At 41.0% G+C, this 110,598-nt stretch overlaps 4 protein-coding genes across 13 annotated transcripts; 2 read left to right on the forward strand and 2 right to left on the reverse strand.

Annotated features, from left to right (window-relative positions):
- Positions 1-587: 587 nt before the first annotated feature.
- On the forward strand, positions 588-35,149 carry LOC137299508 (DNA ligase 1-like). 6 transcript variants are annotated; one of them, XM_067968295.1, is made up of 8 exons: positions 588-1,841; positions 8,163-8,280; positions 19,177-19,274; positions 21,685-21,731; positions 23,421-23,568; positions 24,788-24,931; positions 25,514-25,590; positions 33,723-35,149. In XM_067968295.1, the coding sequence occupies exons 2-8, from the start codon at positions 8,261-8,263 to the stop codon at positions 34,431-34,433; spliced, it is 1,245 nt and encodes a 414-aa protein (XP_067824396.1). In that variant the 5' UTR covers positions 588-1,841; positions 8,163-8,260; the 3' UTR covers positions 34,434-35,149. The 6 variants fall into 6 exon arrangements, with proteins under 6 accessions (XP_067824396.1, XP_067824397.1, XP_067824399.1 ...); XM_067968296.1 differs by having other exon boundaries at positions 588-1,837; XM_067968298.1 differs by lacking the exon at positions 8,163-8,280 and having other exon boundaries at positions 589-1,837.
- A 1,419-nt stretch (positions 35,150-36,568) lies between these two features.
- Positions 36,569-57,973, reverse strand: amh (anti-Mullerian hormone). Of its 3 annotated transcripts, XM_067968293.1 has the most exons (6): positions 57,327-57,973; positions 49,792-49,973; positions 44,033-44,153; positions 40,302-40,476; positions 38,068-39,005; positions 36,569-37,725 (listed from the first exon to the last, which is right to left on the reverse strand). In XM_067968293.1, coding segments are annotated over exons 1-6 (2,040 nt in total). In that variant the 5' UTR covers positions 57,949-57,973; the 3' UTR covers positions 36,569-37,723. The 3 variants fall into 3 exon arrangements, with proteins under 3 accessions (XP_067824394.1, XP_067824393.1, XP_067824392.1); XM_067968292.1 differs by having other exon boundaries at positions 36,569-39,005; positions 40,302-40,473; XM_067968291.1 differs by having other exon boundaries at positions 36,569-39,005.
- Positions 56,311-104,795, forward strand: plekhj1 (pleckstrin homology domain containing, family J member 1). 3 transcript variants are annotated; one of them, XM_067968304.1, is made up of 8 exons: positions 56,311-56,389; positions 64,440-64,597; positions 89,953-90,020; positions 93,219-93,285; positions 97,284-97,374; positions 97,990-98,053; positions 99,601-99,693; positions 104,234-104,795. In XM_067968304.1, exons 2-7 carry the CDS (start codon positions 64,579-64,581, stop codon positions 99,664-99,666), a joined length of 375 nt encoding a protein of 124 aa, XP_067824405.1. In that variant the 5' UTR covers positions 56,311-56,389; positions 64,440-64,578; the 3' UTR covers positions 99,667-99,693; positions 104,234-104,795. The 3 variants fall into 3 exon arrangements, with proteins under 3 accessions (XP_067824405.1, XP_067824404.1, XP_067824403.1); XM_067968303.1 differs by lacking the exons at positions 56,311-56,389; positions 64,440-64,597 and adding an exon at positions 82,990-83,500 and having other exon boundaries at positions 99,601-99,674; XM_067968302.1 differs by lacking the exons at positions 56,311-56,389; positions 64,440-64,597 and adding an exon at positions 82,992-83,500.
- On the reverse strand, positions 62,688-83,000 carry sf3a2 (splicing factor 3a, subunit 2). Its single transcript, XM_067968301.1, has 9 exons — positions 82,898-83,000; positions 75,623-75,781; positions 75,457-75,528; positions 73,808-73,854; positions 71,751-71,860; positions 71,064-71,113; positions 68,568-68,708; positions 66,309-66,377; positions 62,688-63,204 (listed from the first exon to the last, which is right to left on the reverse strand). Exons 2-9 carry the CDS (start codon positions 75,746-75,748, stop codon positions 62,839-62,841), a joined length of 981 nt encoding a protein of 326 aa, XP_067824402.1. The 5' UTR covers positions 75,749-75,781; positions 82,898-83,000; the 3' UTR covers positions 62,688-62,838.
- Positions 104,796-110,598: the final 5,803 nt, after the last annotated feature.

Consider the following 110,598-nt stretch of genomic DNA (forward strand, 5'->3'; position numbering starts at 1 on the left):
ACAACATGAAAACATGCAAGGACATTGTAGCAGCATTCCAGAGATAGTTTGTCATTTGTCTTACTCCATAAGCATTAGTCACATTACTTTTATAGGTCCTGCTGACATTTGCATTGTGTAAGGAAGCAATCTTTAATGTTGTTCTCACCTTGCTGCTCCTCAACTACCACACTATAGCAGGGGCTTATATTTAAAGGGATAATTTACATGGAAATGAACCTGGAAGGGCTTTTTTTGTTATTGAAAATATGTGCAGATATCAGGATAATAGTTATGAAATAAATTACTTAATCCAAAACTAGCAAATCTCAAATGGCGTTGCTCAGAGTTAGTCCAGGTCCTGGAACGTGGTTGTAAAATTTAGCTGATATCCTGACCTGTCCTTATATGGTCACTGTTCAGGTACTTCCTGTGGGGAAATGGTCTAAATAAGTCTGGAGTTCAGTTAAGGACTAATTATTGTTATTGGAAATTTCCTTACATTGGCAGCTGCTTGGCTTGTTACTTTGTTATCTTAACCTCTCCAGGTTATTCTAAGGTTAGAAAATCAGCAGGAAATAACTGTTTCTTTCTCTTTTAGTATACCTTTTTAAAGATTGTTCAGTTCTCGCTTGTTGATGTGTTATATGGAGTGCAAAGTCTGAAGAGAGACATCTGGAGTATGATGGACGCTTTCAAGACCTTTATATAAATAGATCATGTGTCAAAAATCTGAGTGGGATCACACTATGAAAACAATTTCAGAAGCGTAAAAAATATTCAGGAGAAAATAATCTCCACTCAATTGATAAACCAGTACTCCCCCATCTTGAACATCACTTGGAGGAAACACCAAGGGAAGCAAAGGCACAGAATGTATTCTGGATGAAGGACTTCAATGAACTGTGTATTACAATGGGGCTAAAACTCCCATCTTTGCTAATTTTAGCGGAAAGGCCGAGATGAGTAAAAAGTGGTATTTCACTCCTGTTTCTTTTTTCACTATAATTAGCAAAGTCAGGAATGTTGATCTCAATGGAACTCATTCACAATAAGTTCTAAGCAGTTTGTTGTTTTAAAAATGTACCATGAAGGCATTTTCCAATCTGGCTTCCATTTCAAGAGAATTGCAAACCGAAACTGTAAATAGATTCAAAAATCTCATTTTATAGCACTATTAAAGAAGACCTATCTCTTACAATTCATCGCTGGGTCAAGATCCTGGAACTTCTTACCTAACAGCACTGTGGGAGTACCTTCACCACACGGACTGCAGCGGTTCAAGAAGGCGGCTCACCACCACCTTCTCAAGGACAATTAGGGATGGGCAATAAATGCCGGCCTTGCGAACGACGCCCATATCCCATGAATGAATTTTTTAAAAGTACTCCCATATAATGATGGCTAACAACAGTTCAATTACACAACTTTGAGCTGCTGAAATTCCTGGAACCATTTTGTGACATTTTGCTTTTACTTGAGGAAAAACTCATGAGGTTAGGCCTAGAAGAGGAAAAAGAGAACTAAAATGAGAAACATCTATATATAAGTACAGTAACAGCCAGTAGTTTTAATTGTGACCTGTTTCAAGAGATGATGGAATTGGAGAACTTACTGCCAGTAATACATACTTCAATCCCAGGCCATTCCAAGTCCCACCAGTCAATTCTAAAGTTGCTTTCATTAGTTACTGCGCCGTGGATCATTAGCTCATGTGATTGGCTGATATTTTGATTCTACTGGCACCTGTTGCTTCTCATCAAGCCCGGACTGAGACAGAGAAGACGAGAGGGGCAGCCAGAGACCTCAGTACTGGACAAAATCAGGAGTTTTACACACAACAGCCTTACTTCAGACAGTATGTGAGTTTCTTTCGATGATGTATTTATTTGCTTTTGGTGTGTTAATTTAATAGTTAATAGGGTTATTACTCTTTATCATTTTTATTGCCCCTGGAGTGTGTTACTATTTCTGGAAGTGTTGCGATGTGAAACTGGAGTCTTCAAGTCCAACAAATTAATGCTGACTTAAAACAATTTTGTCAAAAGGAACAAGGCAATTGGAGTAAAAGAAATTACTCATTTTTTTGTGTTTTTGTATCATTTTGTGCTATTTCACATAAAGAATAACATTTCCTGTATGTGTGTGCATGTGTCTGTGTGTGTATGTCTGTATGTGTGTCTCTCTGTGCATGTGTGTGTGTGTGTCCCTCTGCATGTGTGTGTGTGTGTCTCTGTGCATGTGTCTGGTGTCTGTGTGTCTCTCTGCATGTGTCTGTGTGTGTCTGTGTGTGTATGTCTGTGTGTGTGTGTGTCTCTCTGTGCATGTGTGTGTGTCTCTCTGTGCATGTGTGTGTGTGTCTCTCTCTGTGTATGTGTATGTGTGTGTGTGTCTCTCTCTGCATGTGTCTGTGTGTGCGTCTCTCTCTGCATGTGTCTGTGTGTGTCTCTCTCTGTGCATGTGTGTGTGTGTGTGTGTCTCTCCCTGTGCATTTGTGTGTGTGTCTCTCTCTGTGCATGTGTGTGTGTGTGTGTCTCTCCCTGTGCATTTGTGTGTGTGTGTCTCTCTGTGCATGTGTCTGTGTGTGTGTCTCTCTCTGCATGTGTCTGTGTGTGCGTCTCTCTCTGCACGTGTCTGTGTGTGCGTCTCTCTCTGCACGTGTCTGTGTGTGCGTCTCTCTCTGCATGTGTCTGTGTGTGCGTCTCTCTCTGCATGTGTCTGTGTGTGTGTCTGTGTGTCTCTCTCTGTGCATGTCTGTGTATGTGTCTCTCTGTGCATGTGTCTGTGTGTGTGTGTGGAGAAGGCGGGGACTATAACTCACAGAAACTTTTTGTCAAGGCGGTATGATTTTCTTACCAAATTTAAACTTACAATGACTGTTTAAAAGAAACCTCTATAACTAGAAGACATATTTGTTTTAAATGTTTTTCCTTGAGTGCTTGAATGTCGTCGTCAATTGTATAATCAAACTAGATACCCAATCTGGTCCATTTTGTAGGTAATTGACCTCTCCAAGGTCCAAAGTCCATTCGCTGGAAGTCTCAAATCAGCAAAAGGTGTGGTAGTGAGTTGAAGTCTCAACATAGAGAACATCTAGATTATGTAGGTCAACATCATCATATAGGTCTGCTGTTGGCCTTGTTAAAGCTAACTGATTATGTTAGTGATTTTGTGGGCCCTTACTTTTCTCTTCCCTATTCTCCGTTTACAACCAGGACATATCTATCCTAATCTTTGCCATGCCTGTGTAACTGAATTTCCCCTGTGTCCATTCACTTGCGCATTTTGGCTGCCGCTCCAGTCCCGAGCCCATTACTTCTATCTCCCTTCGTCTTTCCCTTCTCTTCACCCCTCTTGGGCCCTGTTCTTCTGTCTCCTCTCCTTCCTGTTAGCCAGTCACTTCTCCTTTCATTTCTCCCCTCTTGGGTACTTCGTTCCCCCCAAGTCCCCACCCCAACCCATCACTATTCCTCTACCTTCCTACTCTTGTGCTGCTATCCCAGGCTTAACGCTCTCCTGGATATGCCCATTTCCATCTGCGCCTCTCTCAGCATTCTCCAAAGGGCCCTTCAAGGCACTCATTGCAGCTTCCTTACAAGCAGCAACCCAACTGCCACATCTTCCTCCCTCGCCAACCTACCCACTCAGCACACCTGCTAGGGGCTAATCTTGCCAACCTCCTTTCTGTCTTGCTCACCCCTCCCACCGCTGACCCCAAGAATTCTGCCAGCTGATCAATAATCACCGATCCTCTCCACAGCTCATTCCAGAAAGTCCATTCACTTGCGAACAAGGCCACCCACGATCTTATTGTGTATGATCGCATTGACATCATGGCCTTGATGGAAACCTGGCTCACAAGTGATGACGTCTAGTCCATTACTGAAGCCTCCCCAGCTGACTATACCTTTCACCATCTGCTCCACCCAAACCGCCGTGGTGACAGTGTGATCCTTATCACCAAATCTCACCTTCACCTGTCCTTCTACTCCTCTCGCATCTTCTCCTCCTTTGAGTACTTTACCTTCTTCCTCCCCTCTCACCTCTCCTTTAAAATACTCATTCTCTATCACTGACCCAAGCCCCACACCAGTTTTCTCACTGAGATATCCTCACTCACTTCCTCCCTCAGCTTCTGCACTGAGCGCCTTCTCATCCTCGGTGATTTCAACCTCCATCTCAACTCATCTTGCCCTCTCTCCTCTGCGTTCTCTGCCCTCCTGTCCTCCCTTAACCTCTCCCTCCATATAAACGTTCCTACCCATAATCACAGCCACCCCCTCGACCTTGCCATTTCATGTGGCCTCTCTATTCCCATCATCTCATTCACAGACAAGGCCACTTCCTTGTATCCCTCACCACTCACGTCCCCCTTCTCCTTTCCAACACCACTTCCTTTTCCATCCAGCCCTGGAAAAAACTCTCCCCCAATTATTTACAATGACACTTTCAGACTCCCAACCAACTCCCTTTGGCTCTCCGTTCGCCACAGTATTTTTGGAGCTATCGATCTCCTCAATCACAACCTCTCCACCTTTGATGCCCTTGACCTCAGTAAAACCCTTACTTTCTCCCACTCTGGTCGTTTCTTCGCACGAACGGTAGTAGAAATCTGGAGCTCTATCCCCCAAAAGGCAGTGAATGCTGGGACAATTGGGGCTTTCAAGATTGAGGTCGATAGATTTTTGTTAGGTAAGGGTATCAAGGGATGTGGAACAAAGGCGGGCAAATCCCTCTCCCCTACCCCCTCCACACACTTCCATCAACAAGTGCAAGGAGCTCATGGCTTCATTGTTACTAAGATTGAGACCATCCGTTCAGCTGCCTCTGCTGGATCCCTCTCTTCTCCTTGCCCACCATGCCAAGGTTCCCCCAAGGTTCCCCCTGAACTTGCATCTTTCTCCAATTTCTCTCCTATCTTTCCTCATTCTCTCTCCAAGCTCATCTTCTCCATGAGACCCACCTCCTACTCTCTCAACTCTATTCCCATATAAGTGCTGACTACACAACTTCCCTTCCTGAACCACATGCTAGCTGATAGTGTAAACGGTTCCCTCTCCTCAGTTACTCCCTTTCAAATCTGCTGTCATCAGCCTCCTCCTCCTCAAAAAACCCCCCTTGACCCTTCTGTCCTTGCATACTACTGCCCCATCTCCAAACTCCCTTTCCTCTCTAAAGTCCTTGAACATGTTGTCACCTCCCAAATCCGTGCCCATCTTTCCTGCAACTCCATGTTTCAACCTCTTATATCAGGTTTCCCTCCACCTGCCACAGCACTGTAAAAATGTTCAAATCCCTCCATGGCCTCGTCCCTCCCTATCTCTGTAACCTCCTCCAGCCCTACAGCCCTCCAAGAACTGTGCGATCCTCCAACTCTGGCTTCTTGTGCATCCCCCACTCTCTTCGCCCCACCATTGGCAGCCGTGCCATCAGCCATATAGGCCCTAAATCTCTCCACTTCTCTCTTCCCGTAAAGACCCTCCTTAAAACCTACCTCTTTGACCAAGCTTAATATCTCCTTCTTTGGCTTGGTGTCAATTCTTGTTTGATTACTCTCCTGTGAAGCGCCTTGGGACCTTTTCCAACATTAAAGGTGCTTTATAAACAAGTCACTGTTGTTAAATGTTAACTGCTAATTTTATGTTTGGTTCAAAGTTTCCAAAATGTATTCTTATAAATAGTCCTCCAATGAACAACATTCCAAAACGTATAGCGACATGTTCCAGTAGTCTGTCAGGTTGGTGTGCCAGCATATTTTACCAGAAAGAGGTTAGATGTGAGTGTGTTTTCCAAAGTTCCACCTACAGTGGAGAAAAGCTGAGATCAGACTCCAACTACCACAGAGAAAAAGAGTGAAAATCAGAGTTCAGAAGCACAATTAAGTACATAAAAATATTTATTTATTGTTAATTTTTCCATGTTCTTCTGTTGTATTTGCTGTCCCATTGGTAACCATTAAGCTGTATGCTGCAAATCCTCATTTGTAATGTCTGTTGTGTAGTGACAACAGTGTAATACTGTAAAACTCTGACTCACAAGTCAGTAAAAAACAATAAATGGCAAATTCAGATAACAGCATGCATGTGGGGAAAGAATGTGGAACAATTCAAAGCAAGAGAGGAAAGAGAAAGGAAAGAAAGGTCAAGTAGACAGAAGCTCTGATGTCCTACATTACAACAGTGACTACGCTTCAAAAGTACTTAATTGGCTGTGAAGCGCTTTGGGGCGTCCTGAGGCTGAGAAAGGTATTATAAATGCAAGTTCTTTCTTTGTTTCTTTTTGTGCTAATCTTGTTGACAGATACCTGTGTTGGAAAGTGACAATGGGTTAATAAATACTGATAGAAATGAAAAACGAATAGCACTTGATGGTGTCCAAAACACGCGATTAGTGGGAAGTATAAAATAGTATTACATTAAAATAATTGTTTTTTCTGTAATCTTCTGATGAACATGTTGATACTGCAGGTATGTAAGTTTTCCCAAAGATGTGATCTTATAAGTGTTGGCACAATCTAAGACGAGGAGGCTCTTAGTTACAGACTGTCTGTGAGTGTACTAGATCAAAGTAAGTAGAGAATTTATTCTGCAATAACAAACAGATGTGACCTCAAAACCTCACGAGTGGTTCTTCTGGGATTAATAGTGATTTATGAGTTGCTAGAATTTTAAAGTAACTGCAGTTTATTGTGTGACTGTTGTCTGATAGTTTAATTCAGTAACAAGTGGTACACTATACTGGTACTCCAGAGCACCATGCCACACAATGATGGTCATTTGGTGGTATCCACAATTCATGAGGTTTGTCATGGGTTGCACAGAATGGAATATAAGAGCTTCTCCACTGGAAGGGAAGGAAATATTGGACGGTGAGTTCTTCCAGGATGCTCTACACCACATCCCCATAACCAGATTGTTATCTGAGTGCCATCATGCACAGGCAATAGTATAGTGTGTACAGAGTGCAAGACATATAGGAGACTAAAATGGTAAGGAGCATATTTTAAATGGGAAAGAGAAGAATGGCACAGCATCAAAGCACGTTGGAACTCTGTGCCACAGAATGATAAGATAAGGGTTTGCACCAGCAATTCCCTAAATGGTGAGAACTATAAATTAATATTGTTGATATGGGAGAAGTTGAACTGAGCACAGGCATTTTGACACTGGAATGAATAGAAAATCGGACAAGGGGCAAGTCATCCTGGATGCTGTTGTAAGGATTGGAGAATAGCATTAATGAAGGATTGGGGGCAGGGAGAGAAAGCCCAACATCCTGTGTCACTGTGCCATCCACCATTTTTGCTAGTTTGTAAATGTTTACAATTGTAATTGATCACAATTCCTACAAGTCTTCTATGATCACATTGTACATGAATTGCAGTAGCTCTACAAATCACATCACTTTTACAAGTAGCAGAATATATATGGCAACTTTGTGATTCAATATTTCCCTTAAAAAGATAAGTTATTAAATCCTAATTGAAATGTTCCTTAATTGCACATTTGAATAGTAGATGAAAAAATACTGCAAAGTCATTAACAGGATTACTTTAGAGAGTCCTGCCCTTTAATAGTTCAATTGATGATTTATTGTTTGAATGTTTATGCTTAAAGCATGGGATCGGTTAACAGTGGTAAATGTCACTTCATGATAATAACAACAAAAGTAGTTTTAATACCTAAATAAGAGTCTCTCGATAAACATAAGGTGAGTCATTTGTCACAGGAAATTTTGGCCAAAGTCACTGGGCAATTGTACGTAAAATGGGGAAGTTTATGTTTCCAAGTCCTCACTTACAAAACTCCAGGACTTGAGTACATAATCTAAACTGACACGTCAGTGCAGTATTGAGTGATGATAGCATTGTTGTTATTTGGACAAGATGTTAATCCAAAGCCCTATCTGTCTGTCCAGATGGACATTAATGATGGTATGACATTTTTCGAAACGTTTCACCCAATATTTCTCCCTTAGCTAATGTCACCGATATAGATTAGCTGGTAATTCATCTCATTGCTGTCTGTGAGATCTTGCTGTGCATAAATTGGCCTACCACATTTCCCCCCATAAGAACAGTGACTGCATTTCAGCAAAGTAATTTGTGTGTAGTGCTTTAAACCGTTTCTCAGAGGCGTGATGAGGTACAACATAAATGAAAGTTACTTTCTTTAACCTGACAGGCGTGACTGACAGTTGTTTTCTCTGAGTCCAAGAATTGGAGCAACTGAAGTGCCTGCAGTGACATTGACATTTCCTTAACAAAGTTGAAGGCTGAAAAATGGAGCAGAGAAACAGCAGGTCTGCAAAAAAGAACCCGTCCAACAGATCAGTGCCAATATATCAACTGATTTGCTAATCCGCTTAAAATTCCAGCAGCTCAGCAACTCAATGTTCTTACCCTCCAGATTTTGCGCAGAAGTAGCATGATTCTTTTTAAATCCCACTATCGCTGATCAAAGTCATGATCATCACAGTAGATTGTAAAAATAGCAGGATCTGTCATGAGATCTGATATGATAGAACACCAATCTCAATTATACATAATAAGCTCTTAAGTTACTGCCTGCTATATAACTACATTGTTTCTAAGCTTGGAATCGCTTATCTGTCTGTTCCGAGTGCTGCATTCTCAAATTAATTGAAACTGGAACATAATGCTCATAAAATAGAATTAGCAAAGGAATATTCCTAGTGTTCTGTCATCCCCACAGATAACCTTCATAATTCACTCACACCTCTGTCACTGTGAGTTGCAATTTTACACTTGTGAAAGCACAGCAGTAATGCCCCAGTAATAACACCTTCTGTCTTTTGCTTTGTAATAGTTCAGTCAGTTGGATTGTTTAATTTTGTTTTCAACTTCAGGAATTGGGCCAGATTCTGATTTTTAAAGTTTCTGATTATTTTTGCAATTTGTCAGGTACGATAGTCACATATCTGGTATTTTTAAATATATATAAAAAGGGGTATTCAGACCTGCACCAAATCCATCAGAAAAGGCATGAAAACGAGCCACTGTAAGAGATTGCAATAAATTGGGAAGAAAGCAAATGTCTGAAGGATATTTTCTGTGGCAGTAGTAGGTCAGCTTCTCTGAGGAAGAAACAGCATTCGATGGAAATGGCCCCCAGACACGTAGCACAATTAAATTCATTCCACACATGTATCAAAATCAATGGGTCTGTTTCAACAAACTCTTTTTAAGCTAGAAATAAGGGTAATGATGTCATACAACCTCAGGTGATGTCCTTCCTCAGCATTAGTTAGTGGAAATTAATTAGTTTATTTTGTTATTGCCCGCACAAAAATTTGGTATAAATGTAGTCACCAACTTTTAAAGAATCTCACTCATGACATCAGGAATACCGTTTGAGATTGTTGATGTGTCTTTCATTGGCACTCACTGTAGTGGGGAGGGGGGAGGAATCCCTGTAGTTAATTATATAGCATGCATCATACACTGAAATGCATGTGCTATGTGAGAAAATGTCCTCAGTATGCTATTTCAACTAAAATCTTAAATGCATGTAAAAAGAACATGTTTATAATTTTGCTATGAGTAATGCCAAAGGAACACAGTGACATGTATGTATTTAACAATGAGTCATGTCTATAATATAAAATATTAAGTCCTGTCTACAAAGTCTTACTTATGTTTTTGTCACACTTTTGTGTCAACTTTCCCCATTATAACTGGCTATGTCCATATTTAGAATGGAAACTGCCTATGTAAACTTGTTGCACTAAGAGTACATCCTTCCACCAGTGGTGGCACTGTAGTGCCTTAGTTTTATGTCCCCCAATTTTTCAGCTTGTACTGCAGAGAAACTCTATGTTCTAACCAACTCTACTTTTCTGCTTCCCAATTGCCATAGATTTTTCTATTTAACTGTGAATAATAGTATCAAATTAAAATATTCTATAAAAATAAGTACACAATGTTTGTCTTTGAAATGGGGACTGAATTATGTTTGAGTGCTCTGATCCAATTATCCCTCGCCCTCTAACTCTACTTCACCTGACTACTACACTTGGTCTTGACTTTCCTGTGCAAGAGGGAAGGTCGAGCAGTATATTGAAAATGTGCATACACTAATTGGCGAGATTGCATTTGCACTGCATAATGAAATTTATTATCATGCTGCCCTAACATACAAACATAATGAAAAATTCACCATATTCTGCATTTTTCTGAGAAGGATGAAATTTTAATTACTGATTGAGATTTTATTTACTTTGGCAATAATTCCACCTCAACCCCCCCCCCCCAAATGTATCTTATGAAAAGCATTTTTCCTCTCATTACAAAAAAAGATGTGCAGAATGAATCATCTGTGCCCACATTTATTTATTTAGTAACAATTTGCAAGGATTGACTGTACAAGGCAGTAAGTGTCCAGTGTTGTGGAGGTACTTTTCACCTATGACTCAGTATTGTGCACCACACAGTCAACCAGTGATTATTCAGATATTATTTTTAGCACAGAAAAGATGGTTGTAGAAGGGACAGCTGTCATTTGAATTAATGTTTTATGTCGTATAGCACAGGATACAGTAACATACATACCTTTCTATAATTTACTTTTGATTATACATAAAAGACTTGCAAAACAAAATTCAATTCTGTGAATGGAAATCAAATCTTAATTCTTGCAAAACTGCTTTTGATAAAATAAGCAACCTATCTGGCAGGAGTTGAACTTTCAGTCCTGTGCTCAGTACACTTATAATATTCATTTAGCTTACTGAATCACCTTGGCAACAATGATATAGGCCTCTTCCTTAGTGGTTTTATCCCAAATTCTCTGTGATTCCCAATCAGGAGAACCCATTATTTGAAATTTAGAGCATAAATGCTTTGGGATGTTGAGATTTAAAGATCTTATTTTTTCCTTACTTCCAGTACTGGTTTCATGATAATATTTCTCATTACATTTTGAACATGTACTTATTACATTGCTGTAATAAGTACACACTTTCAGTACGTGATGTCTGTGTTTCACTATATAATGTGTATATGTCACCCTATAGCGAATGTATTTCAGTGACATAGACACTTAAACAGTCTATGTGGTTTCACTTTATGATGCATGTGTCCTCAGACTTTGAATTATAAAAGCCCCTAATGAATCTTCATAATATTCTCTAAATTGGCAGCTGATATACATCATTTATAGGTGATTTAGAAGTGAAACAATTACAAGCCATTTTAGCTGAATCTGAAAAGAGCACATGGGAGGATAGATATGAATAATTAACGACTAAACACTCCAGGTTTGGGGCGGGAGTGAAGAATTTTTCTTTCTGAAATTATGACTGAAAGCACCGAATGATCATATTGTAATGCAAATGGCATTTGTGGAACTTATAGAAATTGCAAATGTCCATGTAGAATCACAACCCTTTAGAAATATGGCCACAGGATTCTTAGTGATATGTGAGGTAATCTTAGTTTAATGTCACAGGGTTTAATAGAAACATATGCAGCAAATATTTTTATTTGTACATGTCATGTTGCTGGATTTTTTGACCATTTTTCCATCGAAAGGAGTTGGGCAAAAATAGTAAAGGGGTGAATTTCCACAGGGGTTCTCCCTATCATCTACTGTAACCTCACTGGTAGAGCCGTGGAAATCCTGGAAAAACAGCGGATAAGCAGGAAAATCCCAGCAGAAATTCAGCCCCATACTTTTAATACTAGGTTTTTAAAAGCAATATGTGGTCTCAAGAGTTTTTTTAAAAAGAGGCACCTAGACAAAAGGTAATTAATATGCTAATGGACGTTGCTTCTCCCAAAGAATAAACAATAAGTAATTTGTTAGTTTGCCTAGTTATTTGGAAAGACATCTCTCACTATTGTGCTGAAAAACATTTCGATCTCTGTCAATCTGTGAGTGACAGGATTTTTGACACAAAGTGAGAGATTTTTAAGAACAGAACAGGGACAACGAAGAAGGCAGTCAGGCTTTGCAAACAGGATGCTGCACTGGCAGGCAGCAACAAGTTGCAAAAGAAAAGAGACTGGAGGGACAGTGGCTATGCCTTGGGCTGTAGAAGAAGATGTAGTGAGATTATTCTATTTAAGTTAAGTAAGACGACCCACTGAAGTGGGGATATTGTTGCGTGTTCTCTATTTTGTATCATGATGCAAATATAAGTTGCACTGATTGACCTAAGCAATTCTGGTCATACCTGTTTCTCTGTATACTTCACCATATTACAGAAGAAGCCATTTCTATTGCAAAGCACTTTCTACACCAGTAAGTTCTAGCTGCTTTGAGGCAGCTAGAAATTGAAGTGTGCTATTTTTCATTAGTATTTGAGGTCTTCATCAGGGTGACCCTCCAAGCCAGAATGGTCTGTCTTTGAAACAGATGACGATGGTTACCAGTTCCAAGTTGTCATTTGAAGGGGCTGAGAGAGCAGAGGGGATATCTAATCACGGACAAAGTAACATTAATAGTGTCTTTGACCCAAATTGTCCCTAAATGCAGCTGCACAAGGTGTATGGTGACAAGTGAACTGTAGGAGGAAGGAGAGTGATAAGAATTTAGCCTTTTGAGGACAAAATATTTCTACAGCGAAAGTGATGCAGGATTAGAATGGACAAATTAAATATGAAAATAAATGGATACAAATGGGACTCTTCAAATTAAGTTAGACCCCATCTCTTTAAATAAAATGTCTGCAGGTGTAGTTTACAGTCCTCTTAAAAGAAGCCCACTATCCAAACTTGCAAGAGAAAAGATCCATCTGTATATCCATGGTTAACAGCTTACCTTCTTGAATAGCAACTTTGGCTGAAGCCAATGAAAAATAAATAGATACAATTTAAAATAAAATATTCACAATTTTTTCTGATTCCTGTTGTGAAGAGGAAGGTATGAATGCGAATTTCTTATAATCTAATGCATTTGGGGACTCCAAATTTCACATCATTCAAATCCAAAGGCTGAATTTATTTGAAGATTGAAGTTGCTTAATTTATTTCAAGTACTATGAAATTAAGAAAATTCCTTTACCTCTGTGTGTTACCTTAGTTCTACATTATGGTACTCATCATTAGAAATAATCAGAAAAGCACCCCTCAATGGATCAGTTTTTATTATTCATTCTCGGGATATGGGTGGCACTGGCAAGACCATCATTGATTGCCTATCCCTAGTTGCCCTTGAGAAGGTGGTGGTTGGCCACCTTCTTGAACCACTGCAGACCATGTGGTGAAGGTATTCCCACAATGCTGTTAGATAGGGCGTTCCATGATTTTGACCCAGCGATAATGAAAGAACGGTGATATATGTCCAAGTCAGAATGGTGTGGGACTTGGAGGTGATGGTGTTCCCATGAACCCGCTGCCCTTGTCTTTCTAGATGGTGGAGGTCTCAGGTTTGGGAGGTGTTTTTGGTTGGTGTCATACTGACCAGGAAGGTACCAGCTTTGACCCCTAGTCTGTGCTGCAGTATTCATCTGGGTGGTGGTGGGATCACTGCAATGGGCATTAGAATTCTTGCGCTACGGAGGACAAATTCAGCCAGGGCTCCTACTCCTGATCAGTTTCCAGTGAGTAAGGACAGGATTGGACTCTGTTGTGATGTTGACAGTAGTAGAATGTCCTATTAATGCTCACTGTCTAGACTTGCGCACGAGGAATGGCCACTTAAGTGAGGAATGTGGTGTCTGCTGCCACTCAGAGGATCATGTTTGGAGGACAAGTTCATGGAATACATCCAAGACAGTTTGCTAGAAAAAATATATCAAAGAACCAACCAGGGAACAAACTATTTTAGATCTAGTATTGTGTAATGAGACAGGATTAATTAATAATCTTATAATAAAGGATCCTCTAGGGAAGAGTGATCATAATATGATAGAATTGCATATTGAGTTTGAGAGTGATGTAGTTAAGTCCAAAACTAGGGTCTTAAATTTAAACAAGGCCAATTATGTAGGTACGAGGGGCGAGTTGGCTAAGGTAGATTGGCAAAATAGATTAGACCATATGACGGTAGATAAGCAATAGCGAACAATTAAAGAAATAATTCATAATTCCCAGCAAATATACATACCCTTGAGCAATAAAAACTCCACAGGAAAAGTGAACCAACCGTGGCTAACTAGAGAAGTTAAGGATAGTAATAGATTAAAAGAAGAGGCTTAAATGTTGCCAAAAAGAGTAGTAAGCCTGAGAATCGGGGGGTGGGGAGGGGTTTATAAATCAGCAAAGGATAACCAAGAAATAGATAAAGAGGGAGAAAATTGAACATGAGAGTAAACTAGCAAGAAATATAAAATCAGATTGTAAGAGCTTCTACAAGTATATAAAAAGGAAAGGAATAGCAAAAGTAAATGTGGGTCCCTTAGAGGCAGAGACAGGAGAAATTATAATGGGGAATAAGGAAATTGCAGAGACATTAAACAAATATTTTATACCTGTCTACACAGTAGAAGACACAAAAAACATACCAGAGATAGTGGGGAACCAAGGGTCTAATGAGAGGGAGGAACTTAAAGTAATTAAGATTAGTAAAGAAAAAGTTTTAGAAAAATTAATGGGATTAAAAGCCGACAAATCCCCTGGACCTGATGGCCTGCATCCTAGGGTTTTAAAAGAAATGACTGCAGATATAGTGGATACATTGGTTTTGATCTTCCAGGATTCCCTAGATTCTAGAACGGTCCCCGTGGATTGGAAGGTAGCAAATGTAACCCTGCTATTCAACAAAGGAGGGCGAGATAAAGCAGGGAGCTACAGGCCAGCTAGCCTGACATCAGTAGTAGGGAAAATGCTAGAATCTATTATTAAGGGCGTAGTAACAGGGCACTTAGAAAATCATAATATGATTAGGCAGAGTCAACATGGTGTTATGAAAGGGAAATCGTGTTTGACAAATCTATTAGAGTTTTTTGAGGGTGTAACTAGCAGGGTAGATAAAGGAGAACCAGTGGATGTAGTATGTTTGGATTTTCAAAAGGCATTCGGTATAGTGCCAAACAAGAGGTTGTTACACAAGATTAGGACTTATGGGATTGGGGGTAATGTATTAGCATGAATTGAGGATTGGTTAACGAACAGAAAACAGAGAGTAGGAATAAACAGGTCATTTTCAGGTTGGCAGGTTGTAACTAGTGGGTGCTGCAGGGATTGGTGCTTGGGCCTCAGCTATTTACAATCTATATCAATGACTTAGATGAAGGGACCGAGTGTATTGTATCCAAGTTTGCTGATGATACAAAGCTAGGTGGGAAAGTAAGCTGTGAGGAGGATGCAAAGAGTCTGCAAAGGGATATCGACAGGTTAAGTGAGTGGGCAAGAAGGTGGCAGATGGAGTATAATGTGGGGAAATGTGAGGTTATTCGCTTTGGTAGGAAAAATAGAAAAATTGAATATTTTTTAAATGGTGATATACTATTAAATGTTGGTGTTCAGAGGAATTTGGGTGTCCTTGTACACGCAACACAAAAAAGTTAACATGCAGATACAGCAAGCAATTAGGAAGGCAAATGATATGTTGGCTGGTATGTTAACCTTTATTGCAAGCGGGTTAGAGTACAAGAGTAAGGAAGTCTTGCTGCAATTGTACAGAGCTTTGGTGAGACCTCACCTGGAATACTGTGTGCAGTTTTGGTCTCCTTACCTAAGGAAGGATATACTTGCCTTAGAGGAGGTGCAACGAAGGTTCACTAGATTGAATCCTGGGATGAGAGGGTTGTCCTATGAGGAAAGATTGAGTGAAATGGCCTATACTCTCTGGAGTTTAGAAGAATGAGAGGTGATCTCATTGAAACAAATAAGATTCTAAGAGGGCTTGACAGGGTAGATGCTGAGAGGATGTTTCCCCTGGCTGGTGAGTCTAGAAGTAGGGGGCATAGTCTCAGAATAAGGGGTTGGACATTGAGAACTGAGATGAGGAGGAATTTCTTCACTCAGAGGGTCCTGAATATTTGCAATTCTCTACCCCAGAGGGCTGTGGATGCTCAGTCATTGAGTACATTAAAGACTGAGATCGATAGATTTTTGGACTCTAAGGGAATCAAGGAATATGGGGATCGGGCTGGAAAGTGGAGTTGAGGTTGAAGATCAGCCATGATCTTATTAAATGTCAGAGCAGGCTTACTCCTGCTCCTACTTCTTATGTTCTTATGTGTGTCACTACCTTTGGTAAACATGGGAGTAAAAATAATGAACATTTCTTTTCCAGATGTTGTGAAACAAGATAGTTGGATACTAACAATAACAATTTAGATTTATATAGCGCCTGTAACATATAAGGGGCCCCATGTACTTTACAAAAAATAATTAGGGGAACAGATGCTGAGCCAAAGGAGAGAGGGTAGAGGCGCTGATTAAACACTGGGCCAAAAGGATGGAATTAGTAGTAAGATGGTGGAGTTTACAGCAGGAACTGTAAAAAGAGTGGCTTCAGTATTCCTGATGTTCAGCTGAAGGAAGTTATGGACTTATCAAAGACTTGGGGCATAATTTTAGCCCAGGGGCCGGGGGGATTGGAATTCCTGTTGGGAAACCCGGAAGTCCAATTTTGACATAAGGATGATTTTTTTTTCTGGTTTCCTGTCCGACAGGCCGGCCTGATTGACAGGCTGGCTCTCAGTTGAATGGGAGAAGAGCCAGGAAGAGGATGGGTTCAATTAAGTGTTAGATTGGGGGGGGGGGGTCGATGGTCATCAGGTGGGGGGGGGTTGGTTATCAGGAAGGTCAGTCATCGGGGGGCTGTCAGTCACCGGGGGGGGTATCGGGGGTCAATCATTGGGGGAGGGTCGGCAATTATTGGGGGGTCGCGATTGTTGGAGGGTGTCGGTGACCATTGAGGGGAGTGGTGGTTGCTGCAGGTCGGTTTGTTGGGCCTGGGGGAAGCATCCTGCTCCTCTGGGCTCACAAGCTGTTCCATAAAGGCACTTACCTGCAGTTTTGGGCCTTCTCGCCTCCTCTCACACGGTGTGAAGGAGACGGCCTGGGAATCCTGGCCCTCAGAGGCTAAAATCAAAAAAGCTTTGAAAATGGGGGCCCACAGACTCCTCAACAGCTTATAATGCCCGCACCGCCTCCTGAGAGCGGGTTGGTTGCCCGGTCCTCGTCCTGCCCCCATGAAAACCGGAAATGGGCGGATTGGAGGCAGGTTGGGGGCGGGTTTTAGATTTTTGCAGTTTTTACTGCCCCTCTCCACCCCCCCACCCACCCGTTTTCCCAGGCTAAAATCATGCCCTTGATGTTTGACAAGCAGCCCAACAGCATGAAAGTGGTCATGGGGGTCGAGAAGTCCTGGAGTGATGGAGGCACATGTCCTCAGCATACATGTTTAAGTTGACCACATGCTGGCGGATGATGCTGCCAAGGGGCAGCATATAGATAAGGAAGAGGAGGCAGCCAAGGACAGTTCCTTGAGGTGACTGTGTCAGGGAAAGATGAGAAGCCGTTGCTGGAGATGCACTGGCTTTGTCCAGACAGGTAGAATGGAACCACGCAAGGGCAGTTCTGCAGACCTGGGCAACGAAGGATAGCTGATGGAGAAGGATGGCATGATCAATTGTGTCAAACACTACAGAGAAGCCAAGGAGGGATAATGCACCATCATCACTATCACAGAGGCTTGAATTAATTTGGTAATGTAAGATAGATGGAAACTAGGCTAGAGGGATTTGAATACTGGGTTGCAAGAGAGATTAGCACCAGTATATATGAGGTTTGACTCTGAAGGTTCTGTATTTCTGTCCCTTCTTGTAATTCCATATGACTGCAGTTTCTACATTTTAAAGTTGAGTCATAAAGAAAAAAAATCCTCTCTCAAACACAATCAAATTATCAACATCAACAGATGCTGCTATTATCACACCACTACGATAATATTTTACATGGAATTTTAACTAGTTTTAAATATGTCAGAGTAACCTTTGCAGGGCACTTCAGCTTTAATCTGCCTTGAGAAATAGATTGTATTTATTCTGCAAATGTTGATTTACATTTCCCCTCTCTTTCTGTTTCTAGTTAAGGACTGATTCGTACTCCATAGACAGCACATAAAGAAATGTCATAATAAGAGTTCCAAATGTATTACAGTATCCATGCCAAAATTCTATTAAAACTATTCTGACTTTTGAAAGACATCAAAACTCTTGCTAAATATAAACATCACTGTTACAATACATGCTTTCCCCCAACACTTGTTCGTGTTCACAGTTAGATGGCAGTTTCCATAAGCAAATCAAATACCTTTTCAACCAAAACCTGGGTCTTTCCCACTGAGTGCAGGTTAGCTTGCCCATGTTTAACAATTAACTCCTAATATTTGTATATCACTCATTGGAGAATACGTGGAATGCCTATCACAGTCTCCTATCACTATCAAAGGTGATACAGGCTAAAACAATGTGGTCAAATTTATTTACAGGTGAAATAATATACAAAAAGAAAAAGACACAGCAAGCTACTAAAACAGCCCAGCATTTAGAATCAGTCTACTGATGTTAATTTATCCTTTTCAGCAAGGTTTTTTTTTACAATCTCTTTTGGATGAAATAGTTGAGTTAGTCTCTTTCATAGACATTGAAGAGGAGATCTTGTACATGGATGATATGAATTCCAGTTCACCCAGCAGGAACATTTAAAATTGACCGCTTAGAGTTTGTGGTTTTATGCCATCGAGCTTCTTTCATTTTACAACCACTTTGCTTGAAATAAACACAGAGATGTTAACAGTCTTTACCAGTTTGGAGGTATGGTGTTAATGCCTAAAAATTATATTTTCCTTCATATATTTCCCTCCAAACTGTGTTTCAACCTTGTAATCGATTTTTCTAATGGCTCAGAAATCAGAGTTGTCTCTGTCAATTCATGTTAAGGTGTAAGCCAGCAGACTTGTTCCCCAGCCATCTATCAAAATCTGTTTTCCTGCTGACTGCCATTTTAGAATTTAGTGATAATCAGCCGTTTAGACTTAGCTATTTAAAAAACGTATGAAATAAAGACATAACTTCACGTTTCTGAGGCAATCACATTCTCTCTTGACTTATGCTTTTTCAGAAAACTCTTAAGAAATGATCCTCACTACATTAAACAGTAAATGGGTGCTATACTATATATCAAAAGTTGTGAAGTGGGCATGATAACATTTTACAGCAAATTTGTTTGAATTAGAGATTACAAACAAGTTAAGCAATCTTTTTTTAATCTTTTCAAAGATCTGATATGGAAGAAGACATCTTTAATTCAGTCGAGGAAGATCTCGCAGAAGCAATACAAGAATTAACACCACAAGGAGAGCCCCTGCTAAATCAAGGTGTATTAAAGTCAAAATACTGTATAACCACACTTTGCAGCAACAGCTTAAAGGGGTTTTGTTTCTCTGACTGGAATGTCATTTAGAATCATGGCCAGGTATCCGGTTGATAGCAATGGTGATTGGAAGACACTTTATCGATTTAGTTGCATCTGTTTTGGAGATTTTCTATCTCAGAGCGTAGACCTGCATTTGTATCAGTGCCACTCTTGATTCAGGCAGATTTGAGGGTGAACATAGGAACAGAAGTAGGCCATTCAATTCCTCGAGCTTGTTCCACCTTTCAATGAGATCATAGCTAATCTGTATCCTAACTCCATCCACCCACCTTGGCTCTATATCCCTTAATACCCTTGGCTAGCAAAAATCTATCGATCTCAGATTTAAAATTATTAATTGAGCTAGCATCTACTGCTTTTTTGTGGGAGAGAATTCCACACTTCTACCACCCTTTGCATGAAGAAGTGTTTCCTAACTTCTCTCCTGAATGTCTTGGCTCTGATTTTAAGGTTATGTCCCCTTGTCCTAGACTCCCCCACCAACGGAAAAAGTTTCTCTCTATCTACCCTATTCTTTCAAAATCCTAAAAACCTCAATCAAATTACCCCTTCACCTTCCATATTCAAGGGAATACAAGCCTAGTTTATGTAATCTCTCCTCATGATCTAACCTTTAGAGCCCTGGTAACATTCTGGTGAATCTGCGCTGCACTCATTCCTAGGCAAATCTATCATTCCTAAGGTGCAGTGCCCAGAACTGTACAGAGTCCTCCCGATGTGGTCTAACCAGGGTTTTGTATAGCTGTAGCAAAACTTCCTCCCCTTTATATTCTAGCCTTCTAGATATAAAGGCCAACATTCCATTAGCCTTTTTGATTATTTTTTGTACCTGACTATTTTAGTGATCTGTGAACGTGGACCCCTAAATCTCTTTGGACCTCTGCTTTCCTAGCTTTTCACCATTTAAAAAAATACTCTGATCTGTCCTTTTTTGGTCCAAATGGATGACCCCACACTTACCTGCGTTGAAACCTATCTGCCACAGTTTTGCCCACTCACTTAATCTATCAATGTCTATCAAAGTCTCTTTGTAATTTTATGCTCCCATCTACACTACTTACTATGCCACCAATCTTTGTGTCATCAACAAACTTGGATAAATGGTTCTTTATTGTGTGGTGGCTGGGAGTAACATTCCCACCAATGATTCCCTCCCTTTCTGTGGAGAAGCACCTGCCTTCACTCCGCATCTCCCACTGTTGACATGGTTGAGATTGAGAGCTTGCTGTGTGAGTAATTGTATATGCGAAGCTGTGCTCTTCATAGAAAATTTCATCATAGAAAATTTACGACACAGAAGGAGGCCATTCAGCCCATTGTGTCCGCACCGTCTGAGAAACGAGCCATCCAGCCTAATCCCACATTCCCGCATTTTATCCGTAGCCCTGCAGGTCACGGCTCTTCAGGTGCACATCCAGGGATTTTTTTAATGAGTTGAGGGTTTCTGCCTCTACCACCCTCTCAGGCAGTGACTTCCAGACCCCCATCACCCTCTGGGTGAAAACATTTTTCCTCATTTCCACTCTAATCCTTCTACCAATCACTTTAAATCTATGCCCTCTGGTTATTGACCCCTCCGCTAAGGGAAATAGGTCCTTCCTATCCACTCTATCTGGGCCCCTCATAATTTTGTACACTTCTTCCACTTGTTGGTGCATTGGTGTGCTTCACCGTAGCATTTTTCTTATCCATTCTTGTTCTTTCATGTTCTCCTTCAACATTCTTCTTTATTTACTAGTCATTTATAGTTACTAGTCAAAGTCCCACGGCATTGCACACTGAGAGTCAAGACCAAGCCTAGTCTTCAGATGGAGCAGGGTTAGATGGCAGGGGAACAATTGGATCGGTGGGGGGGGGGCACATTCATAACTCAATGAAATTATTTTTATATAATGTTTGATTTTATATTATTATTTAGAGTTAAGTACCAAAATAAGGCTATTTGGGAGACTGGGAAATGGAGTTGGTTGGAACATAGGTGTTTTACTGCAGTACAGGCTGAGAAAGTGGAAGATACAAAACTGAAGCACTATAGCACCACCACTGGCAAACGGGTGTAATTACAGCATGACAAGTTTGCCCCGGTAGTTTTGATTATAAATATGGGCATAGGAATTTATAATTTATATACATTTTTACTACATTGCCACTCATTTTCTAGTTGTTTATCTTCCTTTTCTCACATTAATTTCTTCTTATATTCTTCCATTTTCCTTTTCCACAAATACTCAGAACTTTACCATGGTCCAAGTGAATAACAGTTACAATTACAATGCTGTAGATTCTCACAAAGGAAAGGCTCAGCACTGAGCTACCTTGGAATTATGTAACAGTTCATTCTTTCACTACAGATGTTCCTATTTTGAAGAAAAGTAAAAAGATCAGTGAAAAATCAGATGTAAGTGACCATCTTTTTATTTGGTACACTGAATTATACCAATGGACACATGATCAAAATGGATATAAGGATGTGTATTAGATTTCTGTTGAAAATGGAACTTAATCCAAAAGTCTGTTGTAATGGTCTTCCTCATGAATGTAACAAACACATTCAACAGAAAATATTTTGGGGTAAGGTCAGATGCCCTTTTGTACCTTGTCCAAATGATCATTACTAACATGTGGGCCTTGAGAATGAGTGTCAGAAGGTTAATCAACCGAAGGGCATAACAGCTGAACCTAATCCTGGCATCACCGAATGTCCACACACATTCAATTCCGGCAGGAATCACTACATAGTGATCATGAGCAGGAATTCAGGCTGATTCTCTCTTCCCTACTCCAGGGACGCACCTACTGTCAGCTAACTCAGCACAGACTGGGGATTGACTCTGGGGCCTTCCTGTTCTGCATGGCTCAACTACTCAGTGGAGGAACTGGCTAATATTTCTAAATATAGAAATAATGTCACAGTAAGAATTCTCAACCTACAGTCATTCCTCATATTAATTATTTAAGTATCGGTCTGTCTGTAAACATAAAATAAAAATGCAACTTTATTTCTGATTTGATAAAACAAATTAATTGCTTTATAAAGGATACACTGAAGACTAGCTCAGGTGTTTCTAGGGCTTAGATCCAAATGCTATCAGGACTTTAGATTTAGTGAGGTACTTGTATTTCAAATAGAAAGCGTATTTATTAAACTTATATAGATAAGTTATTTTTATTGAATTAGAACTATAGAGAGATTGCTAGCAAGATAGGGATGAAAAGAGCTATTAAGGAATTTTGAATGAAATACTCCTCTCAAAGAACTAAGTGATACCTATTGTTAATATAATAACAGCAAACTGATTTAAAAAGGGTATGAGGGTAATTTTAACTTAACTTGCAGGGTGGGTTTAGGACCGGCAATTGTTTTACATCTCACCCAATTTTACTCCATTGAAGTCAACGGAGAGTAAAATCAGGCGGGGTGCAATGTGGGTGTCCAGCCTGATCCCATCAGTTTCCCGCCAGCAGATTAGGTTAAAATTACCTCCAACGTTTATTGGAAGAGGGACCTAACACCAATAATAAAAATTAAATCAGATAAATGTTAAATTGGAATTGATTCAAGGGATATAATAGAAATGTATACATTAATTACGTTGATGTAGTGGTAGTAAAGAAATGAACTTGTTGGGTCAAAAGCCATTTCTGCTTTATTATGTCACTAACACTACTCCCTCACATTTTCCACTTTTTTTTGGATAGAATGGTTTAATATCCCATACCTCCCAGGTTAGCAGGGGAGAAATGAGCAAGTATAGTGAATGCAGCATTGTTCTCTGATATGCAGCACATTTTTTGAATCTGTTAGCATTAAAGTGTCAGCCCAGACTACATGTTCAAGTCTCTGGAGTGGGGTTTGAACCCACAACTTTCTACCTCTGAGATGAAAGTGCTACTACTGAGCCAAGACTGATACCTGCAGCTCAAGTCAGACTGACATCGCTCATCCCCTCTCCCTCAATGTCATGGTGGTGGTAAACCTCTCCCACAGGAGAACTTTTACATGTAATAAAATGTCTGTACTCATAATAAATTCTTCTATGGGTCTTGCCCATTGATGTTTTATGATACATTTCTGTACTTTGTACAGGACACAGAGAAGGAGAAAGATGAGTTACAAGTTGATGAAGTTAAGGCAGAAAAATCCAAAGATGCAAGTGATAGAGAAAAGGCTCAGAAGAAATTAAGTACTGAAGCACCAAAGGATAAAAAACAGAGCAGTAAGAAGACTGAGGAAGGTACTGCAAAGAAGGGCTATCATATGATTCACAGTTAAAGTCAAAAGTGAAAAATTATTGCAGAAAAAACTGATATATGCAGAAATTAAGCACAAATTGAACTCCAAGTTTGAAATGACTTGAATTGTGCCAGTTCAGATTAAGATCCAGTTGGAATCTGATTTGGATCATTTTGGTCCCTTCCAAAACAATGGCAGCCTGTCAGTGCATAGGGATAGAATTGACTGGCAGTCTGGGAAAGCTCATAAATGAGTCTTTGGTAATTAGAGTGGGCCCTGAACCTTGATTAAAATTTGAATGCTTATTCCTACTACATGATGATCTTGCTAACTGAGTAGCCAGATTTATATCAAAGATGACAACAAACAGATTAAGATCATCACAATTATTATATCATGTATAATTTGAATCAGCTGGAGAGGATACATCTTCTAAATCAAAATATTAACATAATTATCTTGCCTTTGACATTTGAAATTAAGTTTAATAGTGCAACAGTACCTGCTGACATCTATGATTTTGTAAATATACATTTCTGGTTTGCAAGCCTGAAATTTCTGATACCATTATGCCTTTATCTAGCGAATATATTGCACAAATGTAAAGACTTTTAATTAAGTACTTGTTATGGAATTCTCAAGCAATCAGTAGCAAATTATTTCCATGTAGCTTGGTGATAATGATGTCTTAATCCTTCAGTGTGAAAGCCCTCTGGGCTTAATAACTTGAAGCACACTGATAATTGAGCAGCTGCACTTAGTGGTTTTGGCTCAAAAACAAATCCAAAATAACAAAGTGAACTGTACATTCTAAAATTATAACATAACCTGGAGTATGTTCAGGCCAGTCATCTCATCCCAGAGTTCAGCTGACAGTAACAAATGGCTGCAACGTCCCTTTTGTGAATTATTACACTATTTGAACTTCTCAATTAGACTCAATCTTGTAATCACTACCTGAACGGGGACAAAGGAAGTGAAAAAGAAAAGAAAGACTTGCATTCATATAGTGCTTTTCATGACCTCAGGATGTTCCAAAGTGCTTTACAGCCAACAGTGGACTTAAGAGTACAATTAACCATTGTTCCTCTGGCAATGCTAGCCCAATGGTGCATGTTTTTATTTCTGCTGCCACTAATACTGTGAAAGAAAGTAATAAGAAAAGGCAGTGAACAAAAGCAATGGAGAAAAAGCTACTTTTTCTGTCTTTCCTTTGTCAGTGAAGTTGCAAAAAGTGGCTGTTGAAAAAATTCAAGCAAAGCATGTTGCTGAAGAGGACCCCTGGGCATGTATCACCTTGAATAGATGCATTATAGTTGCTGCAGTGATCGTGGTTTTCAGCATGGGTGTCCAGCTGATTGTAGGTAAGCACTACTACTGGATGAAGCCTTTAGAATTTTGAAGCCTCCAGGTAGATGTAGCAAGTTCAACCACTTTCCGTTAAACACGGGGTTACATTGACATGGATGCAATGACATAAAAGGGATAGCAAAAGTAACATTGGGAAAATAATTTCTGATATGCTAGTGCAGCAGGGCATGAAGGCACAGGTCCAGGGTTATAAAAGGCAAATTTGGGATAGATGTCACAAAGTATTTCTTTACACAGAGGGTGATCAATAGATGGAACAGGTTGTAAGATTGGTGGTTTAGGCCAGGTCACTGATTAGTTTAAGAAACAGTGGGATTCTGTAATGGGAGCCAGTAGGGTTGCTATTCTGGAAGGACCTAACCAAAAAGCCTCCTTTATCAAAACTTATCTTATGATGTAACAATGTCATGATAAAAGACATGAAAGTAGAATCTTTAAAGAGAAAATAAAGGTTAAAGTGGTGGAAATGACCATCCTGTGGGCTGAGTGTTGAATGTAGACCTCAGTATATAGTTTATATTATATTTATATAGTTTGCATATAGCACGGTTGTCTCATACTGACTATTTTTACAGGTATTTTTGAAGTAGATGATGAACCTGTGTTGGTGTATTCTGACAGCGGACTTCTTGATGATGAAGATTTGAAATTGGTAAGAAGGTTCCTTTAAATTGTTATTATACTCTTTTTAGAAGAATCTTCTAAGATTCTATAACATTCTACAGTTTTCCTAAAAAGATGGAAGCTTATGTTTTAATTGTTTTAAGCTCGTTAACAAATATGCCAACCAGACAGTCCAATATTTTTATTGATTGATATATTGTATTTGATTGTATTTTTAATAGAAAATCCTGACTGTATGAAAAGCATAGTGACTCTTTTTGTATGAAGTTGATATTAATTTCTCTGTCAACAACTCTGGATCTGGTCATTAAATTGTAACCATCAATAGTCTCAGCCCATTTATATGTGATTATAAGATTTGCCAGCATCTGTTAGTAACTTTCAGAATATTGATTAATTCTGGAATTTTTTGATATCTGTTAATTAAACCAGAAAACATAATCATTGACCCCTGTTATGAACAGAAACAAATTTTGTTGATTAATTTATTGATTAGTTTTCTGAATTTACTGACAAATTCCCTAATCTTGGTAATAAAGTAGTTATTAAAACCTTCCTCTGCCATCACATAATCCAGTGAACTAATCTTTAATGTATCAAATTTGTCACTATCAATGATTTCTTGCATTAGGGTCTGGTCTGTATGTTGTGATTTATGAACATTGGGCTTCAAAGTTTTAATGTTCTTTACAATAAATTGACATAGCATTAAAGATGTTATTACATTTCTTAATAAGTTGAATTGGGGTCTGGAAGTGAAAACTATGCTATGATCTATTCAGCAGCTAGCAAAGGTATAAAATTAGGATGGATAGGGAACAAGATGAGCTGAGTAAGAAGAAAAGACTTTAGGCTAAGGGGAAAAAACAAATACTGGTAAGGACAAAGACAGAGGCTGATAGAGAGAAAGGTAAGGATTGTAGGTGGGAAACCCAGGCAGAAAAATATTAAACAAGAGTGGAATTGGTAGAGGATCATTTATAGTTGGCCAAAGAGCAAATCCAGAACTATTTCACTCAGTAACACTCGAGGTTATAGGAAATGAGATTGATGCTGGTGGGGAGAAAAGATTGAACAGGTAAAGGAATAAGTCTGCAAGGACCAATAAAAGGGCCAATTTTAACCTCATCACGCCTGGTGGGAACTGTGCAGTTGGGAGGGTTAAGATGGCCTTTCATATGTCGAAGCTGTGCAGGGCACAGCAGGCTACATACAACTATTCATGATGCAAAAATGAAGCATACTGCAAAGCTCCTCCCTCCTACCTCAGCAGCAAAATCGGCCTTTTAAGTCCCTGATGGTCCTCTCAATGACCACTTCTGTAGAGGCATGTGCCTCTTGGCTGTCCTCTGCTGCTATTTGGGCCAGTCTTGATGAGATCATTATCCATGGGAGCAGGAGGTAGGCTTTGTCATCTACATGCCATCCATTGACATGATTTTCTTCACTAAAGTGGTCAGTGAGTATAAATGCATCATGACAACTTCCAGTATATTTGGTGTTGAAGTAGGATCCTTTACACATTGTCACACACAATCTGTACATTCAGGGAGTGGAATACCTCCCTGTTGAGGAAGCTGAGGGGGAGTCAAGACCAAGAATAATCTTCAGGTGAAATGGGGTTAGAGGGTGGGAGATAATTAGAACATAGCACACAGACAGAATTTAGTCTCCATTTCAATGTCCTTATTTTTATGTAAAACTTTGATTTTACATTACTATTTGTGGTTAAGTAGCAAAACTTACCACAATTTGGGAAACAGAGAAGTATAGTTGGCTGGTGCAAAGGAGTTTCTCTACATTACAAGCTGGAAAACACAAACAGAAGCACCAGAGTATAAACACTGGCGAGGTTGCAATTATAGTGTAACAGATTTACATAGATAGTTTCCATTAAAAATATGGACATAGCAATTAATAATGGCACAAAGTTGACACAAGAATGTGACAACAGGAAGTAAGGTTTTGTAGAGGAAGTGTGTGCACACATAAGGGCCTAAATTTTTACTCAGAGCCAGGAAAATGGCAGTGGGAGGGACTTCCTGACGGGAAACCCATACTTCTGGGTTTCCCGGACGTCCTTACGATTTTGACGTAAGGGCGTCTTTTTTTTTGTCAGTTTCCCGCCCGACAGGCCAGCCTGATTGACAGGTGGACGGGAGAAAAGGAAGCGAATGAGAGAAGGTAAGTCTTAGATTGGGGGGTAGGGGCCGGTCATTGGGGTGGGGTCGGGAGTCATCAGGGGGGTCAGGGCCGGGGGCCATCAAAGGGTTGGGGTTGGGGGTCATCGGATGGTTAGGAGTCATCAGGATCGGGGTCGGGAGTCATCGGGGTAGGGAGTCATCGGGAGTCGTTGGGGGTTATCGGGCGGTCGGGAGTCATTGGGAGTCACGGGGGGGTCATAGATCGTGGGGAGAGTCAGAGATCGTGGGGGGTTCGGAGATCATGGAGGGGTCAGAAATCATCAGGTGGGGGGGTTGGAGATCATGGGGTTGGGTTCGTGGATCGTTGGGGGGGGTTCACTGCAGGTAGGCTTGTTGGGCCTGGAGGAAACACTCCTGCTCCTCCGGGCCCACAAGCAGTGCAATTAAGGCACTCACCTTCTGATTCAGGCCTTCTCCCCTCCTCTCACGTGGCGTGAAGTAGAAGGCCTGGGAATCCCGGCCCCCAGGAGTTAAAAATAAAAAAGCTGTAAAAATGGAAGCCCGCAGCCTCCTTGAAAGCTTTTAGTGACCGACCCTCCTCCTGAGAGCAGTTTGGTCGCTCACCTCTCGTCCCGCCTCCGTTAAAACCGGAAATTGGTGGGTTGGGGGTGGGTTTTAGACTTCTAACATTTTTACTGCCCCTGCCCCCAACCCACCCATTTTTCCGAGGTAAAATTTTGGCCAAGATTTCTAATGTAAGGTAACAGATTTTTTGACTTCAGTTATTTTTAAACTCTGGAAGTGTTGGTCTCTAGCTGCTGCAGTATCCATGAGTTACTATAAAATGATAATTACCAAGTGACTGTTACTCAAGGCAAATATTCTAAATGATTGTTTTCAATATAAAATGTAGTAATATAGTGTCTGCAAGTGCTTGTATATTGTACTTTTCTCAAATGTAGATGTCACACCCAAGTGAAGTAGATAATTTTTACTAATATATAAGTATACTGAACTTCCATGGTCACAAGTGTTATTTTGTAAAAGAAAAATACAGTCATAGATAGACAGATACACCATATATTATTTTGAGATCAGGCTGTTATTAACATGAAAACCATCCAAAGATTTACTCTAACCCTTTTTTCTTTCAGTGTATTTACAACTGTACACTTATCTGTATTAAATTTTACCTTTCATAGTTCTGCCTACTTGCAAATATTACCTAGGAGTTTCTGTAATTCCTTAACTACTTTATTAGTTTCTACTAACCCTCCACCGCCCCCCACCCCCTCCCCCAGTTTAGTATCAATTGCGAAGTTGACCAACTTACATTATGTTTTTGACTCCAGAGCATTTATTTAGATCAGAAATGTCACGGGCTCCAGTACTAATCCCTGGGACACTCCATTCAGTATATCTCCACAACCCAGTATCACTCCCTTAAATAGAACCTGCCGCTTCGTCTCGTAGAGCCGATTCCCTATCCATCTCCAAGTTTTACCTAGGATTCCCACTGCCTTGTGGAGCAGCCTTTCATGTGAATCTTTATCAAACACTTTCTAGAAGTTTAGGTATATTATATCATAGGGCTTCCAATATACACGTGGAACGTTAGTTCTTCAAAAAAAATCAAGGAAGTTAGTCAGGAGGATCTGCCCTTTTTCAGTCCCATTCAGTGTACAATGTAGAATTTGATACATGATATAAACTGTTACATTTTCTCTTAGTAAAACATGCCGTTCTGGAAATGAATAATATGACCCTACAGGAATAGATGCATAGTAGTAACAATTTTGCTTCTATATTCTGTGACATGTCTATGGATGGTAGTCCGTGTACCCAAAGCAATTAAATATCTTCGAAGACAACTTTTGGAAAATTGTAATGATACACAACCTTAATTATTTAATCTTTATGACTGTAGTCTCTGAAAGCTACACATATTGCAATAAGTATTGCTGATGTATTCACCATGACAAGATCCATGATTAATGAAAAGTTTATTTGCCATTTAAAAAATAGAAAAGAAAATTCCATTACGTGTTCCCTTTCTTGACAATCTATTTAATTTCAAATCGAGTTTACTTAAACAGAGGTTAGTCACTCAGTTATCTTCTTTGTGTTTCTACTGTAACCAGTGCAAGAAAGGACTCATGTCATGGAGTTCTACATTAACTGAATTTTGTGAAGGGGTGTTCTCAAGGAGGTTAGTAAGGCGAGTACTTAGGAATAGATTTATAGAGCTGATTCTTTGAAATCGCACTCCCAGCAGGAAGTCTTCCCTGGAAGAAATGCATTTCGGGAACTCGCAGGTGCACTCCCATTTTAAGATACAGAGCAGCCATGGTCTAATTGAATGGCAGAACAGGCTCATGGGGGTGAATGGTCTACTCCTGTTCCCATGTTCCTTTCTTCCTAATGAATGGATGGAGAATTGTGCAGAAGATACCTGCAATTTCCTGATATGCACTCCCAGCAGGTGAGGCTACCCACTAAGGAGGGGGTTGGGAACCTGAGCAGGGAGAGAGAGGAAAGCGTAACAGGAAGGGACAGAAGGTATGGAGTAATAGGTAAAGTGTTAAAAAAGGAAAAAGCAGGAACTAAGCATCACAAAACAGATTTGAAAGTTCTTTATCTGAATGCATGTAGCATTCGTAATAAAATGGACAAGTTAACGGCACAAATAACTACGTATGGGTATGATCTTGTGGCCATTACAGAAACATGGCTGCAGGGTGACAACGACTGGGAATTAAATATGCCAGGGTATTTAACAATCAGGAAGGACAGGCAGGAAGGAAGGGGAGGTGGGGTGGCTATGTTAATAAAGGAAGGAATCACTGTAATACAGAGAAATGATATTGGGACAAAGCATCAAGATAATGAAACAGTTTGGGTGGAGATAAGGAATAATAAGGGAAAAAAAACATTAGTGGGCGTAGTATATAGGCCTCCTAATAGTTGCAACACTGCTGGAAGAAGTATTAATCAGGAGATAGTCGGGGCATGTAATAAGGGAACAGCCATAATTATGGGGGATTTTAATTATCATATTAACTGGACAAATCAAATTGGGCAGAGCAGCCTTGAGGACGAGTTCATTGAGTGCATCAGGGATGGATTTCTTGAGCAGTATGTAACTGATCCTACAAGGGGGCAGGCAACCTTGGACCTGGTCCTGTGTAATGAGTCAGGATTAATTAATAATGTCCTAGTTAAGGATCCCCTTGGAACGAGCGACCACAACATGGTTGAATTCCATATCCAATTAGAGGGTGAGAAGGTTGATTCTCAAACAAGCGTACTGAGCTTGAATAAAGGAGACTATGATGGTATGAGAGCGGAATTGATTAAAGTGGACTGGGAAAATAGATTAAAGGGTAAGACGGTACATGAGCAGTGGTGTTCATTTAGGGAGTTATTTTACAACTTTCAAAATAAATATATTCCACTGAGGAAAAAAGGGTGTAAAAGAAATGACAGCCATCTGTGGCTAAGTAAAGAAATCAAGGATAGTATCCGACTAAAAACAAGGACATATAAGGTAGCCAAACTTAGTGGGAGGATAGAAGATTGGGAATTCTTCAAAAGACAGCAAAAAGTAACTAAAGGATTGATTAAGAAAGGGAAGTTAGATTATGAAAAGAAATTAGCAAAAAATATAAAAACAGATAGCAAGAGTTTCTACAGTTATATAAAAAGAAAAAGGGTGGCTAAGGCAAACATAGGTCCCTTAGAGGATGAGACCGGGAAATTAATGGTGGGAAACATGGAGATGGCAAAAATGCTGAACAAATATTTTGTTTCAGTCTTTACAGTAGAGGACACTAAGAATATCCCAACACTGGACAAACAGGGGACTCTCGGGGGGGAGGAGCTAAATACGATTAAAATCACTCAGGAGATGGTACTCAGTAAAATAATGGGACTCAAGGCGGATAAATCCCCTGGACCTGATGGCTTCCATCCTAGGGTCTTGAGGGAAGTGGCAGTAGGGATTGTGGATGCTTTGGTGATAGTTTTCCAAAATTCCCTGGACTCAGGAGAGGTCCCGGCAGATTGGAAAACTGCTAATGTAACACCGTTATTTAAAAAGGGTAGTAGGCAGAAGGCTGGAAATTATAGGCCAGTTAGCTTAACATCTGTGGTGGGTAAAATTTTGGAGTCTATTATTAAGGAGACAGTAACGGAACATTTAGATAAGCATAATTTAATAGGACAAAGTCAGCATGGCTTTATGAAGGGGAAGTCATGTCTGACAAATTTGCTTGAGTTCTTCGAGGATATAACGTATAGGGTGGATAAAGGGGAACCAGTGGACGTAGTGTATTTAGACTTCCAGAAGGCATTCGACAAGGTGCCACATAAAAGATTATTACTTAAGATAAAAAATCACGGGATTGGGGGTAATATTCTGGCATGGGTGGAGGATTGGTTATCGAACAGGAAGCAGAGAGTTGGGATAAATGGTTCATTTTCGGACTGGCAACCAGTAACCAGTGGTGTTCCACAGAGGTCGGTGCTGGGTCCCCAACTCTTTACAATCTATATTAACAATTTGGAGGAGGGGACCGAGTGCAACATATCAAAATTTGCAGATGATACAAAGATGGGAGGGAAAGTAGAGAGTGAGGAGGACATAAAAAACCTGCAAGGGGATATAGACAGGCTGGGTGAGTGGGCGGAGATTTGGCAGATGCAATATAATATTGGAAAATGTGAGGTTATGCACTTTGGCAGGAAAAATCAGAGAGCAAGTTATTTTCTTAATGGCGAGAGACTGGAAAGTACTGCAGTACAAAGGGATCTGGGGGTCCTAGTGCAAGAAAATCAAAAAGTTGGTATGCAGGTGCAGCAGGTGATCAAGAAAGCCAACGGAATGTTGGCTTTTATTGCTAGGGGGATAGAATATAAAAACAAGGAGGTATTGCTGCAGTTATATAAGGTATTGGTGAGACCGCACCTGGAATACTGCATACAGTTTTGGTCTCCATACTTAAGAAAAGACATACTTGCTCTCGAGGCAGTACAAAGAAGATTCACTCGGTTAATCCCGGGGATGAGGGGGCGGACATATGAGGAGAGGTTGAGTAGATTGGGACTCTACTCATTGGAGTTCAGAAGAATGAGAGGCGATCTTATTGAAACATATAAGATTGTGAAGGGTCTTGATCGGGTGGATGCAGTAAGGATGTTCCCAAAGATGGGTGAAACTAGAACTAGGGGGCATAATCTTAGAATAAGGGGCTGCTCTTTCAAAACTGAGATGAGGAGAAACTTCTTCACTCAGAGGGTGGTAGGTCTGTGGAATTTGCTGCCCCAGGAAGCTGTGGAAGCTACATCATTAGATAAATTTAAAACAGAAATAGACAGTTTCCTAGAAGTAAAGGGAATTAGGGGTTATGGGGAGCGGGCAGGAAATTGGACGTGAAGCTGAGTTCGGATCGGTCAATGCCCTGTGGGTGGCGGAGAGGGCCCAGGGGCTGTGTGGCCGGGTCCTGCTCCTACTTCTTGTGTTCTTTAGATTTGTGGTTGGGATCAGATCAGCCATGATCTTATTGAATGGCGGAGCAGGCTCGAGGGGCCGATTGGCCTACTCCTGCTCCAATTTCTTATGTTCTTATGTTCTAACATTGATATTCAGGCCCACCTATCCCACTTTCCCAACTGACAATACTTCGCTCCAAACCAAGACAGGTTCGTGGATGCACAGTTTACGAAATATAGAACTAGTATTGTGGATAATGCCCTGCCATATAAACAAGGCAGGAGTTGGCATTGCAGGACCATTTTCTGAAGTCTTTTTACAAAATAACTGCAGTATTTAGACTAAACTGAGTGAAAGAAGTATGGAAGAAGTTCAGAGCCAAAGTGAAACTGTGGCTGTGTTACTGGTTTTACAATAATTCTCCTCCAATTAGTACTTTTTCCCTTCAGCCTACCTGTAATCTAATGCTGAATGGTAAACACAATTTCTTTCAGAACATATAATATTTTGGTTTTCTTTTACCAGGCAGAAAGGACAATGCTAAAGGATCAGGTACTGATTTCAGAAACTGAGAAAGCCATCACTGAACTTGAGAAAAAGCTTCCTCCTCAAACTCCTGTCAGTGCAGATTTGAAAAAGCCGTGTATCATGGTCAAGGGAAAGCCAGGAGGCTGCAAGGTTGAGACAGCTGATAAAAAGCAGATCCCTGCACATATTAAAGAGATCAAAAGCATTAAAAGTGGTCATAAGCCAAGAGATAAAGACTCAGAACCCAGGTTCAGTAAGGATAAGAAAGATCACAAGACTGAATTTGAAAAGAAAGTTGATAAGTACTTCAAAAAAGAGCACAAGGAGGAAAAACACAGAGGCCACCAAGGCTACCAAGAGCAGCATTTCAAAGAAGGAGATGGCAAGAAGCTTTCCAAGGGCAAAGAAGAGGGATGTGATAAGGAGAGTAAATTTAATCAGCACAGTTTTCCAAGAAGACATGAGAAAAATGCTAAACAAGAAACATACAGAAAACACCAAGGCCATCATAAAGACTTTGAGAAGCATAAGTATTTCGTTAAGCAAGATGACAACAAAAAACATGATTACAAAGTGCATAAAGAATATAATAAATATAGAGTGATCAAACGGAGTAAACATTATGGAGGTGAAAAAATTTATAAGAAGGGTGGCATGGGAAAGCATTTTGCCAAAAATAAATTCAAAGAAAGTAAAAAACACGACTAATTAGGTTCAAGTTCCAAGTTACATGCATTCACTACTAGCTGCAGTGACTAGAAAATATTTCCACCATACATGAAAAATCTAAACAGAAATGTTAGTTTATATCCGTGAAGCGTGATGTTTCTAAATAAAAGTACAGTTATTGTTGCACCAAATAAAAATCTCCTCATGGCAAATAAGGTTATTTACTGGTATGTGAAGTAAACACTTTTTAATACAACTGCTGCCTCTGAGGTGTTTTAATTATTTGAAGCAAATACAATTGAATAATGAGGCAACAATGTGTGGTTCTGTAATATCCACACTGGAGTAAGGAATGAGTAAAAGGGGAAGTGGAATGCTTTATTCTATTTGAGATCCCTGTTTGCTGAATCACATACTATATAGTATAGTATACTATATGTATTTGTGCTCTGATATTCTGTCAGTGGATCATACTATAGTAAATATTCTGGGTAAAACTATCTTTATTCCTTTTCCTCTATGAGTAGATCTCTCTGTCTGTACCAGTGTAAAGGAAGCAAAACAAGAATAACCTGGTAGCTCTAGCATTATAGCACTGTACATCCAACCAGAGGCTCAAAGTCAGAATCCCAGCCCCAACCTTCAATTTTTTTTTTGGCAGCAGTAAATATATATTGTATGTTTCTACTTACTGCATGTTTCACATCACAGGGAGGAGCAGGATAATAAATGCAAGAGTTTGTTTACTATTATTATATTAGAGTCTGCTGCAGCTGTTTTTGTGCTCTGATATTCTCTCTCGATGGATTATATAGTTTCACCTCTCTGTGTTCTCTTTGTCTTTTTTGGTGTAGACTTTTCTGCAAATGTGTTGCATGAGACATCATTGCATTCAGGGCGATAACTGAGTCATCGGACTGTTACCAGTAGGGAAAATGAGAAATCAATTGCTACTGCATGTTACAAAGCTTTCAAAAAAGATTAATGTATTGTATATAAAAATGATTTACAAGCACCTTTTAATCTTTATAATCTAGATATCAGGGCTCAGCGATCTGACACCTGGCTGGGATTGCTGATGGATACTCCAAGTGTTGTCAGCCCTAACTCATCTCATTGTTTCTGTCCCTCCTACCCTCCCCTTTCTGGCCTGTCCACAGTTAACTCCATGTTTTCACACTTACCCTCCCTTACTGCCTCAGTCCTTCTCTTTCCCTGTTGTCTCCATGTTTTTTCTTTATTATAATAATAATTAATATTCATGTTTGTAACCTGTTACAGGGCTAGCTTCTTATTCTATATGTAGCCTGTTATATGATCCTGTAATGAATAGTAATTACTGTCTGCAATGGTAACATATGAACACATAAAGATGCTAATACTTCTGTTAAAATAGACAAATTGGATAAGAGCACACTAAGTGTTTGTATAATAACATTTGCCTACAATAATGTCCACTTTGTTATATGTGGTCCTATGTCACTGCCACCTCACTATCACCTGAATCCAAATTGCTTTGAATGGTGTGAATTCTAAAGTATCCAAATCCAAGCAAGTGAGAATTAACTCCATTTGGATCAATTCCAAAATGGACCAACAATCCTAACCACTGAAACTGATGAGTCAGTTACTGATGTGAAAATGTTCTAATGCTTTTGTCAGGCTTATTGTTAGGTTTCCTGTCCATGTATTCATGTGAAATATCCCCTCATGCTCCAACTTACTGTTAAGACTGTCACAAACATACATTTTTGCACAGCATAAAGCCAAGGCACCAGGAGCATCACGCCATGGCAACCTGAGTCATGCTCTAGATTCCTATTATAAATTTCTATTATTACCTGACTTGAGGCCACTGTCTCAACTTTAAATTGCTGTATTTTATTGAAAAGTTGCAAGATATTTTCCATGGTAATGCTGCACAGTATCAAGGACTATGCAATGTGCTGAAAACATGGTGAGATGTGTATTAGTTAAGGATAAAGCAATGATTTAATCATATTAAAAGTTGAAGATATTAAAGTAACAATTTAATAGTTTAAAATGTGTTACTGTGCCAAGTTTATGTTAATTTTAACAGAAATATTTGCTTATCAATCATTCATTACAGTCAATAGGATTGACTATATTCACCTGACATCCATATTCCAAATGACTCCAAAGACCATTGTCATATATATATATATATATATATATAAGCAAAATTTTATTGTTAAATGTTAGGATAATAATGTAAAATACAAAACAGAGATCTAATAACAAAGAATTGGTGACTTTCCAGTCTAATTAGAAAAAATAGCAATAATTGTATTTTTCCATGAAATTCAAAAAAAACCTTTCTCCACTTTAAAGTATTATTGTCTTCCTCCCTTGAGTGATCCCATGACCTGCTCCCATTACTGGTCCTGAGATAATTACGAGAAGGTTTGAAAGAGCAACATGAACTCACCCACTTTCCCTCTTGATGGGAAGTGCCCAGATTCTGCTTGCCATCTTCCTTTAAAGGCACAGACAATATTAGAAATTTCCTTTATAATTTTCCACCTTATTTCCATTTCATGCACACCATCACCACGTTCAACAGCAAAGCATAGAATTGAAAGCATATTCATGCAGGAGTTTGTTAAAATAGGATACACAGGTGATTATTGGAAAATAAAGTCAATTAAGATGAATGCTTAATTTAAAGGAAAACCTTTAAGGATACCACAGAACTTCCATATCAGCCACGTGCATACACCAGAAATTTCACAGAGGTTACACAATATACAAGTAAATAAAATGGGGTAGCCCACTGCTTAATGTTAATCTTTGTGCTCAGTTCTGGAATCATCATTATTTTGATTAGATGCCAGTATCTTTTGTTACTTCTACATGGAATGCACCCAGGACTGCGTCCACTGCAGCTTCATATGCACGAAAGCAAACAAGTGAGTTCAGTTCAACTGTATGGCAATTTCCTTCACTTTGATTTACAATCCATCACAGACACAAGCAAAGTTCTCCTTACACTTGTAAGGGTCTCCAACATAGCAGTCGTCATATTATGCAGAGATGGGTATTCTATTAAGAACTATTGTGTGTAATTTAAGTACACCTATATATGTATACACACAGATCTCCAGCAAACTTTCCATGGAATTGAGATTTTTAAACTGCTACTGGTAATTTATTTTTCTGTCTTTCAGCAAACAGGAATGGATAGATTGATTCTCATTGGTTTTGAGGAACTGTTGTGAGATTCAGATTAGCATTCAGTTAGCTTGATTGTGAATATCTGACTTCATTTCCACTGGTTAGTTGCATAAAGTAAGTTGTTGTGGCCCATTTTCTAAGGAGAATACAGGTATAAATAGAAAAAGTCAAATGAGATGCAGCTATTCTCATTTCAAAATCAGTGTGAACAATTTGCATCAATGGGGATGTGTGAAATATTTAGATTTTCCATTTCTGACTGATGAGCAATTCATGATCCAAACTGGATTAATATAAAACATGATCTGGGTTCCAGAATTAATATAAACTGTAAGAAAATACACAACTTGGTTGAGACCCATGTGCTGAGGATGGCATATGAAAGGGAGGGTCCAATGTTACCAAATTATACGTTGGTCTGTTTAGTCAATATTTGACTCATGAAATGTGCCAAAATGCCTGGGTCATCTACACTTACATTCCTCTGCCACCATATTCTTGTACACAGTAATCATGCTGCTATCACCATTCACAACAGCCAGGAGCAGTTCGGAATACTCTACTGGGACGCAGCATGGCTCTCGTTTTGTGGGAAGCCCTTGCTCCTGCATTTTAATAAGTAAGAAAACATGATTAGTTATATTTCCTGTTAAAGGAATCCTGCAGGATCCAACGCAATTATGAATATTGTACAATTTTGGAAGCAAAATCCATTTATATGACAAACGCTCAAAGTCAATACTGAGCTCCTCCAGTTTGCAGATTGACCGGTTGGTTGCACTCCTGTTTTGCCTAAAAAGTTTTTGCCTCTTATCCCAAAATGTCTTCACTGTTTGTAATGTCTTCAGTAACAAAAATGTATAATATGTCTTTTGTCTGCGGTTTCGTTTCTTTTGGCTGTCCTGTGGTGAGACACTGACCGGAGGGAACTCGGAGAGTGGAAAGGGATAGTCACACTCATTCAGTAGATGCATCAGCTTTTTTAAAACCTTCTCATTCTGAAAAATGGGAATTTCCAATACTCTGCTGATTGTGTTCTGCAGCTTAGTGAGGAAAAGTTGCTGCATCTTTTCCTCAGTTTCCCCAATATTTTCGTCTTCTGTTATTCGCTCCAAAAAGTTCTCAGCGTTCTCTGGCAATAAAAATACCAAGGGCTCTTCTGACTGCGCCAACAACTCTAAGACGTAGGCATTTGAAATATTCAGTGACTGGTGGGGAAGACTCTCAATGGTTTCCTTGTCGAGACGAAGCACAGATCTGGAATCAGTGGAGTAATCTAACACCATGTTCAAAAATCTACTGAGATGTCGTAGGAACTCACGTGGAGACCCATGTGCTGAGGACGGCGTATGAAAGGGAGGGTCCAATGTTTCCAAATAATCACTCTCTGCTCTTTTAACTGCTTTGGAAGCTTCTCTAAAAGTAGAATTGACCGGATTAGGCTTTATGTATTCAAAATCACATTTATATACATTCTAGTTAATCCCCTTTGCATTGCTCATAAACAAAGGTAAGAAAAATGTATCTTCGTACAACTGTCTCTGATTGTCACCCACTCTCACATTCTTTCTGCCTCCCTCTATCCTTCTGTTCGTCTACCTCCTTTTTTCTCCGGGCGGCTCTCACACTTTCCAATTTTAGTTTATCTCTGACTCTTTCTCATTCTTTCTCACGGTTTAAAAAAATCCTTTAATGCTAAATCTTCACAACCTTGCTGCGATCCCATTAGGGTTCTGACTTTGTTACAAATGTTTTTTTTCACCAAATAGGTACACATATCCACAAATGTTACTTTATCTGATCTAATTGCTGGATATTTACTTTATAATCATGGGGTGTTTATTTTGCTATCTGATAAACAGTAGTAACAGGTATTTACTGCAAGTAAGTCTCAGCTCACATGCATTCTACAAAATTATAATCTATGCTTATTGGTGGGATTGGGCTCAGTCCTGGAGCAGGGGTCACTAATCACAACTTCACACTTCCTCTCACTACACTCCCTCTCACAGAATCATAGAATTGTAGAATGCTTACAGCACGGAAGCAGGCCATTCGGCCCACCGAGTCTGTGCCGCCTCTCTGCAAGAGTAATCCAGCTAGTCCCACTCCCCCGCCCTATCCCTGCAGCCTTGCAAATTTGTTCCCTTCAAGCACTTATCCAATTCCCTTTTGAAAGCTACGGTTGACTCTGCCTCCACCGCCCCCTCAGGAAGTGCATTCCAGATCGTGACCACTCGCTGTGTAAAAAAGTTTTTTCTCATGTCGCCTTTTTGCCAATCATCTTATATCTATGTCCTCTGGTTCTTGACCCCTCCGCCAATGGGAACAGTTTCTCTCGATCTACTCTGTCCAGATCCCCCATGATTTTGAATACCTCTATCAAATCTCCTCTCAACTTTCTCTGCTTTAAGGAGAACAACCCCCTCAGCAACTATCAGCAGTTAACTGCACTGCTGCTACAAATAACGTTAATGTTGTACCCATTTTAGAGATACAGTGGCCTGAGACTAGAACTTTATAACCCAGCTGCTTTCCTTTTCTGCTATATTTTGTATTTGAAAAAAAGACTATCATTTAGAAAAGTATAGTTGTCTCAAAGTTTTTACTTGCCATTCAATATGTCAAACATATCTAGCAATTCAGCCTAATTAGGTTACACCTTCAGCCCTCTAACTGCCTCACTGTCCAGAGCTCTCTGGCGATGCTTACTCATACATGGGTTGCTGAGGCTGTGAGTCCTGTCCAGTGCTGCAGGATGGCTGCATCAGTTTGTTCTTCAACTTTGTGATGAGAAAGAATAAGACTGGGGTCATCCTTGTGAAGCGTTTTTCATCAAAGCCAAACAGCAACTGTTGGAGCTTTTCTTTCTCCATTGGAGCACCTGCTTAACTCATTAAATGAGAGCAAATAGATTTGAATATCAGTATGGATAATTATTATTATTGAACATAATTCTGAATGAGCAAGCCGGTGTGTAAAATATTCTAAACCAAACCATTGGTTACCTACAGGGGAAATATACAGAGCTAAAAGCAGTTGTCTGACTTGTATAAATGCTGGAGGACTGGAGGATTGCTAATGTTATACCGTTGTTTAAAAAGGGAGAAAGGAATAGACGAAATAATTACAGGCCAGTCGGCCTAACCTCAGTGGTGGGCAAATTATTGGAAAAAATTTTGAGGGACTGTATTAATTGTCATTTAGAAAGGCACGGATTAATCAAGGACAGTTAACTTGATTGAGTTTTTTGAGGCGGTAACAAGGAGGATCGATGAGGGTAGCGCGTTTGATGTAGTCTACATGGATTTTAGCAAGGCTTTTGACAAGTTCCCACATAGCAGATTAGTTAGAAAAGTAAAAGCCCATGGGATCCAAGGGAAAGTGGCTAGTTGGATCCAAAATTAGCTCTTTGGCAGGAAGCAAAGGGTAATGGTCAATGGGTGTTTTTGTGACTGGAAGGCTGCTTCCGTAGTGCTCAGTACTAGGTCCCTTCTTTTTTGTGGTATATATCAATGATTTAGACTTAAATGTAGGGGACATGATTAAGGAGTTTGCAGATGGTACAAAAATTGGCTGTGTGGTTGATAGTGAGGAAGAAAGATGTAGACTGCAGGAAGATATCAATGGACTGGTCAGGTGGGCAGAAAAGTGGCAAATGGAATTCAATCCGGAGAAGTGTGAGGTAATGCATTTGGAGGGGGCAAACATGGGAATACACAATAAATGGTAGGATACTGAGAAGTGTAGAGGAACAGAGGGACCATGGAGTGCATGTCCACAGACCCCTGAAGGTAGCAGGACAGGTAGATAAGGTGGTTAAGAAGGCACACGGGATACTTTCCTTTATTAGACGAGGCATAGAATATAAGAGCAGGGAACTTATGCTAGAACTTTATAAAACACTAGTTTGGCCACAGCTAGAGGACTGCATAGTTCTGGTCACCACATTACAGGAAGGATGTGATTGTACTAGAGAGGGTACAGAGGAGATTTACAAGGATATTGCCAGGACTGGAGAATTTTAGCTATGAGGAAAGATTGGATAGGCTGGGGTTGTTTTCTTTGGAACAGAGGAGGCTGAGGGGAGATTTAATTAAGGTGTATAAAATTATGAGGGGCCTAGATAGAGTGGATAGGAAGGACCTATTTCCCTTAGCAGAGAGGTCAATAACCAGGGGGCATAGATTTAAAGTAATTGGTAGAATGTTTAGAGGGGAGTTGAGGAGAAATTTTTTCACGCAGAGGGTGGTGGGGGTCTGGAACTCACTGCCTGAAAGGGTGGTAGAGGCAGAAACCCTCATCGCATTTAAAAAGCACTTGGATATGCACTTGAAGTGCCGTAACCTACAAGGCTACAGACCAAGAGCTGGAAAATGGGATTACGCTGGATGGCTCTTCTTCGGCCGGCACAGACATGTTGGGCCGAATGGCCTCCTTCAGTGCTATAAATTTCTATGATTCTATAAACTGTATGATGTATGTTGCCCAAATGTGATTTTATATTTTGCAAAGCTTCTTCTGTCTGTGTGTGTAGTTGAGAATGAGAACAGCCATATTGCCTACATGGAGAGAACTTGATGAGCTGGTATGCAAATGCAAACAAAAACTACACTTCAAACTTCGCAGAACTGTGATACTCCTCCCATGGCTTAGTGCGCTGCCCATACAGACCAGCAAGGTTCTAGGTTTGATCCCAAGTCTGTATTGCATTTATGGGCTCAGCCATTGTAGTGGTTGGGGTTCTATAATTGGTCTCAGCATCCCTAAGCTAAGAAGAGGAACAAGTCAGCCAATTTTCCAATTCCAATTTCCATCACCCTGCTGGATGAATGAAGAACTTATGGACATCAGGTGAGAACAGGATCAGGCTCAGCTGTGATGCTTTCCACTGCTGAATGCCCTAGTGATGTTTACCATCTAGGCTCACATGAGGATTGCCCACTAGGATGAGGTACCAGATGGCTGATAATATCTGTGGTATTCAGTACCTTCAACACAGGTAGGAAGAAAACTGGAGAAACAAAGATGCCAAAGAATTTTAATCTTTGGAGCAATAAAAAAATATCATTTTCAGGCATTAGTCAGTACCTTGCCTGCTCATCATAGATATAACATTGTCATAGCAATTGGAGTGGCCAATTATTACATTAAGAGCTTAACAACATGCCTCACTAGTAATATCTATTAATTGCTTACAAAAGTAGATGCTATCCAATTTGCACAAATTATACAAATTCTAGAACTTAGATGGTTATTATCTCCCAATATCTTGTTTGTATCGGGCCGGAAAGTGCGCTGAGTGACGAACACACGTCGCCCACCGCTGGTAAGTAACTAACTCACCCACAAACATTTTGTGGGTTTCTGGGCACCAACGTGCTTTAATTGAGACCTGCAAGAAGGGCAGCAGTCGTTCCCGGGCTCTGAGCTGTGAGAGGAGGAAAGGATCGCTCTGTCCCCTCCACCAATCTGCTTGAAGCAAGCCACGCTGAGAACCAGGAAGTGAATCTCAGTAAGAACCAGGAAGCGTCAGATAAGATTAATAAATGCACTATAAAATCAAATAGAGAAAATGAAATAAAGAGAGGGTAAGAGTAAAAGACTGAGATAAAAGAGACAGAAAGAAAAAGTAAAAAAAAATCAACAATTTTAATTTTTAATTTAAAGCATTTTTTTTAAACATCCAAAAACTATGAGATTTCACATTTTAAAAAGTTAATTTTCAGTGCTATAGAGGTTGCTTGGCAGTCATTAATACTTACCACACAGTTAAAAAGAACATAAGAATAGGAGCAGGAGCAGGCCATACCGCCCCTCGAGCCAGCTCCGCCATTCAATAAGATCATACATACATACATACAAAATAGGAGCAAGAATAGGCCATTCGGCCCTTCGGGCCTGCTCCGCCATTCAAAATGATCATGGCTGATCGTCTAACTCAGTACCCTGTTCCCGCTTTTCCCCCAATCCCCCCCCCCCCCATCATGACTGACTCCCCCAGTGACTGACCTCCGCTGATGGACCTCCCCCTCCGCCCCCTGATGACTGACTCCCCCCCATGATCCCCATCCCCCCCCGGTGCCCCCATGCCCCTGTGCCCACCCATGCCCCAGTGCCTACCTGTGACCCCATGCCCACATGCCCACCCATGACCCCCCCACCATGGCCCCCCAACCATACAATCTAAGACTTACCTTTTCACATCCTCTTCCTTGCTCTGCTCCCGTCCGACTGAGACCAGCCTGTCAATCAGGCCGACCCATCGGACGGCAAACCGACAGAAAAAATAAAAGACGTCCTTACGTCAAAATCATACTTCCGGGTTTCCCACACACGATTCAACCCCCCTGCCCCTTCCCGGCTCTGAGTCAAAATCCTGGCCTTTATGTTAATGGCAGCATAAAAGATTTAAAATGAGTAAGTAGTAGCAAATGACTCACCGTTGGAAAGGCGTCTGATTTTTAAAGATACCTCAATACACAGTTCCCCATCTGCACATTTTCCAGGGATTCCTTGAATACTCAGAATGACATACTTTGTCTCTTCATTAAAGCAAACAGTCTGAACAGAAGAATTCAATGTTATGACTTAACAGAAAACATTGGCAAATTCCACCAAATATCCTCCCCGACTGTCATTACTTCAAATAGTTCTATTTACTCCGTACCAGTTTTGGACAGCCATTGGAAACAATGAAGGAATAGAACAAAGCTGAAGGAAACCTTCAGAAAGAACACAAAATAAACAAGTAAAAATATCCTGTAAGTGTTCATCCTTGCTCTGTGGTTTGTCCAGCGTTAACGGAGATTATGCTGAAATCTTTATTATGAGCTATCACAGCTGGGTTAAGAATTAAATATATTTAATATTGAAAATCAGTGGGGTTGGAGTGTGTGACAAAGCTGCCAGTCAAGAGGTGCAGGCCACAACCACAGGGAGAGCAAAGCTTGAGAAGTTTCCAAACTCCATCTGAAATCAAAAATTGTCATAACTGTTAACTCATTCTAACACAACTGGTGTACTTACACAACTTACACATATGATGTGTAAGGCTGTTACTTTTACAAACTAAAGTGGATGATTCAGGGTTGAACTCTGCTATTGTCTGCCATTACAATCTTCTAAGATGGGAACAGAAGATGCCAAGTAAAAGGATAAGAGATACAATGGTAGCTAATCTCAAGTTCTATCACATAACGTGGCAGAAAAGATTGGTGATACAGGAAAATTTTTGCTGCTGTTATACTGGAAAATAGAGCGAAACAGATAGCTAGGAGTGCATTGCTAGGTTTTAATGCACGTGTGGGATTAGGATGGCGTTATAATTTATTTTGGTATTTCTTTTTTTAAATCCATATTTTCTATTTTTAATCACTTCTGAAGTTTTCTGTTCAAATTGTGTCGTTCAAATTAATAATTTCCTTTATCAGGTACATCATCAAACATACAGCATCAAATTTTGCCATGTGCCTTTGTATCATGCAACAGAGAGAGGAAGGTTACAAGATTTAAATTTTTAACAGGTTGTGTTCTCCTGGTAGGAAGAGATGATTTTACTAAATAATTATCTATTTTGTCTATGAATATACTTAAGTCTTCCCAAAGATATAGGCTCTGAAATTCCAAAGTTTTTTCGATGCAAAAATGGTGTAGAGTACGAGAGTTTGGGGCATAAATTAACAACACCAAAGTACACCCATTCTAAAATATACCCTAAATTCCTGTAGAATTTACATCTGGCCCCCAAAGTGAGGCATGTATATAAATGATAGGATAATGAGAGCAAAATCCAATATCCCAGAAATTCCACAATTTACACCCCAATTACACTTGGCTTCAGTTAAGCCTGTAGAAAAAGAGAGGTTAGTTGCCTACTTGTCAAACCAGTAAGTGGTTGAGTCCACCAACTTTATCTCAGTCAGATTTGACTGAATTGATTAGAAAAATATTTTCTTAGCTGATTAATGAAGAAAGGATTCTGCAATTTGCCTTTCAGCAATTTCAGGCAGGGAAATCTATTGCATTCCACCCTTCTGCCATGGGGCCCTTACAATTAGGCCCACTAAGGGCATTTCATATATGTCCTTATAATGTGGGGAAAGCATTAACAGAAAGAAGAGGAAATGACAAAAGCATGCAGGATAAGGCTACACCATTAAATTATTGTAAATACTGCTTTAGCAATCAAACAGATACTTTTCCATCACATAATGCTTGTCTAAATGTTTTGCTGTAAATGTCTAGTGCTACCAAATAAAGCAAGAATTAACTATTACACATTTTGTTTCCCTGTTTCTCCCGTCAGGATGGCAAGAGCCTGAATGACACTTATCAAAGCCAGTCCATAATCTGTCAGCTGGAGGTGTGACTCAAACTGGGATATTCAGTCAGGTTGTTCACAGAGGTGAGCTACCCAATGAAACATACAGCTGAGAATTGAAACAAGGAAGGTAAAGCTTGAGTTCAAAATCATTTTTCAATTAGGAACTGTGGGCGCTAAATTGGGCTGTGTAGCGCCCACTGTTTTGGCGCTACGCAGCCTCTCTGACAGCCAAGATGGCGTCTTGGATGCGCACGCACGTTTCCAGCGTGACGTGCGCCGGATGCCATTTTGGTGTAGGAGATAGCACAGGTGCAGATAACAAACGCTGGAATCATGTAAAGTAGAGAGAAAATGGCTTCAATCAGTGTGCAACGCTGATTTAAAGTGATAGCCACCATTTTGGGACTTAACGCTCAGTTCACGCACAATCTTAATCCCAACCATCTGAATGTGTCTTAGAGTGCCTGGGGGACCCCCTCCGGGGCTATTTAAAGGGACCATGCAGGATTTATAGGTTGGTGGCTGGATTATTGCTTCTGGCTGCCGAGACATTTGTAACTGTTTTTGGAGGTCTCCTACACTTGAATACTGGGACACGGGGACATAGCCTAACATTTAGAGCCAGGACGTGCAGGAGTGAAGTTAGGAAATGCTTCTACACGCAAAGGGTGGGAGAAGTTTGGAACACTCTTCTGCAGATGGCAGTTGATGCTAGCTCACTTGTGAAAGTTAAACCTGAGATTGATAGATTTCTGTGAACCAAGGGTATTAAGGGATATGGGGCTAAGGCGGGTATATGGAGTTAGGTCACAGGTCCAGCATGATCTCATTGAATGGCAGAATAAGCTCGAGGGGCTAAAGGTCACTGCCACTTGCTGCCTCCTGATATGCGCCACCTTCTCCTGCAAGAAAGCGGGACGTGTGTCTGGGTGATGTGCCTGTCATGGTTGAATAGCTGCCAGTGTGTGTGGCCTGTGAGTTGTGATTCAGCAGCTTGCAACAGTGGTAATGTGTAAGGGTGAGAAGAAGCATCTGGTTGGAAGAGTTGAGTACTGATGGAAAGAGTTTGTTGCTATGTGGGTGATGGGGGTTGTGGTGCATGGTGCAGTTGGTAGGAGACTAGGAGACGCCGCTTGACAGTTGACCTCACTCACCTTGACCACTCAAGTCAAAGCATTGAACTTCTTCCTGCACTGCATCCATGTTCATGATGCTGTGCGCCTGGCATTGACTTCGTCCCCGCTGCCTCCCACTGCCTTTTGGATATATGTCTGGAGGGCCTCTTGTTCCCCCCCACCCGAACCCCGCCGCCACCTCCACCCCCCCGCGGATATAGGATGTCCTTCTTTCTGTCCACCTCTTGCACCAAGGTCTCTAGTGCATCAGCAGAGAACCTTGGTGCATGCAGTCTCGCAGGCCTGGTACCAACTCAGATCGGTAGATTGGTGAGGTTTGGCATGCAGATTGAAGGATGTGGGATTTAGTAGTCTACAACCTTTATTCAATGTTTTAACATAACTCATCAGTGTTTAAACATAGGGATGGGACCTGCATCTGTGTTTTAGGTGTGCAATGTCTGATCTCCGTTCAGACTCCGTGCAGACAGTAGACAATTATTTTCAGCAAATAACAGGTACCAGCTACCTTTAAGAGATTTCTAAGAAACAGCTTCCCTTTAAGAGATTGAGCACCCCCTGGTGGTGGAAAGTGCGAATTGCATTGATTCCACGTGCAAGGCCTGGACTGGAATGTTGATTGCAGATGAGTCCTTGGGCGGGCCGAAACTTGCATCCTGGCTGCGCAGGGGTCATTGGACACGGGGTAATAGCGCATCATGCTACCGACAGCCAAAAACGGCCCTTATCTAATTTTTCCGCTCAAGTATCCATTCAATTAGTGGGCTGCTTTATACCATACACCATTCATAGTGTTCTCTGTATTGAACTGTAATCCCGTTCTTATATTTATGTAGTGGAGAGGAATGGCATTGTAGTCCTCAAAGGGTGAACTTGAAAGAAAAGCGGGAACATGAACCTGGAGTATGTGAGCAGTTCTGGGCACCGCACCTTTGGAAGGACATATTGGCCTTGGAGGGAGTTCAGCGTAGGTTTACTAGAATGATACCTGGACTTCAAGGGTTAAGTTACGAGGAGAGATTACACAAATTGGGGTTGTATTCTCTAGAGTTTCGAAGGTTAAGGGGTGATCTGATCGAAGTTTATAAGATATTAAGGGGAACAGATAGGGTGGATAGAGAGAAACTATTTCCGCTGGTTGGGGATTCTAGGAGTAGGGGGCACAGTCTAAAAGTTAGAGCCAGACCTTTCAGGAGTGAGATTAGAAAACATTTCTACACACAAAGGGTAGTAGAAGTTTGGAACTCTCTTCCGCAAACGGCAATTGATACTAGCTCAATTGCTAAATTTAAATGTGAGATAGATAGCTTTTTGGCAACCAAAGGTATTAAGTGATATGAGCCAAAGGCAGGTATATGGAGTTAGATCACAGATCAGCCATGATCTTGTCAAATGGCGGAGCAGGCACGAGGGGCTGAATGGCCTACTCCTGTTCCTATGTTCCTATGATGTGGGATGACAGTGATGCAAAATGTGGGTCTCTCTCTCCCTCGCCCTCTCAGTCTGTTGAAAACTAACAGAGATTTGAGACACATGGTTTATTTCTGATCAAAGTTTCAGCTTCACAGCTTAGTATAATAAAGCCCATAGGATTTGAGACTTCATTACCCCTGCAACAAAAGGGTATTCAAATTTGGATCAAGTGCAAATGAACTAAATGAGATTTTAAAATAAAATCATGAGGGAGAACTACACTCTAAATGCAGGCTGCCTACTAGCCTAGATATGAGCTAAAAATAACTCCAAGCCAGCTGCTTCATAAGAACATAAGAACATAAGAAATAGGAGCAGGAGTAGGCCATCCAGCCCCTCGAGCCTGCTCCGCCATTCAATCAGATCATGGCTGATCTTCGACCTCAACTCCACTTTCCCACCCAATCTACATATCCCTTGTTTTCCCTAGAGTCCAAAAATCTATTCATCTCAGCCTTGAATATATTCAATGACTCAGCATCCACAGCCCCTGGGGTGGAGAATTCCAAAGATTCACAACCCTCTGCGTGAAGAAGTTCCTCCTCGTCTCAGTCTTGAATGGCCGACCCCATATCCTGCGATTATGCCCCCCTAGTTCTAGACCCTCTAGCCAGGGGAAACAACCTCTCAGCATCTACCCTGTCAAGCCCCCTCATAATCTTATATGTTTCAATGAGATCACCTCTCATTCTTCTGAACTCCAGGGAGTATAGGCCCTTCCTAATGTTACAGTAGATGGGAAGAAAGTAGCAAGAGCAATTGATATAAATGTCTCAAAGAACAGCAAGAGGCTAAAAAGATTCAGGCTTAAAGGGGGTCAGTAACGGTTGGCTGAATGTGACTATTTGCACTTGTGCCTGTGGAAGGCCCATAACAGGCTCCATTAATTTTATTTTAAATTCACAAGCTTTCGGAGGCTTCCTCCTTCGTCAGGTGAACGATGTGAAAATGAAATCCTCGAAAATTTTTCAAGGATTTCATTTTCACATCGTTCACCTGACGAAGGAGGAAGCCTCCGAAAGCTTGTGAATTTAAAATAAAATTGCTGGACTATAACTTGGTGTTGTAAAATTGTTTACAATTGTCAACCCCAGTCCATCACCGGCATCTCCACATCAAGGCTTCATTAAGGATTTGATTGGTGTCACTTCTTCTCACAAATAATGTAATCAGGTCAATATGAACATACAATAAATCACATTGTACAGAAATAAAGAAATTACACCATAAAATTAATATTCATCATTTGTGGGTTAAGTAAGCTCACCTGATGTTCCTCCAAATGAAGTTCATTGAATTTTAATCCTCCTTCATTTTCAAAGAAGTGGCCTTGGCTTTGTCCAAGATAAAACACCAGCAAAGACATTTCTGAGTCCTCCATCAGCTGATGCAAATCCCTTTCATATGCCATCTTAAATTGAAGTTGTAGGTTGTACTCTTTCCAGTTCACTGTTTAGAAAAGGAAACAGGGGATTATGAGACTATGAACATCTTTCAAGTTTTGTGTGTTTATGAAAGAAACATATAACATAGATGTGACAAAAGCTCAGAGAACACCATTGATATATTATGTGATTCAAAACCATGAAAATTATACCATGTCTTTTTCTGTGTTGTCATTGAAAAACTCAATAATCATGATGGAGTCACAAAAAAAAATTGTACAAGAAATAAGCCTTACAGCTCGGACAAAATGAGTTAATTTTCAAAAACAAAAGACAACATTTATTGGATTTTATGGTATTGTGATAACTGATGCCCTGTGGGAACAGAGGTGAGATAGAGGAAGCGGTCCCACAGACCACTAGTCCTGTCCAAAAGGTACAATGCACTTGATACCTATGAGAATAAGGACAAAGACTGTGGGAAGAACAGCCAGAATGCTGATCAAGGCACCCTGGAGCAGGAGGATGTCCAAGGGGAGGAAATGCCCTTCGATAATTAGAGGGTTAAGTAGGATTCTTTGCAGTCAGGATCAAGAGTCCCGAAGGGTGTGTTGCCTAACTGGTACCAGGATAATGGACATCTCAAAACAGCTGGAAAAGAATCTGGAAAGGAAGGGGGGAGAGTCCAGTTGTTGTGATCCACGTTGGAACCAACCACATAGGAAAGAATTGGGAGGAGGTTCTGCTAAGGGAGTATTGGGAATTAGGAACTAAATTGAAAAGTAGGACCTTCAGGGTAGTAATCTCAGGATTATTACCTGAGCCACATGCAGATTGGTATAGGGACAAACAGATCAGGGGAGTAAACATGTGGCTGAAGGATTGGTGTGGGAAAGAGGGGTTCTTTTTCATTGGACACTGGCACCAGTATTGGGATAGGAAGGAGCTGTACTGTTGGGAGAGGATGCACCTGAACCAAGCTGGGGCCAATGTCCTAGCGGGAAGAATAAATAGAGTGGATAATAAGACTTTAAGCTGATAAGGGGGGGGGGGGTGTTCAGGCAAAAATATTAGTAAAAAAGATAAAACAAGAGTAAGAAAAAGAGACCACAGTACAGTCCAGGCCAATGTTGTAGAAACCATAAATACTCCAGGTCTGGGAAACAATAAAATAACTGAAATAAACACAATGGGAGTGATAAATAAGAAAAATGATAAGGTAAAAAGTGTAAAAATAAAAGAAACAACTATTAAAGACAATTTAAACTGCCTGTACAGCAATGTACACAGTATCCAAAATAAAACGGGGGAACTGGAGGCAATAACCCGAAGCGTGGAACCAGATGTAGTAGGAATAACTGAAACATCGTTACATAAAGAACAGGACTGGCAACTAAATATTGCAGGTTATAACTTAATCAGAAAGGATAGGGAAGGAAGAAGTGTGTGTGGTGGGGGGGGGGAGGGCGGGGGGGTGGTGGAGTAGCTGTACTAATTAGAGATAAAATAGTGGCAGTAGAAAAAAGGGACTTAACTAACAGAAGGATAGAAACAGAATCCTTATGGATTGAAATAAAAGATAAGAAGGAATCGATCACATTAATAGGGGTATACTACAAATCACCTAATAGTGGAAAGGAGATAGAGGAAGAAATATGTAAGCAAATATGTGAAATGAGTAAAAGGTCAGAATAATAATCATGCGAGATTTTAACTACCTCCAAATAAACTGGCAAGAAAAGGTAGATAAAGGGGTACAGGAAATGGAGTTTTTACAATGTGTGCCGAGGACTCATTTCTCACTCAGTATGTAAAAAGCCCAACAAGAGAGGAAGCACTGCTGGATCTAGTAATGGGAAATGAACCAGAACAGATAAGAGAAGTAAGTATAGGGCAACATCTAGGCAATAGCGATCACAACTTTATAAGGTTTAATATAAAGATTGAGACGGACATAAGTCAGACAAAGATCAAAGTCATAAATTGCAAAAACGCTGATTTTGTGGGGATGAGAAAGGAACTAGGAAAAATAAACTGGAAAAATTTACTGACAAACAAAGAAATAGCAGTGGGACACATTTAAAATGGTGATCAATAGGATCTTGGTGAAATATATCCCACTAAAAATCAAGAACAAACTCGCTAGTAATGACACACCATGGATGAATAAAGAAATAAGGGTAAAATTGAAACTGAAGAAAAAGGCATACACTAAATACGTAGACAGTGAGGAGAGGGTGACAAAAGGGAATATGAAAAGATTAGGAAGAAAGTCAAAAAAACAATTAGGAAGACAAAAAGAAATCACAAAATTAAATTATCAAGGAATATTAAAAAAAAGTAAAATATTCTACAGACACATAAATAACAAAAGAAAAATCAGGATAGAGATAGGGCAACAAAGGGATACACATGATAAACTCACAAGCAATTACAGCGAAATGGCAGAAATATTAAATAATCACTTTGCTTCAGTATTTACCAGGGAGACTAATGTGATGGGCATGACATTAGAAGAAGAGATCAAAAAAGATGTAAAGACATTTAAGATAGAAAGGGGGGAGATAATTATTAAACTAAGAGAGGATTGCATGGATTGCAATCCCCATGGATTGCATCCGCATATACTGAAAGAAGTTAGGGAGGAGATAGCTGAGGCACTATTACATATATATAAAAATTCATTAGAAAAGGGAATAGTGCCAGCGGACTGGCGGACAGCTAATGTGATTCCTATATTTAAAAAGGTAGATAGAACAAATCCAGGGAACTATAAACCAATTAGCTTAATGTCGGTGGTAGGAAAGATAATGGAATTCATACTCAGAGATGTAATAGAGAAACATCTGGAAACCAAAAATATAATAAAGAATAGTCAACATGGATTTCAAAAGAGAAGGTCATGCTTGACCGACCTTATTGAATTCTTTGAAGACGTAACAGAAAGTGTAAACAAGGGCAATGGAGTAGATGTAATATATTTTGATTTTCAAAAGGCCTTCGATAAGGTACCACATAGTAGGCTTATGACTAAAGTCAAAGCATGTGGAGTCAGGGGACAAGTAATAGAATGGATAGCAAGCTGGCTACAAAACAGAAAACAGAGAGTAGGTGTTAAAGGTAGTTACTCAAACTGGCAAAAGATGGGAAGTGGTGTTCCACAAGGATCGGTGCTGGGACCACTGTTGTTCGCCATATATATAAACCATTTGGACTCAGGAATCGGAAGTACAATTTCAAAATTTGCAGAGGACACCAAATTGGGGGGTATAGTTAATATTGAGGAGGACTGAGACAAAATACTTGCAGAATGGGCGTGTAATTGGCAAATTAATTTCAATATAGGTAAGTTTGAGGTGGTACATTTTGGTAGGAATAATAAGGATGCCATATACTCCTTGGAAAATAAGAGTTTAAACGGGGTAGAGGAGCAGAGGGATTTAGGGGTACAGATACACAAATCATTAATTAATAAGACCATAAAAAAAGCAAACCAAGCACTGGGGTTCATTTCTAGAAGGATAGAATTGAAAAGCAGAGAAGTTATGTTAAACTTGTACAGAACCTTCGTTAAACCACACTTGGAGAACTGCGAACAGTTCTGGTCTCCACACTATAAAAAGAATATAGAGGCACTGGCGAAGGTGCAAAAAAGATTCACAAGGATGATACCAGAAATGGGAGGTTATATACCTATCAGGAAAGATTGAATAGGCTGGGGCTCTTTTCTCTAGGAAAGAGAAGACTGAGGAGTGACCTGATAGAGGTCTTTAAGATTATGAAAGGGTAGACGTAGGGAAGATGTTTCCACTTGCGGGGGAGACCAGAACTAGGGGCCATAAATATAAGACAGTCACTAACAAATCCAATAGGGAATTCAGGAGAAGCTTTTTCACCCAGAGAGTAGTAAGGATGTGAAACTCGCTACCATAAGGGGTAGTTGAGGCGACTAGCATAGATGCATTTAAGGGGAAGCTAGATAAATGCATGATGGAGAAGGGAATAGAAGGATATGTTGATAGGGTTAGATGAAGAAGGGTGGGAGGAGGCTCATGCATAGCCTAAACACTGACATGGACCTGTTGGGCCGAATGGCCTGTTTTTGTGCTGTACATTCTTTGTAATTCTTTCTATGTGATCGATTGCTTATTGGAAAATCATACCACGATGTTGCTGAGTACATCAGCCAATTGTATATAAGTGTATCAGCATAACCTTGGAAGAGTCTGAACAAACAAAAGGATAACTCATGTTCAGTATTAAAATAAAGTTGAAATGTCTCCATACTGTCTACAATACAGGGCAAAGCAGGTTTGGATTGAGGGCTAAACACAATGGTGATACAGACAAAAACAATTTATTGAGACACAAGAAAAGCAGATTATCACTCAGTTACAGCCCTGTCCATATACTGCTAACCACTCAGATACATTATAGTGGATACAGCCTAATTTCAGTGGACTCCACTTTGTATACAAGGTACAGTAATTTATATCAACTAAATGCTTCACAGTAACTTTCATGGCTAACTTCAACTCACTTAGAGAATGCTTGCAGGCAACCATTATGGAGGAGTTCCACAACCTAACAGATGTCCACTGTACTATGCTCAAAAATAAGTGGGTATTACGAGGAAATGCTTTACAGCATGTGATGCACAGTATTGCATAGCAGTAACTGGTTAGCACTCTTGCCAGTGGCAGTGACATTAAGTGATGCTTTTGAAAGCAATAAGCCCACAGCAACTGATAGGGTCAGTGCAAATATTGGTGGAAGGCTTTCTATATTCTCTGCAACGCACCAGTTGGCTATACAGACATCCATCAGTGCTACCCCTTTAATTAGAGGAGAATTTAGTAGTGTGGCAACAGACAATCAACATGTTCACAATACACAAGGGGTAAACACAGCAGCAAAACACATCAAGCATGTAGCCACTTACTACTGCACAACTAATAACATTAAATCACTTTTCATTCTTTCATTGTGTAAAAGTTCAAAAGCCAAACAAAGTGGGTGACTCCTGTCAATGCCCAGCAGGTCCTTTTGACATAAACATTGAGGACAATAATGCCCTTCACTATGACTGGCAGAGCTGACTGTCCCTGCAAGTCTTTGTGGAACAGGTGCCATAGCTCAGTAACAGCCTCCCAGATGAGCCTGACCCTCCTCGTGCATTGTTTATCCATCTGACCAGGTAGTTGCCTCTGTTGTGATACACTGTACCTGAGGTAGCACCTGCTGCGAGTCATGTGTCTTCTACACCCTCTGAGCTCCTGATCTGCCCTTTCCTCCTCCTCATCCAATGTGATGTACCCACCTGTAGCCACTACACTCGTGCCCTTGAACAGAAAATTATTTTTTACCATTTACTTCTGTCACTGCTGTGGTGACATTTCAAAATCCTCCCCTCATTAAGATCTGGACTGGAGTAAAATATTCACTTTTCTATTTTACAATGTAGCTAAGGAACGCTGCACAAATCCTTCTTAATGACTTTAGCAAGGCTTAAAAGTAAATATTAGACTTTTTACTTATGCCTACTTTCTTGCTCAAAATTAATGAAGAGGAATGTCTAAAAAAAAGCTTTATAAAAAATGATAATTATGGTTCATTAGATACAATAAATATATCTTTTTGATAGATCTCAACCAACCTACCCATTTTCTTCCTACAACCATTATTCCCTTCTCACTCCACAAATGCATCTAATTGTCTCTTGAACCCATTTATATTATCCTTCTGCTAATGTAACCCAACAAAAATGGACAGAGCAAAACAAATGGTTGTTAATAATAATTCATTGTTAAGGTTTGATTTTTAATAGGGATCCTAATTCTGATTATATCATTTGACAAAAGAATAGAACTAAGGCCCAATTTTAGCCCAGAGCAGTAATCAGGCTGGAAGAGGCGAGGCAATCGCCAAGACCCAACGAACTCGGCAGTGTGAGGCCCGGGCTATTTTAACTCCTGGGCCTCAGCTGCATGTCCCCAGTCAATTGCTCACTTGAAGACAGTCAGGAAGCAGCAGCTGGCTGGCAGGCGGGAGTGTAATTTTAGGTGGGAGGAAACCGCTGCCCTGTACTAAAGGAACAGTCTCCGACACTCAAGTAAGTCACAGGAAGGGGGGTTTGGGAGAGTCTAAGAATCAGGAAGGAGTGGGGTGGTGGGGGGGCGGGAGCCCGGGGCAGGGGAGGCCTAAACTTTCCTTGTGGGGCCCGGAGGGGGATTCCTGGCCCCACAAGGAAGGTTTTTTTTAAAAAAACTTACCTGTTTGGGCCTCTTCTGGTCTCAGATCTTCGTCCTACTATTTTCTCAGGCTACTGGTTAAAACAGCGGTCAGAGCCCAGTGACATCATCAGACCCCGGTCTGCATATTTAAAGAAGGACCTTGCAGGCTTCAGGTGGGCGACTTTGCCGCCTGCTCAGGAGAGCACGTTAACACAGAAGACAGTGGCAACTGAGCGGGATGTCATGGGTAAGTCTCCCGGCCGATTTTAACTGCCTGCCCGCCCACCTGCTGGGAGAGCAGGGTTAAAATCACCCCTCTAGTTTCTGATTTCTTTAAATTTTAATGCAACTTAGAATTTTGTAAATGATCTACAAAGATAAGACAACCTTATCTGGTCAGTGTTAAGTTTATGTAGCTATTGTCTGCATTCCTTTTGTGTGGTGTTTCTTTAATCAAAAGTCATAAAAAGTGGCTATTGCACACATGCAGCATCACTGTCCCCTAAAATCTACATCATGGTGGCAGGAACCTAGAGCCACAATAACAAAGGTATGTTCTGTATATACACACACACACACACATATGTATATACATATGCACACAGATGGGTCCTGTTGATTCCAATTCATGGCATTCTGAGATGAAAGTAACTACAATCTGAAGTCGGAACATAACCACATACCAATGCCTTTCAGTGACTCACCTTATTCAAATGAGGTACGGCTGGGTATAAGTGATACTATATACGAGAACTAATCTCCAGCAATATTTCAAAGAGATGGATTCGAATTACAGAATCCACAGTTCATTTTTTGAAAACTTACTTGAACAGGAAATTCAAAGTATTAACATTTTCAAATTGATTCATACAACAGTATAATTCAGACCTGCGGTGCTTCCAGTTGCATTGGAACCAATTCACGAAGGAATTAGTGAACCATGAAACTCTTTTTTTTTTACCTCTGCCTAATTTTATTTTACATTTAGTATTAACGAATTGCATTATAAAGATCTTGGATTATAAATCTGATTCATCTTCTTTTGTGTCCTTTATACCCAGAATTTTTTGATTGGAATATTTGTCCATTAGCTAATGTTAGTATTGATTAAAAAGACCAATCCGACTAGCATTAGTCACATATCTATCTTCTACTGTTTAATAAAAAAATTCTTTTCTCCTTACCTTCAGAAAGATGCAGCGCCATCAGTCGTACTATTTCTGCACCAGCTTTTAGACGAAGTGCCAAATTTCTAAGAAAGAGCAATGCACTATGTTTTTTTTTTGAACCAGAACAAATGCCAAACTTGACCATATGGCTGTCACTGTACAAAACCACATCTTCAATGAAACTGCGTTCATATCCAGTAATGGCACCAATCGCCTCAAGAAGATTGATGCTTTGTTCATCACTTTGTAGCCTACAGACTGGTTCTTTAAAACCATGCGGATTGTTCTGATTAGAGAATGTGTCCAATTCTTGACTTCTGTTTGCAATTGAAGGTTCCCCTTGTGCCTCCTTACGGGAGGGCATACTCATGGCAATCTTATCACCTTCATTTGATGTTTGTAACAGATTGGGTCCTGTTCCTTGTGCAGAAAGTAATTTTCTTTTACACACAGATTCACTGTCAGCAGAGCAATTTTCTCGTGCTTCAGCTGAATGGAGATCAGGAAAATCACTTGGCTGGCTGATGGTTGATTCTTCCACATTTTCATATTCTTTCCTGAAGTTCTGTTCTACGGGAAGTGCGCGAATTAGTAAAATGAATAAGTGAGAAAGCACAAAAATTGAAACAGCTTCCATGATTGATCTGGCTTTGTTGAAGACTGAAGGAATGTAGAGCAAGAGTTGGCTTTGTCTTTGTAGAGATAAGCTTTGTTGATTGTGTTCATTAAAGCTAGTGAGGAGTTTTTAGTAGCTATATTTAGAACAAAAGCAGACCTTGTATTGCTTTCACAGATATCATACAATGGCAAATGTGCCAAAAAGCTCTGGATCAACATTCCTTTTATGCTACAATATTAGTTATAGTGGAATCCTATTATATTGAAAGGGTGGGATGAACAAGGAAACTTATAACTAGATTTGTATACAATATGCTTGACTAAGGAGCAAACCTGAGACTTGGTAACTTTCATGTTAAGACACTGCTAGAAACATGTTTATATCAAGACTATATGTATGTGTGGATTAGCTAGACATACAAGTTTTAGGTTTCTATCCTGCATTGTGATCAGAACTAAGTTTACCAGAATCACATTGTAACACTTAGAAGACAGTAGCTTTGATGATGTTATCAGCTGTCACCATCTGAATCAAATATTTTCCAACAAAGACTAGAAAGCAGAAAAATAAAAACGAAGGGGAGGATGGTGGTGGTGTATTGTTTGCACAGATATACAGTGGCAAACGTGCTTATTAGAGCATTCAGTTTCCACAAGAGTCTCATTCTGTTTGCTGATAACATAGCAAAATGTAGTCGACATAATTAAGGACCTTATTGTCAATCAATAACTATAAATTCCTCCTATGAACCCAAACTAAATGAGACTTTATGTATATTCATTGCATATTGTATATTCATGCAACATACATTTTGACAATTTAATCTTTCTGCCTTTCCCCCTGATGGTCCAGCTCATTGATAATTGCAGGTTTAAATCCACAACCACTGTTCCATGCCTTTTTGGTAGAATGCAATACTTGTGTTTTTTTACAAAAAAAGTTCCCTCACCAGTTGCATGAGAGTCAACTTAAACTCATACACCGGATGTACAGCACCCGACATAGGATTCACAGATTTCACCCCTCCTTGTTGAATGAATGCAACTCTGGCCCCCTTTAAGTCCCCCCCGCCCACTCCATCTTTAGTGGCAAAGTGTTCAGCGATTTACTGACTGTAGGAATTTACAAGCAGCTACAATTGCCAGGATTCCCACAAGGAGCACTGGAGCAGGAGCCTTAAAGGGCCAGGCCTAGTTAGCAGCTAAACATCACACCATGCTGGAGATCCTAGACAAAATGTGAGCAATGCCACAGGAGATCCACTCATTTATTTTTGAAAAGAAAAAGACTGTATATTGGTTTCTATATTGGTGTACTTGTAGTACATTTTCTTAACCTGGCAATTACCAGAGGGTACACTGACAGCATAGATTTGCATTTTTGTACAATAATTTTACATCTATTAGACAACTATGGAGAGGAATAGTCAGTGATGGATGTACGGTGCTTCCTCACTCTTTCTAGGGACACTATTGGGTACACCTGGAAGAAGATGCTAGTGTGCTTTCAATTAATGCAGCAGTGGGGGGTTAGGTAAGGGCAGAGGTGGGTGATGTTGCAGAAGTGGAAATATGTGGTCTTGGCGATGGCTAAGATGTTTGAAGCTCTCTCAGGGTCAAACAAGACATCAAGGTTGCGCACCATTGGGCTCAGTCTGTCCAAGAAGCCAGGAGTTGGAAAGGAATTAGAAGGTGGGGAAATTTTGGTGGGAAGTGAACAGGATAGACTAGCCAATGTTAAGTTGGAGAAAGAGCTTGCTTGCCATGATTTGATGTCAGATAAGCAGACAGCACAGTGGTGATGGAGGTAGAGATGGGGGCAATCAATGGAAGCTGATCCCATGCCTACAGTTGATGTTACCAACGGGCGGCATGTAGACAGGGAGGGGAGCAAAGATGGAGCCTTAGAATACTTCAGAGGTGACTGTGCGGGGATGAGAGGAGAAGCAATTGCAAAACATATGTTGGAACGAATAGGAGTGGAACCAAATGAAGGCAGTGTCATGGAGATGAAACAGAGAGAGATTGTGAAGGGACATGGTGTAGTCATCTATGTTGAATGCTGTGGAGATGTCAAGGAGGGATAGCTTACCAGTCACAGTCAGAAAGATTTTGTTGGTAACTTTGACCTCAGTGATCTTGGTGCTGTGGGCAGGGTGGAAACTAGCTGAAGGAATTCCAACAGGGAGTGAAGTGGACAAAGTGTTGATGACATGATTGAGGACCTTACAAAGGAAAGGGAGGTTACAATAGAATGATAGTTGGAGAGGACGGAGAGGTCAAAGGGAGCTTTTAAGGGGTGGTGGTAGTTTTATAACAATGAACCCAAACTCCACAGGATGGCATGGGAAAAGATCTTTAAGAATCTGCTATTTCACCTGAGCAGTGACTGCAGCAAAGTGAATTATAGGGTCATAGATTTAATTGGAAAGATTCCGAACACAATTTTGTTGACAGACCACATTTTTTCTAGAAATAAGTTACAATTTTAATTGTGCCTCAAGCATGCAGTTTAACTTCTGTGACGTATGCAATTACAGATGCAAACCTCAAATTCTTACAAAACATTTTAATTATAAAAATCAGAAGACATCACAATTGCCAACATGTTGGATCCCCCCCCTCCCCTCAAAAATTAAGCTTTGATGTTGCAAAATGGTGCAGTTCCTTCACTCTGGTTAACATCTGCCAAATCCATATGTAAAGCAAGCCAGTCTAATTGTTATTTATAGTAGCAATGCTGCTTAAGCTAAATTTACCAGGTTTAAAGAATATTAGTAATTACAACAATAAAGTTTAATTATTAATGAAAAATGAAACATTTATCCATTTCAAGTGTTTTTTTTAATTCATTCATGGGCGTTGCTGGCAAGGCGAGCGTGTATTGCCCATCCCTAATTGCCCTTAGAAGGTGGTGGTGAGCCGCTGCCTTGAACCGCTGCAGTCCGTGTGGTGAAGGTTCTCCCACAGTGCTGTTAGGAAGTTCCAGGATTTTGACCCAGCGACGATGAAGGAATGGCGATATATTTCCAAGACGGGATGGTGAGTGACTTGGAGGGGAACTGCAGGTGGTGTTGTTCCCATGTGCCTGCTGGCCTTGTCCTTCTAGATGTTAGAGGTCATCGGTTTGGGAGGTGCTGTCGAAGAAGCTTTGGCGAGTTGCTGCAGTGCATCCAGTAGATGGTAAACACTCCAGCCACTGTGCGCCGGTGGTGAAGGGAATGAATGTTTAGGGTGGTGGATGGGGTGCCAATCAAGCAGGTTGCCAATGGATGGTGTTGAGCTTCTTGAGTGTTGTTGGAGCTGCATTCATCCAGGCAAGTAGAGTATTCCATCACACTCCTGACTTGTGCCTTGTAGATGCTGGAAAGGCTTTGGGGAGTCAGGAGGTGAGTCACTCACCACAGAATAACCAGCCTCTGACATGCTCCTATAGCCACAGTATTTATATGGCTGGTCTAGTTAAGTTTCTGGTCAATGGTGACCCCCAGGATGTTGATGGTGGGGGATTTGGCGATGGTAATGCTGTTGAATGTCAAGGGGAGGTGGTTGGACTCTCTCTTGTTGGAGATGGTCATTGCCTGACACTTATCTGGCACAAATGTTACTTGCCACTTATGAGCCCAAGCCTGGATGTTATCCAGGTCTTGCTGCATGCAGGCATGGACTGCTTCATTATCTGTGGGGTTGCGAATGGAACTGAACACTGGAATCATCAGCAAACATCCCCATTTCTGACCTTATGATGAAGGGAAGGTCATTGATGAAGCAGCTAAAGATGATTGGGCCTAGGACACTGCCCTGAGGAACTCCTGCAGCACTGTCCTGGGGCTGAGAAGATTGGCCTCCAACAACCACTACCATCATCCTTTGTGCTAGTTAAGACTCTAGCCACTGGAGAGTTTTGCCCGATTCCCATTGACTTCAATTTTACTAGGGCTCCTTGGTGCCACACTCGGTCAAATGCTGCCTTGATGTCAAAGGCAGTCACTCTCACCTCTGGAATTCAGCTCTTTTGTCCATGTTTGGAGCAAGGCTTTAATGAGGTCTGGAGCCCAGTGGAACCCAAACTGAGCATCGGAGAGCGGGTTATTGGTAAGTGCCGCTTTATAGCACTGTCGACAACCCCTTCCATTACTTTGCTGATGATTGAGAGTAGACTGATGGGGCGGTAATTGGCCGGATTGGATTTGTCCTGCTTTTTATGGACAGGACATACCTGGGCAATTTTCCACAGTGTTGTAGTTGTACTGGAACAGTTTGGCTAGAGGCACAGCTAGTTCTGGAGCACAAGTCTTCAGCACTACAGCCAGGATGTTGTCAGGGCCCATAGCCTTTGTTATATCCAATGCACTCAGCCGTTTCTTGATATTACGTGGAGTGCATCGAATTGGCTGAAGACTGGCTTCTGTGATGGTGGGGATATCGGGAGGAGGTCAAGATGGATTATCCACTCAGCCCTTTTGGCTGAAGATGGTTGCAGACGCTTCAGCCTTGTCTTTTGCACTCACGTGCTGGACTCTAATAGAATAGAACCTATGCAATCCAATTCAACATCACACTTTTAGATCAACCAGACCTGGAATTTGAACACAATTACTGAAAGACAATGTATTGTATCTCATGGATTTCTTTTCAAATACAATATTCTGGCTGAGTAACAAAGATCAGACACACTTATTGAACATTTTAATAATTCGAATAGTTGAACTTGTAGAATACAAACAAGCTAAGGTAGAAAACAGGCACACACTTAAAGATGTTGGAAAATGTCTTTAATGAAGATGAAGTACTGCAAAGTACTGTACATTTGAAAGCAACATGGTTACTACCAAAATAACAAATTGAAGACCAATCTACAAAAGTTACATTATGTCAAAACACATAAAATTCTTAAAAAACACATAAGTCAGTTAGCAGGAGGAGGAGGAGGAACACCTGGTGGTGGAAGAGGTGTAGGGGGTGCAGATATTGGTGCAGAATCACTGGGCAATGGAGGCCTAATCATTGGAGGAACTGGTGCAGGGGGTGGACCCTGTGGAGCTGGAGGCAGTTGTGGTGGACCAGGAGGCACTGGGCCACCTGGCGGCATCGGTGGCATGGGCATGCCTCCTGGTCGTGGAGGTGGCATAGCATCTGGAGGCATGGGGCCCCTTGGTGGCATGCCATTCATGAGTGGTGGCGGTGGTGGTCTGTTCTTTATTCCAGGTGGTCCAATAGGTAGGCTCTGTGGTTGCATAGGTTTTTCCATCTTGAAATGGAACTGAAGGAAAAACTAGGAGAAAAAAAAAATCAACAAAAGATCAAACTAACCCGCTGACATTAACTTCATACAAAGAACCTGAAGATCGATTTTGAAAGTGATAAAAAATGTGTATATAATCACCATGAATATGTAAATGCAACATCTTTAGACTCATTTTCCATAGAATGATGACAACATTGTAACAGCCTACACTAAACCAATGGGATTTTTGGGGGGTTGAGAGAAAGAGAATGGGACGACACTGCATGACACAGAGAAATCATCAGCATATAACTGAAGATATAACAAAAAAGAGAAAATAGATTCTGAAAAAAATGTGTAGATATGGGGAGAACAATTCTATATCCTTCCAGTCAGTTTTTATTTAAATCTCACAACCAGGACAAAGGCAAGGTATTGCACGTTGAAAGAAAGAATGTAATCATAGAATGATACAGCACACAGGAGGCCATACGGCCCATTGTGTCTGTGCCGGCTCTTTGAAAGAGCTATCCAACTAGTCCCACTCCCCTGCTCTTTCCTCATAGCCTTGCAATTTTTTCCCCTTCAAGTATTCATCCAATTCCCTTTTGAAAGTTACTACTGATTCTGCTTCCACCGCCCTTTCAGGCAGTGCATTCCAGATCATAACAACTCCCTGTGGAAATGTTTTCATGCCCCATCTGGTTCTTTTGCCAGTTACCTTAAATCTGTATCCTCTGGAGACACACTGGAAATGATTCTTGTCTCCATTAAGCCCCATGTGTTGTAGCTTATGGGATGTAATGGAGTGAGAAATTCAGCAAGATCTATTCCACCAGATCTCTGCCAACTTTGTACTCTGTGTCTATTTCCAGTTGAAATGCATAGGAGCCTCATTGTAATATTAAAAGTAACGCATAATGTCATTTTGGGGTACATCCAAGTTATCAACATGCATTACACACAGTGCTCGTCATGTCCATATATAATGTGCATCCAAGGTTGCTTAGCGCTCAGCTGCATATGGAAGTTAAAAAGGGCCTAGTAAGAAAATTCAGTGTACAATTTTCAGCTCATTTCTGCACCATTTTTTTCCGTTGCCACTTAGGTTTTCGGGAGCCATTGTAGCAAATGTTCTCTGGACTTGCTTAAAAACTGTTAAATCTCTAACTTCTTCCCGTTCTGACGATAGGGCATCGACCTGAAATGTTAACTCTGTTTCCCTCTCCACAGATGCTGCCTGACCTGCTGACTGTTTACAGCATTTTCTGTTTTTATTTCAGATTTCCAGCATCCTCAGAATTTTGCTTTTGTGGGAATTGTTCTGCAGCTTTCCCCCCTTCTCCTGGAACAGCTTCAATAATGCCATCAATAGTCTTCCCAACGGGAATCCTCATATCTGGAAGAGGAGAAGGATGACCAATGAAGGGATGCCAGACAGGTCAGGCTGCATGAGGTGTCTGCGCTCACCCGCCACTATCCTCACACCCACATATACTGAGAGAGGTGCATCTACCTCATTTTGTCAGGGGATTAGTGCCTGCAGAGGTTCCAAGGTGCAAGAGAGGCTGTAGCAGCAGGATCCGTAGCATAAGTATGATATTTAATGGCACGACTAACCATAATGTTGGATGGTTCTTCGGAAGAATCTCATGGGATCAAAAGCCAGGATGGCCAGAGTGGCCAGACCCACCAAATGCCACCAATCATATATGAAGGTCCTGGCACACCTACCTGGTAATTACCATGGAGAACAGTTTTCAGAGAATCCAGGTCAGCAGACAGCCAGTGATAGTAATAGTCAACTGCAGCCTCAGATCTGTCTCTACCTCCTTCCAGGCATACTGTAATGCTGTCCTACAGGGCTAGTGTCATGGAATGGCAAAAAGATCCATTGTCCTTGCAACCTCATAACACCACCTCAGTTTCAGCAGCCATTGAACAGGATCAGATGCTGGGCTGTTCTATAATTTGCCTATAGACTCACACCTCTACATTGGGTTTTCTTTCCCTTCATTTTTGTCCATCACTTTTTAGCCCTCCGCCCCTTCAGCCTTGGCAAGATTGCCATAGGGTTGAAATGCCTTTTGAACCTTTCAAGATACTGCAAGGATTTTTGTCCCTCTATCCTGCCATTTTCCTTTAAGTCCAGAGTCCTTTAAATTTCACCCTCAATGTTCCAGTCCCACACTAGGCTGCCTCCCTGCATGTATTCAAATCTGCACTTGGAGCTGTGAATAATTATATAAATGAGCAGACTCCAGTAAATTGTGTGCTCTTTGCATTGTGTCTACAACTGAACTAGTTCTTAAACATTGACAGAATTACACCAGTAACTGAAAAATCAGTCCCATGTATTCCACAGGTACATTAGACCGTTCCGAGACAGAAACTGTAGGAGACCTTGGATGTGGCTGCTCACCATATCCAACAATGTGAACTGGCAATAAACAAAACAACAGGATGCTCAATTATATTGTTAAATCAGTGGAGTTCAAATTCCCATAAGTTATACTAAAGCTGTACGGTGCTCTGATCAGACTGCACCTGGAGTACTCCAATCAGTTCTGGTCACCACAGAATAAGGGGCACCAGAATTCAGGCCCTTCAGATGGTGCAGAGGGATCAGCTATAATGAATGACTAGATAAGGTGGGGCTTTTAAGCCTCAGAGATATATCTCAGAGGACATCTTGTTGAGGTATACAAGATACCTACCAGGACAGACAAATGGTACTTTCAGATATGTCAGTGCTGCAGGGTCCAGGTTGTGAAGGAACTATTTCTTTACACAGAGAGTGATTAACAGCTGGAATTGATTGCCAGAAATAACTTACAAGATTAGGGAGCTGGACTTATTTAGGAAACAGCTATATGCTGGAATTGCGAGGTGTTACAATTGGGTATTCTGGGAAAATTAAATCAAATGACCGAATGGCCTTCTTCATCTAAACTTATGTTTTGAGGTATAACGAGGGATCTGCAGTGTTGCCATGTAACCTTTGGCAGAGACTATAATGGATATTATAACCGGAGATCTTAAAAAATACTGTGCATCGCTGAAAAGGAGTTAGTCATAATCAAAGAATACAGACATAGCTCACTTTGTGTTGGATTGATCTGGAATGATAATGTAAAAAATTGCAAGAATACCTGTTTTGTTTCTCTGTTCCAGTGGGTCCAAAATTTCCCCTCAACTTTATCAATTTCTCTACTTGGTACCTAAGTGCAATTAAAGATGTGTTAAGGTATCTGGTTTGCCAAGTACAGTCCTCTATGATGGATATTTCAGTGTTCCCTGCAAACTCCCACCCCATCTCCAACCTGCCTTTCCTCTCTCAAGTCCTTGAATGAGTTGTCGCCTCCCAAGTCCGTGCCCATCTTTCCCGCAACTCCATGAACCCCTCCAATCAGGTTTCCACCCCTGCCGTAGCACTGAAATGGCCCTTATCAAAGTCACAAATGACATCCTGTGACTGTGATAAACTATCCCTCTTTATCCTTCTCGACCTGTCTGTAGCCTTTGACACTGTTGACCACACCATCCTCCTCTGTCGTCCAGCTGGGTGGGACTGCCCTCGCCTGGTTCCATTCTTATCTATCCAGTCGTAGCCAGAGAATCACCTGCAATGGCTTCTCTTCCTGCTCCATTACCTCTGAAGTTCCCCAACGATCTATCCTTGGCCCCCTCCTATTTCTGATCTACTTGCTGCCCCTCAGCGACATCATCCGAAAACACAACATCAGGTTTCACATGTACACTGACGCCACCCGGCTGGGAAGACAGAAGCCATTCTCTTCAGTCCCCGCCACAAATTCTGTTCCCTAGCCTCCGACTCCATCCCTCTACCTGGCCACTGTCTGAGGCTGAACCAGACCGTTTGCAACCTGTGTCCCCTATTTGACCCAGAGATGAGCTACCAGCCACATATCTGCTCCATCACAAAGACCGCCTACATCCACCTCTGTAACTGCACCCGTCTCCACCCCTGCCTCAGCTCATCTGCAGCTGAAACCCCCATCTATACCTTTGTTATCTCAAGACTGGACTATTCTAATGCTCTCCTGGCCGGCCTTCTATCTTCCACCCTCCATAACTTGAGCTCATCCATAACTCTGTTGCCCGTATCCTAACTCGCACCAAGTCCCATTCATCCATCACCCCTGTGCTTGATGACCTACATTGGTTCCCGGTCCAGCAACGCCTCAACTTTAAAATTCTCATCCTTGTTTTCAAATCCCTCTACAGCCTCGCCCTCTCTATCTCTGTAACCTCCTCCAGCCCTCTAACCCTCCAAGATCTTTGCACTGTTCCAATGCTGGCCTCTTGCGCATCCCCGATTTTAACTGTTCCACCATTGGCTGCCGTGCCTTCAGCTGCCTAGGTCTCAAGCTCTGGAATTCCCTCCGCAAACCTCTCTGCATCTCTACCTCTCTCTCCTCCTTTATGTTGCTCTTTAAAACCTACCTCTTTGACCAAGCTTTTAGTCACCTGTCCTAATCTCACGTGGCTTGGTGTCAAATTTTGTTTGATAACGGTCTTGCGAAGCGCCTTGTGACGTTTTACTACGTTAAAAGCGCTATATAAATACAAGTGTTGTTATATCTATTTCTTTCAATAATCTAAACTAAATATGCACAATAGGGAAGACAGTACAGGTTTTGAACAAAAGTTTGACATGAAAAACTGACATTTACTTAGTGCAACATTCACTTAAAGCATTTTTTTCTTTCACAACAAAATAAAATGCAAGAACTTGGCCCAAGCACTATTCCATAATCGGGTCCATCTGTTTAAACTCCATATATTTACTGTTTTTCCCCCATCTTCCTCTTTCCAATTTGCAAACGTTTTCCATCTATATTTTTAAAAAAAACACATCCCCTATATTTGTTTTCTTTTTTTCTGACTGTCCATCTCTGATCATCACCATGATTTCTAGCTCAGGGTAACCTCATCAATGCTAGCATATTCAAGTGATCGCTGTTACTCTGCACAGAACAACACTTTATTCAATGATGCTATAAGTGACCAAGAACAAGCAAAATCAGTACCAGCTCTGTTTTCAATTAAGTTCTTTACATAAAATTACATCAAAATGTTAAAGACAGTGATAGGCAGATTAGTGGGACTACGGTCTACTCCTCTTAATTCAAAGCCACTTAATTCAAATTATCTAATATTCAATTTTTTTAGCCCTAAATTTCCACTGTGTTTTTTTTAATTGTTTAATCAAATTATTGGATAATTCATTTTTTTAGTGCAAGAAAATAACTTTGAATTATCAGGAATCCCATGTAATATTGGTAAATTGCTTTTGTGTGTGAAAAAAAATCAACTTATTTTGCCCCCCACAGCATTCGAGTTAATTTGTCTCTCAGAGTGCCCACAAATCTATGAGAGTACAATACCTTGAAAGAAATGGTTTCATATGGCTCTGCCGCAAACAACAGGTACTGCCAGCGCCTGTCAGGTGGCTCAATCCGCTGCTCATATGCAGACATAAACCGATGGCGTGGGATTACACCTTCTGCAATTTCAGGATAATCAATCTAGAAGATAAAATTGAAGTGTTTACAATTAAACCACTGTTGAATATAAACATTCAGCTAGCATACATATATATTTTGATGTGAAAAGTAAAGTTTGCTACGTAACCTGGTATATGTTTAAGATTAGCACTAATACCCTAGCAACAAGCTGTGGCAAAAATGAAGCATTTTTGTCTATAATGGATTATTTATTGGATTCGTTATTGCTGGTCATAGCACACACAAGGTTTAAATTGATTACGGTTAGCTACTTCTGCAGGCTGCACAGAATACACATGCCAGATCAGTTGATATGTGTGGATTGATTGCTGTCATTGTACTTGAATGGGCACCTGGCTCAGATCATTCAAAGTGTTTGGGACTGATCCATGGGACAAGTTACATTCAATTACAAGCATCCTGTGGGGCTGACAGTCTAAGGTAGCTAAGAGATATACAGTTTTAAAATTCCTTTTGTTCTGGGATATCTTCAGATAAGTTTGGAATGACATCTTGGCCAGCAATGCAACCAAACAGCAGTCAGTCTGGAACTATCAGGGCTACATGGTGAGTCAGAGGTCTCCATGCTGGCGGATAGCTACTTGACCACGTTTCAACAGTCAACATAGGAAAAGTTGCTTTTGACATTGAGGAGATTGGTAAAGTTTGCAATTACTGCAAATATACGGTTTGTTTTGAGTACTATTCAATTACCTGTTTAATGTTCAATAAATTTGTCTAGTGGTTTATAGTCAAAGCCACAATCCAAGAGGGTACATTCTTCTACCTAACGAAGACCAAAAAATCACTTGGCGGCATATCACATATTCCAGTAACCTGGTGTACAGTGACAAAGGTTCCCTGTTTGACCCCTGAATCTGGTTACATTTATTAAGAAATTGGGACAGTAAAGGTACATTCTGGTTCGTAAGGAAACCAAGGAGTGGCAGTGATGCTGAGCCCAAGGAAATATCTAGTGTTAAAATCCAAAACGTGAAGCAAAGATCTGCCCAAATACTTTGTGTAGTTTACATTTTAATACCAAAATAAAATACAGAATACAATGGCTGGTTTATTAAGCTCAAATTAATTAATTGTTTCAATCTGTCAGCAGTGCTTTATAAGAGATCTGCAAGAGTGGTCTATGGTGACTAGGCTGCTATTTCCTCCCTCTCCTGTTTTACAACCCTCCGAGAACTCAACGTTCCTCCGACACTGACCTCTTGTGCATTCCCTACTTCCTTCACTCCACCAACGTGCCTTCAGCCATCTAGGCCCTAAGCTCTGTAATGTCCTCCATAAATCTCGCACCCTCTCCACCTCTCTCTCTTCCTTTAAGATGCTCCTTAAAATCTACCTTTTAGTCACCTATCCTAGTATCACCTTCTTTGGGTTGTTATCAATTTTTTTTTCTGATTACGCTCCTTGGGACGTTTTAGTATGTTAAAGGCGCTATAGAAATGCAAGTTGTTGTATAGGGAAGCACATATCCAATTAGGTGTTTCTGCAACAGACACGCCCAAAGATAGAAAATTTATCAAGTGGAGTATAGCGAGTGTGAATTTGTATCATGCCATTTCAGATCACGATGTTCTCACAGTCCATCCCTATGCTAACTATTTAAACTTAAAGATTTTTCCCATTTTTACATTGGGAGTTACATTCATGGTTTGTTTGGAACAGAAATATTGCAGAGATAAGAATATTGTGCCAATAAAATCCTGAAATAAAAGGTATTAGCTTATTGATCACAACAACAATAGGTATAATATGTAAATTATGAATCTCAAAGCAACAAAATAAGAATTTATAACAATTTAAATTATCCATAATATTCTAAACAAGTAAAATTGACGTGTTCAAACTGGAAAAAGGGAACTGATCAGCACTACAATATTACAGGGTACATAGACACTCAAGGGAAATAGCTGAAATGTCTATGTGACCACAAAGAAGAAACCTCTCCCATTCTCCCTTGAATATGTGCCCAATGTCCCTGATCGGTCAGCAAGTTTATCCAGTGAGTAACTGAGTCATACAGCCCAGGTTCAATTCGCTGAGTTAGCTGATATTTGCTGTACAGTACTACAATTGACTTTGGAGCCTTTGGGAGAGGGTTTCCTTTCACATCAGTACCCAGTGACCCTGCTGGAAGTGCGTGGAGAAGATTGGGAATGGTTATGATGGCCTGCTCGATTGACTGGTCAGCTGATACATGGTACCAGAGGACAACCAGAATCCATGGGTCCATGCTCCAATCAGAAGTGAATGCCTTTGGAAATGGAGGGCAGAAAATTGACAGAAGGAAGGGGGGAAAAAAAAATTCAGAATGGAGCCCTTTACAATCAACATGCAGACTACATAATGGTATATTACCTGAAAAAGAAGACTTTGTTGTCCCACTTCTGCATCCCTCTGCTTGGTCACTACAAAAAAGAATTTTAAATCTTGATGTATTTAAGTTAGTCTATTTGAAATAAAATCCTCATCCAATGCAGAGCATTAGTACTCTATCCTCCTCTTGCTGGGACAGATAGTGAGGTAATTTCAATTGTAGCCTTATCCATGAGCTTTAATTACCAAATTAAGTTTAGGTGCAGCATGAGATATCTGTGACGAATCCCACAAAATTTCTAAACTTATCAGACATAGCAGGATTTACAGCCTGAATACTGCGATTTTGTGCAAAGAGTCTTGCAGATAATGAAAATGGCAGTTTCTCAGTAAATCCCTTCCTAAAGCCTTGATCAACCAGCAGGAGGCATAATTCAAATGCAATGAGGCACACTGGCTTTGATTTTCCCTCTGTCACCAACTCAAGTTATTAAATGTCAAGTGATAATTCCCAGCTCTATTATTCTTTAATGTTTTACACTGACACTTGTGTTAAGTATTAAAAAATTTCAAGAAACATTTTCCACACTTCATATTCCTAAACCATGAACTGTTTAACAAAATACACAAGTTTTCAATTAAGTGAAAATGAAACCTATTTTTTTTGTCAAAATAAGAATCAATTGGCACAATAGCCCATTGTGACACAACACAAGGTTTGAAAAATACCTTTGTAACCTGGCCGACCAATTTTCACAAACTTCTTCACCTCCACTTTAACCTTCTCTGGGGCAGGCTGTGCTGGTGCTTCCTTTGCCTCTTTTGCTGCTCGTCGTGCCCTGCATTCAAAACACAAAATGGATCATTTGGCAGGAAATTTCAATATTTGCTGTGCAGACTCTGTTAGAATCAGGATCTACTCCCTCCCTCAATTGTCAAGAGGCATTTCCTGAGATAACAGACATGTGACCAATCCCTAGGTTTTTAACCAACATTCTGTAACTGCTACTCAAGTGCAGCACTGATTGGCTCATCCTCACGTTAAGTGTCTCACCCCAAATCTGTACCTCTCGTGAGTATCTGCCTAAACTGAAAACTCATCAACGATTAAGTACGTACCTGTCTCACTGTCCATTGAGCTGTATCCACTGGTCTCCCAGATTTGCCATTTTCAACAAAAATTTAGTTTTTGTGTATCCATAAATTATTTTATTATATATTTCATTTAATCATAGATTTAAGGGTACTTTGCCTGCTAAAAACGACATCAACAACAACTTGCATTTATATTGCGCCTTTAACGTAGTAAAACATCCCAAGGTGCTTCACAGAATTGTTATCAAACAAAATTTGATACTGAGCCACATGAGGAGATATTCGGACAGGTGACCAAAAGCTTGGACAAAGAGGTAGGTTTTAAGGAGCGTCTTAAAGGAGGAGAGGTAGAGGCGGAGAGGTTAAGGGAGGGAATTCGAGAGCTTAGGGCCAATGCAGGTGAAGGCACGACTGCCAATGGTGGTGCGATTAAAATCGGGATACGCAAGAGCCCAGAAATGGAGAAGCGCAGAGACCTCAGAGGGTTGTAGAGCTGGATGAGGTTACAGAGATAGGGAGGGGTGAGGCCATGGAGGGATTTGAAAACAAGGATGAGAATTTTAAAAATCAAGGTGTTCCTGGATCGGGAGCCAATGTACGTCAGCGAGCACAGGGGTGATGGGTGAACGGGACTTGGTGCGAATTAGGATACGGGCAGCAGAGATTATTACCTTGGTTGCATCAGTCCATTGAAAAATAAACTATGCATTTGGATCCTCAACTTATGGAAATAGGTGCATTCAATAGAGACTTCTATACAATGAATTGTAAAGATACATTAGTTGCTTCTGGGTATGTCACTACAGTATCCAGTGGACAAAATCCTAAGTTACAATTTTTTATTTCACCTCAAAAAGGTAATTGTGGCCTCTCATAAAGCAAGTATGGAGATGGATGATAACATAGCAGCACAGTGCATTAGTATCCTGGGATACAGGCTCATTCCCATGATTCCTCACACGGAAAGATCTCGATGTTAACTACATTGTCACAGGAAGTGCCTAGTAGAGGCCCGGCACTGTTCCACAGGGAGGGAGGAGAGCTGGAGGCTACGCAAGCAGACCTGAAACTGGGGAGGGTGATGCAGAAGGGTGCACTGTCTATCTAGGGGCCAAAAGCTCTTTTTTTTTAAACCTTGTTTTCATATGTAAGGCTTTACCACAGTCAGAGAATTTGTAAGAGGCTGAGAATTGTTATTTTTAAGCTCACCTGGGCTGCTGAATAGCATGTGGAGACTTTGACTGGGGGGAGGGGCAAGGCAAGAATAAGAAAAGAAACATGCTTTCCTAACAAACCCTGAAATCTTTCATGTATCTGACACCAGCATGTGTTACATAACCACTGTTTCTTAGTCTATGGTACACATCTCACTAAATTCCTTCAACAGGGTCTGTTGGGAACGACGTAATGAAAAGAAAACTAGTCTTTATTCGCTGAGAATTTTACATTCAAAACTGTCACAGAATGGGAAATTCCCTTCGCCATTACAGCAGTATTCAAGCACAGGAAGAGTCGTAATGCAGGGCAACTGTCGCAATGTAAACAGCAAATCTCAATAGCACTGAACTGCATTTTGTAGACAAGTTATATCTCAATTTTACTTTGCTCTAATGAGCAAAGTGTGCCTATTTAAAACACCTCAAAAGGCTGAGCAATGAATAACTGCAAAAACAATGTAATTTTACACTTACAGATTAGTCTGATGTTTTTTCCCTTGTGTGTGTGCCAAATAACTCCCCTGTAGAAAAATAATCAAATCAAATTAAAACAGTACCCTAACTATCCCTAATTTTAAATACAGTTAAGAAATAGGTAACTTAACTAAATTAACTGAATGGGGTGGAAAACCAGATGACATAGTGGATTAAAACACTGCTTTCGCCTCTGAAAACTGGGTCTTAATCTAGTCCAGATGGATGAGTGAAAATCTCTCTATCTTATATCTAAAGTTGAGGTGGAAATTTGAGTAATTTCAACGCTATTTCCATAAGTCACCAGTTCATACATAATACTGTCCATAAATCAGTACTAAATTTGGAGTCTCACACAGACTAGTAACAACAGTTAGTGTGGCAAATAGAAGTGTCCCACAGGTACATGTAGGTGATCTTCCGAGTCTGGGATGCAGCAGAGGGAACTTTATTATGCATCAAACGCATTCAATATCTAACCTGTTTGACGCTGGTGTTTGGGTGGGAAAATGTACTATTCTCAGTACTGCTTTTATCTTAATTAAAAACAAATTCAGCCCAACTCCCCCAAAAAATGAGTAAGGAGACTCTACAAAAAGCACTGAGATAGATACTAGTGACAAAAGATTTATATTTGCAAACTCAAGCAATTTAAATACTATTACACAAATTACAAAAATAGGTAGCACCTGAAGTAATGCCCTATCATACCAATATCTGAAAAAATGAATCACAACAGTTAAGAACATAAGAACATAAGAAATTGGAGCAGGAGTAGGCCAATCGGCCCCTCGAGCCTGCTCCGCCATTCAATAAGATCATGGCTGATCTGATCCCAACCACAAATCTAAAGAACACAAGAAGTCGGAGCAGGACCCGGCCACATAGCCCCTGGGCCCTCTCCGCCACCCACAGGGCATTGACCGATCCGAACTCAGCTTCATGTCCAATTTCCTGCCCGCTCCCTATAACCCCTAATTCCCTTTACTTCTAGGAAAAAATTTTTTTTCCATGTGGATTCTGTTTCTATCCTTCTGTTAGTTATGTCCCTTTTTTCCACTGCCACTATGTTATCTCTAATTAATACAGATACTCCACCTCCCCTTCTTCCCTCCCTATCCTTTCTGATTATGTTCAAAGATAACACCTTAACCTAAAAATACAACATTAGGTTTGAGGTTAATTCATCCAGCTAATGTTTTACTGTTGAAAGCTTGAAGTACAAGATGACTTTAGTGCTATGTTCAACCAAAATAATCATGGAAACATTTCTAAGTGAATAAAATACAATGTCAGATAGACAACTGCACTAAAAACTATTTTACAATGTTATCTTGTATTTGAGCCCCAGGTACTTCAATTGGTTGAGTGCCGTCCTGGGAGCTAAAGGGCCCAGGGCTCCCTCAGCATTTCATTCTTCCCATGTGCATAAAGTGAGTGTCACATCTCAGGATACGGAGAGGGGGGAGGACAAGAGCAGGAGGCTGCAGGAACCGTTTGCAGTGTTTTTCACACTCATGGCTGTTGGCAATGGAAACAAAGATCTGTACCGCCTCATACTACCATATGAAGATGAGAGAAAACTCCCTTTCTCGGCACATATTCCAGTTTCACGTCATGACAGGACTCTCCAAAGCTTTCAAACTTACCTCATTGTTGTGAAGTGTCAAGCAAAGTTTACATTCATAGGAACCCAAGTGATTTTTCATAAAATAGGGATCCTACAAAGATAGAAAGAGAACAAAAATTAAAATGAAGTATAGTGAAACATTACAAGGAATTTAAGTAAACAAATCATAAGAATCAAAACTTAACCTTATTTATGTCAATGGTTTCCAAAGCTAACTGTCTCAGCCGTTCTCTTCGATCTCGATTGCTTTCAGAAGAGGAAGCAACCCCTCCACTCCCTGTTTTCCCTCCCGGTCGATGTTGGAAATCCATAGTTATTTGATGAACTGTACCTTAATACAAAATCTGAAAGAATTTAAAAACAAACAGACATATTAGCCCAGAATGCTTTACATCCTACACAGAAACTTCTCATTTGTTTCATAAAATGGCATCTTATCAGAAATGTTTTAAAATCATTCCATGAAGGGTAATTTCACGATCTAGGGGTCTCAGCAGGGAGGGGCACTTTCAGGGAGCACATCTTAGAAAATCACAGGCTGGGTGCCCTTGATTCCTGAGATGCACTCTATGTGAGCATCGCTTCAGGAATGCCATATTGTGGAACAACCCCTATTATTTTTTTTCTTTTTCAAAAAAAAAATACCAGCTTGGTACAGTCTCAAAGATTTCAATTTGAGTTCTTGAGATTATCCCATTAACACTGAAACAATGCCATCATAACCCAGGTACATGTACTGATGAGAGAATTCAACTTCATAAAAGGAACAAAATGTTTGTCAAAGATTTCATACTTACATATTTTGGTGAATACTAGTGTAGTGAGTTAGACATTAACTTTCCATTTTTGGGAGCTGGTTTCAAAACCAGCCCAAGCTGATGAGATGAAAGCCTGTTCTATATGTTGATGTCTACCTGCTGACTATTAGGGAATGTGAAATGGGTTTGGTGAGCTTCAACCCAGTTCTTAGTGCTCATGGGTCCAGAACACAAAACTGCACTCATTTTGGCATTAATTTGAAATGTCACTCAGAGGTCAATCAATGGCTGGTGTGGGAAATAGAGAATCTTACACTGGTGCAGTAAAACTCTTGGGAGCTTGTCGCTAAGGTATATTGTTTGGGAAGAGTTGAGGGAGCTTTACTGTGCCTGGAATTATGTTATACCTAACCTGAGAGTGCATGATGCTGACACTAGTCCCCTGAAATGAAAACTGTTCCATTTTCCAGCATCAATATCCCTCATTCAGTGCCAAAACTCACAAAATGCCAGTACTAATATTTAATTTTGGCAGATCTGAGAATTACAAAATGTCTTTGGTCTACACATTTACATATCAGTTACACTATAAATATTAATTCTGTTCACCAACAATAAGCAGCACCAGATGGGGCACCAGTTTGGGAATATAGTAGGGTCAGAAGCTCCTTTCTAGCTTCGAAACATAGAAAATAGGAGCAAGAGTAAGCCATTCGGCCCTTCAGGCCTACTCCGCCATTTAAAATGATCATGGCTGATCGTCTAACTCAGTACCCTGTTCCCGCTTTTTCCCCATATCCCTTGATCCCTTTAGCATTAAGAAAAATATCTATCTCCTTGAATACATCTAATGACTTGACCTCCACTGTCTTCTGTGGTAGAGAATTCCACAGGTTCACCACCCTCTGAGTGAAGAAATTTCTCCTCATCAGTTCTAAATGGCATACCCCGTATCCTGAGACTGTGACCCATGGTTCTGGACTCCCCAGTCATCGGGAACATCCTCCCTGCATCTATGTTTTGATGAGAACACCTCTCATTCTTCTAAACTTAGTGAATATAGGCCTAGTCGACCCAATCTCTCCTCATACATCAGTCCTGCCAGTCTGGTAAACCTTCTAAAGTACATTAATGCCAAGTGACTATGTTAAACATATCCAAGGCCAAGTTGCAGTAGGAACACCACAAATATTCAAACAATGCAGGTTGGGGAGGGAGGTGTGGTAAAAGAGACCGGCAGTGATGTTGGGGTTCAACACACAATAAGCGGGTGCTTTCTGCATTTCATGCACTGGGTGCCTGGCCACTTCTGCACTTTCAGGGCTCCCAATTAATGCTAGTCTGCCAGATAGATACTGCTAAATTTTGCAAAAGACCAGTGAATGTTAATGCATAGCCTCATTCCACTCTGGGAAATCTTCTGCCGCCCCACACTCCAACCCTTACCATCCAATCGTTCAACTCTGGATTTCTGCTCTCTCCTCACACCATCTGCTCCACCAGAGGCTAATTCTTTGGCCCATTTACCGTTTCAAATTCTCCTTTGCTTTGTTACTCATCTTCCTGCCTCCCAAAGCCTCTTAAAAACCAACCTCTTCAACCGTTCCTCTGGTCATCCTTCCACCCACCAAATTTCTCCCCCGTGTAAACTGCTCTGAGATGTTCACCTATGTGCGCAGCATATACTTACTTATTAATGTAAGCAGTAGGTGTTGTTGTTGAAACAAATGCGACAAAGTACTGCTGTAATTTCAGTCACAATGACTCTAGAAAGGGGATGCCATTTTGGTGTGAAATTGCCATTCTTTCCAATAGCTTCTTTCCTGATGATCACACGTCAAGGTACCATAATCATAACTAACTAGTAGAAAAATACGTTGCAATGGACAAAAAGGCTTTTTACCTGTTTGAATTCTAGGAAATAGTATGGAATAAAATATTAGCATAGCGCGCATTAAGTTTTTTTTTTAAATGAGGTTTTCAATAGCTTAAATGCAGGTAGATAATTCTTTGGAGCTTTGTACACCACGACTGATATGGGTTTGTGGACTTTATCATGGTTGTACATGGCCTGGATGCAGTGCATTTTGACACTTGGAGCCTTTTGTTTGTTTTTGATCGCCAGGATTTGCCTGGCTTGTGAGGACAATGAGTCCGATTTACTTTAGCTACTAGTTGGGGTTCCAGTCTTTGGCTTATTCCCGTTCTGCATTAGTCTGTTCTTCCTTCTTTGAAGTCCATCAGACTGCCTACTTTCATCTCTACAACATCACCAGTCCCCCTAAAATCCTCATCCCTGCCTTTGTCACCTGCAGGCTCAACATCTCCTCATTGACCTCCCAAGCTCTATATAAACTGCAACTTGTCCAAAGGTCTGCCACCCACATCCTGTCCACAGTCAATCCCGCAGGCCCATCACACCTACCCTCACCAATCTCCACTGTCTTCCTGTCCCTCAATGGATTGAATTCAAAATCCTTGTTCACACAACTCTTCACTGTTTCGTTCCACCCAACCCCCACAACCTCATCCAGCCCTACATCCCAGCTCATCGTCTGCACTTCTGACCATAGCCTCCTGTGTATTCGTTGTCTTCTTTCCGCTCCATCTGTGGCACAGCCTTTAGCCATCTCAGCTCAACTTTCGTCATTAACCCCTCTACCTGGCTACTTTACTCACCACCTTCAAAAGCCTCCTCTCAGCCAATCTTTGGACAGGTTTCAATTATCTGCCCTAATTATCCTACTAGTGATGGGTACCTGCTTCTCCGCTAGGACCTTTACTGCATTAAAGGCGCTACAAAAATAGGAGTTGTTTGGTAGGAAAGTGGGGGGATGTGAAAGAGAGGGCTTTGTGTCAAGTGTGCTTTCAGTAAGTGTTCCAGATTACCTGGTACTTCAGCTCCAAGCAGAGGCCAAACATCACTTGCTCCAACTGGTATATGTCCCATAGAAGTTTGAACAATGAAATTTAAGTAGTCCCCTTAACATTCAAAAGCACTTCAGAGTAGTAAAAATGGATACCAAGCATCAGTGGGGAAAGTTAGGCGAAAGAAAGAACTTGCATTTATATAACACCTTTCACATCCTCAGGACATCTCAAAGTGCTTCACAGCCAATGAATTACTTTTGAAGTGAAGTCAGTGTTATTTTATAGGCAAACATAGCAGCCAACATGTACATAGTAAGGTCCTATAAATAGCAAATAAGATAAATGACCAATTAATCTGTATTGGTGGTGTTAACTGAAGGACGTGATATCAAGAAACGGCTGAGTGCACTGGACACAGCAAAGGCTATGGGCCCTGACAACATCCCGGCTGTAGTGCTGAAGTCTTGTGCTCCAGAACTAGCTGTGCCTCTAGCCAAGCTGTTCCAATACAGCTACAACACTGGCATCTACCTGACAATGTGGAAAATTGCCCAGGTATGTCCTGTCCACAAAAAGCAGGACAAATCCAATCCAGCCAACTACTCTCAATCATCAGCAAAGTGATGGAAGCTATCGTCGACAGTGCTATCAAGCGGCACTTACTCACCAATAACCTGCTCACCGATGCTCAGTTTGGGTTCCGCCAGGACCACTCGGCTCCAGACCTCATTACAGCCTTGGTCCAAACATGGACAAAAGAGCTGAATTCCAGAGGTGAGGTGAGAGTGACTGCCCTTGACATCAAGGCAGCATTTGACCGAGTGTGGCACCAAGGAGCCCTAGTAAAATTGAAGTCAATGGGAATCAGGGGGAAAACTCACCAGTGGCTGGAGTCATACCTAGCGCAAAGGAAGATGGTAGTGGATGTTGGAGGCCAATCATCTCACTGCTGCAGGAGTTCCTCGGGGCAGTGTCCTAGGCCCAACCATCTTCAGCTGCTTCATCAATGACCTTCCCTCCATCATAAGGTCAGAAATAGAGATGTTCGCTGATGATTGCAGTGTTCAGTTCCATTTGCAACCCCTCAGATAATGAAGCAGTCCGAGCCCGCATGCAGCAAGACCTGGACAACATCCAGGCTTGGGCTCATAAGTGGCAAGTAACATTCGCACCAGACAAGTGCCAGGCAATGACCATCTCCAACAATAGAGGGTCTAACCACCTCCCCATGACATTCAACGGCATTACCATCGCCAAATCCCCCACCTGGGGTCATCAGTGACCAGAAACTTAACTGGACCAGCCATATAAATACTCTGGCTACAAGAGCAGGTCAGAGGCTGGGTATTCTGTGGCGAATGACTCACCTCCTGACTCCCCAAAGCCTTTCCACCATCTACAAGGCACAAGTCAGGAGTGTGATGGAATACTCTCCACTTGCCTGGATGAGCGCAGCTCCAACAACACTCAAGAAGCTCAACACCATCCAGGACAAAGCAGCCCGCTTGATTGGCACCCCATCCACCACCCTAAACATTCACTCCCTTCACCACTGGCGCACTGTGGCTGCAGTGTGTACCATCCACAGGATGCACTGCAGCAACTCGCCAAGGCTTCTTCGACAGCACCTCCCAAACCTGCAACCTCTACCACCTAGAAGGACAAGAGCAGCAGGCACATGGGAACAACACCACCTGCGCATTCCCCCTCCAAGTCACACACCATCCCGACTTGGAAATATATCGCCTTTCCTTCATCGTCGCTGGATCAAAATCCTGGAACTCCCTTCCTAACAGCACTGTGGGAGAACCTTCACCACACGGACTGCAGCGGTTCAAGAAGGCGGCTCATCACCACCTTCTCAAGGGCAATTAGGGATGGGCAATAAATGCCGGCCTCGCCAGCGAAGCTCACATCCCATGAACGAATAAAAAAACACACCAGGAGAGCTCCCTGTTCTTCAAATAGTATCTTTTACATCCACCTGACCAGACCTCATCTTAACATTTCATCCAAAGGATGACATCTCTGACAATGCAGCACACTCAATAATGCAATTAAGTGTCAACTTGGATTATGTGCTCAGGTCCTGGAGCGTGGCTTAAATCCACAACCTTCTGACTTAGAGGCAAGTGCTACTATTGAGCCAAACTGATGCTATAGGAGTGGAGGCCAAACATGCTAGAATAATTTCGATAAGGGGTTTTAAGGCAGAGAGGGAGTTCTAGAAAGTAGGTACAGTAAGGTTAAAAGCTCTGCCACCAATGGTAGAATTGAGGGAAGTTGGGGAGAAACTAAAGCGTTGATATGGCACAAAGATGGAGAAAGTCACAGAAGTAGGGCGCAGCGTGGCTACAAAGGGATTTATCGATAAGGATGAGGATTTCAAAATCAATGCATTTAGGATAGAAAGCCAGTGTAGGTTAGCAAGGATTGGTGTGATGGGCAAGTGGGACTTAATGCAATAGGATATATGATGTGGAGATGCCGGTGATGGACTGGGGTGGACAAATGTACGGAGTCGTACAACACCAGGTTATAGTCCAACAGCTTTATCTGAAATCACAAGCTTTCGGAGCTTTGCTCCTTCGTCAGGTGACGAAGGAGCAAAGCTCCGAAAGCTTGTGATTTCAAATAAAGCTGTTGGACTATAACCTGGTGTTGTACGACTCCGTACATTAGGATACAGGCAGTACAATTGTGGACGAGTTACAGTTTATGGAGATTGAAGCTGTGGGTGTGAGATAGACAGGGAGGCAGGGAAAGTAAGCAGTCTTGGTGGTGGTCATAATACAGGGTATGAACTCAGCTCTGAATCAAGCAGCAAACCAAGGTTGCATACAGTAGAGCCTAAGCGAACAATTGGGGAGGGAGATGGAGTTAGCAGCAAGGGTATATAGAATTTTTAGCAGGGGCAGAAATTAATTGCTGCGGTATTTCCAATGTTCAATTAGAGGAAATTTGGCCTCATCCACATCAGATAATCAATCCGACAACACAGATGGTGGTTCAGTCAAGGAAAATGGCAGCGAGGCAGCGTTGGGCATTGTCTACCTACTTATGTAGACTGACCCAAACCTATGTATGATGTTGCTGAGAGGCAACATGTATATTAAGAAAACAGGGCTGAAGATGGAACTTTGGTGTGCACTAGAGGTGATGGTATGGGGGCAAAAGAAGCAATTGCTGGAGATACATTAGGTGTGTTGACACAAGGAGTTGAACCAAGGAAGGACATTACCATGAAGCTGGACCATATAGCAGAGGCAGTTGAGGAGGATGGTGTGATCAATCGCATGGAATGTAATGGAGAGGTGAAGCAGCATTCGTGGTCTTAAGCACAGGTGGCATTGGTGACTTTGACCAGAGCACACTCGGTGCTGTGGGTGGATGGAAACCAGATTGAAGGGATTCAAACAAGGAGTTGTGGGAGAGGTCTCTCCACTATATGTATACACACACACACACACATTTATATATCCACTCCTGGTTTATTCACCGTTCAAGTAAACATGCAGCACAAACATTTCACACCATCTTTACACTCACAGAATAGCCCGGTATCAGACGAACCAGGCACATTACTCATTAAGCTCGCTCTCACCAAAGTTGCCCCAATTACTGTAAGTTTACAATGCAGTAAAAAGTCCGGTGAAAATCCGACCAGCGCAATAAACACCCGGGGATCACAGGCCTCCCTCAGGCAACCTGCACAGCCGAGAACCGCGCGCACCGACCGGGTGTAACAACCAGGACCCGGGGTCAGCCTCAGAACCCCGGCCTCCCGGACCCTCCGAGCCGGTATCCGAGTCCGTCCCTCTAACCCAGTACCTGAAACCGTCTCCAGGCTCCGCGCCGCGCGGCCTCTCAAACTAAACCGGAAGGTAGTCAGCGTACCGGAAGTGAATCGTTTCAACAACTTTATTAACACCGACAAACCCCCTCCCCAAACATCAAGGACGGGCCTGAAGTGAGTAACGGTTGGTACGAGTGCTGCCTTTAATGTTAGTCATTCGCAGCCGTTGGCCACGAGTGTGGGGAGAGACAGCCCTCCAGTTTAACGCCAAATTCTACTGCGCCCTTGTGGTTGTGGTTTAAAACCTCGGGTCGCTCGGGTGTTTCCGGCTCTTTCCGTATTTACCGATCTTTAAACGGATAGCGGGGCCCGACTTCATTTCACTTTTATATAAAACAGCGACCACGACCACCCTTTCCTTCCTGAAACAGTGAATTCGGATCGGATCGGGCAGCCCGGGGGCCGGAGGGAGAAGCCGCTTAAACCCTTTCAAGGGGGTTTGGGCTGAGATCGCCTTAAGGCTGCGGGCACTTTACCGGCTGCCATGAGATACAATGAGCGGGAGCTGCTGTGCCTCTCCAAGCAACCGGCCGAGAAAGCGGCCGAGCTCACCATGAGGGGTCCGAAGCGCAACGACGGTAAGGACATCAAGGGCTTAGAATAAATCAACCTTCAGCCAGTTGCTCGAAGGGTGTTAACGGAACGCAAACTGGCAAGGGAGGGGAGAAACACCCTGGGTGTTATTTATATTGCAACCAATGTGTCTGTTGATGTGTGACCTGATGGTGACAACTGATGTGTGTAATGTGCAAGAGTTGTCTCCCTCTTTGAGTCAAACCCGTGGAAAAAAAATACACCAGGTTGCCCCAGTGCCTAAAACCATCGAAGGTTGCACCCCAACATTTTTTTTGACACACTCAATCATACAAATTAAACCAAAATGCGATTGTCCTCATCGACTATGTATTCCAGTCCCTGTGGTGCCCACCGGTTGTTGAAAAACTCAAGCCTGCTGGCATACACAGCATGCTCCCTATCCAGGGCCACGCAAGAGTTATCTCTAGTCTTCTCACTTCTCTTTTCATTTAAAGTTATAATTAGCAGTTACCCTTTTTATAAGGCTGTCTGTTTTCAATTGCAAAAAGTAAATAAGCTGGAAATCTGAAACAAAAAAAAACAGAAAATACTGGCAATACACAGCAACAATAACTTTCATTTATATAGCTTTTAATGTAACAAAATATCGCAGGGCACTTTCGATGCTGAACCAAAGGAGGAGTTATGAGGGTGACCAAAGCTTGGTGAAATAAGTGGGTTTTAAGTAGGGCCTTAAAGGAGATGAGGGAGTTGGAGAGACAGAGGGTTTAAGTGTGGAGCCTAGTAGCTGAAAACAAGCTCATCAATAATGGGGCAACGGAGAGATGCACAAGAGGCTGAAATCAGAGAAACAGTGTTGAGGGAGTGTTGCAGGGCTGGAGGGGGTACATAGATGGGGATTAGACTTATGGAGAGATTAGAAGATAAAGATTTTAAATTTGAGGCGTTGGGATCTGTGAGCTAATGTAGGTCAGCAAGGACAAAGGTGATGTTCGAACAGGACTTGGTGCTTAATAGGATACGAACAGCGGAGATTTACGTGAGCTGAAGTTTAATGAGGGTGAAGGATGGATGGCCGGCCAGGAGAGCATTTGAATAGTTGAGTCTGGAGATGGCGAAAGTATGAATGAGAGTTTCAGTGGTCAAGGTGAGAGTGGAGGCAGGCGATTTTACGGAGGTGAAAGGAGGTGGTTTTTGTAATGGAGAGGATATGATCAGAAATTCAGCTTGGGGTTGAGCGAGATGTTGAGGGTGCAAACTGTCTGGTTCAACCTAAGACACTGGCCAGGCATGGGGCCAGCAGGTCTGTCAGCAACTGTAAAGGGAAAAAGATGGGCTAACATTTTGGGTTTAGACCTTTTTGTCAGAACCCTAAGTTCTGATGAAGGGTTCTGTCTGAAATATTAACCAGTCCTTTTCTCTACTAAGGCTGCATATAATCCAGCATTGTGTTAAAAAAAAATTGTGTTGTTGCTAATCACCCTACTTATTGTTCAGGCTTGTTTATTTTCCTTCCCTGCTTGTACTTGCCAGTGTTCAACTATTAGACATCATGCCTTCAGGCCAACTTACATTGCAGCAATAACCCCTCCCCAGAACAGCCATTTGCTGTTCTCTTTGCATTTCATATTTCCTTAGTGTCTCAATAATATGGAAATTATGTCAGCAAATAATTTCATTAGAAAATTCTATAATTATTCCAGCTGCAGTAGCAATCAATCTAGTATAGGAAATTGACATTAAATACAAAATAATTTAGTGTTCTCACTAGAATTCAAGTAAAGCATAAGGACAGAGAAAATATAAACAATAATGACCCAATCCATCTATTGGTTGAGCAGAAGAGTAAAAAAAAATCAAAAGGTTTGTGAGTACTGCCATTTGAAACTTTGATATGTCTACCCTTAAATGAGTGATGCTAATTCTATATGGATCTACTAGTTGTGTTGTCAAAGCCATTCTTGACTGAAGAATGAACCCATCAGCCAATAGCCAAGCAGTGTTGATAGTAATCGAGGGGAAGTCTGTAAATCAGCCTTTTACCTTTATCGTGCCTTTTACCGAAAATAGCATTGTTTGTTGGACGGGACAGTGAGGGGAAAACTAGAATACTGTGTGTGTGGGGGGGGGGTAGATGGGGACCAGGTCTGTTGTGCATATAATCCCCAATTTTTGTCTTGTCAATTTGTCCCTGTCCTAGGCTACTCTTGCTCATCAGTTTCTTGGTTTGTGACCAAGTTCTGAAGATCACTTTACCACATTATAATCTAGTTTAAATAAGATTAATTGAACCAAATGGCTCTAGTTTCTTGTGGAACAAAACCTTTTCTCGTTTTGAGCCTTGTGGTCGTCTAATGTGGGCAGTTTTGACTAACAGTATTGTTGATGTCCTTTAGGGGTTTCTGTGGCTCCCTAGCCTCTGGTATTATTGGTGCCTGCCAAAACACTATAACTTTGGCAACTGTGCATGTTGTTGAATTGTTTTAAGCCAAGTACCTCAAATGTAGTAGTGAAACTTCTTGAAGCAGACACTGAAGAGACCAGCATTGTACTATCTGTGCAGAGTCGTAGATGCCCCCTCGTAAGCACAAGGCTAGGAGGCACTCCTAATAACATTCTTCTCAGGAAAGGTTAAATAGACTCTGTCAAACTAAATCAAATTCCAGAGACCGGTTTCAATGATATCCCTGGGTGACGCCTGTTTGTCAAACAACTGTGCCATATGAAGAAGGAAACAGTACTGAGAAACAGCCTCAAAATATCAAAAATAATTTTCCTCAATCCTCAATATAAAATTGATCCTTGAAACACAATTGCTCACTTATGTGACAAAACATTACCAAGGAGCCTCTGACTAGCCCGGTATCTCTGCTGGCTCCAGAATGTCTCCTGACTGGGAGAAAGTCAACCTTGGGTATACTTTACAAAATCCTTTGACTATATACTGAAACAAAGGTCATTTTAAAAACTGTATCTCATTACTATATTAGCTGGTCAGTCATTTACACGTCGTTAACAATGCAGGATGTTTGACTTAACCACTTGAATGACCCAGTCCAGGCCGTATGGACAAGTGGCACTTGCCTCATAATCTTCTGTGGGACAGGATCCTGCCCTAAACTTGTTTTTGAGATCTGCTATCTCAGATTTTCTACTTCAGATATTACTTTGTGCATTGTGTCTAGGGATGTGGGATGTTAATCCTGGTAAAGTTCCTCAGTCCATTCAGGACTATCCCTTTCATTTGTCTCTATCATTTTCCAGGTTCAATTGTAGCATGGAAAAAAGGTCCAAATATTTGAAATGTTGGGGAAGGAAGTAATATTCCCAAAATAGCCACCGGATGAAACATAGCACTCAACGTCATGGAGACAGTTTTGTTTGGACAATTTGCCATAGATAAAAGGCCTAACCTAGCATCTCTCTGGATGAACATTTTGATGCTGATCTATACCAACAATGCACACTGAAAACTCATAATATGACTGCAAGGTCTGCTGCCCAAGATATCTAAGTGTGCAGACACATTTGGCTTTGAATTTCAGGACTGGCGATATGCAATTTTTTTCAAATTTCCTTTCAACAGAAAACTGTTGTTTGACTTGCAATTCAAGAGAACACAATCTTTATAAAAAGGCAGCAGCACATGTTCGTGGACAGCCTCGGGCTCCTCGCGGACCTTTTGAGGGTTCTTGAACGTATCGGTATGAAAATACAGTTTTGGCAGATACATTGTTGGTAGAAACATAGTTGTCTGCATTCTTGTGTTATAGAAGAGATTGCTATATGCCAGAAAGCACTTCACAAAAAGGGTAGTAGAAATATGGAACTTGCTTCTCCTAAAAGCTATTGAGACTAGGTTAATTGAAAATTTCAAAACTGAGATTGATAGATTTTTGTTAGGCAAGGGTTACGGAACCAACGCGGGTAGATGGAGTTAAGATACAGATCAGCCATATTCTAATTGAATGGCAGAGGAGGCTCGAGGGGCTGAATGGCCTACTCGTGTTCATATGTTTGTAAAAAGAAGATAGGGTTCTAGTTCAGTTATTTTACGGTCTCCAAAAGAATGGGAGGATTCAGGCCCATTCCAGACCTCGTGGAATTGAATAATTTCTTAAAGAAGAAAAAGTTCAAATTGGTGAAGCGTCCTCATATATAATTCAGGTGGTGCATCTAAGTGGTTGGTTAGCCACCACAGATCCTAAAAATTTATATCTCTACAACATCACCAGAATTAACTGAGGTTCATTGTCAACCTACTAATACAGCTGTTACCCTTAAAATGAACATCAGTGTTGTAATAATGCTGTGGCTGTGACACATCCTGTCTACTTACCAAGACAACTGGCTTATGACTGTCAAATCTCAAGTGCAATATTTCAACATGTATTTCAGGAGTTGGTTTGCACAATAAACTGGAAACCATATTTACTAGAGTCTGTTTGGTGTCAGAGCTTGTGTCATTGCTAAGTGTTCATGGGGTTTGTCTCCCTTCTTCCAAACTGCATGTAGCAGTTGTTCAGGTGCAGAAAGGATGCAGGGTGCTCAAAATTGATGGAGCAGACCTTAAACATGCTTAGCGCCTTATTCCTTTTGTCTGTAATTTTCTGTCCAGCTTCATTTTATGCGCTTACACATTTTGTGTCCTCACCTCATTAAGGCCCCAGACTGCATGCAAAAATATTTAAATGAGTACCCGTTGCAATTTTGCATCCGTCTTTCCATATAAAACCTGTCTGACGTGTCTGTAATTTTTTTGCAATGTTTATCGTACCTTTTGGTACTGTTTTTATTAGATTTTCAGTATTTATAATATTTACTCATGAATTTATGGAATGAGAACAATTTTTATTTCCTTGCTACAGCAAGTTGGGTTTTAAATGTCCGCCAGACAATTGTCTATTATTGCCTGCTAAGTCACTGCAATGCAGACTATAAGTGAATCGTTTATAGCACTTCAGAACATGAAGGGGTGCAAAAGGAGAACACTGTGACAAAAATGAAGCATTTTTTCTTTGGTGTATTTTATTGTTTGCTTCTTCCTTCCTTTTATTACAATATGTACAAAGTTAAATTCAGATTCAGTTTAAGAAGTTACCTGGCTGATACCCACCATTATAGGAACAGTCTGTAGATCACTTCTCTGAAACAAAAGGGTGGTTTCAATATTCTAATGCATGTTTACTGACCAAGTGTTACTGTTGTTCTGTCAAGAAGTGTTGGTGATATCAATCTGTATAGTTGTTGTCGCCTGCATCACAGATGTGAATGTCAGAGGGTGCAAGAGGTTATTCTGACCAGCAAATAAGTCTTTAGATTTGACATCCTCATGCAACCATGCGAGATACACATTTGATGTCCAGTGTTCTGGGTAAATTTCAAACTAATTGTGAAGTATATCTTAGGCAGGCTTACTCCAATTCAGCAATCCTTCCGAAATCCAGAGACCAAGAAAGTTAGCGATGAACCCCCACGTAGTTGTGATCAGGGATTTTATTTCAAATCCAATTCTACATTGAGCTTTGGTGCAGGAGAGGTGACTGTTTTATTATTTTCAGTATTTCAAGGCAGAATAGTTTTGTTCTATTTGCTACTGTAAATGTGCAATTTGATTTTGCTACTCCATTATTAGCCACAGTCTTTGCTTCCTGCCTCGGTGTTGATTGTGCCAGCCACTGGGTATTGCTAGCTACATTTTTTGTTGTTATCCCAAACAGCCTTTGGAAAGATTGAAATATGTATTACAAATACTTGCAGCATTTTTAAAGGCTGGAACAATTTTTGCCATCAAATATGGTCACTTTTTTTTAAGTGTCTGAAAACCTTTAAAGTTTCCTGTTATCCTTTTAAGAGCTGTGGACGCATGATTTCTCTGCTCCTTCCCCTCCCAGCCCCCCCCCTCCCCACCTTGAGCTTCCAGCACCAGACCCCCCCCAGATGATTCGGGAGCTCAGCACTTTATTAAAATGAGACCATCCCCCAAATCCTGGCTGGATTAACACTCATCCAGTCAGGTGCCTAGTCCTGCCTCCCACTGGGTCTGTGCCTTGACAGGAAAATCGGTGCTATATACAATTTAGGACTTTAGACTCTTCTGTTTAGCTGACCAGTGCACGTCTCTAAATGAATGAACTATCAATCCTACATAAGCAGGTTGGAACTGCAAGTTATTTAGCCTTGCAGATCTTTCAGTACAATTACAGACGGACAATATAATTGTGGCAAAGTTTATATACAAACAAGTGGCTACTTGTCCTGTTCTTTCCCAAAATAATTAAAAGTGAAAGTGTATGTGGGGGGTTGGCATTGTGGTGTTTCCCCCCCCCCCCCCAAAAAAAAAAATAACAGTAACTGTGTCTTCTAACTACAGCTATGGTGCATGTAAATTGGGAATATTTGTGTCAATAGTGTTTCAGATTAATGTTTTTGGAACTAAGATATGCATTGAGTATTAAGAATTTTTCTGTAATATATGCACGTTTCTTTTCAGCTGCAAAAAATCGTCTTGTGAAGCTAGTTGTCAACTTTCTTTTCTACTTCAGGATTGATGAAGAGGAGGTAAGACTGCTTCAAAGCTTATTTGGTATGCAAATCACTTGACACATTCATCTATATGACTGGCAAAAATTGATTATTTTTGCCAATCATTTGCCATACTTTACTCTAAGACACTTATTTAGATGCACTAGCATCCTTGTCATAACACGAGTCAATTTAGGCAAGGTAATGCAAGATTATATGCTGTGGCTTGAAATCTAAATGTCTGTCTATGTATCTACAATATATATTACACACTTTTTAGAAAGGTTGTCACGGCCTTGGAGAAGGTGCAGAGGCGATTTACCAGAATAGTACCAGGGATGAGGGAATTCAGTTGTGGAGAGATTAGAGAAGCTGGGATTGTTCTCCTTAGAGCAACTTAGGTTAAGGGGAGATTTAATAGAGGTATTCAAAATTATGAGGGGTTTTGATAGAGTGGATAGGGAGAAACTGTTTCCACTGGCAGGAGGGTCGGTGACCAGAGAACACAGATTTAAGATAATTGGCAAAAAACCCAGGGGGGAGATGAGAAATTGTTTTACTCAGCAAGTTATGATCTGGAATAAATTGCCTGAAGGGGCAGTGGAAACAGATTCAATAGTAACTTTCAAAAGGGAATTGAATATATACTTAAAAGAGAAATTTGCAGGGCAAAGGAGGGAAAGAGCAGAGGAATAGGACTAATTGGTAGCTCTTTCAGAGAGCTGGGCAGGCATGATGGGTCGAATGGCCTTCTTCTGAACTGTATGATTCTATAGTAAGTTTGCTGTTTAGGTTGTGCATTCCTTATTTGGGGATCATCGTTCTGTGATACACAGTTATGCCTGTACACCTACCACTAGATGGAGCTTCATAAGCTCTGGAAGCTTCAGGTCCCCATGCCTATACCTACAGCATCATTACTGTACTCTGAAGGAAATTTACTTTGCCCTGACTTTACATGGGAGATGCACTAATATATATTAAAAGTCTTGCTTTGAGCATGCATAGACCTTAAACATTGTTCATTACACTCATGGTTTTGCATCATAAATATTGATCACATTTAAATTGTTTGCAGTGTTGTTCTGATTTGTTTTAACCATTTGTTGCATTAACCACGTCAATTTGCTCAAATATACATTTGTCACTGGACAATCTACTACTGTTGAGTGAAGCTGGTGCTACTGGAGGAAACATAGAAAACAAGAGCAGGAGTAGGCCATTAGGCCCTTCGAGCCTGCTCCGCCATTCAATATGATCATGGCTGATCCTCGCTCTCTCCCCATACCCCTTGATGCTTTTTGTGTCTAGAAATCTATCTAGCGCCTTCTTAAATATATTCAGTGACTTGGCCGCCACAGCCTCCTGTGGTAGAGAATTCCACAGGTTCACCACCCTCTAAGTGAAGAAATTTCTCCCCATCTCAGTCCTAAATATCCTACCCCGTATCCTGAGACTGTGACTCCTCGTTCTGGACCCCCCCCCAGCCAGGGGAAACATCCTCCCTGCATCCAGTCTGTCTAGCCCTGTCAGAATTTTATATGTTCAATGAGATCCCCTCTTATTCTTCTAAACTTGAGTGAATAAAGGCCGAGTCTACTCAATCTCTCTTCATACGACAGTCCGACCATCCCAGGAATCAGTCTGGTGAACCTTCGCTGCACTCCCTCTATGGCAAGTATATCCTTTCTTCGGTAAGGAGACCACAATACTGCACACAATACTCCAGGTTTGGTCTCACCAAGGCCCTGTATAACTGCAGTAAGACATCCTTGCTCCTGTACTCTCATCCTCTTGCAATGAAGGCCAACATACCATTTGCCTTCCTAACTGCTTGCTGCACCTGCATGTTTGCTTTCAGTGACTAGTGTACAAGGACACCCAGGTCCCTTTGTACATCAACATTTCCCAATCTATCACCATTTAAATAATATGCTGCCTTTCTGTTTTTCCTTCCGAAGTGGATAACTTCACGTTTATCCACATTATACTGCATCTGCCATGTATTTGCCCACTCACTCAACTTGTCTAAATCGCCTTGAAGCCTCTTTGCATCCTCCTCACAACTCACGATCCCACCTAGTTTTAGAAGGATTAGGAGAGATAACCGTCTTTGCTGCAGCTGTTGCCTGGGCCTCAGCTACTGGGACTGATGGTGTTTGAGCGATGATGCTGTTGCCAAGAGGCAGCAGGACATTTTTGCTGGTGAATCCTGTATCTATGGTGGCTCCACTGTAGGCTGATTCCTGTCTGAAACTTAGGGATTCTGTTCGTGATTTTTTTTTTAAGTTCACTCTCCTGGTATAGTGTTGCTGACACCCAGCTGTTTTGCCTGCTCCGGCCCCTGTCTTCACTCACTCGTCAGGGTACTCCTGACGCTGTGGCCAGCCAACTGTGACCCCAATGATTCCGTCATTTACTGAAAGCCTTCTCGTGAACAGGATGATGCCTGTAGGTGCTGCAGGATCATCTGGACTTCTATATTATAAATAAAAATAGAAATTTCCCATACCTCCACCCTCCCAACTCCAGTCTGTCTCATCCTCCCAGCACTAGTCCACCTGAACTCTTCGTAGCCCCAACACTGCCCTTGCTTCTATACTGTACACCCTCCCCGCTACCACACCACAGCCCACACATGTATTTCCACCTCCCCCTACCACCTCTTCAACAATGTAACCTCTCATTCACTGGAGCACATCATGGAAGATCTGCTAGTCCTCTTGAAATTTTGAATGTGTTAAATACCAGATATCAATTATGTACATACAGTAATATGCAGATGATAGAAATATAGGACAGTTCTGGTGAATTAATGAGTCAATGCAACATTGAGGTTCTAATGCTTACTTCACTCCTTAAGTTCAAGTACTAATGATTGCCATTTGGATATCCATTACATGTGTAATGTATTTTGCCAGTTCATGGCCTGGTTGCTGGCTGTCGATAATTTGCAGGAAAGAAAATGTATGTGTCCATAAAAACTTCCCTGCTCGACCTTGTCCTCCATTTCAATTTAGGTCAAACTTCCATTGGTATTCAAAGTCATAAAGTAGCAGATGACTTGTTTGCCTGCTGACCTCTCCAATGGAATGGAGATAGACACAGTGTCTTATTTTAATAAGGAAGTAATAATAAAGATACAATAATTTTGGAAACTAAGTCAGTATTGGGAAATATGTTTGATATAAATCATGGAAGATTTTTTAAAATCATTTGTTATTTTTTTAATAGCCTGTTGGTGCCTTGTTACTTGAACAATGTAGAATCCAAAAGGAAGATGACACTGGTTTCTCACTAGGTAATTTCACTTTTACTTGTATTGCATTTTGTGTCCGCGATGATGACACTCAGCTGAATTTGAATACTATTTCAAGTTCTCTTTTTGAGATGTAATGTGGCAATTAAATGATGCTATATCCATATATTTAGACAATTAATGTAAATGTGCACACTGAGGTACTAAAAGTTGCTGCATCAAGTTTTTTTTTGTGACATGATGAATTTTTTGGTCATTAAGATGTGATGTCAGCACTGGAGATTGTCAAGTGAAAATATGTTCCAATGTCTAACCCTGTCAGGTCAGACAGCTTGTTCACTTGTAAAATAAAGCTTCCCCTACTTTACCTAAAATGTGTCTTAACCCCATCATCAATAGAACATCCCCTACTGAATTGTTCTGTTTCCCACTCGAGCCTTCTTTGTGGCCTTTGAGTGAGATTGCCACTGTAGGCCTGCAATCAATAGGATTATGGATTAAGACAATCCAAACTCATTTCACATGTTGCTCACAATTAACAAAGAAATTAGACTTTCTTCCATCAGGGTAGGCTGGATTCACAACCATGTCCCAACAATGTCCTCCTAATGTCCTAACAAAACGTTCTAAAAATGTTATTGTGCCGTTAAATTTTTTTTCTCTGTTTTGGAGGAAAAAAAGACTTCTGTCATTTTAAAAAATGTGTTCTTTTTACTTGTAGCTGTCCTTGTGTTGATAACTTATCATTTCAGCTGCCGCCTGTTTTCAAGAAATCTATCATTATGTGGAAAAAGAATGTACAGAACCTCTGTACAAGTACTAATGTTCAAGGCTACATCTTTGTTTACTTGGTTTATATCAGTGCCACAGGTTTCTTTATAATTTTGCTCATTCTGTGCTTTGTTATCATCATGCTCATTTAAGGAAAGTCCATGATATGCAATAAGGAGTGAGGTTTGCTGGTATATTCTATTGCCACAGTTGCATCTTGAGATGAAATATTTTTTTAAAAACCGCATTGAGACAGCAACTCGAAATAAGGGGAAATGTATGCTCTTTTTCACAGTCTACTAAATTTCTGTCAAAAACAAGGCTTCTATTTTTTTTTAAATGTATTTATCTGCAATATACCTCAATGACATATTCCTATTATGTCCACTATCCTAACTTACTCCAGATTATTGGGCCATTTACTGCTTTTTCAAGATATAAAATTAGGACGAATTCAGCCTGTGCAAACCTGCTCTTTAAATGGCCAAATAAAGTAACATTCTTTGGGATGAAAGTTTTCACAGTTCTGTATTTTTTGTGCAGGTTAATCCCTTTCCATTGAGGAAAAGGATAACATACATTGACAGGGGTGTCCAATTTCTTTCTCTTTATGGACCACCCAGATGCTTATTATCGAGTCCATAGGCTGTGCATAAAAAGCTCTTATAGTATTACTGCCACTACCATCATTGGGATGGTCCAGATTTTTTTTAAAATCCTTTTTCACCACCTTTTGATGTTTTGCAATTTTCTTCTCCCTCTTCGCCCTTCCCCGGTTCAAGGTAGCACTCATCTCTCCTCCCTCCTCTCCCAGTTCAAACTGGCATATTTTTCTCCCTTCCCCCATTTCATGCTGGCACTCTACTGTACCCATCTCTACTTCAAGCTGCCTCCTTTCTACCTCTCTCCCAGTTTATGCTGCCTTTCTACTCTTCCCACTTTCTGAACCATTCTCCCTTAGTTCAAACTAGCACTTTTATCCCCCTCCCCAGTTCAAGGTGGTACTCTCCTCCCCTCCCTCCAGTTTTATGCTGGTACCACCTACTGCTCAACATCAGCCTGGAGGACTAAAACAACCCAAGGCTCCTTTTCTTCATGACTAGCTGCTTCCTGAAACCCCTTTCCCTGTTACTCCACCATCATCTCTAATAGCAAATGCAAAAGGCACTTAGTATTCTTCATCTCCAAGATTGAGTCTATTCATGCAGTTTTCTCTGCTTCTACTCTCCTTTCTCTTCCCGCATGCCTGAGCTCCCCTCAGTTTCCTATCTACTGTAGTCCCAATCCCTGGACACTGTGTAGGTTCTTTCATATTTCCCCTCTTGCCCTCTCTTCTGTGAAACCCATCTCCTGCTCTCTTGACCCCATCCTGGTCTCCATGCTAACTGATATTGTTAATGGCTCCCTTTCCTCAGGTGCTGTACTGTTCCCTTTCAAAACCACTGTCATCACCCCCCCCCCCCATCCCAAAAAGCCTACCCTCAACCCTCTGTCCTCTCCAAATGCCATCCCATCTCTAACCTCTCTTTCCTCTCTGTGGTTCCTGTACATGATATTCCCTTCCAGCTTCATGCCACTCTCTGCCGAAACTCCTAGTTTGAAACTGCCCTTGTATGTTTCCACTCCTACCTATCCAAACACAGCCAGTGCATTCTCCAACAGTGGCGTTTTTTCTCGACTCTGCATTGTCACTGCAGAGTCCGGCAAGGGTCTGTGCGTAGCTCCCTCCTCTTCCTCATCTACATACCACCTTTTGGTGACATCATTGCAAGCATGGAGTCAACTTTCACATGTATCTTCAATACAACCAACTTCACCTCTACACCACTTCGCTCAATCCTGTGACCACCTTCATTTGTCAGGCTGCTTGCCCATCATCAAGTCATGGGGAGTCAAACCTTCCTCCAGTTAAACATCAGGAAGACCAAAGTCTTTGTTTCAGTCCCTGCCATTAATTCTGCTTCCTTGCTGCTGATTCCATTCCCCTTGTTGGCTACTCGTTCAGGCACAACCAGATCATGCAAACATTGATGTCCTGTTTGACCTAGAGCTGAGTTTCGAAACCCATATCCTATTCATCAGCAAGGCTACTTGTTTTCTTCTCTGTGCCATTGTCCACCTCTGCTTCTACCTTAGGTCCTCCACTGAAACCTTTATCCGTGGCTGTGTCACTGCTAGACTAGATTTTTCTAATATCCTCCTTGCTGGCCTCCATCCTTTATAACCTCTAGCTTGTCTAATATTCAGCTGCTCATAATGTGTCCCACCCTAAGTCCTGCTCGCCTATTTATCCCTTCCTGAAGAACCTACATTGACTCCTGGTCCCCCAACACATTAAATTTAAAATCCTTGTCCTCATCTTCCGACCCCTTTACAAGCTCACCCTCTCTTATCTCTGCAACTCCCTTCAGCCCTATATCCCCTCCTACACCCTAAGGTTCTCTGACTCTGGCATTCCCCCCCTTCCCCTTGCCCTCCATTCCACCAACTGTGATAGAACCTTCAGGTATCCTGTCCCTGTGATCAAAAAATGGCAGAGGTATTTAATAAGTACTTCACATTGCTCTTTACTAAAGAGAAGGATATCAGAGGAGGTGAATCCTGAAGTGATTGAGAGTGAAATGATAGATAAAAAGAAAATGTTAGATAAGTAGTTAGGCTAAAGGAAGACAAAGAACCAAGGCCTGACAGGTTACATCCTAGGATCTTGAGGGAGAAATTGCTGGGGCCCTAGAAATTATATTTCAGGCCTCTATTTGGTGTGGAATGGTGCTGGAGGAGTGGAGAGTAGCCACCCATTTTTCACATTAATGGACAGTTCTGCCTTGGAAGGAAAAATCCAATGAGGCACAAAGCACACCTCGTGTCAAACAATAGAGCAAAAATGATTGTGATAGGTTGGATTGGGCCACACACTATTGTCTCAGGTAGAGAGGAATACAGTTGAAACAGGACAACTGGAGGAAAATAAAATGTTCAAGGAATGCTGGAATTGCCCCATTCAGCAGGAAAACAGGCCCAAAAATGGACAAAAGTCAATCTGTGGTATTTGCTACAGCCAGTATTTCCAGCTAACATATTAGAACTAATGTGCCTTGATCAACTGAGGGAAAATCTGAATTAAGCAGCAATTTTTAGTACTTCATTAAGAATTTGATTTTTCTGCAGTTCCAATACGTAATGTTTGGAAGGGTAATGAATATATCCAAAGAAACTACATATTTTAATTTAATCCCACTGTATAGTTGATTTTTGAAATTTGATTGCAGCATTTGTGGATGAACCAGAAAGAAAATACTCATTTGTGTGTGAAAATAAAGATGAATGTGAAGAGTGGATTGATGCCTTGACAAAAGCCAGGTATGTGAACATAGTCATCATCAGTTTGCTGTCACTTTTTCTGTACTCACTAGGTGAAGTCATTGTAGTGCTGGAGAACTGGGCATTTATGTATTTTTATTAATATAACCCACAAGTCTTCTTACAAAAGGTGGTCCACACACAATCTAAATTCATTCTGTGTTTGTGGAGGCTGGTTAATTTTAAATGTGCTAAAATTAAACTTATCAAGCCGGTGCTTCTGCCTGTTGTGGAACTGATCCACGTGGAAGGTACTAAGTTTAATCTCATATAGCGAACCCCAGTAAGGTCTGTGAACAAGGGAGGAGAAAGTCAGCTAGGCTTTGCTCTTCTGAATACTGTAGATGGGGAAAAAGTTGGGGTGGATAAAAGGTTCTTTTAAAAATAAAAATTCAGTGGGTATTATATATTTCAATAGCAATAAAATATTGCTATATTTAAGAAAAAGTTATGTGACTTAGAGAATTATGATTTTCTTAACAGCAATCTATTAGCAATCAGTTCCATTTTTTGACAGTGAAAATAATGCTTTGGGAATAGAACATGGAATAGGAGTTGATCTGCTTCAATCTCAATTTTTTTGCTTTTGTAGATTTTAATTGTTTTGTTTTTCAGCTACGAGTACATGCGGAAAAGTTTAATTTTTTACCGACTCGAGATTAAAAAAATAACTGGAAAAGTAAGTTTTTTTGTTTAGCTTTCAAAATGTATGATTCATAACACTGAAAACTCCTATCTAGAGTATCTAAGTGAGGAAGCTTTTATATTCTGCTTACTATGACCCTTCCCCTTTTACTGTTCACCTGGCTGAACTGCAGAATTTAAGTATTCACTAGTTCACTGATTTTCCACTGTCTGCGAGCACCAGCAATTTGGCCCACAAAACCTAGGCAACGATTTTATTGGCACCTACATTTCTTGTTCTGTATGAATTTAATGGAGCTGGAGGTTTGGATAGGGTTGTTCATAGCAATATTGCCTCATAGATGAATAAATCCTAAATCAGGACAGCAAAATCTCAGTATCTGCAGCTTGAACTACAGAACCTTTTCCCATACTTGTCTTGTGAATGCCCTCTTCCTAGTCAGTGTGTTGGGGTCAGACTGCCACTGTTCAAGCCTCATCCACATACATGATGGATCTGTAGCCTCATCCCACACCTATTAGTCCGCCCCGCCACAAGGTCTGAATCCTGTACCTAGTTGTCCACTGAGAAAAGTGTAGAACTATTAATGTCCTTTTAGCAAGGTGTCTCTCTGTTTTACTCCACTCTTCAAAACTCTCCCAAAATAACTTGTCTGGTTAGCTCAGCTTCAAAAACTGACAAATACTATTTCTTTATCCATACCTTTTGTCTTCTCAATGTCTCCTTTCCAGATCTGTCCCTTCTAAAGTTCTGAGACACATTGACAAGCTGTAAAAATTGAAATTTCTTCTTAATCAGTCACATTAGAAATATGTTTGTATAGTGAAATATGCAGCTGTGTAGTTATTTTACCCTGGCAGAAAATGCCAGCAATACTTGGGTAAAGAGCTCCTCCAATGAATTTGTTGGTAAAATTGTTCCCAAGTGTGGAATTGAGCTATATAGACCAGGAAGGTCCCAGTCTGGATCCTTGATCATTGCTGACTTAACTGATCTCAGCCAGATAAGAGTAGGGGTGCCACAATTGGCCTTGATGCTCCTGGGTTAGGGAGACTAAAAATAAGCCAGCTTCCCTAATCTCAGTTGCAATCCAGTGATCCCCTACTGGGAAGTCAGCACATGTAGATTTCAAATGAGAACAAGATCAGACTTGGCTTTGATTTTCCCTTTGCAACAGTTGAATAGCCTTCTGACTGTCAATGTCTAGAAGAACATGAAGAATGGCCATTTGGCAAGGGATCAGGGGGCTGGTGCCTGTGGTGCTGTACCTCAGCACAAGACAGTGCTATCAAGAGAGGGAAAAATTATGTTTCTTAAAAAAAAAAACACTCTGGATATAATTCAATATGCTTCCTGCACAGTAATCAACAAGAGTGTTTTAAAGGTGTCAGCAATAAAGAAAAGCTAGAAAATGAACAACCTGTATTAAATATCCTGCAACCCCACTGCTCTCACCCCACATAAAAGTAAAACATTCCGTGCAGGAGTATATTCTGAAAAGTTAAGATACTGCAATGAAACACCTTAATATGATAGTTCCTCCTTTTAGAGTAATGCTTGTTCCTGTACCTTGTCTGCAGGATCCACTGGAGCAGTATGGAATTTCAGAAGAAACTAGATTTCAAACCAGATCACAGAGGCTGTAGATAAAAAGGTGTAGTGTATTCTGGCAGGTAACTGCAGTTATTTTTATCAGCTTTCCTGGACTTTTTAATAGGTCTGTGGTGAAAGCTACAGAAATGTTGAAGCTACATTGCAGCAATAGTCATAAGGAAAGGTAGCAAGTGGCACCACTTCTGTCCCCTTTGTGAATTATTGTTAAGTTGAAAACACAATATAAGGTACCTTTGTGAACCATACAAAACCCACATTGTAGGGAAGGGTGCATTACATAACATGTGTTTTATATGTAATCTGTTGACATGTCTTAAGTCATTATCATTTTCACTCACCTATTAAACATGCTGAAGCCACCACTGATGTAGCACATGATTGTTTTTGAAACTGACCATTTTTTACTTGTGTGGAATGGATCAATTGTGGCAGTCCAACCTCTATCCACTGTAGACCAGTCACCATCTAACCAGCAGTTGTATAGCTATTGACTTTTGACACCATGATCTCTTTCTGGCATGTTCAGGCAGTATAAGTTTCTGAAACTAATTCTGTCGATCAAACATTTCTTACATTTGTGTAATTCTTAAGCTAATAAATCAGTGCACAAAATAAAATTCTTGTTCAGCAACGCATGAATGGTTGCTACACAAGCTTAACGCAATGGTGAAACCTAGATGTGGAAAATAAATTAACTGAAAGAGAGCAAACTAGATCCTTTTGAGGGGAGTGATGTCTAACTGAGGCAATACTCTGAATGGAGTGTCCCAGGAATCAGCGTTTGGATTCCTTCAGTTACGAATCTACATAAACAACCTGGATTCAGAAATGCAAAGCAATTCAATCAAATTTGCCAATACTAAGCTTGGGGCTGCTGTTGAAACCGGTGAGGCAGCCGAGGTACTAGAGAAGAACCCAGACAAAATTTACAAGCAGGTAGAACTGTGGCAGATGAAATTCAATGTGGACAAGTATTACATGTTGAAAGGAAAACTGAGACACATACTCAATAAATAGTTAAACTATCTAGGGCGGATGGTAAAAGAGCTGGGAGTAATAGGATACTCAACACTTGGCATGTCCCATCAGCAGTTAATAAAGTTCACAGCGCTGAGATATATCACTGAATCAGCAGAGCATGGAGTAGATTTTCACCTGGGCGTGTTTTCGAGCCCAGACTCGGCGCTGCAAGAGCAGCGTACGCCTGAACCGAGAGGCCTGAGAATCGCCAGGAATTGGTCCTCATCTACATATTGGGGAGTTAGCTGCCGGTGCCCATCGCGCATCCACAGGCAGCTTGCCCAATGGGAAAAATCTATTTTGAGCTTCCTGCCTCACCAGCTGCAGACCTCTGGTTAGTCCCAGGATGGGGGTTGGAGTGGGCTCAGGGGGTGGCGGGAAGCGCACTGATCGCAACGCCTGTGGAGTCGGGAGCACTACTGACATAGGAACAGGAGTAGGCCATTCAGCCCCTCGTGCCTGCTCCGCCATTCGATAAGATCATGGCTGATCTGTGATCTAACTCCATATACCTGCCTTTGGCCCATATCCCTTAATACCTTTGGTTGCCAAAAGGCTATCTATCTCAGATTTAAATTTAGCAATTGAGCTAGTGTCAATTGCTGTTTGCAGAAGAAAGTTCAAACTTCTACCACCCTTTGTGTGTAGAAATGTTTTTTAATCTCGCTCCTGAAAGGTCTGGTTCTAATTTTTAGACTGTGCCCCCTACTCCTAGAATCCCCAACCAGTGGAAATAGTTTCTCTCTATCCACCCTATCTGTTCCCCTTAATATCTTATAAACTTCGATCAGATCACCCCTTAACCTTCGAAACTCTAGAGAATACAACCCCAATTTGTGTAATCTCTCCTCGTAACTTAACCCTTGAAGTCCGGGTATCATTCTAGTAAACCTACGCTGCACTCCCTCCAAGGCCAGTATGTCCTTCCGAAGGTGCGGTGCCCAGAACTGCTCACAGTACTTCAGGTGCGGTCTAACCAGGGATTTGTATAGCTGCAGCATAACTTCTGCCCCCTTGTACTCCAGTCCTCTAGATATAAAGGCCAGCATTCCATTTGCCGCCTTGATTATTTTCTGCACCTGTTCATGACACTTCAATGATCTATGTACCTGAACCCCCAAGTCCCTTTGGACATCCACTGTTTTTAACTTTTTACCATTTAGAAAGTACCCTGCTCTATCCTTTTTCGATCCAAAGTGGATGACCTCACATTTGTCTACATTGAATTCCATTTGCCACAGTTTTGCCCATTCACCTAATCTATCAATATCGCTTTGTAATTTTATGTTTTCATCTACACTGCTTACAATGCCACCAATCTTTGTGTCATCGGCAAACTTAGATATGAGACTTTCTATGCCTTCATCTAAGTCGTTAACAAATATTGTGGATAATTGAGGCCCCAAGACAGATCCCTGTGGGACTCCACTAGTCACATCCTGCCAATGTGAGTACCTACCCATTATCCCTACTCTCTGTCGCCTTTCGCTCAGCCAGCTCGACGGGAAGGTGTTTTTTTTTCAAAAAAGGATTTGGAAAAAAATCTATCTTTTTGTTGACTGCTGCAGGGACCACTGAAGAATTCTGAGTGGGGCAGGCCTGACACTTGCTCTGCTCGTCGTAAATTATTTTCAGCAAAGGGTCCTTCAACAGGGGTTAGGCACCTCGTTACATATGCAAGGGGCCTAACACCTTTTTTAGGCAGCAAAAAAATGGGCCTGACTAATTTAGCTGTCGGCTGAGTGCATGTGCAGATTGGGCACTGCCAAATTGGTGTGTGTTATGCCTGTTTTACACCCAAAAAACAGGCACGATGCATACCAATTTTTATCCCTACAGTCATGTGGAAACTATGTAGTGCACTGGTCAGCCAGCACTTTGAGTATTGTGTTCAAGTCTGGTCATCAACATTCATGGGAAACACCCAGGAGCTGGAAGATGATTCCACTCTCAGGGGACTTGAATACTAGGACCCGGGAACATAGCCTAACGTTTCGAGCCAGGACGTGCTTCTACACGCAAAGGGTGGGAAACGTTTGGAACACTCTTCTGCAGACGGCAGTTGTGCTAGCTCACTTGTGAATGTTTTAAATCTGAGATTGATAGATTTCTGTGAACCAAGGGTATTAAGGGATATGGGGCTAAGACGGGTAAATGGAGTTAGGTCACAGGTCCACCATGATCTCATTGGTGGAACAGGCTCAAGGGGCTAAATGCCAATGCCACTGCCACTTGCTACCTCCTGATATGCGCCACCTTCTCCTGCAAGAAAGTGGGACATGTGTCTGGGTGATGTGCGTGTCATGGTTGAATAGCTGCAGTGTGTGTGGCCCATGAGTTGTGGATGGGCGGCTTGCAACAGTGATAATGTGTATGGGTGAGAAGAAGCATCTGGTTGGAAGAGCTGAGTACTGATGGAAAGAGTTTGTTGGTGTGTGGGTGATGGGGGGTGTAGTGCGTGGTGCAGTTGGTAGGTGACGCCACTTGACAGTTGACCTCACTCACCTTGATCACTCATGTCAAAGCATTGAACTTCTTCCTGCACTGCATCCATGTTCATGATGCTGTGTGCCTGGCATTGAATTTTGTCCCCCGCTGCCTCTTGGATATATGTCTGGAGGGCCTCTCATCCCTTGCTCCCCCTGCGGATATAGGATGACCCTCCTTCTGTCCACCTCTTGCACCAAGGTCTCTAGTGCATCAGCAGAGAACCTTGGTCCATGCAGTCTCGCAGGCCTGGTACCAACTCAGATTGGAGGATGTGGAATTTAGTAGTCCGCAACCTTTATTCAATGTTTTAACATAACTCATCAGTGTTTAAACATAGGGATGGGACCTGCGTCTGTATTTTATGTGTGCAATGTCTGATCTCCGTGCAGACAGTGGACTGTTATTTTCAGCAAATAACAGGTAGCAGCTACCTTTTTTTAAAAAGAGATTTCTCGGAAACATCCTCCCTTTAAGAGATTGAGCTCCCCCTGGTGGTGGAAAATGCAAATTGCATTGATTCCACGTGCAAGGCCTGGAATGGAACACTGATTGCAGGCGCGCCCTCTGGTGGGCCGAAACTTGTCTTGCCTGCGCAGGGGTAATAGCGTATTACACTACCTACGCCCAAAACCACCCCTATCCAATTTTTCCCCCTTGACTTCTGCTTGGGGGTTGGGGGGGGGGGGGTTGTATAGATGTATGTGAAACACCTAAGTAGAACATAAAAGTTTAATTCAAGCGCTCTAAGTTGAACCTTGAGTACTGGAAAAGGGGATATAGGTACAAATTTGTTAAAAAGTAAGTACTTCTTCATACAGATTGTCATAAATATCAGAATGCCCTACTGGTTAGGGTAGTGGAGGCAAAAACTCTAAAATTATTCCAGAAGTAATTACATACCGCAATAGGGGAACCTGGGCTTGTATGGAAGGATGAACTAGAATGGTCCGAATGTCTTCGCTGATCCCTACTGTTCTTTGTAATTAATTGACAATTGTTGTAAAACTGAAGTACATTCCTACAGAGCATAAAATAAATGAGTTCTGACTAAGGACCCAAAACATTAACCTGTGTTTTGTCTCTTTACAGATTCTGACGGACCTGCTGTGTTTTTCCAGTATTTTCTGTTTTCATTTCAGATATCTAGCATTTGTAGTTTGTGGTTTTTTTAAAATAGATATGAAATGTGGTATACTTATTCATGGGGGTCTGAGTGAATGTAATGCAGTGTTTTAGCAAAAAAAATGAATGACTTGAATTGGGTGCTATTTATGTTTTCGTACTTGTTTTAGAAAATAATGTTTTGATGCTTGTAGGCAAGTGCTGTTTGGTTTCTCCTGAAATTGCATGCAACAGCTACTGGACTCTGCCTGTGAACTTCAGTTTTACTAAGCATCTTGGCTGGAATAAAGCATCACTGGTTGTCTAAATATTTCATTTTAAGTGACCATTTAGTTACACAATAGAAAAAGAATTATTACTGATTGAAGATGCTTTTAATAATTGCAAGGATGGTTTAAGTACAGCAATACTACATACTCAAACTTAGACTGTAACTTCACCAGGAAAATGGAACCTTCCTTTGTAGCTAACTGTGACTATGACTGTAAATTTAAATTTGCATGTACATTAAAGTTTTGTGAACTTTGAACCTCACTTGTACATTTGTGCACTGTACTGCCATAAAGTAGAAACTTTTGTTGAAATGAAATTGAATTCCAACATTGTAAAATAAAGCAACAAGCTTAGGTATGAACATTTTTCCATGAAAAAGACTGGAATGTGAATCCCACCCTAAGAATGTATGTGGCACCAATAACCTTCAGTCAACTGTCACTAAAATCAGCTTTTGCTAAATAAAACTTTAAGAATCATCAGTTAAAATACCCAAATATAAAGGTACTGGCAAGAGGGCACAGCTCACTATTGAACAAGCTGAATTAGCCATTGCTGAATGGAAATTAAAAACTGGGGGAATGCCATAGTATATGTTTTGCCATTTACACAACACCTGCAGGCATAATGAGTAAGGGTCTATTTCAAATGCCACCGAGAAAATAGCCAGTCCAACCAGAATGGGAATCCTCCTCTGGACCCATCTTTTGTTTATTTACTTGTCCCATTATCACCCCCTTTTTCCTTGCACCATCATCCTATTTGTCATTTAATCATTCCAGCCCTCCACCCTATCACAGACCTTTCCCTTTTCTTTCCTTGCCACTCGCCCCTCCTCCTCTTTCCCCTGGCTCTGCAATTGCTTAAAAGCTGTTCATCTCTAACATCTTCCAGTTCTGATGAAAGATCATTTACCTGAAACGTTAACAATGTTTCTCTCTTCACAGATGCTGCCTGACTTGCTGAGTGTTTCCAGCATTTTCTGTTTTTATTTCAGATTTCCAGCATCTGCAGTATTTTGCTTTTGTCAGAATGAGAATCTATCTAATTCTAGAGGCTGATGAACCCACACACAATTGCCTTTCCGTGTGTTGGGGTGTGGATAGAACATCAGTTAAAATAGAAGCATTTTCTTAAGACACAGTAACAGCAGCACCCACTCTACATAAAGCAGCAGCAGCAAAAAGGTTAAATTAATTAAAACTGAAATAGACAATTACTAAATTTCATAAACAGTAGCATTCGCAGGTAATAGCATCAAATAAGTTCTGTGTTTTGCATTCAATAACCTACACAGCTCAAGCATTTTTTTTTTTTTTACAGTGCACATCATTACAGCTGATTTTTTAAAAAAAATACCTCCAGTGCCAGGGAGAGAGAGAATGAGTTTATGATTGGGAAATCAAGTAAAGGGGGGGGAAGGAAAAAGATTATTTAAGTATCTACTTTTATACTTCATGCTGTACTGAAAACCTGTCAGTCCAAATCTACCAGGAAAATCCTCAATGGCTTCCCTCACCATAATCCATTGTGCATCAGTAATAAGTCTGTAATGGCTTTGTTGTGAGCTGCAGAGCTTAGGCTTTTGTCCAATGTAACTACCTCATACACTTTTTTTCCCTACTCTTCCTATATTCTGGGTACTCTGTCTCAAAATGTTAACCTATCTTTTCTATTTAAGATGCTGATAGACCTCTTGTGACTTTCAAACAATGTTTTTGTTTCTTACATAGATGACTGGGTTAAGGAACATCTGTTTGAGATTAGTAGGGATAGTTGATACCTAGTCCCAAAGATTAACTTCAAAATAGGCTTTGGCTATTTTGAAAGTGTTTGGGCTTGAAACTCCAGTGTTTGCTAGTATTGGTGAAGAAGTAGGCATGGTTAAAAACCACCCACTGTTAATTAGATTTGCCCTTGTCCGTTTAATTTCCATGAGATTTTGCACTGTAAGTTGCTGGAAGTTCGAGATGGAAATGGCACGGTGCCCTCTACAGGGCATCTAGAATCTGAGTAAACAGGGCAAGCAACTATGTATTTCCTTAACCAATCAGATTGAAGGATTGTTAAATGATCAGCACGGGGACTGAACAAGGAAGCGTAAATTAGAATAATGAATTCAATGTCAAATCAGGTACAGAAAGAAAAATAAAGATTGGATTAAGAGAAAAAAGACAAAGTAAAAAAAATTAATTAAAAAAAATCTCCAACAATTAAAACCCAAAGGAATGAGACTCCACACTTGTAATAGTTAATTTTCAATGCCAGAGGGGTTAACGCAGTAATTAACAATTATCACACCATTAAAAAGGGTACTTAGACTGAAATGGACAAGCTTTAACTTTGTGGCGAGTTTAGTTCGTATCTACCATGAAGGAACAGGAATTTCACGCCGTTCAATGCATTTGAATGGCGAGTCAGACAGCGAGATGCCACTTTCGCGAAGCTAACAGTGGAGCAGCGCCTCTCTGACAGCAACTTTCGAATTTTCACGTTTAACTGCGCATCTGCCCTCGCTTGAAGTTGCTGTGCGATTTGTGTATAAATAAAGGTGAGTGTCGTTAGCCCCACCATTATTTTGACAGCAAATTCTGGGCCATTAATTTTGAATATGCTGATGTTTTAATTATGGCTCTTTTTTCTTCTGTATATTATTTCACCTGTAAATAAATTTGACCAAGTAGTTTAGCCTATATGTATTGGTCTAGTGACATATTATTTTCCATGTTGGGATCCCACGCCTCTCCAGCAAGCACTTTACTGCATTTGGGGATTCATTGTGAAAGCTGGATATGTTAATGCACATCAGTTTATTAGAAACTGACACCTAGTGTGAACAAGTGTTTTGAAAAACCTGAAGTGTAACAATTGCTAACTTGTCTACTTCTTCCTGACTGGTGGAATTACCCTAGTTTGCTCAATCTAGTAATAATTATCTATAATCTAATGCCTCCCGCAAAGCACCACTAGCCAATTTACTGCCAAAGAACTCATTACTGGTCGTTTTTTTAAAAAAAGGTAATTACCTAGAAAACACAACTTCACATCTTTTTCCATAAGTTTCCAATCCACATGCCTATACCTATTTTTGAGTGCCTTCGACTCACATCTATCACTGGCCCATCTGCTCCTTATACGAATTCATTGACTCTCCTCAATGTCTTTAATCTTTACTCATTGCAGACAAATTACCATCCTGTTAGCTTTGTCTTTAAAGCAGAACTGTCCCCAACAAATCTTTTGCCACCATTAACTCTCTTCTTCTTTATTCCCCTATGTGACACGGTCTTCTCATGAACACATTCAGAGTTATCCAGTACCTGGGGCTGTATGGAAATTTCTATTTGCTCCATTATTCCACTGATCTCTTTACTGTTAGCAACCCAGTGACCCCTCTCCATGCTTCTCCCATATCGTTTCCCTCAGTCACTACACTAGTCTGCTCCTTCATCTGTCTCCTGTAGAGTCTGATACTAGCCGCATATAAATGAACTATTCTTACACACTGATCTCCCTGCACACATCACTCCTGACCTCCAACACAACTGTGCATTACCTTCATAATCTTAATTAGCAAATAAACTTGAAAAAAAATCCTGTCTGGCTTCTACAGCACTGATTTCAGTAAATGTACTACAACATACAATTATGGAACTCATTTCACATGTCTCCCAAAGCTCTTGAAGCTCCAATTTAAATAGTCAGTTCCAATGACAACTAGCTTTGTCAACTTGCAGATTGTTATGGGTTTTAATAAAAAAATTACTTACTGGTCTTCATCTTGTCCTTGAGGTGACTCATGTAAAATGATGTTGTAAGTACTTATGCAAATTCATTACGAAGGAGTGTTGGGTAAATACCAGCATTAAATCCACTCCTCTGGGTGTTAATTAATGCACCACGACAAGCTGAAGCCCCAGTATCATACAAAGCTAGACTACCTCTGAGTATTCCTTAAAGATGGTTCTTCTCTCCCCCACCCAACGCCTGAAGGATATGCCTCAATCAGTAGACATTAAGGGGTTGACATTCCATTTAACTGTTTTTACTCAATCTCCATAAAGCTTGGATTCAGCCACATCTTGGGAAGAGACTTTGGTACCAGCCTTGACCAGCTCTACTTCACATTCTGTACTTCAGCCTACATACTTAAAGGTCTCAAGGATCTTGCTGACAATTTGAGTTTTCTGACACCTCCTGGGCAAGATTAGTGCCTACTTGCATTGATCTTGTGTTTACTGCTTCCCTGAAGTATCAGGTCATTATGCAGTCACAAATCTACTGGAATTACACATCTCCCTGACTTTCTGTTTTCACTTCATGTATTTATTGAAAACTTTTGTCTCAAGCATGGAATCATTTGATCAAAAATTAGTCAAAATAAAGATTCTCTTTGGGGGTGGGGAAGCAGGCTGTTTGAGTGCAAATGAAAATCTTTAAGGTGTCGACAGCTAGCCCATTAACAGTCTTACAGTAAGTTGCTGTAATTTGTTGTAAAAAGTGATTTCAACTATGTACAAGCTTTGTCCATATAACATGGTGATTTTAATTGCTGAAAAATGTAAGTGTGTGATTGTTAGGTTGTAAAGTAGTTTGATGTTGTTACAGGAAAACTGCAGGTGGCAACTGCCAATCCCAAGCAATTATCCCATTGCATACAAAGATGTTATGACAGCAAGATTCTGTTTGTGTTTCAACCTTGAAAATATCTGCTCAACTTCAAAAGCAATTTAAAACAAGAATCTTTTGAGTGGTCAGCATTTCAGTCACAATACCAGTATACAATTGGGTGCAATCTACTACAGCAAGAGTGTCATTTCAAGATGTTACCTGATGACTTGTAATTACCTACATACAGCTAGGCTGACAACAAAAACTTGCATTTATATGGCGCCTTTAACATAGTAAAACGTCCCACAGTGCTTCATAGGAGCGTTAAACAAAATTTAACACCGAGCCACATAAGGAGATATTAGGATAGGTGACCAAAAGCTTAGCCAAAGAGGGAGGTTTTAAGGAGTATCTTAAAGGAGGAAGTAGAGAGACGGAGAGGTTTAGGGAGGGAATTCCAGAGCTTAGGACCTAGGCAGCTGAAGACATGACTGCCAATGGTGGAGCGATTAAGATCAAGGATGCGCAAGAGGCCAGAATTGGAGAAGTGCAGAGATCTTGGAGGGTTGTAGGTATGGAGGAGGTCATAGAGATAGGGAGGGGTGAGACCATGGAGGAATGAGAAATTTAAAACTGAGGCGTTGCTGGACTGGGAGCCAATGCAGGTCGGCGAGCACAGACGTGATAGGTGAATGGGACTTGGTGTGAGTTAGGAAATGGGCAGCACAGTTTTGGAGGAGCTCAAGTTTATGGAGGGTGGAAGATGGAAGGCTGGCCAGGAGAGCATTGCAAGTGTCAAGTCTAGAGGTAACAAAGGCATAGATGAGGGTTTCAGCAAATGGGTTGAGGCAGGGGCAGAGACGGGCAATGTTACGGAGGTGGAAGTAGGCAGTCTTGGTGACAGAGAATATGTGGTCAGAAGCTTATCTCAAGGTCAAATAGGATACCAAGGTTGCAAACAGTCTGGTACAACCTCAGAGTGGCCAGGAAAAGGGATGGAGTCAGTAGCTAGGAAACAGAGTTTGTGGTGGGGACCAAACACAACGACTTCAGTCTTCCACAATATTTAGTTAGAGGAAATTTCTGCTCAACCAGTACTGGATGTTGGATAAACAATGTAACAAACCAGAGGCAGTGGAGGGGTCAAGAGAGGTGGTGACGAGGTCGAGCTAGGTATCCTCAGTGTACATGTGGAAGCTGATGTCGTGTTTGCGGATGATGTCGCCGAGGGGCAGTGTGTAGATGAAAAATAGGGGGGGGGGTGCAAGGATAGATCCTTGGGGCACTCTAGAGACAATGGTGCAGAAGCCGTAAGAGAAGCCATTGCAGGTGATTATCCAGTTGTAGACGTACAGATAAGAATAGAACCAGGCAAGGACAGTCCCACCCAGCTGGACAACGGAGGACAGGCATAGGAGGAGGTCAACAGTGTAAAAGGTTGCAGACAG

Source organism: Heptranchias perlo, chromosome 29 (genome assembly GCF_035084215.1).
Source record: "Heptranchias perlo isolate sHepPer1 chromosome 29, sHepPer1.hap1, whole genome shotgun sequence".
Taxonomy (NCBI): Eukaryota; Metazoa; Chordata; class Chondrichthyes; order Hexanchiformes; family Hexanchidae; genus Heptranchias; species Heptranchias perlo.

Coding starts and splice junctions, on each gene's coding strand:
- LOC137299508 (XM_067968295.1), top strand. CDS start 8,261: ATGGAGCAGAGAAACAGCAG. Junction 8,281..19,176: donor ATGGAGCAGAGAAACAGCAG/GTCTGCAAAAAA, acceptor ATCTTTTCAAAG/ATCTGATATGGAAGAAGACA. Junction 19,275..21,684: donor AGAGCCCCTGCTAAATCAAG/GTGTATTAAAGT, acceptor CTTTCACTACAG/ATGTTCCTATTTTGAAGAAA.
- amh (XM_067968291.1), bottom strand. CDS start 57,948: ATGGAAGCTGTTTCAATTTTTGTGCTTTCTCACTTATTCATTTTACTA. Junction 49,974..57,326: donor GGCGCTGCATCTTTCTGAAG/GTAAGGAGAAAA, acceptor TTTTCTAAACAG/TGAACTGGAAAGAGTACAAC. Junction 44,154..49,791: donor TTCATTTGGAGGAACATCAG/GTGAGCTTACTT, acceptor TCTTCTGTTCAG/ACTGTTTGCTTTAATGAAGA.
- sf3a2 (XM_067968301.1), bottom strand. CDS start 75,748: ATGGATTTCCAACATCGACCGGGAGGGAAAACAGGGAGTGGAGGGGTT. Junction 75,529..75,622: donor AAACCATTGACATAAATAAG/GTTAAGTTTTGA, acceptor CTATCTTTGTAG/GATCCCTATTTTATGAAAAA. Junction 71,114..71,750: donor TGGTCGGCCAGGTTACAAAG/GTATTTTTCAAA, acceptor TCTTTTTTGTAG/TGACCAAGCAGAGGGATGCA.
- plekhj1 (XM_067968303.1), top strand. CDS start 83,407: ATGAGATACAATGAGCGGGAGCTGCTGTGCCTCTCCAAGCAACCGGCC. Junction 83,501..89,952: donor GGGTCCGAAGCGCAACGACG/GTAAGGACATCA, acceptor GTTTCTTTTCAG/CTGCAAAAAATCGTCTTGTG. Junction 93,286..97,283: donor TGACACTGGTTTCTCACTAG/GTAATTTCACTT, acceptor ATTTGATTGCAG/CATTTGTGGATGAACCAGAA.